We start from the raw sequence: 141,795 nt of genomic DNA, 5'->3' as shown, positions 1-141,795 counted from the left end.
TACTATGCCAAAAAAAACCTGAACGCAAAGAATAGAGATAAATATGAAGGCCACATAAAGAGCATTCAGAATGTAAGTGTGAGCCTTCTAACAGTGAAGAGACAGGCGCTCTAAGCTTCAAGGAACCCAACCCCCAAGGCAAGTGTCGTCAATATAAACACGGCTTAGACCACAGTGACGTGTGAGCTCCATTGTGTGACTTCCCGGAAACAGTGCACACTAAGCCTAACTGTGGGAGACCCGGAGCCATGTCATGTAATTTATCTTGGAATTTTCAGAGCTTCCCTTTTCTTTAAAATTATATTTTACTGAGCTTTAGGCCCTACTAAAAGAGACGAACATGCTAGAACAGGCTCCATGATTTCTTTATGCATGCCTGTAAAACACTGAGGCAACTCAAGGAGTTACCTGTCCCCAAGGCACCGTCCCCAATATCTTATAAAATGTCACCTACGTAGACGCGTGAGCTGTTAGCAACCTCCGCCAGCACTACTTCCTGAAGGAGCCCAGGAAGGATAACCCGCTCCTGATCCGGCCGGCCGCTGCCTCTACATCCGCCCCGGGTGATCGCAAGTACTTACTGCTTGGGCATAGGCACTGAGGGCTTGCTGGGAGATCTTAGGGTTCTGGCCAGTATTGAAGTACAGAGAGAGATACGCATTCCCCAGGATATCTGCAAGAGCAAGCAGGGGGCCATCTCAGAGCCCAGTCCAAGATATGACCAGCAGCTCTCGGGAGGCTGTATGTTTAAAGTTTTTATTAGCACATAGTACTGTATATAATAATGAGTTTCACTATGACAGTTCCATACACACATAGGATGTATTTTGATTGTACATATGCCCTCCGTTACCCATCTCTTGTCCCCCTTCCACATCCACGGATCCCCTTCTTCCCGGTCAATGCCTCTTCCATCTCTCTGTTTATTTTAACCCAACGTGGCATGGGCACCTTACCAGTGGTCACAACACAGAAGATAATGTCTCTCCCTCTCCCAACAACCATTAACTACCTATACATCCTCAGGGAGGGGTCTTGTAAGCCCTGCTGCTGCAAAAGAAAAAAAAAAAAAAAAAGCCGGGCGGTGGTGGCGCACGCCTTTAATCCCAGCACTCGGGAGGCAGAGGCAGGCGGATCTCTGTGAGTTCGAGGCCAGCCTGGGCTACCAAGTGAGTTCCAGGAAAGGCACAAAACTACACAGAGAAACCCTGTCTCGAAAAATCAAAAAAAAAAAAAAAAAAAAAAAATGTGAATGCAGGTTTTGTGCTTCCAGAATTTTCTTTTTAAAAAATTCACTTATTTTTATTTATGTGTATGAATGTCAGTGCACGACACCATGCAATGCCTGTGGAGGCCACAAGAGGGCCTCAGATCCTGTGGAACTGGAGTTACAGACAGTTGTGAGATGCAATGCAGATACTGGGAATTGAACCTGGATCCTTCGGAAGAGCAACCAGTGCTCTTTTTTTTTTTTTTTTTTTTTTTTTTTTTTTTTTTTTTGGTTTTTCGAGACAGGGTTTCTCTGCGTAGTTTTGCGCCTTTCCTGGAGCTCACTTGGTAGCCCAGGCTGGCCTCGAACTCACAGAGATCCGCACAACCAGTGCTCTTAACTACTGAGCCATCTCTCCAGCCTTTTTCCCCCCACTAAGTCAAGATATCATCAAGGTAGCCCTGGCTGGCCTCAAACTAACAAAGATCCACCTGGCTCTACCTCCTGAGTGCTGACACTCAAAAAAAGTCTATTTCTGAAAAGCCCTACATGTTCCCCAAATCAGGTATTACACTGTATTGACTAGTTAAAATTCTACTGAGATAAACAGATAAACATGAACTCTCAACAGATTTGACAAAAGCCCTGTGTGCTAGATTTAGTTGGGGTGGGAGGGTGATACATTGATTTTTTTGGGGGGGGTAGGGGGGTGGGGAAAGGGGGCTGGGGATCACTTGACACAGTGCCATCTGAGAAGAGGAAGAATCAATTAATAAGATGCCTCCATCAAACTGGACAGAAGGTACGTCTGTGGGACATTTCTTGATCAATGATTGATGTGGGAGGGCCCAACCTACTGTGGGCAGGTGGTCCTGAGCTGTATAAGAAAGCGGGTTAACTGTGAACCTGGAAAGCAAACCAGTAAGCAGCATTCCTGCTTCAGTTCCTGTCTCCAGGTTCCTTCCTTGAGTTCCTGCCCTGACTTCACAGTAGACGGTGATATATGATGAAATAAACGCTTTCCTCCCCAAGCTGCTTTGGGTCACGATGTTTATCGCAGCAATAGAAGGTAAACAAGGACACCTTACATTGCTTACAGGGAAGCGTAAGTCTCCTGTCTTAGATCAAGAGATACGAGAGTTCCAATAGTAGCTCATCAAAGTCAGTTTAGAGGGGCTGAAGGTCACCTCAGCAGTAAAGGGTGCTTGCTGCAGAATCGTAAGGGCAGAGGCTGGATCCCAGCACCCATGGAATCAGCCAAGCATCCAGCACACATCGGTAACTCCACCTAGGAGTTAACAGTGTCTTCTGGCCTCCACATGTGCATGGGCATTCACCCACGCATGTGAGACACACCACCACCACCACCACCACCACCACCACCACCAACAACAACAACAACAACAACAACAACAACACACACACACACACACACACACACACACACACACACACACACGATTAAAAAAAAAAACAAACAAGTTTAGGGCTTCACAGCTGGACTCCTGGTGGTTTGGGTATGCAGCCACGGCTGAGCACCACTACCCTGCAAGAAGCCTGGAGATCTTTTCCTAACACTCACACCAGGAGCGGCCATCAAGGACATCCATCTGCACAGCCAACTTAGCCTGTCGGACACTGTCCATGACATGACGAGAATGTTCATCTCCAGAGTCGGTCTGCAACTGGCGAAGCACCATGGACAGGTTTTGCAGGGAGACCTTGTTCTTGCACTGTAAATGGAAGAGACACACACTCAACTTTCCCGACTCCACCTCCCCCTCCCCCTCCAGCTCCACACTGGTCTCAGCTTCTCCTGATTCCACTCTTTTGTCTAAATTCTTGCCTCTTAAGTGCACCATCGAAGCCTACGGATAACCCTGGATGCTATTTTCTTCTCACTCAGGCCAAACCTGATCCCCTCCTTCATCCTTTCTCAGGCCTCTCTCTTCCTACCCCAGGTCTGTTCTCCTCCACCCTTTCTCCCTTCTGATTCTACTCTCCTCATTCAGATTCATTTCTGACCCAGTATCTTCTCTTAGGGAAATTCAAACCACAGGAATCCATAACTTCCCAACTCTGGGGGGGAACGGGCAGCTCACATGGGTGAGGGCTCCTGAGAAGCAGGTGTGGGCAGCTGCCACGTCCCCTTTCTTCCAGTACACCTCACCCAGCTGGTTCCAGGCTTCCACCAGCTCAGGCTCCAGCTTCACAGCCTTTGACAGAAGCGCCTCAGCCTTCGGGCTGTACTCGGGAGTCACATTCAGTGCCTTCCCCCTCAGCATGAGAGCCTGTGCCTCACCCTGGACAGAACCTAGGAAGAAGAGGTAAGTGAGACACCAGGGAATTGTTTTCTCCGCTGGAGACTCCACCTAACCTTAGTGCAGACCCAGCTTTGATCCCCTTTCTGGGGATCCTCTTGGCCTTCCCTTCCAGCTCATCCCCATTCCTTTGTGTCAGCCACCAATACCCAGAAACACTTTTTATGCCTGGGCCCCCCAGTGGGCACAGCTGGTTGGGACTCAGCAGGAGATTTTCACTGCCCTCCATCACTAGGGCTCCTGCCTCAGCCCTGCAGCTCCCGGCTTGCAGATGCTCCTCCTCCCACCTGATTCCATTCACTGCTGACTCCTCCTCCCACCTGATTCCACCTGATTCCATTCACTGCTGACTCCTCCTCCCACCTGACTCCATTCACTGCTGACTCCTCCTCTTTGTGCAGACCCAGGGCTCACCTAGCCATCTCATCCCTGTCTCTCCAGGCACAGTCTTTGTCTTACTCTTACTGCAACCTACTTTACACACAGGAGCTCCTCCACCTATCATACTTCCAACTCCCTGGGGACTCTTGGTGTGGACCCATCCCCTTAGGTCTCTCCCTCAGACCAAATCTATAAATAATAGAAATACAGAAAGAGAAGAAACCCAGATCAAAGGCACAGAAAATATTTCCAACAAAATCACACAAGAAAATTTCCCCAAATTCAAGGGAGTGCCTACCAAGGTACAAGACGCATACAGAACACTAAATAAAATGCACCAGATCACATATGTGGTGGTTTGAATGTAACTGGCCCCCATAAGCTCATAGGGAGTGGCACTATTAGGAGGCGTGGCTTTGTTGGAGTAGGTGTGGCCTTGTTGGAAGAACTGTGTCACTGTGGAGGTGGGCTTTGAGGTCTCATATATGCTCAAGCCACACTCAGTCAATCCAACCACTTACTGTTGCCTGCGGATCAAGATCTAGAACTCAGCTCCTGCTCTAGCACCAGGTCTGCCTGCATGCCACCATGCTTCCTGCTATGATGATAATGAACTCAGCCTCTGAACTCTAAGTGAGCCGCCACAGTTAAATGTTTTCCTTTATAAGAGTTGCCATGATCATGGTGTCTCTTCAAAGCAATAGAAACCCTAACTGAAACACAATAATCAAAACATTAAATGAATAGAATAAAAAAAGAATATAAAAAGCCCTGAGGGAAAAAGACAAAGTAATATACAAAAGCAGTCCCAGTAGAATAAAACCTGACTTCTAAATGGATTTCTCCAAAATCCAGAAGGACCTGAAAGGATATTCTACAAACTCTAAATGACCAGAGATACCTATCCAGACTAATATACCCAACAAAACTATCAATCACAATAGAAGAAAAACATCCCACAATAAAATCAAATATAAGCAGTATCTATCTACCAATCCAGTTCTACTGAAGACACTAAAAGAGAAACTTCAGTTTATAGAGAGTTTTAACCATACCCAAGAACATGAATAATCCCAGAACAGCAAATCAAAAGAGAGGGAGAATCCACACCATAACAACAAAATACAGGAATCAAAAAACACTGCTCATTGATGACTCTCAATATCAATGGCCTCAACTCCCTAATAAAAAGACACAGACTAAGAGAATGAATTAGAAGACAGGATTCATCGCTCTCCTGCATCCCAGAAACACACCTTATCATTAAAGGAAGACATCACTCAGGATAAAAGGATGGGAGAATGATATTCCAAGTAAATGGATCCCAAAAGCAAGTTAAAATGGTATAGCCATTTTAACATATGACAAAACAGACTTGACACCAGACCACTGAGAAGAGCTAGGGAGGGACACCTATGGGTGACACCAAGAAGACACGGCAATCCTAAACACGTATGCATCAGACATGAGGTATCCAAGTTCACAAAAGAAACACCACCACAGCTGAAGTTACATAGTGGCCTGCACACAGGGACAGTGGGTAAGTTTAATACCCTACTCTTGCCAAGAAACAGGACATGTAGACAAAAACTAAACAGAGGAATGCTGGAGTTAAATAATGTCATAAATCAAACGGACTTAGCAGATGGTTATAGGACATCCCACCCAAACATAAAAAGAATGTACCTTCTTCTCTGCACCTCATGGAACGTTCTCCAAATTTGACCACATACTCAGACACAAAGCAAGTATATATATATATATATATGAAAAAAACTGAAATAACACCCTGCATCCTATCTGACCACCATGGATTAATGCCAGATATCAACAACAGAAAGTATGGAAACTCTTGGTCACTGAACAACTCACTACTGAATGAAAAATGGGTCAAGAGAGAAATTAAGAAGGAAATCAAGAATTTTTAAGAATTGAGTGAAAATGAAAACAAAATATACTTAAACTTATGGGATACGATGAAGGCCATTCTAAGAGGCAAATTCATAGTACTACATGCCTATATTAAAAAATTAGAAAGATTAACTAGAAACTTAATAGCACACCTGAAAGCTCTAGAACAAAAAGAAAAAATAGCACCCAAAAAGAGTAGACAGCAAGAAATAATCAGACTCAGGGCTGAAATAAACAAAATAGAAACAAAAATAAATAAATTACAAAGAATCAATGAAATGAATAGTTTGTTCTTTGAAAAAAAAACAGTAAGATTGACAAACTATTAGCCAAACTAAGAGACAGAAAAAGAAAATCCAAATTAATAAAATTATAGATGAAAAGGGGACATCACAACAGACACCAAGAAAATCCAGAGAATATAAGGACATACTTTAAAACTCTACACTCCATCAAACTGGAAAACCAAAGAGAAATGGATGAATTTCTTAATATATATGACCTACCAAAGTTAAATGAAGATGAGATAAGCAATTTAAACAGAGCTAGAGAATTTCCTAGATAAATAAAAGCAGTAATTAAAAGTCCTCAGCCAACAAGACTTTAGAGCTGAGCTTAGGAAAGAGACGGTGGGGACTTCCCATCAGGTTAAAAGATTAGATTTCAGCCACGAAGTATAGAATCTTCAAGAACACCTGAGCATCCGGGTGTGGTAGCACACGCCTATAATCCCAACACTGGGAGCCAGAAGCAGTAGATTTCAAGGCCAGCCTGTTCAAATTCATTTCAAGGCTGGTCTAGTCTACATTCAAACTCTAGGACAGGCAGGTCAACATAGTGAGACTCTGTCTTAAAAAAAAAAAAAAAAAATAGAGGCAGAAAAATCAGGTAAACATATTAAGATTATTGCAAAAAGTATATTCTTTTATACCATTTTCTATAATCAAACCTTTGGAGTGACAGAGTCCTATCCCCCATGGGAGCATGACAATACTCTGGTCTAACCTACAGCAGCCACACACAGGATACCACACAGTCCACAGAGAAAGAGTCAAGCACTATTACACTTGAGTGAAGGGCAGGGGGCGGGGGGGGGGGGGGGGGCCCGCATGCCCCTTGGTGCTCATACCCAGTACTTCCTCCATCTGCTGCAGGGTCTTCTCCATCTCGTCCCGCACATCCTGCTGCTTCCGCCCTGCATCCTCAACACTGTGTGTCTCAAAGTAGCTGTCTCGAAATGAGTAGAGTTGATCCACCAGTTCCTAGAACACAGGAAAAAAAGCACAGAATCATTCAATAGAGAGTACCAGACAAAAAGATTTTACATTAACTACGCAGCCTCTGGCCTAGCCACATGGGTTCTCTTGCCTCACATTGAGGCACAGCACAACAAGAAGGTTCCCAGTCCTATCAAATGCTACAGATGAGGAGGAAAGGCCAGGATCACAGGATCTCATGGTCCCAAGCTGTCCCACACTAGTTACTCAGCATTTACATATGTACCAATCTCTCACAGCTCAAGCAGGGCTTCCCTATGACTACACCACAGACAGGAAAGAGACACCTTGAGACTTGAAATAAACCAAAATCAACCAGACCACTCTATCTTATTCTGGTCCCCAAAACTTTGCAATTTAGCCTTAAAGCTGGACTTCTGAGTAGGGGAGATGGCCTCCTGAGTAAAGGCAAGTGTCTGCAGCCAAGCCTGACCAACTTGAGCTCAGCTCCCAGAACCCACATAGTAAAGGGAGATAACCAACTACTGCAAGCTGTCTTCTGACCTCTACACATGTACCCTGGCATGCACGCCAATACATAAATTTTTTAATATCAGTCATGGTGGTGCAGTCTTTTACATCCAGGTCTACAGTTTCAAAGAAACAAAGGGGGGTGTGGTTGAATAAGAATGGTCCCCACAGGCTCGTAGATTTGAATGCTTGGTCACTAGAGGGTGTCACTATTTGAAAGGATTAGAAAGTGTGGCCTTGGGGGAAGTATGTCATTGGGGGTAGGCTTTGAGGTTCTAAAAGCCCATGTCAAGCCCAGAGTCTCTCTCTTTCTGCTCCCTGGGGAATCCAGATGTAGAACTCTCAGCTACTTCTCCAGCACCACGTCTGCCTGAATGTCCATGCTTGCCACCATGATGATAAAGAACTAAACCTCTGAAACTGTAGTAAGCCAGCCCCAATTAAATACTTTCCTTTATAAGAGTTGCTGTGGTAATGGTGTCTCTTCACAGCAATAAAACATTAAGTGCATGTGGTGGGGATGCAAAAAAAATGTACTTGTAAGCATTGTTTTCTCATGGATATAGATAACATGAATAAGGCTCTCCAGGTCTCATCCCCAGAAACACACACACACACACACACACACACACACACACACACACACACACACACAGGAAGAAAGAAAAGAAAAACAAAACACTCCCAAAATAAAACTACACTTCTTGTTTTAAAAAATTATTTATTATTTTTTCACATGCTGATATATGCTATCCATGGCCTCTCTAAATACGGCAACCTGTAAGGAAGGCCTTGTTTTCCACCACAAACCAACCAATCTGAACCTGGTGAGCTTGGTATCGCTGGAGGGTTTTGAGAGATTTTATTTGTTTGCTTGGGGCATCTTCTGACTCTCTTGCATTTTCTCATTGAGTAAATGTTAAATGCTTCTAAGTCGTCCCGTTATGCCAATAAAACTATTTCACTATTCTTTCCTGAAACCAAATAGCAGAAGAAACATACAGCCCAACTCCACTAAATTACATCAACTATCACCCTAAAGTCATCCACCTGTTTTTACTATCACCATTCTAGACTAAACTTGCTTCCATATGTGACTGGACTACTGCAATAACTTCCTAAATGGTCAATTTGCTTCTACTCTATCACAAACTGTTGAGGAATTCACCACTACAGACAATATATTAAAATCTAACTCTTGTCCAATACCTACAAGATAGTATGAACTGACCTCCCACAGCCACTGCACCACAGACTCCATGTCTTACCCTCCTTGTCCCCATATTCCTCAAGCCATGAGTATCCTCCAACTATGAAGTTCACCCTCACCTGGACCTTCTTTCCCCCTGCACCTGCAAACTCTCCTCAGATCCCCCAATGACTCACTCCTCAGCATCACTGGGATAAGGACTTAAATGCCAACTTCTCAGAAAGATCTTCCCTAATTCTCTCTCCTAGTTTACTTTCCACTTCTGTGATTAAAAAAAAGAAGAAGAAATGACCAAAAACAACTTGGGGAGGTAAGGAAAACACACAACTTAACATCAACCTTCAGGGGAAGTCACAGCAACAAATCAAAGCAGGGCCCTGGAGGCAGGAATTGAATCAGAGACCATGGAAGAGTGCTGCTTACTGACTTGCTTTCCAGGTTAGTCCAGGACCACTTGCCCAAGGTGGCACTGCCCACAGTGGGCTGGGCCCTCCTCCCACATCAATCATTAACCCAAAACGTGCCCCACAGACTTGCCTACAGGCCAAATGAGGGTTGTTTTCAACTGAGGCTCCTTCTTCCCAGATGATCCAGCTTATGCCAAGTTAACAACAACAACAAAAAAAAAATTGACCAGCACACTACCTAAACCAAAGTAACTTCTTCCTCCCCCTCCTCTACAGTTAATCACTTAGTTTCCTTCAGCATGCCTGGCATTTTATTTTATATGTCCTATTCATTCACTACCGCCTGGAATCACCACGGTGCATTCCCATAATGGAAAGATTTTCATGTTGATTAGGGTTTAAGTATGAGAACAGGGGTCATGACGGGCTCTCATTAAATACAGTGATTGAGTTAACTAACGTAGCACCCGTGGTATTAACAAATCCCTATCTGCTGTATGTAATTCAAAGCCCTAGCCTGAATAAAGAGAATAAACTGACACCTTCTTCAGTAGTGCTTTTAAACTTTCATATATATGTGTGTATATATATATATATACACACACATACACACACACATTATTCCCAGGAAAAACAGGCCTTGCAGAGACTGATTTGAGAGCACATACTTAAAGTTAGGGTTTTCCACAAGTTCTATAATAAAATGGTCAAAATGGTCTGTGGAACACAATTTTTGGAATTGTTTTAAACAGAGTTCTAAGAAAATTCACAACCAACTTCCTGTCATGTAATGAGCATGGCCGCAAATTCAGAATGAGGTCTTACTGTCTGTTTTTAGTTGATTAGGTTTTTGGGGACTGAACAGTTTTCTGTAGTGGCAAAAGCAATACCAATAAGTTGTTAAATGAGAGTAGAAAAACGTGAAAACAGGAAGTGATTCATAACCACTTCAAATAGCCTCGACAAACCTTATTTGGTATAAGGTTTTGTTTTGTTTTGTTTGTTTTTCCTGTACAAGCAAATGTATATAGTGTGTCTAACGTCTCTCTGAGGATAGGATCAAGAATCTGATGTCTAGCTGGGCGGTGGTGGTGCACACCTTTGATCCTAGCATTCAGGAGGCAGACATGGGCGGATCTCTGTGAGTTCGAGGCCAACCTTATCTACAGAGTGAGTTCCAGGACAGCCAGGGATACCTAGAGAAACCCTGCCAAATAAATAAGTAATCTGATTTCTGCCAGTCACACTAAGGAATAAAGTTAATCAAAGTTCATGCTCTGAGTGTTATTTTAATGCACCCAAGGAACAAAGAAACTTGATCAATGCTTTAAAATTTGTTAGAACTAGCGGGGCATGGTGGCTCACGCCCACCACCTGGGAGGCAGAGGCAAATGGATCTGTGTGAGTTCGAGGCCAGCCTGGCCGACAAAGAACCAGAGCTACAAAAAAAGACCCTGTCTCAAAAAAGAAACAAATTGTTAGACGTATAAGCATAGTTCTAGTTTAAATTCAAGGATGTCTTAGACTACAAACTGAGTTCCTAAAGATTAAGGAAAATCTTGATCATTAAAACAAAAGTGGAGACACAAAGTGGAAACTCCTCCTGCCTTTCTTCAAAAGTCACCTGGGGAGAGGGTGGGGTTAAGAGATTAACAGAGTAAATCCTAAAACTAACAAACCAGGGCTGCTGCTCTGCAGTCCCTCACCGAGTGTGGCCAAGTTCAAAGCAGAAAGAGGCAGAAGAAATGGCTGCTGTGGAGATCGAAACAACTCCGTTAACAGTCGAGGCGACCTGCCACTCGTTGACACGCTACTTGTTACCGAGGAATCCCGACCAGGAGGACTTCCTCCGGGCTCTCACCAAGCAGTCCGCAGCACAGGCTGAACCCCCGTCCTCCGCCGCCCCGGCCCTGACCACTGCACGTCCTCCTTCCAGAGCAACCAGGCAAAGGTTTTAACTCACAGCCTCACCTGCAATTTCTGCAAGACGCGCTTCGCTTCTTCCTCTTCATCAGCCATCATTCCAGCCACTGCCGGGTTCTCCTCCCCCAACTTTGTAACCACAGAGACTCAGCCGTTCTCACGATGAAACCACAGCGACATCTAGAGCTCGGAGGCCCGCCTGCCCCTCAGACAGTTGCTACAAACCAACTTCATGCAAAATTAGGTAGCTCGAAGATGCTCTAGAAATGCTTTTGGGTTTTGTTTTGCTTCGTTTTTTCGAAGCAGGATCTCACTACATAGATCAGACTGGACTCACTGTGGTTATGTAGTCCAGGCTGGCGTGGACAGCCCGACCCTTTTGCCTCAGCCTCCCAAGTGGGATAACAAGCACATATTGAGTTTGTGATCACTTTCAGTTTCATAAACTTCCTTTCCAAATTCCAGAAACAAAATGTTCTTAGCTTAATTACATTCAAATTTTTGTTTCGTGTATTCTTGCCCTTACTTAAATCACTCTTAAAAACCAAGAGCAGTTATCAAAGCCCATGTGGTAGGTGGTATTTGGAAGGGAAGGTACTACCAGACTAACTTGTCTGAATGTTTTCCAACTTTGAAGATTTCTGCACATGTAGCTTTTAACATTTTTTTTAAAGTATTAGGAAAAGATTTATTTTAGAATGGATCAAATACAGCACTATTGTGACCTGGAGTTGCCAGGTTTAATTCAGAAGGTTGAGTTGGAGGTTCACCAGTTCCAGGCCAGTCTATGATACATAGCAAAACATTGCTTCAGAACCAGACAAAACAAAACAGGACAATAAGAGTAACAAAAACGCTTTTAACATTTTTAATGCATTATCCTAATGAGTCTACTATGTTTGGGCTACCATGCCACCATACTGCACATTATTAATGTTCTCATATTCATTACTTTGAAAAGGAAACGTAAGAAAGAATCAGAAGAGAGAAACAGGGGAGACTGAGAACTACGGGTAGCCTGAGAAAATTCTTTTTACTGTATTTTCCATTTTTTACCTTAAACATGAATTGATTGTTCAAAAATAAACATCTTAAATCTGCTTTTTTGAGACTGTGTTTCATGTATCTCAAGGTGGCCTGGAACTTGCTATATAGCCAAAAATGACCTCGAATTCCCAATCTTCCTGCCTCCACTTCCCAAGTGCATTATTGCACCTGATGTTTATTTTAACTTTTTAGGCAGGTTCTCCCTATGTAGGCTCAGCTGGTCTCGAACTCTGTATGTACACCAGGGTGGCCTTGAACTCACAGAGATCTTCCTGTGTGTGCCTTCTAAGTATGGGGATTACAGAAGTGCATTTCCACATCCAGCTACTATTCAAAAAAATTTTAAATCATTTGCGAAAAGAAAATCTCTGCAAAGAAATATTAGACACTTCCCATAGTGATTGCTTCCAAAGAGACTGAGCAGCAGAAACAAAGAAGGTATCATTTCCCTCTGTGCTTTTTTTCATACCTTAAAAAAAAAAAAAAAAATCCCACTAAGGGGCTGTAGAAGCAGCTCAGTGGTTAAGAGCACTGGCTGTTCATCTAAAGGACCCAGGTTCAATTCCCTCAATTCCCAGCATTCAAATGGTCCCTCACAACTGCCTGTAACTCCAGTTCTAAGGTACCTGACACCCTCACATCGACATACATGCAGCCTGAACACCAATACACACAAAATAAGAAATAAATCATAAAAATAAATAAAAAGGCTGCCATGCAAATTAAACTCGAATAATTTTTAAAGAAACATAATATTCCTGAACAGCTTATATTTTTAATTTCAATTATACCCTGCTTGTATTTCAAACTGCTCAAGATACCTATTTCCTCACACCCTTTTCCAACAAAATTGAAAAACCTCGTAAAAAAAAAATTTATATTTTATGCTATAATCTATAAAATGTACTTCATTAGCTATAAAACATGGACTTACTTTTGGTCCTGGTGTGAAGTGCTCCAAGGAGGTAGGCACTACCATTCGAGAGGCATTTGCCAAGCTTTCCATTATCCCTGTGCAGAAAGGCTACCGGGGGAACAAGATTGGCAAGCCCCACACTGGTCCATGAAAGAAGACAGGCTACTGTGCTCTGTACTGGTCTCATCCCTGTCCCCAGGGGAACTGGCATTGTCTTTGCTCCTGTGCCCAAGAAGCTGCTGCTGATGGCCAACATGGATGACCGCCACACATCAGCCAGGGGCTACACTGCCATCCTGGGCAACATTGCCAAGGTCACCTTTGATGCCATCTCCAAGACCTGCAGCTACCTGACCCTGACCTCTGGAAAGACTGTTCACCAAGTCTCCTTATCAGGAATTTATTGAACATCTTGTAAAGATCCATACCAGATTTTGTTCAGAGGACCAAGACTCCAGCTGTGGCCACCATATAGGGCTTTTATACAAGAAAAATAAAAGTTCATTAAGTCGGGAAAATGGATTTTTTAATTTTCTTTTTTCTCAAATCAAGTATATGGGTGTCTGTGTCTGCACATAGGTATATGCATATGAGTATAGATGCCCCCAGAAACCAGAAGAGGGGATCAGATGCCTTGGACTTGGAGTTACAAGCAATTATGAACTGTCTAATATGGGAGCTAGGAACTGAACTGTGTATCTCTCCAGTTGGATATTTTTTAATTTAATTGTTTTTTCATTATACACCATTTTTGAGATTTAGTAAAATAAAGAAATTTTAAGCTGGATGGTGGTAGCATGGTGGCGTACACCTTTGATCCCAGCACTCAAGAGGTAGAGGCAGGCAGATGTCTGTGAGTTCGAGGACAGCCTGGTCTACAGAGTTCCAGGACAGACAATGCTACACAGAGAAATCTAGCATCCAAAACAAACCAACAGAAAAAAAAATCCATTATGGTGATATTTTATTTGTACTGAAATGTGATTTTAATTTTATGTTAATAAATAAAGTTGCCCTGGGGTCAGAGCTATTAGAGCCATAGCAAGAGCGTGGTGGTTAGAAGAGCTAGGTAGATTTCTGTGTGTTCAGGGATACAGCCAGTATTGGAGACATACGCCTTTAAGACCTGGAGGGCGGTACTTACAGGCAGTGATGAGGCAGTCATGTGGTTGGCTTTACAACCAATGAGAAGGCAGAACAGAAAGACTATTTAAAGACAGACAAACAGGAAGAAGCTCTCTCTCCAGGAAGCTAGGAGCACTGTAGGCAGTAAGTTTTTAGCTCTGAGCTCTGACCTCTCGGCTTTCTCTTTTACATTGGCTCTGTGTTTCTTATTTTAATAAGACGATTGGTTACATCTACAGTCCATTGTTCTAATGAAGCCTGTAATCTCAGTGCTTGGGAGGTGGAAGCAGGAGGATTGTTCACAAAAACAGCCCAGGCTACCATGAGACTGTTTAAAAAGAACTGAAGACAGTAAACTCAGTTGTGTAAAGCAATAGCATTTACTCTTTGTACAGTGACTAAACAGGAAAATCCCTCAAGCAACTTCAGTGTGACTCCTATTACCTCAACAGCAATCTGATTTGGCATTTAGGATAATTCTGTAATTCATCCCAGGAAAAGTGTTTTAAATTATGTTAATTACTATATAACCCTTAATTAAGGTCAGCAGCAGTGGTATGGGAACGGCTTCTGAGAAATGCTGTTTCAAGTCTGCCTTCACAGATAAAACTCTCACCTAATTTGTGATCAAGTTAATAATATGCTTTGAGGTCATTTCTAACTGTGAACGGACTTACACTTTATATTCAACCTGTTCAGAATTAACTGACCTAAAGAAACACTGCAATCAATCTTACTATACTTTGGACTTGTAGTGTAACTCCAAGCTCAGCTAAAGTCACAGCTTTGATGCTGTTCTTATCAGCAGGGCCAGAAAAACAATTTTCTCCCTTAGGAGATTTGAATAAAAGATTAAGGCAAAAGCTCCTGATTCCTTTTTGTTTTTTTTTTTTTCAAGACAGGGTTTCACTGTGTATTCCTGGCTGTCCTGGAACTCACTCTGTAGACCAGGCTGGCCTAGAAATCAGAGATCCACCTGTCTCTGCCTCCTAAGGGCTGGCGTTAAAGCAGTGCGCCACCACAGCCTGCTCCTGCGGTCCTTTTTTTTTTTTTTTTAAGATTTTTTTTTTTTTTTATTTTTTATTTTATTATGTATACAGCATATATGACAGCAGGCCAGAAGAAGGCACCAGATCTCATTACAGACGGTTGTGAGCCACCATGTGGTTGCTGGGAATTGAACTCAGGAGCTCTGGAAGAGCAGTCAGTGCTCTTAACCTCTGAGCCATCTCTCCAGCCCTTTTTTTGTTTTGGTTTTGGGTTTGGGTTTTTTGGGGTTTTTTTGTTTGTTTGTTTGTTTGTTTTGTTTTTCGAGACAGGGTTTCTCTGTGTAGCTTTTGCGCCTTTCCTGGAACTCACTTGGTAGCCCAGGCTGGCCTCGAACTCACAGAGATCCGCCTGGCTCTGCCTCCCGAGTGCTGGGATTAAAGGCGTGTGCCACCACCGCCCGGCTCCTGCAGTCCTTTTTATTGCCACATTTGCTGTGCAGCTCAACAAAGACAACCTCTGGTCAGCATTTTAGATTAGGTGATTAGAACAGTAGAAACCTAAAGTCTGAATTCTTGTGCACATGACCAAACAGAGACACACATAATTAAAAATAAATATAAATCTCAAAAAAAAAAAAAGAAAGAAATGCATTCCCAAATAAACATGTCAACAATTGTTAAAAAGGTAAGGAAGCAGTTTTATTTTAAAACAAATACCAATTAAATCAGCAAATAACTTTTATCAGTGTAAATTCTTTTTAAATAGAAACTGAGCATGTATGTATCAATTACACTTTCATTCACTGGCACAACACACTTGGAAAACAAGCTAACACAAATGAAAATACACGACTGTGTACAATGCATGCAAATAGCACGCCACCATTTTCCAAGACCATCATTTTTGGCCACCACTTTCCAGACCATAATTTTTACATGAATATACTGGCAAGTAGAGAAAATCAATGCACACACTTAACATATACACACTAGAATCCAAAGCGCCATGTAAATATAACACGGGTGCTTACAGAAGCATAAACACAGCTTGGTCTGAAACGGGTTTATGCAACAATGTTGTGACTGTGTGTGTGTGTGTGTGTGTGTGTGTGTGTGTGTGTGTGTGTGTGTGTGTGTGTATGAGCAATAACTAATGTGGAGACTGAGATTCATGAAATCCTTATGCCCTAAGCAAAAAATGAAGAAACCAAACAGGAAGTCACACACCCTGCTGCAAGCCAGCTTCTTCTAAGATGAAAATGTGAAGAGAACTCAGGAATGCCAATTCTTTTATCTCGAGTAAAACTGTGAAGACAGAGACAGTCTAGAAATATGAGAGGAGCTAAATTCTTTTTGCTTTAAAGGCCCTGCTGCAGACCTGCTGCTCCGCCTCATGGCTTTGAGAAGTAAAGCTGAAGAAGTTGTTAAGGGGTTCAGGTACGGTGGGGGAATCCACAAAGAACGGTCTGAACTGAACATCTTCATCTCCACCACCTCGGCTTCCAACTGGGGTACGGTCCAGATGAAACTTTGAGCTGTTCCCTAAGGGAGAAAATTAGGGATGAATGTAAGAATATTTCCTAATAGATCTTTAGGAACAAACTAATAGCCACTGAACAAATATTTTAACAAAATTCAACTCCTATGAGATGGATAATTATCTTAAACTCATCTCCTATGGTAAGATAAATACAGACCTAACCCAAGACCAAAGACTACGTCACCCAGCTCCTCCCCTACCACAGAACACACTATACCTTCTGTGAAAACTCAGATTGAATAAACATCTGACTATTTCTACCAGACCCCTCCTTGGCTTTAACAGACTTCATTGAAGAGGAAAAAGCTGACTGTATCTGCCTAAAATAACCTGATTATATCCGCCTAAAATAATTTCTCAGTGCTTAAGAGCAGCTGTTGCTCTTGGAGCAGACCCAGGTTTGATTCCTAGCACTCACATAGTGGATCACAACCATCCAGTTCCACGGGATCCAACACTCTCTTATGGCCTCCATGAATAGTACACAAGTGGTATACATACTTACACACAGGCAACACATACACATAAAGAAGAAATCTTTTTTAAAATGTACAAAATGAATGAAGAAACACAAGGACAAGAAAAATATGTACAACAGCCATTTGGAATGACTAAATTATTGTGGAATAATCTTTTTGTACACTGTGAAAATGTATCTTTGCCAAGGCACCTTCTGATTGGGTTAATAAGGAGCTGAATGACCAATAGCTAAGCAGGAAGAAGTTAGGTGGGATTCCCAGGCAGAGAGAAAGGAGGAGATGAATCTAGGCACAGGGGAGATGCCAGAGAAAACAGGAAGTACAAGATGGAAGAAAGGTAAAAAGCCACGAGGCAAAACATAGATTAATATAACTGGGTTAGTTTAAGTTATAAGAGCTAATGGGATAAGCCTAAGCTATAGGCCAAGCTTTCATAATTAATAATAAGTCTCCATGTCACTATTTGGGAACTGGTGATACAGAGAAAGACTCCCTATACTAAATTGCCATTTATAAATAATGAAGCTAGGCAGGAAACTTCATTTTTTTTTTTTTTTTTTTTGGTTTTTTTTTTTTTTTGGTTTTTTTTTTTTTTTGGTTTTTCGAGACAGGGTTTCTCTGCGTAGCTTTGCGCCTTTCCTGGAGCTCACTTGGTAGCCCAGGCTGGCCTCGAACTCACAGAGATCCGCCTGGCTCTGCCTCCCGAGTGCTGGGATTAAAGGCGTGCGCCACCACCGCCCGGCAGGAAACTTCATTTTTACACTGGATCTCATTCTAGTACTGAAACTAGTTTGTAGACCAGTTGATCTCAAACTCAGAGCAATCCACCTGCCACAGCCTCCTGGGTACTGGGATTAAAGGCTTGCACCACCATGCCAGGCAGGAACCTTCCTTCCTTATTTATTTGTCTTTTTTCCAGACAGGGTCTCACTATGTAGCTTTGGGTGTCCTGGAACTCAGAGCTCCATCTGCCTCTGCCTCTCATGGGCTGGACTAAAGGCTACCCCATTAGACCTGGCCACGAAACTGGACTAAAGGCTGCCCCATTAGACCTGGCCATGAAACATTTTGTTTGCACATTCTTATCACCTCATTCCCATTCTAGAACATCATTCTCTCTCACTGAACCCTTTTCCTTAGTCTATAATAAATGCCAAAATTTGAGTACTTGGAAAAGCCTACCACAAGAAACTTCAATGTTTTTTGGGGGATTTTTTGTTGTTGTTGTTGTTTTGGAGCTGAGGATCGAACCCAGGGCCTTGTGCTTGCTAGGCAAGCTCTCTACCACTGAGCTAAATCCCCAACCTGAGACTTCAATGTTGTATGCCAATTTATAAAATTATATTAGCCGGGCAGTGGTGGCGCATGCCTTTAATCCCAGCACTCGGGAGGCAGAGCCAGGCGGATCTCTGTGAGTTCCAGGCCAGCCTGGGCTACCAAGTAAGCTCCAGGAAAGGCGCAAAGCTACACAGAGAAACTCTGTCTCAAAAAACCAAAAAATAAAATAAAATTATATTAATACTGAGGGGGGAAACTACTGGATTCTGTTACACTGGTGTTATCAAGGGAAGAACTGGAAATGAGTCACCCACCTATCAAAAAAGATCCTGAGTCAGCCTAGATTTTGAATTGCATACTGGGACAATAATTACATCCTCACTACTCAGAATCATGCCCAAGAGCCAGGCACATAAAACATATTTGGTAAATTATGTGATGACTGAATAAACAATTAATGATCAAAGGGCAGAAACAAGAACTATGCAATCTGGGCCAGTCAGCAAGGTAAGGGTGCATGCTACCTAGACCGACAACTTGAGTTCAATCCCCAGGACCCACGTGGTGCATGGAGATTCATGTAGTTGTCCTCTGACCTATCCATGTGTATTGTGGCACATATACAATGCCCACACAGACACACACACACACACACACACACACACACACACACACCAAGCAAATAAATGTAATGAAATAAAAATACATGTTGGCATGTGAAAGAAACTAAAACACAGCCTTGTTGGCAAATGCAAGAGAGCTGGTTAAAGGATGGGCTGTGCAATGCAAATCACATGAAAACAAGAAACAGCAGTGCTAACACTCACTAATGAAAAGCTCTAGCTCATACTAATTACCACCACTAAACAGCTAGCAGAGTACAACTTGAACATTTGTTTTGCAGAGATTAACTCTTCTCAAATTGAAAATAACTTAAACTAGACATGGTGGCATACTCCTTTAATCCCAGGATTCAAGAGGCAGAGGCAAGCAGATCTGTGAGTTTGAGGACAGTCTTGTCTACACAGTGAATTCTAGAACAGCCAGGGTTGAGACCTTGTCTCAAAAAAATAAAATGATAAAGACAATTAAATGTATGCAAATACAACTGAGAGCAATATTGTACAGAATAAGACAAGGAATCCCCAGCTTACCATGGCTCACCACTCTCGAAGCCTTCTGGGTGTGCAGAACTATGCAGCACAGTGTGAAAAATCCTAATTTAAAAACTAGGTGTTGGGTATCAGATTCCTTCTTACCTAATGGAAAGCCAAAGACACCAGACTGTGCAATTGTAGCTTGTTCCAGGGAACCTTCTTGGCTAGCAATAGAGATATTTCGCAGCCTAAGGCTATCATAAAGGCCTTGAAGCTTTTGATACTGGCGATTGCGCTCCATAAGTTTTTCAGAGATATCACTAAACTTTTTCTTGTATTCTTCTAGAACTTTCTTCATGGACGTGACCTCTCCTTTCATAGAGGTCAATTCTACATCCTTGCTCTGTATTTGCTGTGTATATATCTTTTCCATCTGTTTCAGATGGCTCTCAGCCTTGCTGAAATTATATTCTTGATAGAGACGTTCCTGGTGTACCTGTCCAAATAAATGAGAAGCACCACAATGTTAGAGACTGTAGAACCTCATCCAAGCTCAAGTGGAAAGGATGCTTATACAGGGATATAATTATTACAATATTTAAAGCCAGATAAAAAACATAATCACGTGGGGCAGTGCACATGGTGGTACACGTCTTCTCTGGTAACTGGAAAAAGCAGCCATGATAGGAAAACATAGAATGGGAGCAAACATTGAGGCCTCACAGGATTAACTCAGAATGAATCAGACCTGAATACAAACTGCAAATCAACTCATAGGTGATAACACAAAGGAAATCTAGACACTCTGAAGTTGGCAATGACAGTTATATTATATATTTACGTTGCCTGAATGTATGTATATGCACCAGTCAGAAGAAGGCTTCAGGTTCTCTGAGACTAGAGTTATGCATGACTGGGAGCCACCATGTGTGGATGCCAGGAATTGAACCCAGGCCCTCCATGAAAGCCACAAGTGAAGTCTTTACCAGTGAGCCACTTTCTCAGCCCCACCAATGACTTTTAGACAACATCAAAAAAAGTCACTGAAGATGTCAATAAAATAAAAATCTCTACTCCATGAAAGGCACTGTTGAATGAAAAAGACAAATCACAGACTAGGAGAACAAACTTGCAAAAGATCTGAAAAGGGCTGATATCCAAAATAAGAAAGGATGCTTAAACAGCAGAAACAACAAAACCACTTTAAAAATGGGCAAAGTCGGGGCATGGTGGCATATTCCTTTAATCCCAACACTCAGAAGGCAGAGGCAGATTCTGTGTGCTTGAAGCCAGCCTAGCCTACATAGATAATTCCAGACCAGCTAGGATTACATGAGACCCTGTCCCAAAAAACGAAAAACAACATCCTGAAGACCTCAGTTCAACCTCAAGATTACACATGATGGAGAAACCCAATTCCCACGAATTGTTATCTGACCTATGGATCCAGAACATGCACACACAATAACTAAACGTAAAAACAGGCAAAAAAAAAAAATGAGCATAGGTTCCTATCATTTCTCAGGAAAATTAAGGAGATTCTACTCTACCTCATTAAAATGGCCAAAATTATAATTTGTCATTTTGGCAGGAATACAAAGTAGTACAGCCAATAGAAAACAGTTTGGCAGTTTCCTACAAAAACATGATCAGGGCTGAAAAAGTGCTTGGCTAGCATATGCAAGACCCTGGGTTTGGTCGTGAGCACTGCAAAAAAATTCTTGAGCTAACTGATGAACAAATGTGTGGGTAAATGCCACACAGTATAAACAATAAAACAAAAGTATGAGTACAAACAGTTCCTCACAAAATATAAAAACAAAAATATCTACTTAGCACATGATTAATACTTGTAATAAAAATTAGGGGAGAATATTTAAAGAAGGTTTTCTGTACATTCATGCATGTGTAAGAAATATAAATATAATAGTGAAAGGACTTTTTTTTTTTTTGGTTTTTCGAGACAGGGTTTCTCTGCGTAGCTTTGCGCCTTTCCTGGAGCTCACTTGGTAGCCCAGGCTGGCCTCGAACTCACAGAGATCCGCCTGGCTCTGCCTCCCGAGTGCTGGGATTAAAGGCGTGCGCCACCACCGCCCGGCTGTGAAAGGACTTTTAAAGGAAATCCCTCAGAAGGGAGTTACAGATTTAGCACAGTGGTAAAGCACTTACCTTTTAAGCACAAGGCCTTGGGTTCAGCAGCATCCCATACCAAGACAAAAAGAGATCCTACCTAGGCCTCAGATGATACTTCAGTGTACGCTGTATTTGCGCACATGGAGGCTGATGTTTGCACACATGAGAGGCCAGCTCTCCTATGGGTGCTGAACTCAGGTCCTCATGCTTACACAAGCACTTTACCCACTGAGACATCTCCCCAGCCCCTAAGCACTAACCTGGTATGTCCAGAAGGCCAATGCTCGGGAGCTAATGTCCAAAACAATCTCTGGTCGAAGCCCTGCCAATACCATAGCTTTATATTCCTCTGACGGGCTGAGTTCGGTACGGACAATATCTAGCTTTCCAGAAAGGGTACTGTTGCAGGCAGGGCAGATAGCTGGTGAACGGCTGAATTCACCACTGCCATGCTGGTCACAGAAGATGTGAGAGCAGGCAGTAACCCAAGCATAGCCAGAAAGCTTGAGACGACATTTTCGATAGTTGCAAAGCAACATGTCCTCATACAAAGACATGATAATAGCTTCCAGAAGAAGAATCCTAACAAGGAATAAAGGAAGAGATAAGCAAGTCAAATTGTAATGAATATGGAAATTTTAAAAAATGTACTTTTTTTCTAACAAAAAAAATGGATATTTTGGGCATTTATTAAAATTATATTGATTTCAGCCTCAATACTGTGGTCTTTCCTTATATATACAGATAGTTCCAACTCTTACCAATGCCAAGAATACTATGTACATGGCAAATGTTTAGAACATCACAAAAATTCAATCTGTCTGTTGTGTCATTTTCCAACACCAGCACATAAAGCATTCTATTAAGGCCAGGCGTCATGGTGCAAGCCTTTAATACAGTGTTTGGGCTGTAGAAGCAGGCAGATCTTTGTAAATTCAAGGTCAGCCTGATCTATATAGTGAGATCCAGGACAGTCAGGGCTAGTACATCTTGTACTTGGCAAGCATGAGGCTGCACATAACTGCAGGGACTTTTCAGTAAAAAATTAAGTGACACTCTTAAGGGTTTTTTTTTTTTAATACATCTTGATTTCTCATATTTCTTAACTGAACTGTCTTGATTAAAAGACTAGCTGTGGCCAGGCGTTGGTGGCGCACGCCTTTAATCCCAGCACTCGGGAGGCAGAGCCAGGTGGATCTCTGTGAGTTCGAGGCCAGCCAGGGCTACCAAGTGAGCTCCAGGAAAGGCGCAAAGCTACACAGAGAAACCCTGTCTCGAAAAATCAAAAAAAAAAAAAAAAAAAAGACTAGCTGCCTGATAAAATTAGATATAAACTAAGCTAATTCATCTATGATGAAGCCTGAAAGTCTACATTAAAATGTTTGTTTAAATTTTATTATCAGTTAAATAATACATCTATTTATTATGTATATATTGCCATAGTTTGATTTAACACATTGACAATTAATTCTCTAGACTAAGTTACTTTTCAGTAGTGTCCACATATAGAAAGCAATAACATTAACAAGTCATATATTAAATAATAGTGGTGTATCAATTATACACCAAGGAAAAGTGAGCACATTCAACGTACAACTTAAGAATGTTTCCTTAACAGGGCGATGGGCCACATCTGTAATCCCAGCACTCAGGAGGCTGAAGCTGGCCATCCCTAGCTCGAGGCCAGCCTGGGCTACACAGCAAGCTCCTGTCTCAAAAACAAAACACATTCCCCACGCTGGAGTGTCTCGCCCAGCCTTGACGCAGGGGATGAGCTTGGTCCTGCCTCAACGTGATATATGCCATGCTTTGTTGACGCCCATGGGAAGCCTGCCCCTTTCTGAACGAAGAGGATTGGATGGAGGGGGTGAGGAGGTCGGGGGAGGGAACAGGAAGAGAGGAGGGAGGGGGAAACTGTAATTGGTATGTTAAATAAATGAAAAAAATTAATTTAAAAAAAGAAAGACGAGTAAATGATGATGATGATGATGACGATGATGATGATGCTGTAGTAACGGGGTCAGTGGACATGCTGACACCTTCATCTCAAATGCCACACCTGCACAACCCACCACCTGGGAGGCAGCCTCTACAAGATGAGTAGCCCGAAGTCATCCCTGGATCCCGCCACTCTGAGGCCACCACGCGCTACGAGACAGCCTTCCAAGGGACCCATACCCAGACGTCCTTGCTGAATTTCCAGATCCCGTTCACCTGACAGCCAGCGGCCAGCCTGACTTTACCTCCCCGGGGAGTAACACTGCTCCCCGTCCTAGCTGGAGCGGACGGCGCCGCCAACTCCGCCACAGGGCAGGCGGGAAAGCCGTACACGCGAGGCCGGCCGAGCGCTTCAGAACAAGACCCACCACACTGTGTTCACTGGGGTTTCAACCTTTTCCCCCTCACCGCTCACAGTGATCAACGACGACGACGGACAAAATACCTGCAGCAAAGCAAGCTAGAGGCGCGGGTCGGCCTTCCACCAAGCGAGGCACGCAGGCTCCGCGTGGCCGGCCGAGCTGTCAGGGCGCATGCGTGCCGGCCGGCCGGCCGCGGGGCCTGCTGGGTAGCACGAGGCGGGCTGCTGGGGAGCACCCGGCGCTCGGTGCTCGGTGCTCGGTGCTCGGCGCTGAGGTGATCTCTCCGCCAGAGGCTTGTCCTCCCGCTTTTCCCCGTCCGAATACACGCAGGGTCGGTATTGCAGATATTCACAAGGAAGCAATAGGCCGGGTGGTGGTGGCGGCGTCGCGCGCCTTCAACCCCAGCACTCGGGAGGGAGAAGCAGGCGGATCTCTGTGAGTTCGAGGCCAGCCTGGTCTCAGGCACGGGGAAACCCTGTCTCAAAAAAAACCAAAAGCCAAAAAAAAGCAGCAGCAGCAGCAGCGGGATCAAGTGCCATACTTTTGTGAAAGATTTCTCGACGCTGAGGATGATCCGGTCCTCTAGGTCAGCAATAACTACTGAGGCATCCCAACTGCCCCAGGAGTCGGAACTTTGAGATAGCTTTGCTGGTAGCATTCAGATAGTTAAGGGGATTATTTTGTTTTCAAGATTGATTTATGTAATTTATGTAACGTGGCTGTTGTCTGCGTGTACATCAGCACTCCAGCAGAGGGCATAGGATCCCATGAAACTAGCTGTGCTCCCACCATGTGGTGCTGGGAATTGAACTCAGGACCCCGGGAAGAGCAGCAGCAGCTAGTGCTCTTAACTGCTGAGCCATCCCTTCAACTCCTAAATACTGCTGTAACTTTGCCCTTCAGCGGTTATCTGTGGTTTTCCTGCCTGTCAGTGGTTTTTTGTTTGTCTTGTTTTGTTTTTTGTCTTTTAGGATGCAAACCATAATGCCGTTTTCTTGCAGGCACCTTCTCAGAAGAGATGACCCTGTTATGAGCTAATTATAGCTACATAATGGACACCAACCAATGGAGTTTCCCAATATTAAACCTCTTTCTCTTTGATTTTTGAGACAGGCTCCATGTTTCCTACAGTGGCCTTAAACTCACTGTGTAGCACAGGATGACCTTGAACTTCTGAACTTTTACTAAAGGCTGGGATCAGGAAAGTGTGTGCTGGAGTTATAGAACCTGGTTTTCATACTGAAGGGACCAAGCAGACACCATAACAAGCTGCTCAGCCTTCTCTCAGAGATTGGGCCTCAATTTCAGTTTCCTGCTCAGCCTTCTCTCAGAGATCAGGCCTCAATTTCAGTTTCCTGAGACTGAGCAAGCATTTTCTGAGAGGGTCATGAACAAAAGATAGTCACTGATGCCCCTGGGAGCAGGGACAGGGAGACAGGATGCACCAAGCCTGGGCCACTGAGCCAGCCCCCAGTCAGTACATGCTAGAACAGCCAGCCTCCATAGCAGCTCAAAGACAAAGCCTGGGACTTGTCCAGGCCTGCCCCAACTAACCCTAGCCAATTAAAAGTTACTGACATGATTGCCACTCGAATAAACCAATCCTGAGTCTATTCCTATGTAGTCTGTAGATCCCAAGAACCCCACCCCACCCCTTGCTTTACTCCCTATAAATACCCTGCCCCCTTGCTAACTCGGGATCTCTCCTGCTCTGCTGCTGTGTCAGACAGATAGAGGGGCCCGGGTTAACTCGCAACAGTAAAAAGATTCTGCTTTTGCATTGGATTCGGTCTCTTGATGGTCTTTGGGGGACTCTGGGTACAACAATACACGTTAGGCAAACAACTAAGCTACAGCCAGTAGACCCGATTCCTTCCACTAATGAGATTGTTCTAACATTTGCTTTTCCCCCTAGCAACTTCATCCTACTGGTACAAATCAGTCAAGGGAAATTGGATAAGTAAATATTAGGTTTGTATGAAGAAATAAAAGATGAGAATTTAGACAGCCTCCAACGATAGCAGACTTTATTCAAAGATAGGAGATGTGGCATCTCTAGTTCTAGACAGGACATAATCAGGGCACAGGACCCAGTCACTAAATGACCAGAGTTCAAGAGAATGAAAACTACATGCTTCAAGATGGGGTTTCTGTAGCTACGGAGAATGGAGACGCAAAGCTGTTTTCCTAGGCAAGCTGGGTTTGAAATTGCAGGGTCTGTACTCTTATTCACTCCCCAGGTGTCTGGGCTTGGGGTCAGCTGCTTTACTACTCACTCAAAACTTCTGCTTCCGGGAACTCAGTTTAGGGCCTTAGCTTGGGGGAGCAGGGTTCCTTTTAGGAGGGTCTTGGGTAAACCATATACTACCTACCATACGTTTAAAATAACTGAGCCTTTTGAGTGTCTGGTTTTAACTGTCCCAAACATATAGAGTAGAAATCAAGTACAATCTCACTTAAATTTCCAAGAGTAAAAACACTCAAGACGCCGGGCGTTGGTGGCGCATGCCTTTAATCCCAGCACTCGGGAGGCAGAGCCAGGCGGATCTCTGTGAGTTCGAGGCCAGCCTGGGCTACCAAGTGAGCTCCAGGAAAGGCGCAAAGCTACACAGAGAAACCGTCTCGAAAAACCAAAAAAAAAAAAAACACTCAAGACTTCTACAATACTTACTTCAGGCATATAGTAAAGCATACCACCATATTATAGACTTATTTACTCTAATAGATATTGGTTCTGAGCTTTTATAAATTAAATGCTGAGTTAGCCTCTGTGCATATCTTCCTGACTAACCATGTCAAAAATTCCTATAGAATATCCAAGAGCTGTTAATATAAAATTCTCAAGTAAACTCTATGCTGCCCCATGCATTTCACTGACAGACAAAATGAGAGCTCACTGCTAAAGACAGCCAACAGGCAGGACTATCAGGGTTTGCTTTGTGTTCTTGTCCATCTGGCTGCAGGTTGATTCTGGGACACTATTCTGCTGAATCAGCTTTCAGCTTAAGAGTATGCTGTACCCTTACACTGGATTTTAAACTGCTTTGAAATGTATTATTTATTCACTGGGCCAAGTGGTGGCAGCATATCCCTTTAATCCCAGCACTCAGGAGGAAGAGGCAGGCAGATCTGAGTTCCAGGCCAGCATGGTCTACAGAGTGAGTTCTAAGACAGCCAGGCCTGTGACAAAGAAACCTCTCTGAAAAGGGAGGAACTGGGACAGAGAAGGTTCTGGGGTTAAGAGCACTCACTGGCTGGCTGCTCTTGCAGGACCTGGGTTCGATTTCCAGCACCCAGATGGCACCTCACTACTGCCTGTTAACTCCCATTCAGTTCTAGGGACTCCGATGTCCTGTCTTCTGACCTCCGTCAGGAATGTAAATGGTGAACGGATGTACATTCAAGCAAAAACACTGGCACACATAAATTTAAAAAAGAAATTTATTAATTGGGAAAACAACCAACCATTTAAATTTAAACATGAGTGTTTCAGTAACTTCCGTAATCAATCACTACAGTCCTGTGAAATATTACAATAAAAGGTCCGCTATAGCTATAGGCCTGGGCCCTGAACTTTTTCCGTCCTATAATCACCTCCTGCTTTATAATTGTTTGACTTGGCAAAGTTCAGAAAGCACCACTGGGGGCAGCCTGCCTATCCTCATGAAGCCCGAGAAGACAAGCCAGTTTTGTATGGGATGGACTACAACCTCACTGCTTAGGCTCTCAGCAGTGAGGAGCAAAGTTTACCTGCAGCCACATCATGAAGCATTTAAAGATAAGGCACTGATGGGACAGGAATCAGGCATACAAAACAGAAAAAGACCATGGACTTAAATGGCCTTACAAAATGATTGACAGACAAGTGAGTGCCAAAGATTAATCCACTAAGAAAATATTACTCAATCATATAGGGATACACAATATAGTCTCATTCCATACTGTGCCTAATTTTAGAACCAAATTGGGCTTTGGGAGCCAGTTGTAGTGGCAATAAGTAGGTTACCAGGCAGACACAGAATTCTGTGCATGGGTGTTTCGCCGACATGTCTGCACATGTTTGCCCCATTCCCACCCCTACCTCCCCTGTTCCCCCCAATCTACTCCTGCTCAGTTTCTGTTCAGGAAAAGCACAGGTCTCCCGTGGACATCAACAAGCTCGGCCTATCAAGTGGCAGTCAGACTAAGCACCTCCCTTTGTATTAAGGCTGGGCAAGGCAACCCAGTATGAGGAGTAGGGTCCCAAATGCCAGCAAATGAATCAAACAGTCCCTGCTCCCACTGTTAGGAGTTCCACAAGAGAACCAAGCTACACAACTGTCCCATATATGCAGAGAGCCTAAGTCAGTCCCATGCAGGCTCCCTAGCTGTCAGTTCAGAAGCTGTGAGCCCGTGAGCCAGGTTAGTGAATTATGTGGGTTTTCTTGTGATGGCCTTGACCCCTCTGGCTTGTAGACTCCTTCCTTTCTTCAGCAGGATTCCCCGAGGTTGGCCTAATGTTATGCCTGTGGGTCTCTGCATCTGTTTCCATCAGTTGCTGGAGGAAGCCTCTCTGATGACAATTGAGCTAGGCACAGATCTACAAGTATAACAGAGTATCATTAGGCATCTTTAGATGGACATTTTTTTTTTCTCCAGTTGTGTTTGGTTCTATCCTAGGTTCATGTAGCCTTTAGGTCCTGACAGTGTTGGGGTGGGCTCTTGTGGCATGGGTCTCAGGCTGTACCAGTCACTGGTTGGCCACTCCTACAAATCTGTGTCACCCTCCCCCCAGCACATCCCATAGGCAGAACAGACTGTAGGTGGAAGGTTATGTGGCTGGGTTGGTGTCCCAGTCCCTCCACTGATAGTCTTGCCTGGTCACAGAAAGTAGCAAGTGCAGGCTACAGCTGGAGTCATCCTTTTAGATTCCTGTGAGGTTTCCTTGCACTAGATTTCTACCTGACCCTGGCATGACCCCCTCCCCCGTTCCCAGTCAGCTTTCAGTACTCTCCCTCTCCTCCCCACCCCCACCTCGCCCCCCATATTCCCATCCCAACTCACCCCCAGTCCATCCACAAAATATCTTCTATTTCCTTTTCCCAGGGAGATCCAAGTGTCCACCTTGAGCCCTCCTTGTTACTTAGCCTCTCTGGGTCTGTGGATTGCACCACAGTTATTCTTTACTTTACAGCGAATATCCACTTGTCTTATACTATTACTATAATCTAAGATATAAGGATATTAGGAAACTTGCCAAGGTTATATAACTTGTTAAGTGTTAGAACACAAGCTTAAACCCAGTCCAACTAGAAGCCTACTGTGTATACTACATAGAAGCTCGATACTATTCCACCTCAAGTTCTTTTGACTCTGATTGTTTAAAAACTAAAATTCCTGTGTATCCTGCATAATGGGCATTAACAGCTTAGATGCAAGATTGTAAAACATCGGTAGCAAACTTCTGCCCTCCGGGGTCCTCCCATTGTGCTGTAAGCCTGTATTTAAGACCTCCTCCCTCCTTCAATAAATGGCATTCTGCATTGAATAAATAAGATAAAATAATAAAAAAATAAAATTCAAGCAGCTGGCCACAAATTACAAAACAGTATTTTTAGATTTTGTATATGTCAAAATCTCAGCCTCAAGCCTTACCATAGAAGAATGCAGACATTTATCATTTATTGTACAACCATGATTTACAGCATGAAGGTCCAGATCAGAAATGTGGTGTCAATCAGGTTATTCTCTCCTGAACACTAAATGTTTGTACTTCTTGAATTCCAACTTTAGTTTCTGAGAAAAAAAAAAAGGGGGGGGGAGATATTGTTCATAAGCTGTGCATACTTCCAAATGAATTCTCACATAAACATATAAAGTGTAAAGCGAAGTGTCAGGTAAGGAATACATGGTCCATAACCTGTTTGTCATGCAAAATCATTTAATAAACCTAAACTCATAAAACTGCATAGTATTGAACAAGTAATCATATAAAGACTGGAAAGTGATGAGTTCAAAGCTGTCAACTTCAAAAATATACATATTAATTTAAGAGTAGAGATGGGGAGACTAGAGAAATGGTACATCTGAAGAGCACTGACTGCTCTTCCAAAGAGCCTAAGTTCAATTCCCAGCACCCACGTGGTGGCTCAGTTGTCTGTAACTCCAGTTACAGGGAATCCAATGTCCTTTTCTGGCCTCTACGGGCACTGTATATACTTGTCACACAGGCATACAGGAGGGCAAACCATCAATATACATAGAATAAAAATTTTAAACTGTCAAAACTCATTAGCTAACAGAACTATACCAGCTATCAGTACTTTTCTGTAGTGTTTACGTTAGTAAGGATCAACGAGATTTATCTCCCATTATTACAAAGATCAAAACACAAGATGTTGATACTATCAAATTCCTTAAATCATGAATTCCCTGGGAGGAGAGGGCTAAAGGCAAGAAAGCAATGTTTAGCAGGCCGGATTCACTTTCAACGTTCGCCCCCACGTCAGTCTGCTCAGCACATGTGTGTAATCAGTGTGATCAGCTGAAACACGGACTTGACATGCGCTTCATCATGGCAAACTGTGAATCACTGAGGAAGGGCAAACCTACTGATGTGGTTCTTCAGCCAGGAAACTCTCAAAGGCCTTTGCAACCACTGAACTTCCGCCTCTAGTAACACTCCGTCCCTTATCCTTCATGGTAAAGATGGTTATTATAATATTTACCTCTGTTGACAAGTGAGTCCAGCTTCAGTCTAGGAATCCAACTTGAAATATCAGAACTACTTAGCATCATCCCTGCAAAATAAAAACACAAAGGTTATACATTGCACTTACATAAATCACACCAACATGCTCCACCGACCAAGTAAGTAGTGAGGAAATATGGGGCATTTACCCACCAACCCCACAGCTCCCCAGGCTTTTCTTGAGTGTGAGCAGCAGGAAATATTAGACAGAAGGATTTATATTGTGGAGATAAACAGATAGAAAATAAAGGATAGCCTGAGAGGGCCCCCGACTGTCTCTGCCCCAGGGTATTTATAGACACCAAGGGGTGGAGCCAAAGACCTCCCCCCAGCACAGCCAAGTGCAGACCATCTCAGACACCTGCACTCAGGCCCGTGGTCCTGATCATCCTCTATGCGGATCTGCTGGGTAAAGCCACAAGGAACCTGAAAACGGGCTCCCACAAGGAAACAGTAACTATCCGTTTTCCATCTGCCTCACTATTCAGTGCCACCTGAAGCCAGCTATGTTGGAACACACCTGTCACTGCAGCAAGTAGATGGTATATTTAAATCAAGCTTTGGGGCTCGGGAGATGGCTCAACAGTTAAGATCACTGGCTGCTCTTCCAGCTCCCAGGGACCACATGGTGACCCACAGCCATCTGTAATGGGATCTGATGCCCTCTTCTGGTGTGCCTGAAGACAGAGCACACACAAACATAAAATACATGAATAAATAAATCTTAAATCAAACTTTGGCCACACACCAAGTTTAAGGTCAGTTAGCTTGGGCTTCCAAGAAGGCCCTGCAAAATAAAATGTGTAAGCCAATATCAAATCGGGGCAGGGTTTGATGATAAACTCAGAATTTTAATTAAGATGGGGCTAGAGAGATGGTTCAAAAGTTAGGAGCGCTTGCTGCTATTCCAAAAGACCCGAGTTCTGCTCCCAATGCTCACAGCAAGCAGCTCACAGGCAATCTGTAACGCCAGCTCCAGTGAGTTCAACTCTTCTGGCAGCACACTCATAGGTACCCACACATACATATAAAGTATTTTTTAATTTAGATAAAAATTACACACTAAGTCCAACCAATCTCTGAAAGGAAACAGCATGAAAAGCCAATTCATAAGGCTTTACTAAATAGAAAGTAACCCAAAATAGTTTTCAAATCCTATTTTAATTTTACTTGAGCCAATCCTGATTGAATTTGACTGCCTTAAGAAAATCAACTTCCTTAGACATAGGAAAATTGTTTGGAGCCCCTGTTGACCATAAGATGGCAGTGTACGGAGGCTTTAATTTCCTTTTCCTTAAGAGCTTGTGATGAAAATAATCTCCAGACACTTTTCTATTCTTCACATAATTATGAACTAGAAAACTTCCACATTGTGTGCAATTAACATTAAACTCATTGTTAGGTTAGTGGTAGGCACCAAAAACGTGCTAGGGTGCAGAGCTAGGGTGTGGTGGCTCAGTGCAACCCAGCATTCAGAGGCTCGGGGAGACTTTCTGGATTCCAGACCAGTTTCACCCAGTCAGACTAAACAAAAAGAATTCCTTATTGAGGAAGGCTTCTGCACAAGAAGGTGCGTACTTAAATTGCACGTGTAATAAGTAAACACACACTGCAAGACCACTTAATGAAAATTAAGTTTCTTGTCAGGCCTATAATCCCAGCATTTACTTGGGAGGCAGAGGCAGGAGAATGAATGAATACAAGTTCCAGGCCAGCCTGGGCTCCCAAACAAGACCCTATCTTAAAACTGTTCAGTCAAAGTAGTCACGATTTCCTTTGTTCAGTAACTGTATTGTAATCGTGGACAACACAATATGGAACATTTTCATCACTGCAGACAACTCTACTGGAAATCAGAACCAAAAGGGTTAATCTAACTAATAAATTGACAGAAAAAAGCAATACTGCCTTTAAAGTTTCTACTATACACATAGCGAAGTGTGGTGGCAAACACCTGATCTCAACATACAGGAGGTGAATCAGGAATACAAGGCCAACCTGGGCTACATAATCAGGAAAAAAAAGTCACAATCCCATATCTACATAGAAATCTCTGCCTCCAATGAATTCCCTAAGTAAGGTATATAACACTTCTACCTAAACTCCATGCTGTTCACACTGCTGTAAAACAGCCACAGTAGATGGTTTGCTTTAGATTGAGGAAATGGCACACTGGTTCTGTCGGTGAGAAACCAAAGTGGTTTTAAGGACCTAAAAGACATACACGTTCAAAGGGTCATGTTAGTCCTCCCATCACATAAACATGAGATATGTGAACACAGTAAGTTTCTACAGTTTGAACAATGTCTGCCTCAAAATTCTTCAATCCAAATGCTTTTTACATTGTTTGAAAGGGACAACCACTCTATCTCATAAAACCTGAATTCTAAGAGACCTTGTCTTTCCTGGTGTTAAATACTGCCTTCCACAATATATGGTGCTTGATAGAGATCTAGTGGTCATGCTCTCTCTCTCTCTTTCTCTTACACACACACACACACACACACACACACACACACACACACACACACGGGATATACACGTTGAAACATATTCCCTAAGAATTTTATAAACATGCCATAATCAAAGACAATTGTGTGTTGTAGCTCATGCTTTCATCCAGCATTCAGGAGACAGAAAGGCAGATCTGAGTTTTAGGCTAGCCTGGTCTACATGGTGAGACCTTGTCTCAAAAAGAGGGGGGGGGGAGGAAGGAAGAGAGAGAGAGAAAGAAAGAAAGAAAGAAAGAAAGAAAGAAAGAAAGAAAGAAAGAAAGAAAGAAAGAAAGAAAGAAAGAAAGAAAGAAAGAGAGAAAAAGAGAAAGAAAGAGAGAGAGAGAAAGAGAGAAAAAAAACACACAGAAGGGAGGAATATGGTTTAGGGTTTCTATTGCTGTGACAAAATATCATGTCCAAAAAGCAAGTTGGAGAGGGAAGAGTTTACTGGCTAGCTTCCCCTAGCTTGCTGAGCCTGCCTTATAGAATCCACAACCACCCAGGATCAGCACCACCAACCATGGGCTGGGCTGGGCCTTCCTCCACTGATCACTAATTGAGAAAATGCCTTACAACAGAATCTCATGGAAGCATTTCCTCACCTGAGGCTCCTTCCTCTCTAATAACTCTAACTTGGGGCAAGTTGACACACAAAACCAGCCAGTACAGGTATTGACCTACAATATCAGCCTGAGGTCAGAAGGTCAGCAAGTTTAAAACAAGCTTGGATAATTTAGCAAGATCCTATTTGAAAATAATTTTTTACAGGGCTAGAAAGAGTTGCAGCTCAGTCAGTAACCAGTACCTTGAGAAGAGAGCAGGGGAACAGCATATATGTGTAATGCAGAAAATCTGAGTCAAAATGAATACCTACCTTTATAGTCCCCTCAGCCTTTAAACCTTCCTCTTGAGAAGGTCCAAATCCAAGCCCACTTTATAGATATTTTGGGGTTTTCACAGGACATCTGAGCCGGCACACAGAGTGCTCCAGTCCCAGCTCTTTCCTGGACACATTTCATCTTCAACCTGAAACCAGAGAACAAAAGAAAGCAAACACCGAGGTGAGGAGGCACAGCGGCGATACAGACGCCAAGTTCTGTTTCCTACTCACTATCCGCTGACCGGTAGAAGAAAAGTCGGATTACAGGGGACAGAACCCACTGGGCGTGTATATGACCAGCCGTGCAGCTCATCACTGCTCAGATGAGTGAACAGTGCTGAATGCTGCGGCCCGAGACAGCAGGAAGAAGTAACTGGAACTCAGAGTGCAAGAGGCAGCAAAACTCCCACGCTGTGAACTTGCTATTTTCCCTTTCATTGCAGTTCTCCCCCTATAATCTACTTTCTATAGATTACCTCATTTTCTAAATACAATCTTCTGTGTTTAAATATATATATGTATATATATATGCAAGCAAGGTTTAGAGAAATGGCAAGGTAAGCTTGACGGTTAAGGAAATAAATTGTCATTATTTTCCCCCAACTTTACTAAGACATAATGAACAAATACAAACTGCAGTCTAATGAGTAGTGTGTTGATAAGAGGCCTCCGTTACTCCTTTGTGTGGAGAAATGTGTTGAGCACACTTAATATCTACTGTTAACAATATTTGAGTACAGACATGCTGAACTTCCTCCCCCACTGTTTCTAAGTTCAACTTTTTAGGTTCTACACTTATCAAGAATTGCCTTTCAGTGTGCGGCTCATTTCACTCAGCAAAACATCCCCCCCCTCCCCGTTCCTGTTTCAAGGCTGAATCGTATTCCAGTGTATACACCACCTCAACCTGCACATTAAAATAGTATAAGTTTCTATTTTAGCCATTGTGAATGATGCTTCAACGAACATGGGAATAGTTTTCTATGTCTGTACATTGCATAATAGAATGCATTTTTGCTGTGGTGGTTTTTTTCTTTAGATATTGGTACCCAGGAGCCCATACTAGCTTTGAACTCACTGGGGAGCCAATAGTGATCTTAAACTTTGTTATAGAATTTTTTGTTTGTTTTTAAGACAAGTCTAGCTTCTTGGGCCATAACTGGCCTCAGAGACATAGAGTGCTGTGATTAAAGAGCGCCACCACCACACCATGCAAACCCTGAACTTCTCGATTCACATCTACACTGCAAGAATCAGACAGCATGCTACTTTGCCTGCGTGCATGTATGTATGCATGTGCACATGTGTATTCCTGATCCCCGCAGAGTTCAGAAGGGGATACTGGATCCCCTGGAACTGGAGTTACTGATGGATGTGGAGACAAACCCAAGCTAGGCAAGTATTCTAGAAGCTGAACTACATCCCCTGCCCAGATAATGAGTTCCGAAGGCAGACAGACTACATTTTAATCATTATTTGCTGTAACCTTAAACAGAAATACAAGCTATTAAGACAAAGCAACCTCACACTAAGAATTTCTTTGACAATCAATGAGGTAATAAATATACTCTACACTGCAGCTGGCATGGAGTTAAATGATGTTATTTCTATCACTTGTGAAAGATCAGTCAACCCACTAATAATGAATAGTTATCATGAAAAAGATTCGGAAAGGTCATTCATAAAGGCCCTCTAGCTCCAAGATGTTGCCTTTTAGGATTAAATGACCCAAATTTGCTTTTCCATTTCTGTTATTCCCTACTTAACACATTCCCCTGTGTTGGGATGACAGGCACGTGCAGCCATGTCTGGCTTTTGTGGATTTGAACTTATGCTTGGTCCTCCTGCGTGCAGAGTAAATGCTCTTACCCTCTAAACCCTTTCTAATTCCTGATGTCCTCTTCTCTACTCTTTGAGATAGGGTCTCATGATTTAAGCCCTGGCTGTCCTGAAAAAATGCCCTAAATCTTTCTTATGTGGTTACAGTCTAAAAGTGTTTCAATTTTCCCACCTTAATACGAAAATATGGTTTAACATAACACCACAATTATCAGTTCTCCAATAAACTCTGAAAAGTATGCCCCTTCTGCCCCTGCAAATATACAAGAAGCACATGGTTGTTCTCAGTCTGCCGACCCTTTCCAACATTACATGTGCTCACAAGATAACCCATCACCACCACCCCACCTGAACTCAGGGCAACAAAGACAGTCATAAAGTTTGTCAGCATGGTCTTTACCTATGGTAGAAAATTCATTACTGTTAACCAGGACTGCCTCCAAGTCATCACTGTGCACAAAGTGAATAAAACAATAGGAAGCACTATAACATCCACATCTAGATATTATACACACACACACACACACACCTTTTTAAAAATATTTGTGTATGCGTGTTTTGCCTGCATGCATGTATGTAGGCCTGTGCATGTGTGTTCCTGGTCCCCACAGAGTTCAGAAGGGGACACTGGATCCCCTGGAACTGGAGTTACTGATGGGTGGTTTTACAACACCACACAAGAGCTGGGCACTGAATGCAGATCCTCTTCCAGCACAAGCTCTTAGCTGCTGAGCCATCTCTCCAGACCTCAGATATCTAGAATCCTATTAAATAATATACCAAAGCCCAACTCCATGCCACACATGCCAACTGGCTTATTCACAGTCACTCATTTGGGGGGAAATATTAAGATCACAAGCTATCTAAGTAACTACCCATAAAAGCTATTAAATTGTGGCATGAACATATATTAGAATGTGACAAGGCACGTGGACGTTCTTTACCAACATGGAGAAAAGCACGGGGCATAGCTATGTACAGAAAGGAGGAGTACACACTTTACTGTGTGTGCAACCAACACCCTAAGATACACAAGTCCTAGGGAGAGATAAGAAACCTCACTGTGCACTCTGAACCTATTCAGTTCCCAGCACTCACATGGTTGGTGTCTCAAAACTATCGGTCACTACAGTTCCAGGAAATCCAATGTCCTCTGGACTCCGGAGGCAGCAGACACACATACACAGATGCATGGTGCACGATATTATGGACTTAACGACAAATGAGGTCAAGTGTAAGGACATCAGAGTCACCAATGCCCATTAGTGCATGAGCTCGGTTAGGATTTCTCTTTCTCACATTTTCCGCCTATAACAATAACCCATGGGCCAGGTGTGATTGATGCCACACACCTCTGACCACAGCACTCAGGAGACAAGAGTCATAGTGGATCTCTGTGGGTTGAGGCCGCCCTGGTCTACATAGCAAGTTCCAGGACAGCAAGAGCTCCGTGAAACCCCGTCTCAAAACTTGAAATCAACTAAGCAGGGCTACAGAGATGGAGCAGCAGTGAAGAACGCTTACCACTCTGGCAGAGGATCTGAGTTCAATTCCCAGCACCCATGTTGGGTAGCTCACTGCTGTGGGTTAACTCCAGCTCCAGGGACAAAACCCCTCTTCTGGCTCGGAGGACACCTGCATACTGTCTGCATATACCTCCCCCTACACACACACACATACACACACACACACACACACACACACACACACGTACATACATAATTAAAAATAAATTCTTAAGCGAGGCAGGCCGTAGTGGCGCATGCCTTGTCCCAGCACTGGGAAGGCAAGAGGCAGGAGGATCTTTGTGAGTTTGAGGTCAGCCTGGTCTACACAGTGAGTTCCAGGACAGCCAGAGCTACACAGAGCTAAGCCTTGTCTAGGAAAAGAAAAAAAAAATCCTTAAAAAAAAAAATAACCAATTTTATATTCAGACTAGTAGCAAAACAAACTGCGAGTCTGGCGAGATCACACTCGAGGTCATTAGAAAAAACAAAAAAGAAAAAAGATTTTTCATAAGAAAAAATATCCACGATATGTATTGTAAATTCACATCTTAACCTTTACAAGGTAGTTGCGATTTACTATACACCAACTAAGGGCTAGACTTCATATTTTTGTTCGATCTTCAAAAAGGATGCCCAGAATGGCTCACACTATCCTCCGATAACACCAGAGCAGTATCAGAACAGACCGCGGCGCTACAATTCGAATATTGGCTTGCACTAAGCTGAGACCTCTGATCCTTCTCAATGTGTCTTACGCTCTTTACATGGTGAGCCTTCATAGGGCTAATTAAGTTACCTGTCCTCGGAGTTTGCTATCTAGTCTCATACATGCTCTCGGCAAATATTACAGCAAACACTTCAAAAAGGTTTCTCAAATCCGCCACGGCCGTGGCCCCCAGACATTCACCAGAAAACTAAAACACGGGCTGAACTCATTCTCCTGGGATCGCTCGAGGACATTAGCAGAACAGCGCCGGGTTCATAACGGTGCCTAAGAAGTAAAAACGAAGCCGAGGATGTCTCGAGATTCAGGCCCTCTGTGCATGCGGCAGAATCTGCTGTTTCTGGCTCACCAGGTCTCGGGAACAGCCGGCAAACCCAAGACTGCCAAAGCCCACGTGGAGACAAGCCAGGTAGTAGTCCACCTCGCTGCCGGCCCCTAACTTCCCAAAACAGAAATAAATCTCCTCTGAACTCACAGACTTCAGCGCCGGCCTGAAAGAAATGCCTGGCCCCTGGGTAGACCGCTCAAAAGAAAGAGAAATTGAAAACCAGAGACCCACATTGCTTGCGCACTCACCAGCCCACCCAAAGCGAGAGGCAGAGAAAGTTCAAGGAGGGAAAGCGACCTAAGTAATGTGCCTCCGAGTCTGATTGGCTGAGTTCAAGGAGCGCCCTTCCCCCCCCCCCCCCCCGCCCCCGACCTTAGAAGGTGCTGCGGGGCGGCAACTCAACTCTGTTTTAAGATTGCACTCCTACACCAAATTTCTTTCTTGGTGAGAGCACCAAACACAAGCACACACAGGAAAATTGAAGGGATTTGGGCATGTCCTTGTTCACATGGGTCTATTCCCTTCTAATCCAATTTCCATCCTGAGTTAACCTGCCCTTTGCCACCTCAACACGGTTAACTTAGGCACGGTCATAGGACCAATTATAAGCAGTTTATAACCATCCAAGTTAGAAGTTGCATTCACGTTGATCTTCAAGCTAGCGAACTATGATTAACATTTATTAACGGGTGGTTTAGTGTTTCTCCTTGAAAGTAAAATTTGAATACTTGTCCACATTTTAGCCTCCATTCCCCCAACTTAAAATTATTGAGGGAGGATTAACTGAATCACAGGTGCCCTTGATGTTAGGTTTGCCCTTGATGAAAGCGTTATTTACATGCTGTCTCGTATAGCAACCGGACACCATCATTCCAATAAAGCACCAAGCTACAGAATGGGAAAAGAACTTTACTAATTACACATCCAATCGAGGATTAATACCTAAAATACACTAAAAACTCAAAAAAAAAAAAAAACTAGACATCAAGAAAACAAAAAAACCCAATCAAAAATGGAGTACAGATCTAAATAAAGAATTCTCAAAAAATGAAACACAAGTGGCTAAGATTCACCTAAAAATAAAATGTTCAACATCATTAGTCATCAGGAAAATGTAAATCAGAGCTTCTTTAAGATTTCATCTTACCCCAGTCAGAATCAGCCAAGTTTAATAAGACAAATGATATACTAGCAAGGATGAGGGGAAAGGAAAACATTCATCTGTTGTTGGTGGGAGTGCCAGCTTGCACAGCCACTCTGGAAATCAGTGTAGTGTTTCCTCGGGAAGCTGGGAATTGATCTACCTCAAGACCTAGCTATATTACTCTTGAGCATATACCCAAAGGATGCTTCATCCTACTGTAGAGACACTTGCTCATCCATCTTCATTGCAGCTCTGTTCTTTTTTATTTATTTATTTATTACAGATACAGTGTTCTGCCTGCGTATATGCCTGCACTCCAGAAGAGGGCGCCAGATCTCATTACAGATGGTTGTGAGCCACCATGTGGTTGCTAGGAATTGAACTCAGGACCTCTGGAAAAGCAGCCAGTGCTCTTAACCTCTGAGCCATCTCTCCAGCCCCTGCAGCTCTGTTTTTAATAGCCAGGAATTAGAAGCAGCCTAGATGTCCATCAAAAGATGAATGGATTCAAGGGGGAGTATACAATAGAATTTTATTCATCTGTTAAAAAAATTAGGAGCCAGGTATGGTGGCACATACCTTTCATCCCAGCACTTGGGAAGAAGAGGCAGGTGGATCCCTGAGTTTGAGGCCTGGTCTACAGAGTGAGTTCCAGGAAAAAACGAGGGCTACACAGAGAAACCCTGGAAAGGAGAAGGAGGAGGAGAAATAATTATGAAATTCACAGGTAAATGGATGGAACTTGGGGGAAAAAATCATCCAGAGTGAAGTAACCCAGACCTAAAAACACAAATTTGTAATGTGTCTTTTCTTATATGTGGATGTTAGCTTTTGTAGCCCAGGCTGGCCTCAAACTCAGATAATTCACCTGCCTCTCCTCCAGAGTCCTGGGATTAAAGGCCTGCACCACCAGCCAGCATGGAAGTTAGCTTCTGAGCTTTCAATAGGCATGCTACAATCCATATAACCACAGAGGTTAGGTATGGAGTAAGGGACTAGGGGAGGGGAGGATCCCTAAGGAAAGAAAAACAGAATGTATAGGTGGAGAAACAGGAGACTGGCACAAGAGGATTTAATGGGAGGGGAATGGAAGGAGGGAATACGGGGGGGGGGGGGGGGGGGGGGGGGGGGACGGACAAGAAACTAAGGGTCATATGGAAACCTACTGTAGACGCTTCTTAAAATATATACATGTATGAAAGAAATCTAAATGCAGTTGCCAAATAATAGGGGTGATAAAGCCCCAACTAAACACCTCTCACCACCAAGAGAAGCCTCCAGTGCCAGGAATGGGTTACATGGAACTGAGTATCGAGGACTATGGGGGTCCAGCCCCTCAATAGTCCCCTCCCAGGGTCTGGGAAGAATCTACAACCAGCTGATAATTAATCTTTGATGAGAAGAAATGAATCTATGTACACAAAACTCCATAGTCCATATACTTTATTATTCTGTGTCAGTTACAAGCTTATATTCTGCTCTCATATTTAGCTCATTTTTAGCCTGATTTCTCTCTACACTTGTCTGCGGTCCCCTCTAGGTTCTATCTTAATTCCTTCATCTAGTTCTGCCCCTTCTAGGTTCTCATCCATCTTGTTCCTTCCCATATTATCTCCTCTCCCATCTCCTCTCTCCCCATCTTGTTCTTCCTCAACTTGTTCTTCCCCATCTCAGTTTGTTCCTCTCAAGTTCTTATCCGTCTAGTTCTTCCATACTCTTTTTTCTTCTCTGTCCTCCTGTGCCCTGGGAGTCCTGGTATATATACACTTACAAGCAGTATTCCCTTAGTAGTGCAAAACCAGGCTTCCAGGGTCAAATGGAGGGGTGATAAGAATCATATAGGGAGGCAATAACCGTTAATTATCATTTGCAACCCCAAAGGGAAGTGTCCAATGGGTAAATGAATTAACTAAAGGCTAAATTCAGGTAATATCTAAGAAGAGGGATCTTATGTGCTCAACTATAATCTTAAACATGATTGGTAGAAAATGTTAAGAATCTATAAGTTGCTAGGTCAATGGGAGAAAATAATACTGTCTTCTTTTTTCCTGTGGCTCCTATCTGTCCAAGCTATCTGCCGTTTTTCTGCAAGGTGGGGGAAAGTGTGCTCAGTCGCTAGGCAACCTGTGTACAGCTAGATGCCTTTGGTGATAGTTAAAGGGAGATCTGGAACTAGAGGTAAGGTTTGGGAAAGGAGGAAGTAAAGCTTAATTGGCACATCGGCCAGGCCTTCTCAAACAAGTAGCCCGGATGCTTAAATCTGTACTTAGAGAGTACAGAGGTATCTCTGATAAGGTACTTTCCTCCATCTGGGGATGGACCTGGCCAGATGCTGCCAATGATGATAATTACAGGGAGGCTAGAACTGGGGTTCTGGCTGAGCATAGCTGTCAGTGCAGAAGGTTATCCAAATATTCCTAGAAGTGGTTAGATAAGGAGTTAGAGGTCTATAAAGTTAGTAAGGCCGTAAGAAAGGAGGGTCTGAGCTAAATTATGTAAAGCTATTACTGAACATCCACCTGACCTAGGCAGTGTCTCCTTGTGGAATTTGTCTTAAATTAGGAGACTTGCATGTGGACTGTTATTACTGCTAGTCCTTGAAAGTGGCCAAGGGAGATATCTGATTCCAGAGAAAGCCTTTCCTGAGGCAGTTCTCCAAATACCTGGGATGTGTCTGTCCAGAGAGTGATCAGTCCACACTGTTAGCCCTCCTTAGGGAAAAATCAATTGGGAAAACTCTGAAGGCACACATGATTTTCATAACAGAAGACAGCTGATATATAACAAGCCAAGTAACACCAAAAACTCCTTGGGATTTGGCTTCCTCTGGAGGAATTCCCTGATCCCTCCAGGCAGTGACTTTGCCATAACCAGCTGAGTTCTTATGATATATTCCTGCGGCCTGCAGCAACTGAGTTGTTGGCCAAAGGGGCTCCATGGAAACCCCCAAACAACTAAGTCTATTGCCAAGATATTGGTTGCTCTCTGCAAACTGATGGTAAGACCCTATTGCTAAAAATGATACGTACATATCTCATTGAATATGGAGGCGTCAAACTAGTGCCTAGCTAGAGCCTTCATCCCTACTGACCACTTTTCATGGTACTGGAAGGTACTCTGCACACTACTGATACAGTTTAGGGGTCTTGAAATGATACAGTCTTAAGGTCTTGGTCAGGTTCACTTTTCTCTGCCAGTTAAAAAATCAAAAGGCAAGAAAACCTATAACTACAACAACAACAAAAAGTATAACAGGTAGCAGCAGAGAAATCTCAAGCACCGCAGACAGAACCCGCAATTGAAGAAAGGTGTTTATTGGGGGTGAGGAAACACACATATGCAGCAGACACACAGAGGAGAAGACCCTCTGCAAAGGGGGGGGGGGCCTTGGAAAGCCAAAAATACAATCTCTGCTCTAGGAAAGGGAGTTTTAAATCCTTTGAAGAGTTTTCTTCCCCTAATTTAGGGTTGGTCAGTTTGAAGAAAGCTAGGGTGGTTAGTTGGCCCAGAATTGCTGTGCGGCATGTCTGGACCAGGCCTTGAACTCACTATGCCAGCCCATCCTCATGGGAGCTACTGGTGGGAAACAAAAGCCTACAGAGCACTTGTTTGCAGGTGCCAGGCTTTTGTCTCAAGCCAGGAGAGTAAAGAAGAAGCTGGCCATTCTTGAAAAATTGCCACATTTATTATCTAGCCATGGCCCCTCTCCCTCTCTTTCTGCCTCATAGTGAGTCTAGCTCCTAGTCTCTCACTACCAGAGGAGAGAGGTAAGCAAGCCAGCTGCAAACCCTTCGGTCTCCAATAGTGATCTACTTGTATGATATGCTGGTGTGATAGTGATGCACAAGATGTTGGAGTAACCCACCATTGTCTGGGTGGATTTAAGGGCCACTGCTTGGGGTAGAACCCATGCCTAATACTGCTCAGGTGGTCAAGAACCTGAGACCAGACCTAGGACCTAGGAGAAAACCAAATACTATTGTTTTCCAAAAGGAATAAAATGACTCCTAATGGCATTCTACCCTGAGGAAGAGATGCTTCTTCCTGCAGTCGATGGGAACTAATATAGAACCCCACAACTGGACAATGTACAGAGAGACTTTGGAACACTCAGTCCTAAATGGGATGTCTTTATCAAACTCCTCCCCTCAGCAGCGTTCAGGGAACTACATGGAAAAGGAAACAGAAAAATCATAAAAGCCAGTGGCGATGGAAGACACCAAAGACATAAACCTAACTCACATGGCAGGATGCACAGGGCCTGCACATGTCCAAGCCAGGTGGGGTGCCATCTCCGGACACAAGCCCCCACCTCTAACCAAGAGGATATCCTCAATTGACACCTGCTGCTTACAGAGCAACATCAGTTTTCTCTAACAGAGTCTTACAGGGTTTATAATTAACCACATGTAAGGGCAGGCCCTATACCCAGCAGGAGAGGTCCAACACAAAACAAATCCGTGGTCACTTTGGAGATTGTTTGTCTCATACTGTTTGGCCCCTTTTCACTTTACTGGTCTTTTGCTTGTATGTTATGGTTTCTAACTCTGTGGTTTTGTTACGCCCCGCCCCCCTTGAGACAGTCGAGCTGGGATTAAAGGCCTGCGCCACCACCGCCCGCTTGTCCTACTTTGTGTTTGTGTGGGGTTTGTTTTGGTGTGTGTCTCTGCGTGTATATGTTTGTGCTTTTTATTTATTTTTTAAACTTTTTGCTTATTTTATGTACATTGGTGTTTTGCCTGCATCTGTGTCTGTGTGAGGGCATCAGATCCCTTGGAACTGGAGTTAACAGACAGTTGTGAGCCACCATGTGGTTGCTGGGAACCAAACCCGGGTCCTCTGGAAAGAGTAGCCAGTGCTCTTAACCGCTGAGCCATCTCTCCAGCCAACCCTCCCTCCCCCTTTATTTATGTCTTTATTCTTTTGTTTTGTTTTCCAAGAGGGCTTCTCTGTTTCGCTGGGTGTCCTGGAATTCACGCTGTAGACCAGGCTAGCCTTAACTCAGAGACAGGCATGCCTCTTCCTCCAGCGTCCAGGATTAAAGGCATTCACCACCACACCCAGCTTTTTTTTTTTTTTTTTTTTTAATTTGTTTTGGGGTTTGTGTGTGTGTCGGTAGCAGGTGTACATGTCACTTGTGTTTTTTATTTATCTTTTAATTGCCTGTTTTTTAAGTCAAGAGCAAGAAGGCATGGAGTTGGATGGGTGGGGAGGTGGGAAGAATCTGGGAGGAGATGGGAGACTATGATCAAAATTTTTGTTTCTGAATATTAGTCACCGCTTCCGACCTTGGTAAGGAAAGTCTGGCTTGCTATGAGGTCTATTCCACTCCCCTCTCAAATGCGTCTCCTGACTCAGTGTTCCTCCACGTGTTCTTGGCTCGACTCGGCTCGTTTGCTCTGGTGAGGAATTCCCTAGCCTGCTCTTCTATTGTGGTTTTCTATGATACTACAAGCTTTTCCTGAGTACTTGTTCCAGCTACAGGTTCACTTTTGCTTTTGTAATTACATATATAATATATTTATATTATAGTATATATTACAGGATATTCCCAATTGCAAGCTACATACATGAGGATATGAGCTACGTCTATTTTTGCTAAACAAATGGCTAAAATATATGCCAATAATCCAGCAAAAGGGGGAGAACATATGTTTTGCAAAAGGGTTATGTTATCCAACTCTATTCTAGATATTTATGTTTTAATCCACAGATCTGTGCAGCTCTCAAACTTGGTCAGAGAAGAACGGTGCACAGTCTTAGCACCGTCACTTAAGATGTAAAAGTCCCAAAAAGGCGGGGGAGAGTAGTCTGAATTGGGTTATGAGGTCCGCGAGGTACCTCACCTCAGCCATTGAACTCGCTCTAGCTGGCCGTGAGTCTGTTCCAAGCTCCGGCGAGGGAGGCATCCGCCCACTCGGGGCCTCTCCTGCCCAGTCTTGCCCACGCGTGGAGCCCTGCTCTCTGGGAACTCACCTCCCCGCTCGGGGAGAGCCCGGTTAGGGCCGCGGGAGGCCCCAGTCTCAGACCTTCCCAGGGGCCGGGGAGTGACGAGCACTCAGCGCGTGGCCCCGCTGATGAGCTTCCCCCGCCCGCCGCAAAGCGGTGGCCGGCGAGCTTAATAAGCCTCGGAAGCGGGACGCCTGTTACAGTGACGGTGGTTTCCCACAAAGCACGGCGCGGCGGTCTTGATTTGCATGCGCCTTTATGCCCGCCTCCCGCTCCGGAGAAGAAGCCCGCATATCCCGGCTGGGCTGGGGGTGATGACGTCAGGACTCGAGCGCCATGGCGCCGGGGCGGCGGCGGAGGTCCGGCTGCGGGAGGCGAGGTGAGAACCCTGTCCGCGGGCGGACACGCTGGGGCCACAGTCAGAGGGAACAGCTCACTTGTTCACGGTCCAGTTCAACCCAGAGAGGCGTGTGGACCCGGAACAGCAAGCGTGACTGCCACGTACTGTTAATAACTAACGTCATTCAGTGAAAAGATCTCCCGTTATGGAGTCTGGCACTGCAAAAGGATAAACGTAAAGTGATTAACTTCTTACGTCAACCTTTCTAAGAGACATCCGATTTCAGAAAGTAAAAATTCGGATCTTGGAATTGTTGGCTGTGCACTGTATACTGAGTTCCTAACTGTACCCTATTAAGTTAGATACTATTGCTGTGGACTCAGTTGTACGTTTTGGACAGCTCAGGTACAGCGAACTCCAAGGTTCTGAAGCAAAGCTGGCCGTAAGCTGGTCCAGACTGTAGAGCATGATCACGTGATCTAATTTGAAGTAAAGTGTGGAAGACCCAAGGCCCACGTCACGAGTAATGAACTTTAAACATCTCTGTAAATTTATTTTATCCTGTCGTATTAATATATGGTCAGGACAGCAATTTAGGAAGGGTTGCTCAGTTTGTCTCAAGAGAAGTGAGTGGTGTGGCATTTGTAACTTTCAAAAGAACATCTTAAATTATTTATTTAAAAAATTATTTAAGTGCCGGGCGGTGGTGGTACACGCCTTTAATCCCAGCACTTGGGAGGCAGAGCCAGGCGGATCTCTGTGAGTTCAAGGTGAGTTCCAGGACAGGCTCCAAAACTACACAGAGAAACCCTGTCTCGGAAAAAAAAAAATTATTTAATCTGTACGTGTATTTTGTCTGTCTGTATGTATGTGTGTATGTACACCAAGTGTGTGCCTGGAGGCCAGAAGGGGGCATTGGATACCCTGGAACTGGGGTTACTGAGAATTGTGCCCCACCATGTGAGAGCTGGGACTTGAACCCAAATCCTCTGGAAGAGTAGGGGAACCTCTTCACCACTGATCCATCTCTCCAGCCTCCTTTAAATTCAGAAGAATTTGTCAGAGCAGTGGGTGTGTTGGCCCATTCCTTTAATCCCAGCACTTGGGAGGGGCAGAGGTAGGAGGATCTTTGTAAGTTCTAGGCCAGCCTAGTCTACAAAGTGAGTTCCAGGACAGCCAGGGCTATGTAGAGAGACCCTGTCTCAAAGTAAAAAAAGAAAAAAATGATCAGGAGGCTAGAGAGCTGGCTTGTGCTTAAAAGCACTTGTGGCTCTTGCAGAGAACCTGGGTTCTATCCCAAACACCCATATGGCTGGTCATAGCCACTTTACCAGATTTTATGCCCTCTTCTGACCTCCATACATTCAGGTGTACCATACATTCATATGGTGCACATACATATTTGTAGACAAAATACCCATACACATAAAAATAAAATAATAACCCTTTTGTTTGTTTTTTAAGGTTTGTCAGCAGATTCAAGGGCAGAGACACAACTCTGCTGTTCCTGGCCACAACCTTAGTTTTTTTCCGAGACCTTCACTCAGGCAAACCTAGTACTCTTGGCTTCAAGGTAGAAAGGAATTTCACAATATGCAAGATGAACCAAGAGTTGGGAGTTTATTAAAAGAGATATTAACATACATTTTAAGCACAAGGGTTAAAAGAAAGGAAATGTTTTAGAAGAAAGACACCACAGAACACAGGTGTGGGCTTCTCTAAGAATCACCCTTCCTTATAATAGACATATGCAAAATTTGTGATTTTTGACTCTTCAAAGAGTTGTTAAAGAATTTAAATGAGATCACATTTCCTGAGGTGTTTACAGGAGGTTAGGTTATCTTCATGTAAACAATGTTTGTGGTATGTTTAAGATTCCCATAGAACGGGAGAGAAATGAGTCCAGCCCCATTACCAAATTGGTTATGCCTTAAGTCTGATTCATTGTCATTTTAACATAAAAGTATTTGAATATCTGTGTCAGCAACTTTCACCTGTTAATTGTGCTGGAATTCTTGCTTCTCAGCTGCAGAGGGGATTCAGCCAGACTCTGGGATGAGGGGCTCCCTGCCCTTTCCACGTCCCCCTAGTTTTTCCTGTATTTTTATTTTGCTTCAGTCTTAGATGATCTTTGTAGTGTAGTAATTCTTTGCTTATTGTTCTCGCCCTTAGCTTCTGTAGGGCTAAATGAAGCCAAGAGAGTTAATAATGGCAACAAAGCAGCAGAGGACTCTCCCGCTGGCAAGAAGATGCGCACAGGCCAGAGGAAGGTGCCCGAGGCTGCAGGAAAGGATGCAGACGGGACAAACGGCAAGCCAGGTCACAAGGTCACAGGCCAGGGAGGCATGGGCCAGCTCGCGGGTCTCTCAAAGAGTGGGATGATATTTCTTCCTTCCCTCTTTGAAGATATAATTAATCCCTCTATCATTTGGGCATTTGGGAGTACCAGTCTGCTTCGTCCAATCTTTCTTTTCATACATTTGAGTTGAATTAGGCAGAAGACCCTGATTGCTCAGGAAGGGCCAAGTTAAACATGACAGCTTTCTAACCACGACAGCTCCTTTGATTCTCACGTAAGTATTGACAGTGCATATCTCTGTTCCCTCAGACTCGGTGAAGGCCTTGCTGTTAAAGGGCAAAGCTCCTGTGGACCCAGAGTGTACAGCCAAGGTGGGAAAGGTAAAGCATCTGGACAGAAAGCGGAGTTCTTCTGGTATTATGTATGATTCCTATCTAGAATGTTGCTGGTGTTCATTTTAAAAGTACTTTCTAAAATACTGCTAGTGATTCATTTTCTCCAGAGTTGGGAAGTGGGGGGGTGGGGTTTCACATGAGCAGAATTGGGCCTGGAGAGATGGCCCAGTGCTTAAGAACATGTTCTTCAAGAGGACCTTCATGTGGGTTTGATTCCTAGCACCCCATGACATCTCACAACTATCTGTAACTCCATTTCTAGGAGATCTCATGCCCACTTCCGACCTCCACAAGCACCAGGCATACAAGTGGAGCATATACATGCATGTAGACAAAAGACTCATGCATTAAAAAAAGAATGAATTTTAAAATTAATTTTTAAAAATTTAAGAAATTCACAGAATATTAACATAATTACCCTAGGGGTTGCCATCAGCTTTCCACAGCTCATTCCCTTTCTCACCCAGGAAATGTTACGATCGTTAAGGGAGGACGGTGTGGTTTGATGAGAAACTGTCTGGAATGGCATAAGTTACTAATGAAGGGGGAAAGGATCAGAAGGATCTAGAAGAGAGCCTACTTATAAGCAGGTTTCTTGCCGTGCGGCAGTGGCGCACGCCTTTAATCCCAGCACTCAGGAGGCAGAGGCAGGCGGATCTCTGTGAGTTCGAGGCCAGCCTGGTCTACAGAGTGAGATCCAGGAAAGGCACCAAAACTACACAGAGAAACCCTGTCTCAAAAAAACAAACAAACAAAAAAGCAGGTTTATTTTGAGTTATTTTGAGTTAATTAGAAGAATTTGTATGTTTTAACTTTAATAGTGATAGGCTGTGTATAGAACATACATTTCCATTTCTCTCCCTGGAAGACAGATGTTGGATGTGCTGGACAATAAACCTTAAAGCATTAAAGAAATGAATAGGGTCTCCCTTTGCTCTCAGGACTGAGTACATTGATGCGGTTCATTTCCTCTCTTCCCAGGCTCATGTGTATTGTGAAGGAGACGATGTCTATGACGTCATGCTAAATCAAGTAAGAGCATAAGTCATTCTGACTGTGGGGATTCCTTTATTATCATTTTTAAATTACAGTTCTTTGTTTAATCTGTGTGTATGTGTGTGGAGATCAGAGGACAACTTGAAAGAGTCAGTTCTCTCCTTCTACCATGAGGGGCCCTGTGATTTAACTCAGCCCACAGGGCTTGGCAGAAAGTGCCTTTACCCATTGAACCCTCTTACTAGCCCAGGCTATCAGAACATCTTTGTAATATAAACTGCTCACATTTTTCCAAAATTGAAATTGGCTTTATGATTATTACATTCTGCTTTTTGCCACTGTTGAAGACTTTTTATTTGTTTTGTAGGGTTTTCTGTATGTGTGTTTTTTTGTTTGTTTTGTTTTTTGGAGGCAGACTCTGACAAAGCCTAGGCTAGGTATATAGTCTAGGATGACCTTCAACCCCTGATCATTTTACCTTCGTCTTTCAAGTGTTAGCATTTCAGACATGCACCACTACATTTGGTTTTATGTAGTATTGGGATCAAACTCAGGGTTTTATGTATGCTAGGCGAGCGAGGTGTTCCACCAACATTTGTTGTTGATTTTTTTGTGTGTGTGTGTGTGTGACAGGTTGTTACTGTGTAGCCCGGGCAGCCTTGAACTTGCAGTTCTGTTTCAATGTCTGTAGGACTGAGATTTCAGGGGCATAGCTATCTCACCCAGTTCATCCTGACATTTTAAAATTGTGCAGTTCATTTTTTTGTTTAACTAAAAAATGTATTATTACTGTGAACACATGATGGGAGAAGGCACACATACCACAGCATATGATATGTGTGGAGGTCAGAAGACAACTTTGTTTAATCAGTTCTCCATCCTACTAACCCTAAGCCCACCCCTCGCCGCGCGCGCACGCGTGTGTGTGTGTGTGTGTGTGTGTGTGTGTGTGTGTGTGTGTGTGTTGCTTAGCTGCCCTTACCAGCCCAGCAGTCACTCTGTAGAGCAGGCTGGCCTCAGACTGGACAGTAATCCTACTACCTCAGCCTCCTGAGTGTTAGAACTACGAGTATGCGCTACCAGTTTCTGTTTCTTTTCCTTTTTTCCCCAGTTTGAGAGACCAAGCCCAGTGCCTTGTGCTTGCCAAACAAGGCTCTACCACCGAGCTACATCCCTAACCAGTCTTTCTGTTTATTTGCTCGCTCTCTCTCTCTCTCTCTCTCTCTCTCTCTCTCTCTCTCTCTCTCTCTCACACACACACACACACACACACACACACACACACACACACACACACGTTTTGATATTTGCTCTGTTCATTTATTTCCTGGAGATGACTCATACTTGAATTTATTTACCTTTGTGTGTCTGTCTATACATGGGTGGGTACTCTCATGAGTGCACATGTATGCTTGCACGTAGAGGCCAAAGGTCAATTTCAGATGTTGTTCCCAGGTGCCGCCATTGACTAGTTTCTCTCTCTCTCTCTCTCTCTCTCTCTCTCTCTCTCTCTCTCTCTCTCTCTTTCTTCTTGAGGAAAGTTCTCTTGCTAACCTGTAGCTCACTTAATAGACTACACTGCTACACTGACTGGCCAACAAGCAGGCTCCAGGAATCCCCCTGTCTCTGCCAACCTAGTGCTGAGATTCCAGTGTGAGTTACCATGCTAAGGGTTTTTTTTTTTTTTTTAACATGGAGCTTAGGGATTGAACTCAGGGTCTTATGTTTGTTTAGCTAGTACTTTACTGACTGAACTTTCTCACCAGCCACATACTTCAATTTATTGATCCAATAGAGATAATTTTAACAGCTAGCTAGTATTTCTTTTTATTACTTATTCCTAAACTATTATAAGCCGGTCTGGGGAACTAACTGAGTCAGTAATACTTGGAGTATAAGCCTGAGGACCAGAGTTCAGCTCCCCAGCACCTTAGTAAAAAGCTGGGTACACTGATGCATTCCTGTAATCCTAGCACAAGGGAGGCTAGAGACAGGCGGATGCATGGGGCTTGCCAGTGAGCTCCAGGTTCGGCAGGAGACCCTGTCTTAAAAAATAATGTAGAGTGAAAAACATATCTATGGAGGGAGCTTTCAGGAGGATCCCATTAATGTAGAGTGTGGGGGTTGGATAGAGGTTTCAGGAAGCTTCCAAGATCACACTTTTAATTTCCAAGAATTAGTCATTAAGTTCCAGTTTATATCCTTATTCTTCCAGGATCTGTTTGTTTCCATCATACTATGCTTTTCATTATGGCAATTATAATTACTGGGCAGTTATAACCAAGGAAACCGCATTGGTTTATGTGACTTCCAGTAGTAAAACTCTCCTTTTATGCTGTTCTTCTCCCACTTATCTCAGACCAATCTGCAGTTCAACAACAACAAGTACTATCTTATTCAGCTCTTAGAAGATGATGCCCAGAAGAACTTCAGTGTTTGGATGAGGTGGGGCCGAGGTAAAGCAAGGCTTTATGATGGATTGTTTGATAGCCATTCAGAAACACAGAAGTCTGTGAAGGGTCGGGAACCAGTTGGGCTTTTGAGGTTGGGAAGTGGCAGGCATCGTCGTTAGGAAGCTTTGTGAGGCTGAGAAGACGCCCTCCATTGGGCTGACGTTACTGCTTATCGGCTGGGACACTCAGTGGTACCCTGTATCAGTGTGATCTGTTGCCTAAGCCCTTGCACCTGTCCCGTCTCCTTTTCCTGCCTGTTGGTCACACAATAAGCAGAGAGACCTTAGAGAGATGGCTTGTCACAGCTGGAGAGCTATATTTGGGGTCTAGGGCACGGAACCATCCTGTGTTTGGCCTTTACTTTGCAGTTGGGAAAACGGGGCAGCACAGCTTGGTGGCTTGTTCTGGTGACCTCAGCAAAGCAAAGGAAATATTTCAGAAAAAGTAAGTGCTAAAAATTAGTTAAAAAACATACCCTTCTTGGATCTCTCTCGTTGAAGAGTTTCATGTAAGGATAATTGAGCCTAAATGTTAATTCCTTTCTATTCTGACACCCTATGATTAGAACATTAAATAGTTTCTTTTTTTTTGAGGGGGAGGTTTCGAGACAGGGTTTCTCTGTGTAGTTTTGGCGGCTGTCCTGGATCTCACTCTGTAGCCCAGGCTGGCCTCGAACTCACAGAGATCTGCCTGGCTCTGCCTCCCGAGTGCTGGGATTAAAGGTGTGCGCCACCACCACCCGGCTAAATTGTTTCTTTAGTCATTGATTAAATCAACCTAGATCCTTGAAACTGACTAGAAGGATCTAGAATATTTTAAGCACAGCAAGCAACTCTAAGAAATTAGAAACACCAGAGGCTGAGACTGTCCACTTGGAGCTTTCAGCTTCTCCTGGTGATTTTGAGAGCAGACTTTCTAGAGTCTAGATACATGTTTCTTTCTGGGAAAAAGCATTGGTTGTCTACCTTTTATTTCACATATCCATAGCTTCTGTGTTTTGGGACCTTTGGGAAGCCTTTGTTTCCAATTTTGCTTGATTCCTTTGTTCCAGTTCTGTTCATTCAGTGTCCTAATTTACACTTCACACTACGGAACACTGCCTCCCTCTGGCAGTGGACCTTAATTTGTATGGTTTCCCCACCTCCTTGGCCTCCACAGATTCCTTGACAAAACCAAAAACAATTGGGAGGACCGTGAGAACTTTGAGAAAGTGCCTGGAAAATACGACATGTTGCAGATGGACTATACTGCCAGTGTGCAGGTAAGCTGACTCTACAGAAGGTGTCTTCTAAGTAAGTGGGTCTAGCCAGGTGATGGGGACCAGTGCAAGTCCAGAACAGGCTGGGATATTAGGAGTCACTGCTTTTCCCTTGGTTTTGATCTCAAAGGACCAGAATATGCCTTTCTGTTGTGTCCATAGTCATAAGACGTAGTCTTCTCTGTTGTGTACTAGAATACTTAGGAAACCCGAGGTCCTGCTTCCAGAAGGTCAGTGTTACAGACCAAGAGAAGACCGATAAATAACCAAACTGAGAAACTAAAGCAGGCTTCACTTTTGCACCACTGTGACAAGATCGAGGGCTGGAGGTGCAGGTCAACAATAAATGCTTCCCAGCATGCATGAGGCCCTGGGTTCAAAACTGAGAATCACAAAAAGAAAGAAAGGAGAAGAATTTTGACAAACTAAGGTTTCCAGCATGCTGAGAACTTTCCTAAAAACTCATAGATCTGAAAATTTAGAAGCTTTCTGTGTTAATGTGATCAGAAGGTTTATGGCATAAGAGCTGTGTTTGCGTACTCTGTTGGAAGGGCCATTTGTTCTTACTCTGAGTACTTCACTGTGAGGGAGCTCCAACAAGTTGGGGTGGAAACCACATTGGCTCATCTAACTAGATTTCTAATAGAACGTACCAGTGTGCAAACACACCAAGGATCACTGTAGACCTGCTCCCTATGGGGCTCAAATTCACCCTACAGATATTAGAAGCTGTGTTTATTTTGCTACAGGATGAAGATAAAACAAAGCAAGAGGAGCCCCTTGACACTGTGAAGCCAGAGTCACAGCTGGATCTTCGAGTCCAGGAGCTGATAAAGTTGATCTGTAACGTGCAGACAATGGAGGAGATGATGATAGAAATGAAGTATGACACCAAGAAAGCCCCACTCGGTAGGACTTCAGACTCTGTTCTTCAGCCCTGCGTATTTATTTCCTAGTTCCTTTAATGAGCAGGCACATCACTACATAAGGATTACTGAAAGTACTGAGTGAGGCAGCGGGATCTGGAGTGAGGGTTTGAGAGAATGATACTGTTTGGAAAATTGAGTTTTAATTGGGCAGGGATATGTAGTCTATAGGGATAGGACCCTGGTTTGGAGTCTGATCTCTGACTGGGCCTCCAGGAAAGCTGACAGTGATGCAGATCAAGGCCGGGTACCAGTCTCTCAAGAAGATTGAGGATTGTATTCGGACCGGCCAGCATGGGCGAGCTCTTCTTGAAGCATGCAATGAGTTCTACACCAGGATCCCACATGACTTCGGGTAAGGTCATGGTGTTTCTTTACTTTGTTCTTCTACTCACTTTATTCCTTAAGCAACCGCAGCAGCTCTGGTCCTCTTAATCTTTTATTCTTAAGGAGATTGTCACCTTAAATTGGGTCCAATATGATTTGTAGCTAGCTTAGAATATGGGAAGTCAGCACTCAGGAGGCAGAGAGCAGCCAGCCTGGATCCTGTCTCAAGAAAATTTTCAAAATAAAAGAAATATGGGACATAATTTTCCTAACTTTATTAGAACTATATTTCTGACCAAGTGAAAGTTAACCAACTCAAGAGAGAGTGGGTCCCCCAGCCCTGCAAAAAGAAAAGAATGTATCTAGCCACTAAGTAAAACACCTTGCAAATCATACCTCCTTCCATTCTTTTAAGATGACTACACCCACATAAATACCACTTTTCTGAAACCAAATGATTAATATTAAATGGATAGAACACATTACCGATCCCTATTTTTTTAACTCCTTCAGATTTCCATTTCTGATGCCTATTTGTGTGTGTGTGTGTGTGTGTGTGTGTGTGTGTGTGTCTGTGTGTGTGTGTGTGTGTGTGTGTGTGTGTGTGTGTGTGTGTGTGTGTGTGTGTGGTGCTTGGGATTGAACCTAGGGTCTTGTACATGTTACCCAAGCACTTTCCCTCTGAACTGTATCCTCGCCCAGTTCATTCTTCATTCTGGTTTTCATTGTTCCCATTTCCTCTATTGCTTTCTGTGAATTCCATGACCTCAAAATAGCCCCGAATGGTCAAAAGGTTTACCTGTTCTGGATTGTGTCCAGACTTCCTTGTTGACGTCAGTGTAGCTTACTTTGAAAAAGGATCCTATGAAAGAATTTCAACTCTGTCCTGAACATGGAAATCTAAATGGATGTTTTATCCAACTTAGAATGTGCATTTAATATCCCTTTGTATATTTGGGCTTTGAAGTCTTTTCACATGCCTTTCTCTTCCAGACAGGAAATCCTATTTTTTTTTTCCTTTTTTTGTTTTTTGAGACAAGGTCTATGTAGCCCTGGAACTCACTATGGCTGGCTTCAGTCCCACAGAGATCCTCCTACCTCTGCCTCCTGAGTGCCGAGATTAAAGGTGTGTGCCACCAGGCCCAGCTTTTTTCTTTTCTTTTTAGTAAGACGAACACTAGTTTTCCAAAGGACCTGTTTTTTTGTCATGTACCCTCTAGCCACAAAGCAGATAACTCACAGCAGTTGTACCTCTGTCCTTAGACTCTCTGTCCCTCCAGTGATCCGGACAGAGAAAGAACTGTCGGAGAAAGTACAGCTGCTAGAGGTGAGCTGGGAGTGTGCTGGGGAGTTTGCTGACTCTTGGCCTACGTTCCTCCACGTTGATTCTTGGTCTCGTCTTCTTAGGCACTGGGAGACATTGAAATTGCCCTGAAACTGGTGAAGTCGGAGTGCCAAAGCTCAGAACACCCCCTGGACCAGCACTATAGAAACCTCCATTGTGCATTGCGTCCTCTGGACCATGAAAGCTACGAGTTCAAAGTAAGACCAACAGTCATTTATTTTCACGTTCTTACCCCAGTAAAGCCCATCCTTCCCATCCCTGTGTTAACCAGGAACTTGGGAGTCAGAACTCTTTATAACTGCATTGTGAGGCTATTGGGGGCAGAAAGTTCTGCTAACTTAGAATAGAAGCCCTGCATCCTTCAGTTCAGTCCAGTCTCTTACAGGGTCTGCATTTGCTGTTCCTTCTTTTCCACAGGTGATTTCTCAGTACCTACAGTCTACCCATGCTCCTACACACAAGGACTATACTATGACCTTGCTGGATGTTTTTGAAGTAGAGAAGGAAGGGGAAAAAGAAGTCTTCAGAAAGGACCTTCCTAACAGGTCTGAGTCCAGCTCTGGCTCGAGTAGACATTTCCTTGTCTGAAGTGTAGTGAAGGAGCTGGGAGGGTGGCAGGGACAGCTGCTTTGTTTGTTTGTTATTTGTATCTGTGACCATTGTTTTCAGGAGAACAATGGAGTAGAATAATGGGTCTTTTTAGGATGCTACTCTGGCACGGTTCCAGGCTGAGTAACTGGGTGGGGATCCTGAGCCATGGGCTTCGAGTTGCCCCACCTGAGGCTCCCATCACAGGTTATATGGTAAGTAGAGACTGAACTCTAGAAGGAACCCAAAGGAGAGAAAGATACAATGATGATCTTGGTCGGTCCCCCAACCCAGATTAGGATTAGGTGGTACTCCTCTGAAGGAGTTAAAACAGCTCACTGATAACCACGTCTTTCCTGTGTCCCTCTTTCTTTAAAAGAGATATGTCTCTTAGAATTTAAAGGCAGAGATCCGTGGCTATTTTGTTGTCTCTTGAACTGAGTAAGAAAGGGCAGTGGGGAAGGAACCATGTTGTGTTTATGAGAACAGAACCTGATGGTCAATGATGAGTCTTCTTCCTCATAGAGAGTTTCACGTTGACCTTGGGTGTTTTGGAGCTTGCTATGTAGACCAGGCTGGCCTCAAACTCAAAGACCTGCCTGCCTCTGCCTCTGCCTCTGCCTCTGCCTCTGCCTCTGCCTCTGCCTCTGCCTCTGCCTCTGCCTCCTGAATCCAGGGGTAAAAGGCTTGGACCACCATGCCAGGACCTTCTCATATAATGGATTAGACAGCTGATCTCCATTTTTGTTGATATATTTCAGTTTGGGAAAGGAATCTATTTTGCTGACATGTCTTCCAAGAGTGCCAATTATTGCTTTGCCTCTCGCCTGAACAACACAGGACTGCTTCTTCTCTCAGAGGTAAGTCAGCGAACACAGCTATGATCTCTAGTTCACTGAGAAAACTTGACTTTGGATTCAAGAGGTACACCTGGAATGGGATTTCCATTGCATTAGATTCTTTTGCTAAAGTAAGGAGTAAAATACAAATCCAGATGTTCTGGTTGGCTTTGGAATCACCTACTTCTGAACTAAAAATAGGTATTCACGGATCTTTTGCTTTGCAGGTAGCTCTAGGTCAGTGTAATGAGCTACTGGAGGCCAATCCTAAGGCCGAAGGCTTGCTTCAGGGCAAGCATAGCACCAAGGGGCTTGGAAAGATGGCTCCCAACCCTGCCCACTTCGTCACCCTGTAAGTACCCAGTGCTAGGGCTGCTGGAAGACTTCTTTCAAATTGTTAAGAATTACTTGTCTATTTCAGCTAATGTTGACACATTTTCTTCCATTTGGCAGGAATGGAAGTACAGTGCCCTTAGGACCAGCAAGTGACACAGGAATTCTCAATCCAGAGGGGTATACCCTCAACTACAATGAGTTTATTGTCTACAGCCCCAACCAAGTCCATATGCGATACCTTCTAAAGATTCAATTTAATTTTCTGCAGCTGTGGTGAATGTTGATCAAATAAGCAAGAGAGGATACAGTCTTCAAACAAGAATCAAGCAATATTATGTTTTTTAACTTTTTGATATTTTGTTTGATAAAATAATAAAAACCTATCTCTGGCTTCTTTGGGCTTTACTTCTCCAAACACTTATTCTTCGTGTGTGGTGTGCATGCTTGTGTGCACACACAGAGGCCAGAGGAAGGTCATTGGAGTATACTCTAGCACTCTTCATACTATCCCCTTGTTTGTTTGTTTGGTTGGTTTTTTGAGACAGAGTTTCTCTGTGTAGCCTTGGCTGTCCTGGAACTTACTCTATAGACCAGGCTAGCCTCCAACTTGGATCCGCCTGCCGCTGCCTCTAGAGTGCTCATTTTAAAGTCGTTCACCACCACAGCTTGCCACACTGTCTTCTTGAGACAAAGGCTCTTATCTGGAGAGAGGCTGATGGCCAGCAGTTCAGTCCTTTGCACCCCAAAATTTTGGGATTACAGATATGTGCAGCCACACTCTGTTTTTTAGATTTGTTTTTAACTATGTGCATATTTCTGAAGTGTCTGTGTGGTTATGTGCACGTGAGTGCAGATGCCAGCAGAGGGAGCTAGCGTTACAGGGCCCTATGATGGCTGATCTTGGTAAATCAGCTTAACTATACCTGTAATCAACCCAAGCAGCTGGGCATGCCTATGAGGGATTTTCTTGACTGGATCATCTGGGATGGAAAAAGCTCCCCTAGAGTGGGGCTACAGCATCTGGTGGCAACCCTGTTGGGGGTCATTAGTTTAACTATGTAAAGATGTGTTACATTTGTTTGCCTTGCATGCCTAAGACACCTGATTCCAGGGGCCCGCCAGCTAGACAGACATGGAGGAAGCAGGAAAGCAGGACATACAGAATTAAAGGTAAAAAGCCCCAAGGCAAAATGTAGATGAAGAGAAACAGGTTAAGTCATAAGAGCTAGTGGGACAAGCCTAAGCTAAAGGCTGAGCTTTCATAATTAATAAGAAGTCTCCATGTCATTATTTGGGAGCTGGCAAGTCGCCCAAAGAAAATTCCAACTACACAGCTGCATGGAAAGGCCTGGAAGAAGGAAGCTTTGACTTTGGCCTGCTTGCTCTTGCACTTCCCGGCAAGTTCATCTATCCTGTGACTGAGGCATTCTTTGATTGGTCTTTGGAACTCCAATGCAGACTGAAGACCAGGAACATTCTAGGCATTTCCTAGGACTCCAGCACCAGATTGAAACAGTCTAAAATATCCAGCCTCGTGGAATGAACGACCTCCAGATTCTTGGCCTTTCCATTGGGAGATAGCCATTGTTAAACTACTAGACTATAGCCTGTAAGCCACTGTAAGTCTCCTTAAAAAAATAAAATATGGCCAGGCGGTGGTGGTGCACGCCATAAATCCCAGACTTGGTGGATCTCTGAGTTCAAAGCTAGCCTGGTCTACAGAGCAAATTCCAGGACAGGTTCCAAAGCTACACAGAGAAACCCTGTCTTGAACCCCCCAAATATATATATAATTATATATATTTATATTTACATATATATAATTATATGTAAAAATGTGTGTATATATATGTATATATGTATATATACATTTGCTCATTCTCTCAGTTCTGTTATTCCTTTAGAGAACTGTAATACAAGTAGTCTGCAAGAGCAGTGTGTGCTCATAACCACTGAGCCATCTCAGACCTCAAATACTTATTTCCTCTGATATCACTATATCTCATTTCCAGGAAGTACCCGTTGCCCTCTGTATCCCACCACTAGTGACAGGTTACATTGGATTCTATTTTCTCACAGTATATAGCCTCTCCACTGAGGGACACTAATGAGGGCTAATGCTTTTCCCTGCTAGATTCATTTTTTTTCCCTGCCAACTGGTGTCTGTTAAATGTAACTGTAGACAGAGTACAGGTTTGTTTTTTTGTTTTTTTTTTTTTTAAGATTTATTTATTTATTTATTTATTTATTTATTTATTTATATGGGTACTTTGTCAGCATGTGCCTCTACACACCAGAAGAGGGCATCAGGCAGTTGTGAGTTGCCAAGTGGGTGCTGGGAATTGAACTCAGGACCTTTGGAACAGCAGTGAGTGCTCATAACCACTGAGCCATCTCCCCAGCCCCAGAATACAGGTTCTAAAGACTCACTTTTCCCATCAGAATCTTAATTATCCCAAGTCTATCTGAGGCTAGAGAATGGTCCAGGAGTTAAGAGAGTGATCTAGTCAAATCTACCCGCTCACTTAAGTAGTATACCACTAATAACATTGAAGAAGAGCTAGAGAATGGTCCAGGAGTTAAGTGAGTGTAGGGGCTGGAGAGAAAAGGCATTGGGACAAAATTCAATACCCATTTCACGACAGACATTCAACAGGAATGGAAGAGTACTTCCTCACCCTGAAAAGGAATCTGAGAAGCACTGCCAACTTCATACCTAATAGCAGATAATACAAAGCATATATCCTTGGGTGGGTGTGCAGCTCAGTTGGAAGAGTGCTTGTCTAGCTCTGATGAGTATTCTCGGTTGTCAGCTTGACTACATCTGGAATTAACTCAAACCCAAAAAAATGTCTGGACACACCTGTGAGGAAGTTTTGCTTAATTAAACCATTTGAAGTGGGAAGACAAGCCTTTAATCCATATCTTTTGGGTGGGAAGACGCACCTCAAATCTTGGCCACACCTTTTGCTGAAATCCTATATAAAGAACTTGGAAGAAGGAAGTTCTCTTTGCTTGCTTGCTCTCACCCTCACTAGCAAGCCCATTCCTGCATTGGCATTTGAACCTGCTTCTTTGGGAATCTGGAGTATACTGAAGACCAGATGAAATATTCAGCCTTGTAGAATGAGTAACTACTGGTTTCTTGTACTTTCTGTTCATGGGCAGCTGTTGTTGGATTAGCTGGACCACAGCTTGTAAATCATTCTAATAAATCCCCTTTCTTTTTCTAGAGAGAGATTCATTCTATTTAAGGTCTGTTACTCTAGAGAACCCTGACTAATAGCGTAAATAAATCTCTGGTTTCATCCCCAGGACTGCACAAAGTGGGTGTCCTGGTGCACTCAGGAGGTGGGGGCAGAAGGATCAGAAATTTTAAAAAGTTATCTACAAAGCAAGTTCTGGGCTACCTGAGACCTTGACTAAAAACAGAAGGGGAGAGGATTTAAGAACTTAAAACCAAGTCAAATCAGGAAGTCCATTCTCATTACTTAAATTCAGTATTTTACTGAAGATACAAGCCATGGTAGTTAGTCCTAAGGACACAGATGTGGCCACTGGTCCCTGAGCTCAGCCTACGTCTCCCAGCCCCTCTCTGGCCCAGCCTGCCACTGGCTATTGAGCATGTCTGTCTGAGGAGCTGTTCAGAAAAATAGCAACTTTAAAAACTGTGATAGTATCCAGGCATTGTGGCACGCACCAGTAATCACAGCACCAGGGAGGCAGAGATAGGCAAATCTCTGAGCTCCAGTCCAGCCTGATCTAGAGAGTGAGTTCCAGGATAGCCAGGGCTACACAGAAAAAAACCAAAAAGACACGGTGGTAGTGAAACACTAGCAACCAAGTGAAAAGTTTAGTGGCACTGTTAGACGTGACTGAAAATAACCTAGATCTTGGTGGTTTTGGTGCATAGGAAGGAACTTTGGCTTGCTCTGTCACCTCATCTTTAAGGGTCACATATACAAGAAGTTAGACGTCAACGAGAATGACATGCTTATGGACTAACACAGATGATGCTTGGGCTTCCCATTCTGACAAAAATGTAGACAATGTGATTGCCCATGTTTCTGAGGTAGTGGTAGATGCAGACTATTGACATAAGCAGGGCTTCTTAAGCTACAATAAAAAAAATATTTTCATGACATTTTACCTATTTTTTTGTAGTTATTTCCAAATGTAATTATGTGAGACTACAACAGAATAGATTTATCATTGTAAGTGGATGTACTGTCTTAATTAATCTTATATAACCATTTAGGTATAGCTGATGTAAGCTCCTTACATAGTTTTTAAAAAGAAAAGCATGGATATGTATAATCCTGCACCTGGCAGATAGAGGCAGGAGGACCATTTCAAGGTGAGTTCCAGACCAGCCTAGACTATATGAGACAGGACTATACATGATGCCATGTATAGAAATAATTGAAGAAGACAGATGTAGTGTGGGAGTCCACAGAGGTTTCCTAGTGAGAACTTACTCATGGTCAGAGAATCTGAGCTTGCTTTACCCAGCAGGGCTGCATAAGGAGGTGATTTGGCCATGGGAGTGTTTACCAGGTGTTTGGAAGGATCTACACTTGGCTGTACAGTGTGCTTTGATCTTGCAAGGGGGAGGGCTTTTGCCTCCCCCCCTTGGAATATGATAAAAAGCCCTTTTGAATAAACCTTGAGGCTGTTGGGTATTGACCCAGGCCCTCCTGAAGCTATCCTGTGTCTCTGTCTTTCTCCTCATGGTCTAGGTCTACCTTTCTATCTGATATTTTCTTATCCCCTCTCCTCCATCTAAGAACCCTTCAAAAGGTGGGAGGTGGACTCCCATGGTGTAGGAGCATATGCCCACAATCCCAGCACTTGGGAGGCAGAGGCAAACGATTTACAATCAAAATATATTAGAGCTGAAATTAGCAAGACTTTCTAAACATGAGGAATGAATAATCTGAAAAGAAAATTAGAATAATATGACAGGGTCCCTGGTATAGTTCAGTAGTAGAACATCTAACATGCACAAGGCTTTCATTTTCAATTCAGAAAAAGTTACAGTGGACTTAACACATCAAGTGTAAATGTACACTGGGAACGCTGATACACAGGTGGAAGAACCTAGGTGAATGGGAACATTCTGTCTTCATGGGTTTCTAGATCTAACACTAGCCCCACCTTTTAAAGAAATGAGCAAGATAACCCTAAAGTTCATATGGAATTGTAAAATTATCTGTCCTGAATAACCAAACAATCTTGAAATGAGCAGAGATGAAGCACTCACGCTTCCCGATTTTACAACTCACTACAAAGCTACAGTGTGAAAACGGTGTGATGTTACCAAAAGACAGACACAGTTAAGGGACAGAGCTGAGAATGCAGAAGGAAATCCATGCAGACTTCACACACTGGCTCTCAACAAGTGCCATGATGGTTAACCTTTGACGTAGAACTTGGTGGGACTTAGAACGGTGTAGGAACAGAACTGGGTTTTTCTGTGAGGACACTTCTCCAGAGGTTAGCGGAAGTGGGAGGACCTGCCTGGAGCATGGGCAGCACCATTCCACGCAGGCTGGAGCCCAGGACTGAATAAAGACAGCGAGTGGAGAAGCACTCATGGCTTTCTGCTTCCTGACTGCAGCGTGATGGGGTCACCGCTGCCATGCCTTCACTGCTGATGGACTACAGCCTCGAACCACGAGCCGAACAAACCTTCCTCCCTGAAGCTGCTTTTGCAGGGTATTTTGTCTTCACAGTGTGAAAAATAACTAAACAGATGTCAAGACCATTCAGTGGGTGAAAACAAAAAAAAAATCTTTTCAACAAATGGAGTTGAGGGCTGGAAACATGGCTCAGCACTCAAAAAGTGTGTAGTGCTTTTCCAGGGGACCAGCTTTACTTCCTAGCACCCTGGTCAGGGCGAGCTCCAGACTGGACACATCTGGCCTCTGTACATATCTGCATTCACAGGCACAAACCCTTCTCTCCACAAATACATGTAATTTAAAAATATTAAAAATAATTTTAAATTTCTTAAAAATATTTATTTTTAAAAGATTTGATTATAATGTGTTCTTGGTGGACAAAAGAGGATGTTGGATCCCCTGAAGTGAGAGCTACAGGCAGCGTGAGCCACCTGAACATGGGTGCTGGGAACTGAATCGCTGCAAGAACACTAAGTGCAGTTAGCTGCTGAGCCATCTCTCCAGCCCCCACTCCTACTTTTTAGATAGAGTCTCACTGTGTAGCCCTGGCACAGAGATCCGCCTGCTCTGCCTCCCAAGTACTGTGATTAAAGGCGTGCACCACCACATCAAACCCCCTTCTTATTTTTTTATTTAATGTGTCTGCATGTGTACCATGTGAAGAGGGTGTTGGAGCCCCTGAAGCTGGAGTTACAAACAATTGTGAGCCACCTGCTGTGGGTGCTGGGAACCAAAGCTGGGCCCTCTGTAAGAACAAGGAGCTCTCTTAATGACTGAGCCATTTCTCCAGCCCCAAAAATAAATCTTTCGAAAACTAAATGGTGCTAAAGCATTGGCTGTCCCATGCAAAGCAATGAATCTGGATGCTTCCTTACAATGTGTACAAAACTAAGTGAACCACAACCTGACTGTAAGGCCTAACAGTATGAAACTCAAAACCTAAAGGGAATCTTTGTGACCTTGATTAAATTAGTTTTTCAGACTACATCAGGACAGCACAAGCAAACAAATAAATTGGTCTCTTTTTAAGTATGTATGGTAATGGGATCTGAATCTAGGGCCACCCACATGCTAGGCAAGTGCTGTAACACTAAGCTACATGAATCAGGGCCTCAGTAAGTTGGCCAGATTAGGCTTGAATTTAATTCTGTAGCTCAGGCTACCTCTGCCCCATCTTCTGCTTCAACCCTGCAGAGAAGCTAGAATCACAGCCTACCCACCTGGCCCAGCTACCTTATCAAAACAAAACTTTCAGCAGGGTTGGTGGTGCAGTGGTGCATGCCTGTGATCCCAGCACCCGGGAAGCAGAGACAGGAAGGACAGTGCACTGGCAAGTTCCAGGCAGCCAGTGCTGTATAGTGAGACCCTGTCTCAAACAAACAAACAAACAAACGATCTTTTAAAATGATGAAGGTTGACATCACCAGTAACAAGTCATATTGGCATCTTCTGTCCTCTGAAAGGATGCAAGGAGAAACACACATCTCCTCTAAAACCTACACTCTCAGTCTATTCACGAGACAAGAACAGACAAAACCAAAAAAGGCAGAGCCGGGTGGCGGTGGCACACGCCTTTAATGCCAGCACTCGGGAGGGAGAACCAGGTGGATCTCTGTGAGTTCGAGGCCAGCCTGGTCTACAGAGCGAGATCCAGGACAGGCACCAAAACCACACAGAGAAATCCTGTCTCAAAAAAACAAAAAACAAAACAAAAAAGGCACAGCCTACAAAACCCTGAGTCAGTACTCTTCAGAAGTATCAAGATTATAAAAAAACTGAAAGACCTCACAATTAGAGGAGACGTGGCTAAATGTAATGTGGGGTCTCAAAGTGGCAAAATCCAGTATCTGTATTTTAGTTAATAATCCTGTAGAAATGTTAAGTGAGATGTCAGTGTTAGAGGAAGCAGATGAAGGACATCTAAGAACAACCTTTACCATTCTTGCAGCTGTTCTGTAAATCCTAAGCATCTTGAAGAAAGGGGCGTGAGGGATGGATCAGCAGTGAGGAGCACTCATTGCTCTTACAGAGGACCTCGATTCAGTTCCCAAAACCCACATGGTAGCTCAAAACCAGTTCCACAAGACCCAACTCTGACTTCTAACCCTTGTGGGCACCAGGCACACACACACACACACACACACACACACACACACACACACACACACATATGCACATGCACCCAAAACACTCATACACATAAATAAATCTAAAATTTTTAAAAATTATTTGAAGGGGAAAAAAAAGAAGCTAGGTCGGAGTGTAGCTCAATGGTAAAGTACTATCCAGCTTGCATGTGGTCCTGAGTCTGAACTTCAGCATCATGAAAGAAAAATGAACCTATAATCCCAGAGTCTGGTAGGATGGAGACAAGGGGATCATGAGATCAGGGTCATCCTCAGCAGTGTAGGAAGTTCAACCCTGTCTCAGAAAGCCAAAAATATATACACATATACCACACCACTAAAAAGTTACCAACAGTTAAATTCTTTGGGGATATATCTATTATTTGTTTTTGTTTCTGATTCTCCTTTCAGAAACAAAAAAATAAATTTCTTAGCCAGGCATGGTGATTCACACATTTAATCCCCACACTCAGGAGGCAGGGGCAAACGTATCTCTGAGTTGGAAGCCAGCCTAGTCTTTATAGTGTCTCAAAAAAAAAAAAAAAATCCCTCCCTCTTCAACATTAGTATAACCATATGACTTCTTTGCTAACATTTATTAATTAATGAGTGGGAATTGTGTGTTATTACCAGGTGAAAAATTTTAGTGCCAACAGTTACTTGATACGCGACACACCAATGTCCGTGAGGTAAGTAGAGTTCTTTCTTTTCTCTCACTCATAAAATAGCATTTTAGAAAAAATAATGAGGTTCAGAGAAAGTTTTTTTTTTTTTTTTTTTGGTTTTTTGAGACAAGGTTTCTCTGTGTAGCTTTGCGCCTTTCCTGGGACTCACTTGGTAGCCCAGGCTGGCCTCGAACTCACAGAGATCCACCTGCCTCTGCCTCCCAAGTGCTGGGATTAAAGGCGTGCGCCACCACCGCCCGGCGAAAGTTTTTTTATTATTATTATTTCCCACTTTATCTATTTATTTACTTATGGGGACAGGGAGACACACACACATGTATACATACTATGGTGTACATGCAGGGGTCACAGGACAATTTGCAGGAGTTGGTTTTCCTCCTACTGTGGGTTCTGAAGATCAAACTCAGGTTGGTATCAGGTGCTCTTACCCACTGAGTCATCTCCCTGGCCCCTTTATTTTTGAGACAAGATCTCACTCTATATGTCCGGCTGTCTTAGAACTCACTATGTAGGCCAGGATGACCTCAAATTCATGATAATCCTCCTTCCTCAGCCTAAGTAGAGACTATGGTCATATACCACTATGCTTCACAGTAACTTTTACAGAGCTGGGCATGGTAGCTCACAGCTTGAATCTCAGCACTCAGGAGGTGAAGGAGAAGTCAGACAGATCTCTGAGTTCAAGGCTAGAACTTCATAAGTCAGAATCAATGTAAATCCATGGACATGATTATTCCACTTGTCAACATATCATAAGTTTTATGAACTTCATTTTTGTTTTGTTTTTCAAGACAGGGTTTCTCTGTGTAATAGCCCTGGCTGCCCTAGAACTCACTCTGTAGACCAGGCTGGCCTCGAACTCATAGAGATCGGCCTACCTCTGCCTCCCCAGTGCTGGGATTAAAGGCCACTACCACCCAGCTATCCTGGTTTTTGTTTTGTTTTTGTTGTTGTTGTTTTTTTTTAAAGAACACTTTAAGAGGGGCTGGAGAGATGGCTCAGTGGTTAAGAGCACTAACTACTCTTCCAGAGGAGACAGGTTCAATTCCCAGCACCCACATGGAAGCCCAGAACTGTCTGTAACTCCAGTTCCAGGGGATCTGACACCAAGAGCAAAACACCAATGCACATGAAATAAAACTAATTAATTTAAAAAAGAACACTTTAAGAAAAGATTTGTTTTTATTTTATGTGTATGAGTGTTCTGACTGCATGTATGTCTGTGTACCACATGCATGCATTCCCTATGGAAGCTAGAAGAGGGTGATGGGTTCCTGGAACTGGAGTTACAGCCAGTTGTGAGCTACCATATAGGCAATGAGAGCGGAACCTGTGTCCTCTGGAAGAGTGGCCAATGCCCGTAACCATGGGGCCTTCTCTCCAGCTCCATGAACTTCAATCTGCGGGAGAAATATGTTTGTGATTTCTTCCAAGAATGCGGATTAGTCTATCAATGAATGCTTGTAAGTCAAGTGCAAAGTCAAAGACTCATTCTGCCTTCAGTGCCTTGGTTCCTCTCTCTGGCCAGTTATACTGGGAAGAGGGCTGTGTCTGTGAGGGGAACCCAGAAGTGCCCTGGGTCTATCCATTTTCTAAATGCTCACAAGTCTATTGACTTGGACTCACTCTTTCTTGCTTCCTTTCATGACAAAACAAAGTCCCTCAGGTCTATTCAAACTAAGTACTGGTTGACAATGCTCACTCCACCTCCTGGCAGGGGTGGGGGTTTAGATCTTAAGGAGGCAGGGACACAGAACTCTAACCTACCTATGAAAGATGTGGTTCATTTCCTTGCAGTTCTAATACAAATTAATGCTAAATTAGAAAAGAACATCCATACCCCTTCCTGTTGATGTAAATCCACTAGAGAACACAATCAGGGCTGCACTTAAGATCTTCCAACACTTTATTTTTATGATCTTATTAAGAATGTAGACACTGGTGTCTTCCAGTTTGCATCATCTAGTACAAGTGACGTCATCTTTGTTCCGAGTACCGCATTGTCATTCCCAGGATAGAAAATACAGGTTTCCTTGAGTGTCTCCCACGGCAAGCTGCAGGGTAGAGTTGGGCCCCAGCCAAGGTTCCAGGCAGCTCACTGGCCCATCACATCGGAACAAACCCAACTAAGACAGGAACAGAAATGGGAGAGGTGAAGCTACAGGCCTGGGGTCTCCTTATTAACTTATCTTTCTCTCAAATCACTACCTTAGCATTGGGCCACTGCAAGAGAGATCGACGCAAACAACTTCCATCTTTAGCCCCTCCTTAGCCTAAATGTTTTCTTGTAGTAGCCCTTTCCCAGTTTGCATGCATGTGCACACACACACACACACACACACACACACACACACACACACACACTTACCAGCTGCATACTGGGTCTCTCCCACAGCTTAACATCTCTGTCCTTCGAAGCAGTCACCAGCAATCCAGGAAGCACATGGAGGGCTGTGACTGCGCCCAAGTGGATCTCAGAGAGGAGGGGAACAACATGAGTTCTCAGGGAGACCTTTCCATTAAGGAAGCTTCGAAGGCGGCTGCGTCAGATCTAGAACCTCCTCCTTCTCTATGACCCTTGCCCCAAGCTTACCTTTTTACATTGACGTGCCTTCAAATGTCTGGGTTCCTGCCAGCTCTCCACGGAGGAATTTGACTCAGATGAATCTGTCCCTGGAGTCTCAGTTTTAGGTGTTTTTGCTTCTTTCTGCCAAGTGTTACCTACAATCCATTCTCCTCCGTCTGCGGTACACTCAGCTACGGTCCACAGCATTCCATCAGAGGTGGCACAGAGAAATGATGACTCTGACATTTTAAGAGTCAGGTTAGAGAGCCAGGTCTCAGGCCTTTAGGACCCACCAGCCTCCCCTAAGCCACCCCAGAGCTCCTCTGGGCTTTTCGCTCCCACTAACCAGACTCTGGTTTGGCCTGAGTGATTGATACCAGGGACCCATTAGGATTCTTTAAGTTCAGATCGAACTCCAGGGCCTGCCCAAACTCTCCTGACTCCTTCTGCTCCTGTGAAAGGACAGGTGATTAGGTAACTTCGTTCAGTCTGAGCACACAGCACACAACTCCACGAACAAAACCACAGTGTTCTGCTCCAACGTGCTCAGGACATTAAAAAGCAATCTACAAGTCCAGTCCAGACATCGGATGAATGCGTGTAAGAATCTATCCCTGAGCTCCCCCAGGTGAAGATGTAGAACATATCTACATCTTGATGTTGTTATCACGCCCATCCCCAGTGGGTAGAAGAACCCCCAGCGCTGGCAGCAGATTTTAGTGTCACGACCTACACCACGTGAGTGAGGTCTCTGTAGTGAGGACATGTTTGTGTCTAGCCTCCTTTGGCAGAACATGACATATGTATGTGCATTTCCCATTTGTCAACACTCAGTGTCATGGTCTGCTTTTCTGCCCCACGGTTCTACACTGAAGCTACCTGTCTTCTCTCTGTGCCCAGGCACATACATTGGTTTGGCTACGCTGAACCAGGCTGACAGAGACCTGCCTGTGCCTGGCATTTGGGGACATGTACACTTCTTTTACTTAGATACATATTTGGGAACAGAACCACTGCTTCCTAGAAAGGCTTTATAGGTTACTTGAGTAGGTATCAGGCTAGGATTTCATAAGCTTTTCAGAAACAAGAGACCTCAGGACACTTGGGAATGGAATCTAACTTTGACATACCGAAATCGGTAAGTGTAAAACGCCTATGAGATAACGGCAGCATGACAGAGACACGGTGCAGGCCTTGCCCTCAAATGCTCACACTGACAGAGTCAGTAAAAAAAAAATCACAATTAAAAAACCTGGGGGACAGGCTGGGCGTGGTGGCACACGCCTTTAATCTCAGCACTAGAGAACCTGAGGCAGGTGGATCTTTGAGTTCCAGGCCAGCCTGCTCAATGGAGTGAGTCCCAAGACAGCCCAGGGCTACACAGAGAAAGCCTGTCTCAAAAAACCAAAAAAGAAAGAAAGGAAGGAAGGGAGGGAGGCAGAGAGGGAAGGAGGGAGGGAGGGAGGGAGGGAGAGAGGGAGGTGAAGGAAGGGAGAGTTAGAAGAGAGGAGGAGAGAGAGAGAGAGAGAGAGAGAGAGAGAGAGAGAAGCTAGGGGGCCAGAGAGATGGCTCAGCAGGTAGGAGCAATTGTCACCGGGCCTGACAACCTGAGTTTGATCTCTAGAAACCACATGGTAGAAAGAGAGAACAAACCCACTAAGTTGTTTTCTGACTTCTTTTAAAATTTTTGTTTTACGTGTGTGTGTGTGTGTGTGTGTGTGTGTGTGTGTGTGTGTGTGTGTGTGTGCGCGCGCGCGCACTTGTATAGCAAAGTATGCATACTTTAAAAAGATGAGAAAGAACCGGCACAGTGGCACACACAACCCAGCACTCAGGAGGCAGAGGCAAGCAGATGCCTGTGAGCTCCAGGTCAGACATGGCTACACAGTGAGACCTGATCTCAAAATGAAAGAAAAGGAAAAAGGGGAGGGGAGAGGAAGAGAGGGGAGGGGAGAAGAGGGGAGAGAAAAGAAGGGGAAAACAACAACAAAAACCCTCCTAGGTCCCTGGCTTTAAAAATTCTACAACCTTTTTTTTTTTTTTTTGCACAGGGAAATCTTAGATGGGAACTCAGCATCCCGTGATTTCAAACGGAGTTGCTCCAGGGAAGGGAGATGAGAGGATCGGAGCCACCTGCCTTTCCCTTCCCTCTTTCCTCCATGATGGGTTCCAGTGTTTAAATGCATTGGTTCTAGAGTCCAGAATCTAGACCAATGTTTGGTGTAACACATCCACACAGGACTCACCAAGAAAGAAAGATATCCAGAGTCCTCCTGCTGCAGGTAAAACACGCCGGACTCCTTGCTGGTGCACAGGACTGAAGAATGCACTCCATACTTTCTGCTGTTTTATAAGAAAGTAAAAGACTGAGCCCAAGACCACCTCTCTTTAAGACCCTGGTGCTATACCCTGAGTTTGCCTCGATCTCAGGGTAACCACTAAACCTTTTTTCTTCTTTTCAGCCCAAGAGGTTTTGTATCTTACCAGATCCTAGTTGGAGTACACCCAGGCTTCATCTGTAGTAATTCCACATTCTCTTTCATTAAGATGAGAGACTGGCCATCAGGGGCCAGAACCAGACCTGTCAAGACTCCCAAGTCCTCCTGTAGAACTCGCTTCATGTGAAGACTGTAGCTCAAAAGACACACACAAACACTTCCTTAGCTAACTTCTCTCAGACGCATTCCCACGCACTGCTCGTGAATGAAGTATAAAACACGTGACTGACTACACCACATGTCCTGTTCCTGACTGCTGTGTGCACGTTTGCTTGCTTGCTTTTGCTGTACTGGGGATGAGATCCGGAGCCGCTGGCAGGACTCAGACAAGTACTCCAGCCCTGAGCTACATCCCCAGTGCCTGCCTTTCTTACAGCAGCATCCACCATCACGCTCCCTTACTTGATAACACTGCTGTCTTTTTGTGTCCATCAATAAGCTCTGTGGAAACTTCCTTCTGTAACAGGGCCGAAGGCCTCCAGACCTCAGCACAACTGACTCCATGATGGAAGTACCATTCAGGCCATAACACTCAGCATGAAGACAGCACCACCAGCCAAAAATGAAAACAAAGACCTAATCCATCCAAGTCCATAGTTCCGGGCAGGTCTCTAAATGTACTAACCTTGCTTTGGGGCCTGAAACTCTCTATGTAGCCCAGGTTGGTCTTGAACTAAAAGAGATCTGCTCCTGAGTGCTAGAATTAAAGGACGGCCCCACCACCATCTACCTTCTTCTTGGCCACCACCTTCCCCATCCCCTCTAGGAACCCAAGGTCTTGGCTACACCCAGAATTCTGGCCCCACACTCCAAGTAGGGCCAGAAAGACAGCTCATCAGGTCGGCACAAAGTGCAGGAAAGAACTGACTCCAAGAACTGTCCTCTGTCCTCCATATGAGTGCCCTGAACAAGCAAACCCCATCACCACACACACACACACACACACACACACACACACACACACACACACACACACACTTAAAAAAAAAAACAACAGAGGGGTTGGGGATTTAGCTCAGTGGTAGAGCGCTTGCCTAGCAAGCACAAGGCCCTGGATTTGGTCCTTGGCTCCAGAAAAAAAAACAAAAACAAAAACAAAAACCAAAAACAAACAAACAAAGAAACCCAGAATACTCTGAGAACTCCCATGCATAAATTTTGTTAACACTACTCACTTTTCTGGGTTATGTTAACACTATTTGCTTTTCTGGAATACCATTTCCTTCCCTTACTGGCCCAGAAAAATCTTCATTTTTTTTTATGTCTAATTTTAAAGACCATCTCTTTGCTAACATTTCTCAAATTTTGCAGACCTATGAGCTACTGAAGGCCTTTTAAAAATTCATCTGGGTTTGATGCCACACACCTCTAATTGTAGCCACTCAAGAGGCTCAGTGGGAAGGAGTCTGAACTGCTAGCTTGAGCAATATAACAAAACCTTGCTTCAAAAAAAGTAATAAAGCCGGGCGGTGGTGGCGCACGCCTTTAATCCCAGCACTCGGGAGGCAGAGGCAGGCGGATCTCTGAGTTCAAGGCCAGCCTGGGCTACCAAGTGAGTTCCAGGAAAGGTGCAAAGCTACACAGAGAACCCCTGCCTCAAAAAACAAAACAAAACAAAAAGAATTACTCATTTAGTGGCGCACGCCTTTAATCCCAGCACTCGGGAGGCAGAGGCAGGCAGATCTCTGTGAGGCCAGCCTGGTCTACAGAGTGAGTTCCAGGACAGCCAGGGCTGTTACACAGAGAAACCCTGTCTCAAAAAAAACCAAAAACCGAAATAAAAAAGAATCACTCGTTTAAACTGACAAGACCAGGGCGCAATGGGTGAAGGCACTGGCCACTGAGCCTGATGACCTTAGTTTGAGTCCCAGAACCCACATGTTGGCAGGAGAGTCGCCCCCCTCAGGTTGCTCTCTGACCTCTGCACACACAGCTGAAGACTCTAAAGACATGAACAAACAGCAGAAGGCACTACTTGAGCTGACCTCCCTCAGACTCCTCACTTCCACGGGTACTACTCCCAAAGAAAGTAGTATAAAGCAAAACAACTTAGCTGCCCCCCATAGCCAGTTCCTCGTCATATAGATACACAAAGATCCATAAATGTCATCTGAAAACAACTCATAAAGCCAGGGGCAGCTGACATCCCACCAGCCTCACCCAAAAGCACAGACAGACCATAACAACATCCTAGGTCTATGTAGCTCGATATTCCCACCAGCAGATGCCTTGTGTCACCTGGGGTTTCTGGACGTCGAACCTTCCATCAGTTCCACCTGCCACTCGCTGATTTTTTCACTAGCACTGAGAACAAAGAATGAATGTGCCGAGTACCAGATCAGGTCACTGACGCAGCCCGGAGCCTGTGTGTGAAGCAAGTTCAGTTCAGTACTTTTGAGGAAAAAGCATAAACCTTTCCCCTCCTGGATGGGCAGGCAAAACTCTAACCCAAGGAGGTTCCACTAAACACCCAGGTGGACGGAATTCACACGGACTTAGACAACCTGTGCTGTAGCCACAGCTTTGGCTTCCTGCCACAGTGTTAGCTCCCCAGCTTCATTTCCAGACACTGCCAGAGAACCATCTGGTGCCCATGCCACAGCAGTGATGACCACAGAACTCCTAGGTTTGTGTGTGTCATCTGGTGAAGAAAGGAAGGCATATATACATTAAGAGCTCTGATACTGAGCTAGGATTAGTGATGCATGCCTTTCATCCTATCACTGGGGATACAGAGGCAGGGGGATCTCTGTGAGTCTAAGGCCAACCTGGTCTAAAGTTCCAGGCTAGCCAAGACTACAAAGTGAAACCTTGTCTCAGACTAGCAAGATAAAGAGGTATCAGGTGACCTCAGCATCCTTTGTTCCAGTCTTCTTTCACGCTACCTCCTCCTCCCCTCACTCACCTGCTTCCTTGGGGATCTGCCAGAGGTGGACAGAGCTGTTATCTGAGGTCAGCAGGAGGCCTGAGGCCTCGGACGCAGCAGCGGCCGTGACTGGACCGCTGTGTCCCTGGAGGGTGCGCATTTGGCACACCTAGGAAAAGGGGGTTGGCAGAGGTTGTCCTGCGTACCTGCGTACCTTCTCTATCTCTTCCCGACCCCAGTTCTTGCAGAGAACTCACCAAGAGGGGATGCCACAACTTTGCGGCCCCATCCAGTCCAACAGTCACCACCAGAAGCTCCGATCCAGGCTGTCCAGCTGAGAAGACAGGGAAAACAACTCAGAAGGAACGGCCAGGCCCAGAGGCAAAGGCTGGAAATCGAGTGCTAGCTGGCGGCGTAGCAAGCCCCGGGCCCTAGGTTTACTCTCCACTACTGAAAAAGAAGAGGAGAAGGAAGAGAAGGAGACCCAAAAGGACGAGGTAGCAGCGAAGGGCGAAGGGCGACAGTTCAATACCTGGGCGGGGCTCCAGGGCAGCTGCACACTGGCTGATGGGTCCCGAGTGAGCAGGGATGCTGGTCAGCTCCACGCCCTGACGGTCCCACACTTTCAAGGTCCCATCCCGGCTCACAGACACTATGTGTTCCTCCTGTCCCCGGATCACAGTGTCAGAGGACAGTCGCAGTGAATGGGACGCGGGAAAGGAGGCGGGCAGGCAAAGGGAGGAGGTTAGCAGTCTTGGACTGCGCCTGTTTGGAGTGTGCACACAACTGTCTTGTACTAACTCATCTGGCGGCCCGAGACCCTGACCTGCATGTGCTATGCATACCCCGCCCCCCCCCCCTCTAAACAACACGTCAGCAACCTTAGTTCCCCACCTGCATAGAGTTACACACATTCCTACCTTTGGACAAATGGAATAAATTTCTCTTCCCCCTAACATGCATCAAACATGGACAGATTTCCATCCAATCATATCCTATCATCCCTCTGGGGATGAGGGCGGGGTGGGTGCGGGGGTCTGATCTGGCCAGAACTGGTTTTGGATGCCTGTGCAGTAACGCAAACTGTGTCCCTGCTTGGTATACATATAATTAAAAGCAGATGCATTGTGGTAGAAGACATGTGCAGAGAGCCAAAAGCTTATTTAATCCAAGTCTGTCAACAGAAATCGAGAACCACACAAACTATACCTTGTACCCCTAGTGATCGCCAGTAACCAAACTCCTCCTTCCTGCAGACCTCATCCAAGAAGCCCTAACCAATAACCTAGGGCCCCGAGTATTCTTTCACTTACGTGGCCCGCTGTCCTTGTTGACAGGCTATTGTACTGTTGTTTTGCTTTGAATAAAATTGTCCCTCTGCCCTCATAATCTGTGTGTGTTTTGAAATTTAAAAAAAAAATTTTAAGTGCGTGCATGCGTGCGTGCGTGTGTGTGCATGTACACATGAGTGGAGGTGCCCAAGGAGGGCAGAGGCTTCAGATCTCCGTGGAGCTGGAGACACAGGCAGCTGTGAGCTGTCTGACGTGAGAACTGACTTCAGGAAGTGCTCTCGGCTGCTGAGCCATCTCTCCAGCCCATTCTGCGTGTGTTTTTATTTAATTCCTGATTAAGACACTAAGAACCGAGAAAACACCTGGCCAAGATCCTAACTCCCTCCAGAGAGGGGAAGGTAAACATCTGGGACTTGGAGGATGTAAAAGGATGTGGAGCTGAGCGGCTCGGGACTGCAATCTTGCCAGAAATTCCTAATCCTAAGAGGACGTGTTTTTAATGTGCCACCCATCGTATCACCCACCAGACTCAAGACTGTAGTACGGTCCTAAGTATCGCATTTTTACCATTTGCCTTTGAGACTGGACACCTAATGCATCCAGTCTCCCAGATTCTCCTGGCCTTCCCAGAGAATGCTGGTGAAGTCCATTGCCTTACCACAGCAGCCACGGTGCTCACGGCACTCTGGTGACCCAGGAACTGACCAAGCTGCTGTCCTGACTCTGGATCCCAGAGTCCCACAGAGCCGTCACTAGAGCAGGAGACCTGCAGTCAGAAGTGAAAGGAGAAAGATCGTCAGCATTCCGCTAGCATTTTATTTGAGGGCTTTGAGACAGGGTCTCACTCTGTAGCTCTGGCTGGCCTGGAACGCACTACGCTAGGATTAAAGGCATGCAACACCACCTTTCTTATCTCTCTTTTCTTAAAAAACAATATAAGAGGGGCTAGAGAGATGGCTCAGTGGTTAAGAGTATGGTCTGCTCTTCCAGAGGACCTGGGTTCAATTCCCAGCACCCACATGGCAGCTCACATCTGTCCCAACTCAAGTTCTAGGGCTTCTGACCCTCTCATCCAGACAAAACACCAATGAACATAGAATAAATTATATATTAAAAAAAACTTTAGAACTATATATAGGGAAATATACTTCACAAATACTGAGAAAATAATCTGAGATTTGTTAATTTATTAAAATAATCTGAGATTAATAAGTCACAGCAATATCTTTCACTCTCAGGCATTCCAAAGCTGGAGAGACAGTACTGTGTTCTTGTTAGGAACATGGACTCTGGGGCTGGAGATGGCTCCAATTGCAAAACTGCTCTGTTCCAGAAGACAAGAATTTGCTCCTCAGCACCCACATCAGGTAGCTCACAACGGCCTATAACTCTGGATTCAGGGGATCCACCATCCTCTCTGGCACTCACATGCACAAACCCACACACAGACACATACATATTAAAATCATAATGAAAAAATTAAATCTTAAAATAAAAAAGGCACGGGCTAGAGGAAGGTGGCTACATGGCAGAGTATGCGAAAGGCCTCGGGTTCAAGATCCAACACCCAAGAGGCAGAGGGGCTTTCCTACCAGAGCGTTTATTGGCTCAAGGATGGGGGATGGTTCAGCGGGAGCCGGCACTCGCCACAGGCCTGACCACCCAAGTTCAGTTCCCGGAACCCGTGTGTGAAGAGCACTGACTACTGCAAGCTGTCTTTGGGCCTCCATGAACACAACGTGGCACAACATCCATCCACACGTATACATACACGCACATGAAAGTGTAAAGAATTCAAGCAAAGAAGAGTGCTTATTGGAATGCTCAGCTTTATCACTGGCAGGGCCTTGAAAATGCTTTTCTGGGGTCAATTTTCTTATCTGTGAAGAAGACATAACTGTAGTGTCTACTTTACAGGGGGGTTTCTCTGTGTTACAGCTCTGAATGTCCTGGAACTCACTTTGTAGACCAGGCTGGCCTTGAACTCACAGACATCTGCCTGCCTCTGCCTCCTGAGTGCTGGTATTAAAGGTATGAGCCACACCCCCCCCAGGCCTTTATAGGGTATTGTAAAGATTAATTATGGTAATAAGTAAAACTGAGGTCGTGTCAAACCCAGCATATACTATGTACCCACAAAATGTTAGCAAAACTATTATTAATTATTAAACTATTACTAATTAACTATTATGCTAGAAAGAGTCTGCAATGGAGATTGCTTTCCTCCACGTTCCTTGCTGGGCTCCGCGTGTTCTTGCCCATCCCTTCACTCACCAGCAGGTTGTCTTTGGTCCATGCACAGCCAGTGACCCAGTCACGGTGACAGGAAGAGAAGGAGTGAATCAGAAGAGGGGCGTGGGCTCTCTTCACGTCCCAGCAGAGGAGATTCTGCGTAGGCAAGGACAGGGATCCGTCAGGACACAGACCACAGCCATGCCGAAGCCATTTCAGACAGGGTGGTTGTTTTGTTTTTGACAAAGTCTCGTGCGTCCTAAGCTGGCCCTGGACGAATGATCAATGGCCTCCCGGTGCCCCTGCCTTCACCTTCTAAGTACTGAGGTTAAGGTGGGTGCCACCACACCTGGTTTCAAGCAGGAAATTTTAAAACAAAAGAAAAAGTGTAAGGCACGCAGGTAGACCCACCTGCAGATCTGGCAGATCAAAAAGCAGGAGAAAGCAATGGGAAACAGACTGTTTAAAAAAAAAAAAGAGGCTGTGGGACCCCAGGGTTACATCCTTCTGCAGCTCACCCGATCCCTGCCCGCAGTGGCCAAAAGGCCTCCATCAGGGCTGAAGCTACAGCAACACACTGGGCCCTTGTGGCCCCGGAGCTCAGCACCACAGGGAAAGTCTTCTGCCTCACGTGGCTGTGTCAGCAGCTGCCTGGGCCACAGTCGCACTGTGAAATCCTCTGCATTGGAAATAGAAAGGGAAGCGCTTCCTGAAAACCAAAGCAAGACCGGCCCAGGAGGCCAACGGGAACCACGGGAGCAGAGCACAGCATCCAAGAACACAGCTCGAAGGAAGCGGGACGGTGAGTCACCAGAAGGTGCCCAGGCCCTGCGCAAGGCTCAGACACTACATAAGCACACAGCGTGGGAACGCCCTGCACCCCGGCTCCCGCTTGGCAGACTCGGGGGGCAGGCATGTGTCTCCTTGTATCTGTAATTTCCCACCACACTTCTCACAGCGGCTGCTGCAGAAGCGACGTTTCTCAAGGCCTCCATGTTGCTTTCACCTCACCCCCTGTGAGGTTCACACCTCTCACTTCCAGAGGACCAAGGCCATTCTGCACTCCCTGTCCTCCTCTTCTCTACTCTTTCTAGAAACAGTCTAGAAATAATCATGTAAGAACACATTCAAGAGCATTTTAAAAGTTGTAAATAAGAAGCGTATGTGCAGGGATTTTGAGGAGCATGTGTTATTCCAGTTGTAAACGGAAGGGAGACACCAGCATATTTCAAAGAGATGACTCTATAACACCACTGTTCAGTAGTACCTGAAGCAGAAGCCAAGAGTTCCTGGGAGGTGGCCAGTCCAAGCACAGGCTTCTGGTGCCGGGATAACAGCCACAGGGAATGAAGGGAGCGTCCCTTGAGCACCCAGCCATGCAGGGACCCATCTTCTGCACCATTCACCAAAACGCTGGGACTCAGCCAGGCCAGTGCGGACACCGCCACATTTAGCACCTGACACCGAGTTTCCTGGGAACCTAGAACATGGAAGAGTACACGAAAGACAGACATTTGGGAAAAGGAATGAGGTAGTGGGTATCTTCTTTCCAAGGGTGCACACCCGTCCACGGCCCCTCTGATACCTGAAGAAATGCTGTAGATTTTAATGCCATCTTCTCGGTACCCAACAGCCACCTGGTCACCGTCTGGGTTGAGAGCCACAGAGAGTGCAGGAGACAGAGGATGAGAGCCCAGGGAACCCCTGGGCCGGCCAAGAAATCCTGACCATAACTGAGCCTAGGATGCCAGAAAGGAGTTTAGAGATACTCACCTCTGCTGCCCGGTCCCCATCCCCTAGGACATCTCCCTTCAAAAGACTGCAGAAAATCTCTCCCACCGTCCAAACTCCCCCGGGATCCTCCACAAAGGACCCCAGCATCCCTACTTTTGCTACTCTGTCCCTGCACCCACCACAGGCCCTCTGGAAAGCTCACCTTGCCATCTTCTCCAGCCGTCAGGAACCGGCCTCCAGCGTGCAAGAAAAGAAGAGCAGCAACAGAGCCACGGTGTGCGGGGAAGGCCGCCAGCCGCGTACCCTCCTGCCAGGCCCACAGCTCCACGGCCCCATCTATCCGGCCGACAGCCACAGACTTCCCAGGGGCACTGAATGCCAGAGTGCGGACAGAGGCTCCCGGGGTTCCGAGTTCCTAGAGGCGCGCGTGTTAGAAACAGAAGCAACAGAGCCTGTTCTCAGCGCCGGCTCAAAGGGACCCAGAACACAGCTGTCACTCTCCACTTTCACTCCTGCCCTGCGTGTTCTCCCCGAGAGCTACACAGGACCTTCTCACCTTGATGACTTTGAGTCCATCTGCCCGGAAGAAGGTAATGCTGCCAGCCCAGCTGCCGGTGGCTACCACCTGCCCCTCTGGGTGGAAGGCAACGCAGTTCAGGGATCTGGGACAGGTGTGCTGGAAGGCCAGCTGTCCACGGACTGTGTCCCAGAGCTGGAGAAGAAAGAGAAGAGGAATCGGGGTGCTGGACGCAAATGGCGGAGCTTTTCAGCCCCAGAGCTCCTGAGGGTCACCTTAGCTAGTCCCCTGCCTCAGTAAAGCTTCCCCAGGATAGGCAGTCAGCAGCTCTGCCATGTTGAGCGACAGATCAGGTCTGACTCACGGTTTAGGGTCACTTTTTGTTACCTTTAGGTAGCCTCCCAAACACACAGTGGCCAGCAGGCGTCGGTCTGGGCTTAGGCAGCAGCCAGTGATCTGGTACTGGTGGGCCTTGGCCTGGAACACCCTATCCCAGGAAGACAAAGTCAGGGTCCCGGGGTCATCATTGGGCTCCCTCCTCACTCCTTTCTCTCGGGGCTTAGAAACAGGAGGGAACCACTCACCAGCAACCATGCTGCAGGTCCCAGAGCTCCAGGAGCCCATCGAAGGTAGTAAGGAAGAGAGCACTGTCCGAGAGGAACGCAAAAGAGGAAATCCCATCACAGCCGCTCACCAGCGCCTTCTCCTCCTGTAACGGCCAGTTGGGGAGCGTGACTCGGGTGATTCCCTCAGTCCTCCATAACCAACCCATTCCCGGCCCCAGCCATAAAAGGGAGGCCAAGGAAAAAAGGGCTTAAGTCCTTGGCTGTCTACATTCCCAGCCCTAACACAGGTTCAAGTGTACCTCATAATCAAAGCAGAGTCACCTTTTCTCACCACAGATTTCTTTTTTAGGTTCTAGGGAAGGGTATTACATAAATGCATGTACACAGAGGTGAGGGGGTGATGTGGGTAAGCAGAGGAAGCCTGTGGCTGTGTCTCCTCTCTCCAGTCCGGTATTGCCTGCGGCTGCAATCATTCAGAGCAACTTACAGGTCCCTTCTCTCCTGCGTCTTTGTTGAGGCCCAGAAGGCCTGCCTTTTCCCACCCAAGGTCCTCCCTCTATCTACACAGCTCACATGGACCCTATCATGTGAACAACTGGGCTCCGGGTCTCGGCTGCTGAGTTCCCTTTCATTCTAGGCAATCCCAGCAGGCCCTGAACTGAACAGACAGCCCAGGCTGGCGTTGAGCTCAGTCCTCCTGCCCCAGTCCACACCCAGATGCTGGGGTTACAGGTGTGAACCACCACACCCAGCTGTTGACCGATCTTTTGACCAGGGTGTCTAATCTGAATTGAGTTGAACGATGTTGCCGAATCAACCAGGGTTCTAAGGATGTGCTTGGCTTGCCTAGACCTTCGGGGCAGTCTGTGAGGGTTTCCTGGTGGTCACTCTGTCCTGCCTTCCGCATCATACCTGCCAGGTTCTCAAGTCCAACAGGTAAATTGTACCACTGGCAGTGCCCACAGCTGCTCTTTGCCCGTTAGGGGATAAGGCCACAGCGGTCGGGGAGGAAATTGCCAGAGACAAGCTAGAGAGAGAGAAAAAAAAAAGGTAGGAAGAAAGAGGAAGTGAGGAAAGGAAAGCCAATGGGAATCAACTCCTGCAATTCTATGCCTGAACCCCTCTCCATGGCAATTCTAGTCTGTCCTTTCTTTTTCTTGGAAAGGCCTACCAGAGCTGGGGTCACGGGTCTTACCTTTGCTGGTTCTTCAAGGTCTGGGGTTTATTAATCCATCGCAGTGTGAACTGGAGGTGCCATCGCTGGGTGAGCAGGGGGGCCTGGCAGCAAACGGGTGACTCTACCGGCTGGTTGGCCGCCTGCTGGAGCAGGAGCAGAGGGTACTGGGCAAGGAGCGAAGCCTGCTGTCTCAGGAAGGTGTGGAATACAGCAACATCTGCCTCCAGGGGCTCCTGGTTCACTTCGGACGCTGAAGAAGCTGTTTGAAAAGAGAGGAGAGGTTGAGGGTGGCTGAGGAGACGACTCCGTGGGTGGGAGAGCGTGCTGCACAAACATGAGGACCTCGGTTGAGATCCCCAGACCTACACAAAAAGCCAGGGGCGCCACATGTGCCTGTAACCCTAGTGCTGGTGTGGGGGGGTCGGCGTAGAGAAGAGAGGAGAACCACCGGATCTTATTGGCCATCAGCCCAACCGAAAAACAGTGGGCTCCAGATTCAGTGAGACCCCACTTCAATAGAATAAGGTGGAGAGAAACAGGCAACAACCAACAGCAACTCTAGCCTCTATAGGTGACTGTGTGCAGTATTCACACACACACACACACATACATGTTTACACACAAACACACACACGTTTATACACAAACACACACACATACACACACAAATACAAACATATAACACACACAAGCACACACACACAGTCACACACAAACATATACACACATACACACTCACACACAAACACACATGTACACTCACAAACATACACACATACACAAGCACACACGCAAACACATACAAGCACACCTACACACACAAGCACACATATACACACATAAGCACACACACACACACACACACACACACACACACACACACACGCACACACTGAGGGAGTGGGGGTTAGAAAGAAGCACAGTATCATTAGCCTAGACTCCATCAACCTCAGCACCAAGAAAAATTACATGGTGCATTTAAAATTCTAAGTCTCAAAGTGTGACCCTCTGAACTTCACATCAGAAACACCTACCTAACTCATGGTTTGGGTCTCATTGCAGACCTAGGGAAGTGGAATCTTGTGACCTTAGAATCTTCAATTTTAACAAACTTCCTAGATAATTTACTGTTCAGTATAAACTGAGAAACTCTCCCGAAGAGATCTAAGCAAAAGGCTCCACTAAGAATCACTTGCCTATACCTGTGGCATTTTCAAGTTGGGATGGAAATTTGGCTACGTTTTTTAACACCTACCCTTGAGCAGGGCATCCCATATCTCAAAAGAAAAATCCAGTGATATCTCACCATAGAGCACATGGGCCTCCAAGAGGTCAGAGACTAGACCCATTTCCAGATAGGCAGCTACCACATGGAGGTTGGTGAGAAATTTTGCGAGGAGATCACGGTTCCCACTCTGGAGCTGGGGAGAGCATATTGGATTCATTAGGATGTGAAGGAGCTGGTGAGGAGGAATAGGGCTAGTCTTAGAGCGTGCCTATGCATCCAGGACTTACACCCGGGACCTGAGACAAAGGGGGAAGCAGGCAAACTCAAAGAAGGTAGAGAGCCTGTTAGGAAGCTAATGTCACCGGTGGGATAGTGAGAAGCGGGAGAGGGATCTAAGAATCGGTGAATGCGTCAACTAGTGAATCTATGAGGTACGGGGACCAACCAGGTGGAAAGGCAAATCTTTGAGAGCCTCAGGAGGGCAACTTCGGAAGGTGCCTGAGGCATCGGGATCACATGTCTTCCAGAGGTGAGCTGCAAGAACAGACATGGAGGAGGGCTTATCCCTGTAGCATCTCCAAGGTCTTCGGCCACCGCAGTTATCTACCCAGTGGCCAGTGTATGGTCCTGACCGCCAGGTCCAAGCCCCATTCTCCTGCCCATGCTGAGTGGGGCTGCAATCACCTGCAAGGAGGACGTGTGCAGTCCTCTCCAGCCCCAGCCTTCTCCCATAGCGCCGTCTAACGGCTGTCCTCAGAGGCCCGGCAGAGAGGCAGAGACGGGCGCCAGGGCGCTCCACAGGGCCCTCCCCTAGTAAACTGTCCTCGAGCGAGCGAAGAGGGGAGAAGAGTAAGGGAGGAGAAACAGAGAGAGCCAGTCAGGGAACCTGCTGGCACAGCCGAGTGCTGGCATTCCCACTGCAGTGGTAACTGGACCAGCGGCATTCAGGACCTGGGGGGGCAAGCGGTGGGGCTATACCAAAGAAAGGGCAGGGGGAAGGAAGAATCACATGATGTCCTCCTAACTGGAGAGGCAGTGAGGCTGCTGGGAGCTCAGCGGGGGCCGCATTACCTTCGCAGACTCTGGACAAGGTAGGCAAATGGAGCCGAGGGGTAAGGGTGTCCACGGTGACCAACGGCCACTGCTTCTTCCCAGCTCTTCGTCTCCTTGGGCAAAATCAGCCATGTGCTCAGCACTGCGTGCAGCTGGTCCACGGTCAGACCTGAAGCCATAAACTCTCGGACAACCCAAACCACACAGGGAGTCCATCTCCATGACCCATGACCCCTCCTCCCGGCACCGCTGGCTAAGATCCCGCCCGAACTAAGGTTCCCCAAGAGCGGAGCCCTCAGCCTCCCAGCCTCCCCCAACCACTGACCGTTACGCGTGACCTGAAGGGCAGCCAGAGCTCGAGGAAGGACGTCGTGGCCGTGTTCTTGCTCCAAGGTGCTCAGGACGTGCTGGAGCAGCAGTGGGAGGGAGGCAGGCAGGGTCCGAAGTCGCTCGGACACCTGGGCGGAAAAGACAGCCAGGCTTTGTCCATGGAGGGGGGAGGGGCGGTGCAGAGCCCAGGAGGGGACGGAGTGGCGAGAAGTACGGCAGAGGGGAATGAAAAGGTTGAGAGAAAAGGAGGAGTCAGGCAAAGACAGGGAACGGGCGGCCCGAGACAGCAAAAAGATGAGAGGTGGTGCTTAGTGTGGATTTTCAACTTGACGGAGTCTAGAACCACCTGAAAGATGGGCCTCTAGACACGCCCATGGGGAACGGCCTTGACTGCATTAATTGAGGTGGGAAGACCTGCTCACGGTGGGTGGCTTCAACCCCTGGATGGATTTGGACTAGAAAGGAGGCTGAGGGGGTGGAGGGATGGCTCGGGAGTTAGGAGCACTTGTTGCTCTGGCTGAGGACTTGGGGTTTAATTCCCAGACCCACATGATGGCTCACAAACATCTGTAACTCCAGTTCCAGAGGATCCGATGCCCTCTTCTGACCCCTTCGGGCACCGAGCACACACACAGCACAGTACACATACAGGTCGGACGCTCACACGTAAAATAAGATGAATAAATCTAATGATTTTTTTAAAGCAAGGAAGCTGAGCAGCAGCACGCATTCATCCTTCTCGGCTTCCTGACTCAAGCTCCTCTTGGCTTCCCCGCCATGATGGACTCTACCCATGAACTGTGAGCCAGAAGAAATCCTTACACCCTTAAGTAGCCTCTGCCAGTGTGTTTTATCACAGCAAAAGAAAATGAAAGTAAGAAGAAAAAAAAAAAAAGTGACGCCAGAAGTTCCAATGAGCAACAAGGACTTTATCAGGAACCTGGATAGGGCCTGTTTGTGTGGTTATTTTAGCCAAGAATCAGGTGTCAGTCTGGCCATGTCCTGAGACCTTGAGGTCGAAAGACCTACCGACTGTGGGTGGTTTCATTCCCTTGGCTGATATCCTGCACTGTGTTAAAAAGCAAAACCGTGCTGAGGACAAAGATTTATAGCTCTTTGCTTCCTGACTGCAGGTGCAAGGTGACCAGCTGCCCCGAGTTCCTGCCACGATAACAACCCCGTGACAATGGACTATAAACTCGGACTATAAGCCAAATAAACGCCTCCTTCCTAAGCTACCTGTGTCGGGGCCTTTTATCACAACAGCAGAAAAGCAACTAAGACAGACAGGCATGAGACACGGAGCCCCGGAAGGCTAACGGCAATGGGAGATAGGTTAGCACTTTGTGGACGAGGAGCGACCCACCTGTTCATAGAGTGTGAAGAGCCTCAGGTAGTCAGTGGCGAGGTGCAGGTACAGGGGCAGGCCCGAGCCTTGCTTTACCAGCAGCAGCTGCATCTGGGGGAAGTGGGAGGATTCAGCACGGGGACTAGGGAAGTCCGTCTACCGCAGCTCACCTCTGCTACAGCACCAAGCGGCTCCTCCCCTGAGGGTTTAATTGAGGGATGGGCACACGACATCATCTCACGATACAAGCCCCCTCCGGCTTCCCAGCCAGATCCTGTCAGGAAAACTTCCCCTTCCCCAGCTCAGCCTAGCCCACCTCCGCCATGATTCTACTCACCCTCCCCAGGGAGACTGTCCACCACGGAAAAGTCTAGGTGGTCTTCTGAGAAATCAGAGCTTTCTAGCAATAACAATCTCCCCTGGCAGAGAGATCTGGAGACAGCTAAAGAGTGGTCCTAGGGAGGCAGCTAGTTGGCTTCAGCAGCTGTAACCTCATGGCTCCCCGATTCACCCTACATCCCCACCAGTCCCGGTCTGGGCCCAACCTGGTTGTTGAAAGGCGACTCCTCCAGCCGTTTCCCATACAGTGCTAGCTCGTCTCTCACAAGCTGAGCCCTCGAAGACGGGATCAGAGGCCCCAAGGCCACCACGGAAGCACCCTGACTTTGCTGAAGGGTCTCTCCCAGGCCTGAGTCACTGGACACACTCAGCACCAGGTGCACTCGCTGTGACATTTGCACAAAGGAACAAGGTTGGGGGCGGGGCGGAGGAGGCGCGGGGGGTGGGGGTGGGGGTGGGGTGGGGTGGTGGGGATAGAACAGCGTTAGCCAGGTCCCTCTCCCTACAACTCCACGGCACCCTCCTCTCCAACCCCTCTCCTTTCTCAGCCTGGCCTCACACTCACCCGGGGAAGGGACTTGGGGATCCAGTCCGAAGTCAGCTGTCCATTCTGACCCACCAACTTATCCGCCCCGTCGACAATAAGGACCAAGGTCTGGCCAGGTTTCAGTGACTGAGCGGATTTGGGGAGCAGCCTCTGCTGCAGTTCCCACACCAGGCCTCTGTGTGTGACGAGGTCAGGGTCAGAGGTGGAGGAGGAGCAGGGTGGGCAAGGGCGCTGGCTAATCTTGGGGGTGCCCGCCCACCTGTAAGTGCCGGGGAGGGCGCTCGGCTCTTGCAGTTTTCGATGCAGATAGGTGCAGAGGCGTCTGAGAAGGCTGAGGGCCAGACACTGGTCGGGGCGGGCTGCTGAAAAGTGGAAGAAAACTAAGGGGGGCACGCGGGGCTGGCTGAGGGCCCCCAGCGCTGACACGAGGGATGCCTGCATGGGGCAGAACAAAACCATGTTTACATTTTAGTCCGTGCATAACCTCCCCTCGCCACCTCCTCAGCTCCCAAGCCTGAGACTCATACCAGGAAGGCAGTCTTTCCCTGTCCTGCCTGCCCAGTCACTAGGCTCAGGCTCCCACGGGGCAGCATCAGCTGCTGCACTGTATCCTGAAGAAGGCGTGGCCGTGCAGGACTCGGCGGGTTCTTCAGCTGCTGAAAGCTGGCCTGGATCGAATCATCATCCAACATGGCTGCTGGCTGCTCCAACTGGGCCGCAGGCTGAGGGTCACAGGGCACCATGTCTTCATGCTTCCTCAGGACCTCCCGGCCTAAAACCCAACCCCCCCACCACCCACTTGCTTCCCACCCAGGATTACCAAACTTGCTCCCCGGCCATCAGCACTCCTGCTAACCTGCAGGTAAAGCTTCTGGATCATGCTCCACACATCCTGGAGAACCAACTGTCCAAACTCCTCCAAGCCCCCAGTATAGGGCCGGCCAGCTGCTACACCTCCCCATTCACAGGTGTACCTGTAGGTAATGCAAACAGAAGCAGTCAGAGCAGGCCCGGCTCCCCTCACCACACCTCCCCGGGACGGGTGCCTCCACCTCCCGCAGCTCACCCGCGACAGGTAACTTCTTTCTGTTGGTGTAGGTATCTCTTCAGTTCTGAGACCCGATGTGCAGTCTCTTCTGACTCAGAAATAAAGTCAGGTTTCCAGGCATCCGGCACAGAGCTGACCACCAAAGACACCCCAGGGGTGAGGCCAGACGCAGGGACTGGCCTCCAGAATCGGCCAGGAGACAAGGCTCTGGCTCCCTCAAACTTTGCACTCAGCCTGAGATCTGACCTGGGGTGGCAAAGACTTGCTCTCTGGGACCTGTTTCCTCTTTCAGCACTGGATGCTGGGGGCTGAGGACTGAACCTGCCTGGCTTTCCGTGGAGGAAAATCTGACTGGGTAGCAACAGAAGTTACCTGAGGAAACTAGGGTCTCGGAGGTAGACAAGAGCTTGAGCAGAGGGCTGACAGCGTTGGCTACGATTCAGGAACTGCATCACCTCCATTTCTGTCAAAGAACGCCCTGAGGGGTACTGCTGGGCCTACATGGAGAAGGAAGACACGGGCACGGTCAATCCCAAGTGTGGACACCTTCACATGCCCGAGATTACCCTTACCCCAGACACAGGCAGTAAAATGTAGTTACCAGCTAACAATTACCAAAATGATTGACAAGTACTGAGTGTTTTAAAATACATTTCCCCCTCACAGTTGGAGACTGAATTCAGAACCTTACACATAGTAGACAAGTAAGTACTCTACCACTAAGCTGTATTCCCAGACCGTGTGTGTGTGTGTGTGTGTGTGTGTGTGTGTGTGTGTGTGTGTGTGTTCCCCAGTGCTGGAATTAAAGGCGTGAGCCACCATGTCCATGTCCAGCTTCCCTGACCTTTTTCATTATATTCCGAGATAATGTCACTTACTTGTCCAGGATGGCCTGGAACTCCTGACCCTCCTACCCAATCTCGGGTATGCACCCAGCTAAATCTCGGGTATGCACCCAGCTAAATCTCGGGTATACACCCAGCTAAATAAAATTCTATCTAATAGTAACTCTGAAATGTAGATGTTGTTTCTATTTAATATGTGTTGAAACTGAGGCTAATTTAGATCACTCTGTTTCCAAGAAGCCACACAACCTACAAATGTCCAAAGGGAGGGCAAAACCAGGTCTGTCTGACGGCCAAGGCCAAGCAGACCCCCTGAGAACCCTCAACCTTCTGAGAACCCAGGCCAAAGTTCCTTCCCAAAGGAGTCACTTCCTCTAGGCCAGTTTTGTAGAGTCTTCTGCCTGTGTCCCACGTCAAGACTCAAGGACCCGTGGAGCATCACTCCAGCGTTCCTGTCAAGCTGGCTTTTCCCACTCTTGTTTCCTCCCCAGCCCCTCCAACCTCGTCTCTCTTACCCAGTGGAAGTGAGGATGGTCAGGCAGGTCATAGCTGGGGGGAACGTAGCCATAGCGGGAGCCCAGAATCCCGACAAACAGCTCTGAGTTCTCCACCTCCCCAAGGCACACTTCCAGTTGTCTGTAGGTACGATTAGGGGGACAGAAAGGAATCACGGTGTGTGTGTGGGGGGGGGGGGGCAGTTCTAAGCAATCCAGGCAAAAATACAGGGAGAGGTTCCTGACTCGTACTGAGCAACGTGGAGATGGAATGGTCCTGTTGGTATCTAAGAGGCAAAGCCCCGCCCTCACCCTCATTGGTTCTTGCGGTCCCAGCCCTGATTACCTGACTGCACCACTCCATCCTCTCATCCTTGCCCCAGCCCCTCTTCGCTGTGGCCCTGTACCTGTTCCTACGGGTCTCTTCCTCGGTGATACCCCAGCGCAGGTCAATAGCATGAAGACTGATGCGGTGGGGCAACACTCGGGCCTGCAGAGCTGGTAGGACCGATCTCATCAGCAAGTCTCGCTCCCCATGCATGTCCCGAAAAGTGGACGAAATGAAAAGCCGGATGTTGCGCCACCTGGCGGGAAGGGGAGGGTTGGATTCAGCCTAGGGGTCAGTCACCATCTCAAGTCCGCAGCCATAAGCGCAATTCAGCCTTCTGCACTTGAAGTAAACCCTCCACAACAGATGGCAGAAGGGTGCCTTCCAGGCCTCCACAGGATAGCCTAGCTGTGGGACCAACTGCAAAAACCTGAAATCTCAACCCTACTTGCCATTTCTCTTATGTGCCTTTTCAGAAAACTATTATTACACAGTTGCTATTTGATCAATAGGATACTTCCAGGCAAATTTTAACCTTAACTATACCTTTAAGAAATTAAACAACCGCCGGGTGGTAGTGGCGCACACCTTTAATCCCAGCACTCAGGAGGCAGAAGCAGGTGGACCTCTGTGAGTTCGAGGCCAGCCTGGGCTACAGAGTGAGTTCCAGGAAAGGTGCAAAGCTACACAGAGAAACCCTGTCTCAAAAAACTAAGAAAGAAAGAAAGGAAGGAAGGAAGAAATTAAACAACCAATCTAAGCTATCATCTGGCAAAGCCTGTGCTCTGAACCTTTTGCCTAAGCCCTGGTTATATCGTCATGGAGTCTGCTGCATTCAAATGTTGTTTTTGTTTGTTTGTTTTTGTTTTTGTTTTCTAGTTAACTAAGGAATAGGTTCAAAACCTGACAGTTTCCAGGAAGCCCCTGCCTGGGGAGGAGAACCACCTCCGCAGACAGAATGGCAGTCACGGGATTTCTCCAGGTTCGGATGGCAACCCTCCCAGTTCACTAAGACCCAGAACCTTGACTGACCCATGCTGGGAAAGAAGACCCAAGGGGCCTGGGATGTCCTCCTCCAGCGGCCGGAGGGACAGGCCCTGTGTCTTTCCTGGGAGTGGGGGAATCTTGAAGACTTTATCTAGTTGGCCCACATGTTCCAGAAGACGAGAGGCTCCATGCTCCGCGATGAACCTAACGAAAAGCACAGTGAGAACGCAATATTAGCGATCAGAACCAGGAAGGTGTGCCAAGAGAAACAGGGGACACATGCCTGCCCAGTTCAGTGGCACCCCTTAGGAAGACAGACACAAAGCAGGCCTGGTAGCTCATGTCCCCAGTTCTCGACTTCAGCCTGGAGGATCACAGGCTGAGGTCACCCTGGGTTATATAATGAGACCCCCATCTCAAGACTAGCCAAACATAAAAGATAACCATAAGCTGGGAAAGCACGCTTGAAAATGAATGAGACTACAGAACACTGAAGATGAAGGAAGACACTGGCCCAGCCCCTCCCACTCATTGTGCATGGCGGCTTTAAGATCCCTATTAGAAGACGGGGCTGCGCCAAAGTTACAGGTTAAGACTCTCCCCGTCTTGGGTGATCAGCTCTGTAGCAACTACAAAAGCTCCCAGTTGCTTGAGGCTTCCCAACATGAGCTGAAGAGCATGGGTGACAATCCGAAGACGATGTAAGGCGAGCAAACAGACACAAAGGCTAGAGAGCGCTCGCAGCCCTTCCAGAGGACACGGGTTTGGTTCCCACCACCCGTGTGTCCACATGGATGCACCCATCTGTTTGTAACTCTAGTTCCGGGGAGTTCGACAACCTCTTCTGGCCTTGGCCATGGGTGCACACATAGTACAGATACACATAAACAGGCAAAACACTCACACACATAAGATAAAAATAAGTAATGTCATTTCTTATATCTCTTTTCCTTTCCTTTTCTTTCTTTTATTTATTTGGGGGGGGGGGGGTAACCAGGTCTCAGTATACAGCCTTGGCTATCCTGGAACTTAATATGTAGACAAAACTGATCTAAAAATCAGAGGTCTGCCCGTTACTGCTTCTCAAATGCTGGGAATAAAGGTGTCTATCACTACACTCCGCTTTCCTTTCCTTTCTAAAACTATTTTTTTTTTAAGTTTCAATTATGTGTTTGTGTACATGTCTGTGTGTGGCTGCCTGAACAAGACCCGAACAAGTACAATACCGATAGACCCACTAACACTGAAGAGGCGAATCTCACTGGGCCCAGCCCCAAACAAAAAATGTCATAACTAAGGAATTCTGAGAGTAGAAGAAATCGTGTTCCCTGGGGATGAACCTTCAACGTTGTCGTCCAATACCAAGTGGTCATGCCTGAAATCATACACATACAAGCAACAGCAAACAAACTGAGCAAGCCGTATTCGTGTGTGTGTGTGTGTGTGTGTGTGTGTGTGTGTGTGTGTGTATAACAATAACAAAGAAAAGGAGATTACGAATTGGAGAGGAAGCAAGAGGAGCAGGACATGGGAGGAGTTGGAGAAAGGAAAGAAAAGGGGGAAATGAAGCAATTATGATTTAATTTCAAAAGCTAAAAAAATAAGGAAATAAATAAATAAGATAATTATGACAAAAATTCAAATATGAAATACATTGCAAAAAATAACTGAATAAAATGGAAAACTGGAAAGATCTCATTTTAAAATTTTTTTTGAAGATTTATTTTTATGTGTATACAGTGTTCTGCTTGCATGTATGTCTGCACACCAGGAGAGGGCACTAGATCTCACTATAGATGGTTGTGAGCCACCATGTGGTTGCTGGGAATTGAACTCAGGACCTATGGAAGAGAAGTCAGTACTCTTAACCTCTGAACTATTTCTCCAGCCCCAAGATCTCATTTTTTTTTTAAAGAAAAAAATTAATCATTTGTCTGTGTGTATGTCTGTGGGTGTGTGAACATAAGTGGAGTGTCTATAGAGGTCAGAGGCATCAGATCTCCTGGAGTTGCAGACAGTTGTTGGATCCCTCTGGAGTTGGAGTTACAGGCAGCTGTGAGCCACCTCCAGTGGGTCCTGGGAACCAAATCTATGTCCTCTGCAAGAGCAGTATACACCCTTAACCAGTGATCCGACCCTCCAGCCCACTTTTCCTCTTTCATTGAGTATTGCACAAACTTGGACGTATCTAAGACAGAACTGAAACATTATCTCTAGTCAGGAGGTAGAGGCTATTGAGGGTGATCAAACATTAAGACAGTGAAGGTGCCGGGTGGTGGCGGCGGCGGCGGCGGTGGCGCACGCCTTTAATTCTAGCACTCGGGAGGCAGAGGCAGGTGGACCTCTGTGAGTTCGAGGCCAGCCTGGTCTACAAATCGAGTTCCAGGACAGTTAGGACTGTTACGCAGAGAAACCCTGTCTCAAAACAAAACAAAACAAAACAAAAAATCAGTGAAGGCTGGAATCCCTGTCACACTGTGTTGCCGATAAGCCTAGACACCTGGGACAGAAAATAAACCATCTTATTTTGAAAAGTAAGTAAATGCTAACAGGCATGGAGACTCTCCTAAGGCCATTCTAACACAGCTTCCATCCCCTCTAATGCCCACTCTCTACTCACTTCAGTATTCCATCAGTACAGCCTGAGAGCGTCACATCATTGGGATTCAAATTGGGTGATCTGGCAAAAGAAGAAGCAGTCACTAAACACCAAAATCGATGCCTGGAGCCAGGTGTGGTGGATTACACCTGCCGTCCCAGCACCTGTCCTGTGAAGACAAGAAGATGGCAAGTTCAAAGCCAGACTATAGACCTAGAGTCTATTTCCCAACACCTTAAGCTATATACTTTGTCTCTATATAATAGGTTTGTGATCTATAGCCATATCACTCTGAGTGCACCCAGTCTCGTCTTAATAGAATTATGTGACCAGAGTAAGCTCAGTGGTAGGATGCTTGCCTAGAAGGAACAAAGCTCTGGGCCTAGTTTTCAATAGCACAAAGGGGTAAAAAGACTTCAAAGAAGGTCCTAGAAACTTAAGTTCCATTGAATTAATGAAGTAAGAAAGCAAGAGACAGGAAGTTTCAAGTAAGTAAGACTTTGGTAGGAGATTACAGGAAACAGGGATCACTGCCTTCAGACCCTGGACAAGACCGACCAGCATCCTTACATGTACTGTGTTTTCTGTAGGAAGACACCAACAAAGAGGCACTTGGGGTTCACATGCTGCCAGATCATCTGTTTGGCTACATTCAGCAACTCGGTATCCATCTGTTGGCCAAACAGGATGACCCTGTCAACCTGTAAGATGAAAAGAGGAGGCTGAGACCAGGGAACAAGGCTTGAATAGACATGGATGAGCTCAGAGCATCAAGACATCTAAAGACTGAAGGGTTAGAATTCCAAGGGGGAAAGGAAACTGCAGCTCCTAAGAGTGCTTAGGAGACACACCACTACACCCCAACTTAGGGTAGCATCAAAGAAGCCAGGACAGCAGGGACAGGAAGAAAATAAAAAGAAGTGGGAGGGGGGAGCACAGTGTTGTGACGCCTATTCATGCCCATGAGAGATGATTGCTCATTTTGTGAGACAGTTTTGTTTGATTGGTTGGTTTTCTTTCTTTTTTTTTTTTTTTTTTTTTTTTTTTTTTTTTTTTTTTTTGGTTTTTCGAGACAGGGTTTCTCTGTGTAGCTTTGCGCCTTTCCTGGAACTCACTTGGTAGCCCAGGCTGGCCTCGAACTCACAGAGATCCGCCTGCCTCTGCCTCCCGAGTGCTGGGATTAAAGGCGTGCGCCACCACCGCCCGGCTATTTTTTGTTTTGTTTGAGCAAGGTCTTTCTATATAGTCTTGGCTGTCTTGGAGCTCACTATGTAGACCAAGCTGGTCTTGAACTCACAGAGATCCTCCTGCCTCTGCTAGAATTAAAGGTGTGTGCCACCACGCCTGGCTGTGAGTCAGTTCTTAAGCTTGACTATTTTATATTTATTGGTGTGGGCCTTGAGCATGCTAAGCTAAGTACATTCTCTACATGCCCACAGTCAACATGGCCATTTAAAACATTCAGTTCTATAAATAAAGGGCTTATGTGCTGTGGAATTATCCTTCTGTACACTGTGAATACATATTACTCTCATTGGTTAATAAAGAACTGACTGGCTGGCAGCCAGGCACGAGTACAGGTGGGACAGCCAAACTGAGAAGGCTGGGAGGAAGAAGGGCGGGGTCAGTGGAGTCACCAGGAGACACAGAGGGAGCAAGATAATGCTGGAGGACAGGTAAAGCCACGAGCCAGGTGGCAATACATAGATTAATAACAATGGGTTAATTTAAGCTGTAAGAGCTAGTTAGTAATAAGCCTGAGCTATCGGCCAAACATTTATAATTTATGTTAAGTTCCTGAGTGGTTATTTGGGAGCAGCTGTTGGCAGAGGAAAACTCCGCCTTCACTTATGGGTATAGTTCAAGGGGAAGCACTTGCCCTGACCTCAACTCTCAACACTACAATATGTCTATTATATTTAAGACAACGGTAATACATTCTCAAAATGCATTGCCTTCTAATTATCTTATTACATTCCACTATTACCTCGGTGCTGTGGAAATACAATGCAGTGACAAGCTGCTGAGTATTTCTGCCCAGCTCTATATTTAGTGACATAATGTATGCAGCTTGAGGGCTGTCAAACAATCCACACTATGGGAACTACCAAGCGTTATTAAAGAAACACTCTTATTTTTCATTTATCGTTAACTGCACAACCCTGTCTGGGGGACTACACTGAGCAGTGAGCTGATAAGAACACTGCAAAGTAGGAAAGGTCACGATGAAGGGTCAAGAAATGAGAAGCAGCTAGGCACATCTCGAACCTCTGGGACCCCAGCACTTGGGAGGCAGAGGCAGAACAACAGGTGTGGAAGGCCAGCCTCCACTACAGGAGACCACACACAGGAAGGACAGGTTGTGGAGGAAATGCCAGCAGGGAGCGTTTCATAGGAACTGAGTAGGACTCACAGGGGTCCTTTGGACAGCCAGGGACAGCAGGTGTTTCCCAAAAGTGTCCAGGGACCAATCATCATTTTCTTCCAACTCCTGATGGAAAGAAACTTGGGTTAGAAGGTTGTGCCTGAGGTATAGCATAGATGCTCTGCCCTGCATGCAGTTTGAAGGTATTCCCTATGGGCTCGTGTGTTGAAATCTGATCCCACTGTGAGATAGAAAGAGGGGACCACAGACCATCGTATTGATAGGTGAGGCATAGTGAGATGTCCTTAGCTATTAGGAACGTACTCTCCAAGAGTCTGAGGTTCTGCAAAAATAAGCTGTAAAAACTTGAGCCTGAAATCCCTCTCTAGCTTGTTTCAGGGTGCAACCCTTTCCTTCCACGTGTATTTTCCACACCCCACCTGCCATGAGACCCTCACCAGAGTCAGCCAATGCCAGTGCCACGCCCTCAGGCCTCAAGAACTGTGATCAAGATAAACATCTTTCCTTTATAAAGTTAACCTGCCTCCAGCATTTCATTATGACAATGAAAGGCTAATATAACTTTAAAAAAAAAAAAACAGTGTCAATTTATTTGAGAAATCTTCAAAGTTATGTATGTCTGTGCTTCTTTTTTATTTTTTATTATTTTTTTTTCCTTTTTCTTTCCTGAGGCAGGGTCTCTCTATGTAGTCCTGACTAGTCTGGAACTCACTATGTAGGTCAGGCTGACATGGAACTCACAGAGATCCGTCTGCCTCTGCTTCTCAAGTGCTGGGATTAAAGGCATGGGCCACCATGCCCAACATATATGCTTCTTTAAAAAAAAAAGAAAGAAAGAAAAAGAAAAACAGCTATGTATCCCAGGCTGACCTCAAACCTGCCTTTCTCTGGCCTCTGCTTCCTGAGTGCTGGGACTGCAGGTGTGCACTGTGACGCCTGGATAGTCACGCCTTTCCTATTGGAGAGGCTCCCAGCTCCTGTCCTTTAGGTATTCCGGGGGTAGTGGGGGCACACTTCTGACCTGGACTTGGGCCTGGAGTTTGATGGCAGTCTTCAGGATGCCTTCATCGGTCTCAAGGACCGGCATCTTCATAGCTCCTCTTCCACACAACCAAACCGTCACCTGCTCCGCCCGAGCTGCCATCATTCCGATCAACAGCAGCACGTAGTTCAGGGGGGGCTGACAGAAAGAAGCTCCGTCGGGAAGTCAAACTTTAGAACCCACCCTCGCCTACCCGGCCCTGGAGGCCAAACTCTCGGTTTGGAGGAATGGGGAGAAGGGCTGTGGGTCTCTCTGGAGGGGTCACCTTCAGCAGCCATCTGGGAAAACCGGACTTGGGGGGAGCAGGAAGCAGTCAGAATCCCTGCCCAAGTCAATACCGGGACACAGCACGGTGGGTCGGAGATACACTTGGGACAGACATTTAGCGGCCATTCTTAGCCAGCCAAACTCGAAACGTTAGTATTATGATGCATACGCAAGACTGACTAAAATTATCCCAGGGAAACAACAACTTGGAAGCAAATCCACACCACTTCTTTCGGCTTCCGTGGTGGCTCTCAGAGAACCAGAGAGACACGAAGTCCTCTCGAGACCCTACCTACACCCTGCCGGCCCCTTGGAAGAGGTTCTTCTATTCCTTTACCCCTCGTGAGTGACTCTTGGGACAGAGCCTGTTGGCGTTTACATCTGTGAGATAGACCAAGAGGGTCCGGCCTGGCATGGGGGGCAGGTTGTGCTTCGCAGAGAGGTTGACAGCCGTTTCCAGGGCCTGGCGATACCGCTCCAGCAACTCAACATCACAGTTCCACTGTCTGCAGCAAGAAAAGACACAGACACGGGGGTGGGGGGGTGGGGGGGTGGGGCTCAGAAGCTTGTCCGTCTGCAGCTCTGAAGCAGCTGGAAAGACAAAAATGTGCCACTCCCGTCCATTCTCCCCCTCCTCCAGCACTGCCCCCCCACACACACACACCCACACCCCCAGGCTGCCATAGAGGCTTTCCTTTTCTCCACAGGGACTCAGAGGCAGTGCCCAAAGAAACTGCCTGCCATGCTCATCTGCACTTGCTTCAAGAGGCAGGGCTTAACAGCTACAAGTCTGTTTAGGGGCTATGCATTTCTCAACACCATTCTGTTATTGTGTGTGGATGAGTGTTTTTGCCTACACGTACGTCTGTGCACCACCTATGTGCAAAGCCTGCAGAGGCCAGAAGATGGTGTTGGATCCCCTGAGAATGGAGTTAAAGACAGCTGTGAGCTACCACACAGTGTGTGTGTGTGTGGGGGGGGGGATTAGAACCCAGATTTTCTGAAAAGCATCCAGTGTTTCCTTTAAAATTTTTATTTATAGGTTTGGTTTTGTTGTTGTTGTTTTCCTTTTATTAAAAATAGATTATTTTCTTCTCTAATATGTCCTGATTATGGTTTCCCTTCCCTCCACTCTTCCCATGTCCTCTCCACCTCCCGTCCCATCCAGATCCACTCCCGTTCTGTCTATTAAAGGACAGGCTTCTAAGAGATAATAATAAAATATAATAAAATAAAATATAAGATAAAGCAAGAACTATCACATCAAAGTTGGACAAGACAAACCAACAGAAGGAAAAGAGCTGAAGAAAAGGTGTAAGGATCAGAGACCCACTCATCCGCATACTCAGGAATCCCTAAAAACACTAAACTAGAAGCCATAAAGTACACACGGAGGACCTGGTGCAGACCCATGCAGGCCCTGTGCATGCTGCCTCGGTCTCTGTGAGTTTATGTGAGCTTTAATTACGCTGACGTAGAAGACCTTGTTTTCTTGGTGTCCTCCATCCTCTCTGGCTCTTACACTCTTTCTGCTTCCTTTTCTGCGGGGTTCCCTGAGCTCTGAGGGGTGGGATTTGCATCTGTTGCTCTTAACCACTTAGCCGTCCATCGCTCTAGCCAGAGGGGCTTTATTTTTGAGATAAGGTCTCACATAGACCAGGCTACCTTCACATTGCTGATCCTCAGGCCTCCACCTCCCAAAGGATATAGCAGATAAGGGAATCACTTTTTAGATTTCCAGCTAATAAATACAACAGCATGACAGAAAACTCATCCTCCAATTGCCAATAATACAATCTGGCTAAGGCAAAAATCATCAATGAATGCCATCCATTGAACTAAGGAGTTTAGGCTAAACATGCTGGCACACAACTGTAATGTCAGTACTGAGGAGTCTGAGACAGGAGGATCTCGCATTTGAGAACAGCTGGATTCAAGGCCAGCCTAGGCTACAGCAAGAGACTCTGTCTCGGGCTAGAGAGATGGCTCAAAGATTAAGAGTGTGTACTGCTCTTGCAGAGGACCCAAGTTCAAGGCCCTGACTCCCCACGACCCACAATCAGGCAGTTGACACCCAATTATCACTCAGCCTGCAGCAAGAGATGCCACACACATTCACAGACCCCGCCGGAACCAATGAAATAATCTCAAGCAACAAAGTGGAAGCTGGAGAAGTCTGGGTTTCGTAATTTCCACAGAACAACGTTAAATATCAGGGCTAAAGACTGGGTTTCGGTGTAAAAGTGACGAGAACCAAATAGGCGTGCAGCCCTGAGTGATTGACAAGCGCATCTCTGGAGGGTAACAGATGGCTGGTTCCCAGCTGGCTCCTTTGTCCCGCCTCTCTCCCTGCTGGCGAGCACATACCTGGCCTTGTACAGCCTCAGCTTCTCCCACTTGAGCTGCTCGTACATCACAGGTATAGTCATGGCCACCCGGAGCTGCCGACGCGTCAGGGCGCGCAGGTGCCTCGGGTTGGCAGGCCTCTTGATATTTTTCGAGTGTCTGATCATTATCCGCCTCATCAATGTTGTATTGGAAGGGAAGGGCAATGCTGTGTGGTAACAGGAAAATATCCAAGTCAGGCAACGTCTATTAACCTTCGTCTTCTAAACCCCTACCCTTCGGGCTGGCAGGGGTCTGGGCAGTGGTTCCACCACACCCTGTCTGCAAAGCAAGAGGCTGAAATTACCTGAGTTTTGTCTCATTTACACTTGAGAGGCAAACAGGAATCAGAAGAGAAAGAAAATTACCGTTTTTTCTGAGTTGAGCCTCAAGTTTATCGATAGAATCATGAGCATTAAGGAATCTGAAGGGAAACTGCCGACTGTGAATCACAGATTTCTGAAAAACAAGGAAGAACTGTGAGCAGAGGACCAGGAAAGAAGAGGGTCATGGGGCCTACAGGACCAGGGAAATGAAGCAGTAACTCTACCAGGCTTAGAGGACAGTAAAGAGAAAAAAAAAATAGATTTCAAGAAGAAACAGAGGAGGAAAGGAAAGAAAGATATGAAAAGAGGCTAAAAGAGGATGTAACAGGAGGCCCATTTCTTTCTTTCTATTTTTTTTAATTAAAAAAAAATATGTGTATGGGTGTTTTGCCTAAACATGTATGTTTAGGTGTATATGTACACCATATGTATATGCCCAGTACCTACAGAGGCAAGAAGAGGGCACCAGAACCCCTCAAAATGGAGTTACAGACGGTTGTGAGCCATTGGTGCTGGGAATCAAATCCAGGTCCTCTGGAAGAGCAGCTGGTGTTCGTACCCTCTTCCAGCCACCTATCCCCCAGCGCCCCACTTTTTTATACCACACTGCTCCTGAAGTGAGTTAATTTATAGAGGAGGATCTTTCTGTATGTTTTTGAGTTTACAAAGTAAACACGAAAGTTATTACTCTCTATTGTAATTTCTGAAAGATTGACCCCAAGACCTGTCCTTCCCAGCACATCTGTGTTTCCAGACCTCTTACATCTCACACAGAAACCAGCTGTTAGCCGTGACCGTTCTCAGCCATGTGGAAGAGCTGGCCACCAGGGATGCAGCATCTCCTGACCAGCATCCGGTTGCCAAGCCACACACTCCCCACTGATCACACTCACTTCATGCTGTAGTCTCTGAAGAACAAGTTCATGGTGGCGGGCACTGATCCCAGTCCGCAGCAGGTTACACAGGTTCCGGAGCATGGCCATGAAGGGGAGTTTCCCATTGTCTTCAGACGTGGGGGACAGGACAACGTGAGTGAGTGACAGGCACAGAGCTGCAGCCCACAGCAGGAAACACAGAGCCTCACAGAAGCTCAAATGGGAGATTGCAGTACGTTCTACTCAAAATGTTCTAGAGATCCAGGAATACAACACAAGGATTGGCCTGGACTGGAGAGTAGAATCTCTATAACTCTGCTTATGGGACAGGTGTTTCAATAACAACTTATGTCACTATCTGTTGGCTTCAGTTGTGATTCAAATGGTAGAACGCATGCCTCTTTTTCCATCCACTTGATGCAAGGTGAGAACTGACTACAGCAAACTGTCCCCTGACCTTCCACACAGTGCCCCCCCCCCAAGCAAATAGATAGTGTAGTTTCTTTTTCTTTTTTTTTTCAAAACCGGGTCTCCCTGTTTAGTCCTGGTTGTCCTGGAACTCACTCTATAGACCAGGCTGGCCTCAAACTCAGAGATTCACCTGCCTCGGGCTCCTGAGTTCTGGGATTGAAGGTGTATACCATTTCTTTTCTTTTAAAAAGATATGTCTGTGTGGGGAGTGTATACCACTTGTTTGCACACAGAGGCCAGAAGAGGATACAGTATCCCCCGGAGCTGGAGTTACAGGTGGCTGGCTGTAAGCCACCTGATGTGGGTGCTTCGAACTGAACTCAGGTCCTCTACAGAGGAAATCATGTACACACAGGTTACTTTATACAGACAGAGCAGGTTGTGTTTCTGTATTTAGGAATATAACAAAGAAATAAGGGCCATGAATTTGAGAGACAGCAAGGGGTGAGTACATGGAAAGATTTGGAGCAAGGAAAGGGAAAGGGGGAAACCCTGCAATTATATTTTAATTTCAAAAAATAAACATTACTTTCAAAAAATAAAAAAAAAAAGGAAAACAGTTGTTTGGTTATGGACCTAAGTCAGTGGGATTATAGTGTGAGTGAGCACCATATCCAGCTCGACCAGTGTTCTGTCCTTAGAGAACACTCGAGGTGACCGCACATGGAGACAAAATCTCAGCACTGGGGAGCCTGAAGAATAAAGATTTCCAGTTTGAGACGAGCCTGGATTACACAGGTAGATGTTCTCAAAAAGGGAGGGGAGAAGAAGAGAATGAAAATACGCGCCTTTAGGGCTAGGTGCATGCCTCCAGTCTCAGCAGGGGGAAAACTAGGACCTCCTCGACAATATAAAGAAACTCTAATGCAAAATAAAAAAGTAGAGCGGGAGTTAGCACTGGCTGCTCTCCCAGAGGATCTGGGTTCAATTCCCAGCACCCACAATGGCTCACAACCATCTGTAACTCCGGTCCAAGGAGATCCAATGCCTTCTTCTGAGATTTTCAGGCCCCAAGCACAAATGTGGTTCACAGACATACATGCAAGCAAAACATCCACTGTAATGGTTTGAATAAGTACAGCCCCCACAGACTCATATTTGAATGCTGTTTGAAAGGACTGTAAGGATTAAGAGGAGTGGCCTTGTTCAAGGAAGTGTGTCAGTAGGAGTGGGCCTTGAAGTTTTCAAAAGCCCATGCCAGGTCCAGCCTCTTTCTCTCTCTCTCTCTCTCTCTCTCTCTCTCTCTCTCTCTCTCTCTCTCTCTCCTTCTTCTCCTCCTCCTCCTTCCCTCCCTCCCTCCCTCTCTCTGCCTGCAGATCAGGATGTACCTCACAACTACTGCTCCAGCTATGCATGCCGCCAGGCTCTCCTCTGTGATGATAATGGACTAAACTTCTACAACTTTAAGCAAGTCCCCAATTAAATGCTTTATTTTATAAGAGTTGCTTCGGTCATGATGTCTCTTCACAACAACAGAACAGTAACTAAGACATCTATCTATACATATAAAATAAGTAAATAAAATTAAAATTTGAAAAAAGAAACTAACCATAGGGGATTTAGTCTATGGGTATTAGTCTCAAACAAGGTAAATGTCACAATTTAAATTTTCAGGGTTAGTGATTCTCAGCCGAAAGGAGGAAGTAAAGACATGCATATAGAGTCAGCCCAACATCACACCCTTCTTGGTTATTTGTTTGTGCTGTTTGCTTGAGACAGGCTCTCCAGGCTGATCTCAAATTAGTCAACCTCTTGCCTCAGCTTCCCAAGCATTATAAGTGTGCATTGCCACACCTAACCACATCCAAGCCCCTTCATCACTATATCTTAACTTGTGAATTGGTGACAAGGCTGTCAGATGGGGGTGGGCATTTAATTCCCAGGTAATTCTGATACACACATCACCAGAGACACCCACAGAGAGAATAATAAGTAGCCAGGCAATTCAGGTTGCCCTGGGTATAGTAGATAACTGCCAGCAAAGGACATTTGGGCTTCTCAAGTTCCAAAACTGGATGTCTAAAAAATTCCATTAAGGTCTAAAGTTACATACATTTTAACAAAGAGAAATTTCCAAAGACAAGAGATGAAGCAAAGGGAAAAGTATATAAAACAGAGAATGGAGTCAGGCGGTGGTGGTGCATGCCTTTAATCCCAGCACTCGGGAGGCAGAGGCAGGCGGATCTCTGTGAGTTTGAGGCCAGCCTGGTCTCCAAAGCGAGTTCCAAGAAAAGCACAAAGCTACACAGAGAAACCCTGTCTTGAAAAACAAAACAAAACAAACAACAAAAAAAAAAAAAACAGAGAATGGAGCCTTTCTTTTTCTTCTTAAAATCATTCGTTTATTTTATGTCTATGGGTGTTCTGCCTGCATGTCTGTCTGTGAACCACAGGCACGCCTGGTCCTGTGGAGGCCAGAAGAGAGTATGAGATCCTCTAGAACTGGAATTACAGATGGTTGTGAGCCACCATGTGGGTGCTGGGAATCAAACCCAGCCCCTCTTGAAGAGCAACCCATGTTCTTAGCCATTAAGCCATCTTCCAGGCCCTCAAAATGGACTGAAGAGAGTGAGTCAGCAGTTAATAGTGAGGACAGCTCTTTCAGAGGAACTCCTATAACTCGACGCTAGGGTATCCAATGCCCGATTCTGGTCTCTGGGGACACCTGCACTCACATGCACATATGCACAATAAAATAAACCCTTTCAAAAAAAGAAAGGATGACAGAGCCTTTCACAGTTAAAAATATTCAACAAAGGAAGAAAGAAAAGACTGGTAATTTGGTCTTCCCCAATATGAATTTTTTTTTCTCTTTTATCAGTATTGGGAAATAATTAAAATTTCCAGGTCCTACATGAATTTCTACAGAAGTTCTAACACCTCATGATCTAATCCTACCTCATTTGGAATAAATTACAGATATATTGATACAGGTACAAACAGGGAAGAGGTACCACTTTTTTTGTCCCGCGTTTCTGAAGACTTGTGTATCACCTAAGTATGTCTGGAATAATGATCAACCTAAGACATCAACACTATTTTAAGCGAGTTCCACTGCCCACAGCGGTATGGCAAATAGCAAACCTCACAATTCCCATCATTTTTCGTTATGTAAGTTAAACTGCAAAACAACTGGTCCATTTTGTGAAAATCTCCAACACGTGAACGGGGAAGACCGGAAAGGACCATGGTGGTCAGGGCCACCTACCTATGAGTTCCTCCCAGACAGAAGCCTTGTTCCCCCGCAAGCTCAGCTCCCGCTCCCAGGTCTCTGGCCTTCGGAGCTTCATCCGCTGCCCAGCTCGGCTAGAATCCCACGGCCCAGGGAGGTGACTCCGAGAAAAGAGTTCTAGGGTGGCTGGGTACCTAGGAGAGGGAAGAAAGCACCTATCGTTCCAAAGCTAACCGAAGTAGAAATGAGCCAAAGTTCGGCTCACACCGTGGTCTGCCGAAAACTGCCACAGTGAGAGCCGAGGATGAACCGGGATGGTCACGGCAATGGAATGTGCTTGAGATCCAGTGTCTCACCTGTAGCCCAGCAGGGCCTGGACGTGCTGGGCAGGCTCATGGATGTGCAGTTGCTCTACCAACTTCTTCAGAGTGAACCTTGGCGGACTTTTTTTCTCTGGCGCCGCGTTGTAAGCTGCTTCAAACTGTGGAAACAGCCCCGAGCACCCCAGAGTTCGTTTCATCCACGATCAACGGGGGAATCAGAAATAAAAGCATATGCCTGCCATACAGATCAGGAAGTAAAGCGTAAAGCGAGCCTATACCATTGAGGCAATTTCATTCTCTAAAACCGATTTGGACCAAGGATAGCAACAGCAGGGGAAACCCTGCAGGAAGGAAGGGGGGCCCAAGGACAGAGCTGCAGCTACACACTGCAGCATCAACACTGCAGCTACACACTGCAGTATCAACACTGCAGCATCAACACTCCTACAGCCCCAGCAACCAGGAAGGCTAAGGCAAAAGAACTACACAACAGGTCCCATGCATGCAAGGCAGCATGGGCAGCATGGACGAGGAGCTCAAAACAGAAACAGAAATAGAAGTTAACAGTTCTTTGGGTTCCAAAAGATAACAAAGGGGGAAAAAGACAACAGCTTTCTGGGAGTCCCTGTGTTTCATTTATATAAGATTAAACTATCAGGGGTTATCATTGGCTTATTTAAAAAAGAAAGAAAAAAGAAAAGAACAAAGAACACCCTATTCTCTCAGACAAGGAAAAAGAAGGCAACTCTTATCTGTATCATAAGCCTATAACAGTGGCAGCATCGTTTGTTTTGAAAACCCTCTGTGAGGGGCTGGAGAGATGGCTCAGTGGTTAAGAGCACTGACTGCTCTTCCAGAGGACCCGGGCTCAGTTCCCAGCAACCACATGGTGACTCACAAATGTCAGTAATTCTAAACCCAAGGGATTTTAGGGGCCCTCTCCTGGCTTCTAAGAGCACTAGGCAGATATGTGGTACCCAGACGCAACACAGGTACCATAAAACAAATAAAATAAAATAAAATAAAAAAAACTTTATATGGCGTGTGGAGATACTTTTATAACATTTTAAAATTCATTTATCCAACTGGATATGTCATCTGTCAACAAGGCATAACACCAAGAACAACAGAGATTTAAAAAAGATCCCGCCGGGCGGTGGTGGAGCACGCCTTTAATCTCAGCACTCGGGAGGCAGAGCCAGGAGGATCTCTGTGAGTTCGAGGCCAGCCTGGGCTACCAAGTGAGTTCCAGGAGAGGCGCAAAGCTACACAGAGAAACCCTGTCTCGAAAAACCAAATAAATAAATAAATAAATAAATAAATGAATAAATAAATAAAATAAAATAAAGATCCCATCCTTTTACCCTCCGAACCAAGCCACATAATGACACCTGAGAATGCCCAGGTAAAGACAAGTAAATGTCTACCACACTGGCTACTGGAATTTTTAAAAATTAATTCCTAAATATAAAAATAAAAAAATTAATAATTTTTAAATTAATTTTAGAAAATTTTAAATTAATTTCTAAATCAGAAGGGATTGTGCACACATACAGACAACCCCCAAGCAAGTGACTCACCTTAATCTGTTCGTTTTTAAGGGGCCAAAGGCTCTTGGGAAAACATCTCCCTCGCTCTGAAAATGGTTGTTCTGTTTTCTACGGGGACAAGAGAAATGTCTTCAAACAGGGAGACAGAAGTTGCCCCTGGAGATTCCCGTTCCAGGAGCCCTGAAAGAATATCTCTGCCCATTAGTTGGGGAGTTCACAGGGGGTGACCCTGTTCTCTCTCGCCCCAGCTCCACGCGGGTCACCTGGACCTCTCTGGCTCCCTTGCTCTCTGATGTACAAACATGCCAGATAATTCAGTGTTGGCGCCCCAAAGCTCACCATGTTCCCATATCCCTCCCTGCCCAGAGAAAAGGCGCTGTGAACGCAGACCCAGGGCTGAGGCAAGGACTGACTTGGGGTCGGGGTGGCCGGCGAGGACATTTCTTGGCTCGGTGTTTCCGTGGATTGTACTTAGCTAGCTGGTACTCATCAAACTGGGCAAATTTGTCGGTCATGGCAGCGCGGAGGCAGGCAGGCAGGGGCACCAACTTCTTCTCATCTCCTTCTGCCAGGCTCTGTGGAGGAAAGAGGGGATCAGCAGAAGAGAGACCCGACCTCCCACCCCTAACACACACACACACACACACACACACACACACACACGCACATGCACACGCACACGCACACACACGGGCGCACACACACACGGGCGCACACACGCACACACGCACACACGCACGCACGCACGCGCGCACGCACACACGCACACACGCGCACACGCACACACGCGCGCGCACACACACACCAGGACCCTAGAGTTACACAGAAAAGAATAGGGAACTATTTCCCACATTTCCGTGAACAAGGCCAGTCAGCGATCCTCTCTGAGCTCACTGTCATCATTATAAAGGATGTCCAGAATAAGGTCAATTTTTTTTTTTTTTCTCAAACTTTGGTCCAGTCCTTGTCTCACTATGTTATTAGTCCACTCGGCTCTTACAGAGAAAACATGTTCCCTCTGGGCACTTGGATAGAAGAAGACCGAGGAAGAGGCTACTCTGTCTGAAAAATCTCCTCAGCGAACAAAGGAAACAATAAGCAAAACAAACAAACAAGCGAAGACCGTGAAGGTCAAAGTGCAGGGTACTAGACACCATACCTGATAGAACTCGGCTACTTGGATCCAGTCGGAGGGCAGGTGAACAATGGCAGAGTAATACCGTCGCACGTGGGGGCGGCAGGCGGGCAAGAAGGCAGCTATAGCCAAAACTGCATTGGCTAATTCCCGGATGTTAAGCTGCTGCCTAGCATACAGAGATGCCTAGGGTGGAGGGTGAGAAGGTTGGCATGCAGGTCACTTATCTCATAGCTCCATGCCCTTGCTCATTGAATCTGTCAGTATAAAACCAAACCATAGCTTGCTCATTGAATCTGTCAGTATAAAACCAAAGCTTTCCTGAGCACCCCACAACACCCACAAAATATAAAGTGCAAGCATCATCTCAGTCTACTGACCATCTTCTAAGTCAACCAGACTTTATTTGGAAGATCCTTCATGCCCGCATCTATCAAAAACTTACCAATTGCAACAGAGATGTGTTGTAAAGAAGTTAAGAGAGAAATTAACAAGCTGATAACTAGTTATGATCTTCCTGAAGGCAGTTTCTGAAGTCTTTTTGGTGACTTTCAGCCTCAGAATTATGCTAAATTATATTAAGTCAGATACTCACTATCTATCAAGATTATTTCTAAGTAAAAGTACTATAACTTAAAAAAAAAAAAAAAAGCTTACCCAGGGTTCAAAATGCTGATTAAACCTGTTGTCTTCCAAAGCCCCATAAAAACATTTCCGCCCTAGATCAGACTGGCCCATGGGCATGGCTGGGGGAGATTTGTCTTAATTTCTAATTGGTGAAGGAGGGCCCACCCACTATGGGTGGTACTATCCCCAGGCAGGTCATCCTGAACTGTATAAGAAAGCTAGTTAAAGAGTTAAAATTGGTATAAATACTTTTGAATTATGGTTGATCAGCATCTGAAATTTTAAATCTTGGTGCAAAAATACACAATAAAAGTGCTTGTACGTGTACACTGAAATGGCATGTGTGTTCATAACAACATTATTGGTGATGGCCTAGAAGTACAAATAATTCACTACTGAAGTGTAGCATAGATAAGCTGTGGTATATAGTCTACCTTACAACAACAGCAAGCTTCAGTTGTAAGCAACACTGTGAATCAACGTTACAATGTTGGCAAAATATTGCCCTCCTTCCCCAGAAAAGCCCACAGTATAATTCTCTCTCTATGTGACACTGAGAATCAGTGTTTGAAGTGAGTATACTAACTGGCCCCATCCCTTTCCCCCAAGCAAGGAGGATCCAACTCAGGGCTGCTTTTTCCTTACTGGGCCACTTCTCTAAGGGCAGTGGCTGTTTTTACTGAAGGAGGAAGTGACAGGGACTGGGTCTGCAGGAGGTTCTGGGAGAGACTGTGGTGAGGTTCTGTTTCAGGAGTTAATTAGCCAGATTAAACAACTGTGTTCCTTTTGTGACAATCCTTTGAGCTCTATGTATACATATACATATGCATATTCTTGTTACATTAAATAAAAGTAAAAATGAAAAACAAAAAAGAAAGAAAAGAAAAGAAAGCTAAGCATGAGCCCGTGTAGGCTAGCAAGCAGGCTTCTTCCATGGTTCCTACCTCAAGTTCCTGCACTAACCTTCCTCAATAATGGATTGTGACCTGGAAGTATAAGAAAAAAATCCCTTTCCCTCCCTAAATTGCTTTTGGTTAGAGTGACTTATCACAGCAACAGAATGAACCTAGAACATGCCTCTTCTCTGCTTCTGAAACACCCATTATCGACTCCACACACGATATTTGGGGAAGTGTTTTACTGTCTTGGAACCAGATCCAAGTTTCATCATGTTAACAAGACTCCCACAGCCTAGCACTGTGCATTTAGCTTGTACAAACCCAATCCTAGTATACTTCCCCCCATCTCATCGTTCTCCACTCCACAGAACCCCGGGATTAGGTCCCAGACTCACTCAGACATCTTGCTCCCTTCCTGAGCAAACATGCGTTCCACCCCTACAAGGAGCCAGTTACCAGCTCTTCATATCATAACCGCATTAATATCTCCCAGCTTCCCTCTTCTCCCCATTCCTTCATACCACAATACCTTCAGGATGAACTCAGGTTCCAAGGGGGCCAGCTCACTACAGACTTCAAGGATGGATGCACGGGTACGGTCAGATGCATCTTTTACATTTATATGTGAGGCCAGGGCAGAGCACAGTAAGGTCAAGAGAGCCATCTAAGAATTGGGCAGCACAGAAGAAAGGGGGAGCAAATAAGGATCTACACAGAACAGGCCAACATGTGCAATCAAGGACAGAGGGGCTGGAGGAATGAATGCCTCAGTGGTTAAGAGCACTGGCTGCCCTTGCAGAGGACCCAGGTTTAGTTCCTAGGACCCACATGGTGGCTCATGACTTCCTTTAACTCCAGCTCCAGAGGATGCAACGTTTTTTTAGGGGGAGGAGGCAGAGTCTCAGTTTGTAGCCCTCGCTAGAACTCAGTATTATAGACCAGGCTGGCTTCAAATTCCCAGAGATCCATCTGCCTCTGCCTCCCATGCACTCGGACTGAAAGTCGTGTGCCACCATACGGAAAGGGATCTGAGATCCTTTCTGACCTCCACAAGCACAAGACACACTGAATGTCTACACAAGCAGACAAATACTCAACAGGCATTAAAAACAAAAACACAGAAAGAATGGACTCCAGGTTCAGAGAGATGTCTATTCAACTGACAGGTTGGACAAATGAATTAAGAAGTAGGAAACAGGGGCTGGAGAGATGGCTCAGAGGTTAAGAGCACCGGCTGCTCTTCCAGAGGACCTGAGTTCAATTCCCAGCACCCACATGGTGACTCACAACCATCTGTAATGAGATCTGCGCCCTCTTCTGTGTACATAATAAATGAATAAATTAAAAAAAAAAGAAGAAGAAGAAGAAACAGGGAAGAGCCGGACGGTGGTGGCGCACGCATTTAATCCCAGCACTCGGGAGGCAGAGCCAGGCGGATCTCTGTGAGTTTGAGGCCAGCCTGGTCTACAGAGTGAGATCCAGGGCAGGCACCAAAACTACATGGAGAAACCCTGTCTCAAAAAAAAAAAAAACACCAAAACAAAACAAACAAACAAAAAATAAATAGGAAATAAGAACAGGATCATGTCCCCTCTGCCACCTTCCTAGGGAGAAGCCCTGGTTCCGGTCTCCATCCTCACCATTCCCTCGACCACCAACGTCCCAGGTTTTACCTTCTTTTCCTGGAGGACCCGGTCAGTGGTTTCGGGATAAGATTCCAAGTCTCCAGATGTGAGTTTCAGGATGGGTGCATCCAGCTCCTCTTCCTCTCCCAGGCTTAGACTATAGAGAGGCATTTGGACTTGTCCTCTCTCTTTCTCTTCCTGCACTTTCTTGTCTTCTGAGAAGTGCCACTGACCCTAGAAACAGTGGCAGTTAGAAATCACACCGTGTGCTCACAGCCCTCAAAGTGGGATCGGAAGTGTCTCCCAGAGACAGGGAAGGTCCACATCTCTAAACTAATAAACCCCCTGCCTGCACCCCCACACGGGTCAGCCCTGTCTCTAGCTTGGTACTCTTTTTCACACTGACTTACTCTATGCAGGCTTCTAAGATTTTTGTCCAGATGCTCTGCACTCTTCCTTGCTGGTACCATGTTTGGGGGGGCGGGGGAGCATGCAGGGCACAACAGGTGACAGTTGAGGTTCAGTGTGTCGCCCTGCCAGGAGGCAACCCTCTGGGGGATAATTCTTGGTTAGGCAAGGCCTCCAAGACCACAGGCCCTGGAACATCTTTTGCTTCTGCTCTGGCTTTGTATGCTTGCTGTTGCTGTCTCTGACATCTGACATGGTTGAATTGGGTGTGGGGAGACTCCCCACTGCCTGTAAGGTAATGTGTTTATCTCATGGAAACATCCCATTCTGAACCGCAATCGTCACCTGAGACTCCGCCCCCTCCCCTACACACACACACACACACACACACACACACACACACACACACACACGGCTACCAGCACTTCCACACTGCCATCACATGACTGCCAGTCTGGGAGCCCAAGGCCTCTCATATACCTTCTAAATGCAGTGCTGTGTTTTCTGAGTCAGAAGAATGTCAAGCCCCATATCAATGCCTCATAAGTAAAAAGCTTCTTCATTCACTACTACCTCCTGATAGGACTGTTGGAAAACTCAATGGAATAATGTTATGTTTGACTCTACAAATTGCAAAGCCCTAAATCACAGCAGGGTAACAGCAGTTGCACTTTGAACCAGAACTTTGTGAAGCTTCTTTTTACCGGCTTGATTTGAAAGATGGGGAAATTAAAGCTCCAGAGGGGATATTATTAGCTTTGCCTAAGGCTGCATACTTCATAGTTAACAGAGACGCCATAAGATTCAGGTAAACTTTCCCCCAAGTGTTCACAGAGGAAATGTGTTCCTGTCTGCCAGTTCTGATCTACATACTAAATGTGCTTATATGGATCTGTTGAATGGACATGTGTTAGCACACAAGTATACAAGGAAGTGAGTTCTGGCATAGTAGATATACTGCGTGTGTAACCTTGGACGCACCCAGCTAACTCTGTGGTCATAATTATGCTGGCGTTCTTCCTGATCACAGGCTTTCTTAAAGACAAGGGCCTAGAATCTCTGTACTAGATACTTGATAAGAATAAAGATGCCAGTGAGGACAGCCCTAAGGTAAAGACTAACTCAGAAAAGGCCATGAGAGACCGGAGATGTAGTTCAGTAGTAGAGCACCTACCCACCATGTTCATGCCTATAAGTTCAGTTCCTAGAACTGTCCAAAAGAACCAAAAATGCTCTGAGAGAGGGCTGGAGAGATGGCTCAGAGGTTAAGAGCACTGACTGCTCTTCCAGAGGACCTGAGTTCAATTCCCAGCAACCACATGGTGGCTCACAACCATCTGTAATGAGATCTGGTGCCCTCTTCTGGTCATACATGCTGTATACAAAATAAATAAATAAATCTTTAAAAAAAAAATGCTCTGAGAGAAGTTCCCTAGACACAGGTCATCAGAGAAGGAAACTAAGGCACTGAAACCTAGTGATAACAACATAACAGATTCGGCTAGAAGTCAAGATCAGCATCCAAAGACAATTACCAAAGCTGCTTCTTGAACTTGAGTAGTAGCCGAGATGGATTTCGGAGCCCTGGAACAAGTTGGAAGGTCTAGATTGTCAGAGAAACACGGAACCTTCTTAGAAGGAGGCTCAGGGAACAGACAACTGCTAGTGTGTGGGCTACACACATCTTGCATCTTGTGAGATACATGAAGTAGGGGGCTGGTAGATACAGTGCTCTTTACAGTGGACAGGGTAGCTAGACATCGGTTCTCCAAAGACAGGACGTCTGAGTGACTAGACATATGTCCATGCAGTTTTTCCAGGGGTTGGAGGTCAGGAAGCATAGACAGGCACCGGTTCTCCAAGGAAAGGATGTCTGGGTGGACAGATGTATGTCCATGCAGTTTCTCCAGGGGCTGGAGGTCAGGGAGCATGGTCAGGCACCGGTTCTCCAAGGAGAGAATGTCTGGATGGACAGATGTACATCCATGTAGTTTTTCCAGGGGCTGGAGGTCAGGGAGCATGGTCAGGCATTGGTTCTCCAAGGAGAGGATGTCTGAGTGGACAGGCACATGCCCACAGAGTTTCTCCATAGCTTCAGCACAACCAACATATGCCTAGAGGGAAAGAACAGGGGGTGAGTTACATTAGAAACATACCAACTCCATATTCATCTGTTTGTGCCAGTGATAGGCAAAGAACAAGCAATATTTTTATTTCTTTTTAAATAGGCAAAGAACAAGCAATATTCTTATTTCTTTTTAAAATTAGATTATGATGATTATTAATAATTATTATTGTGTGTGTGCATGTGTATGTATGTGTTGCAGGGAGAGGTGTATGTACAAGTTCAGGCACACATGTCACAGGATGTGTGAGGTCAGAGGACAACCCTTGGGAATTGGTTCTTTCCTACCACCATGGGATCAGGGAGTGAACTCAGGTGGTCAGGATCACACGGCAAAGACTTTCAGCCACTGAGCCATCTTATTGCCCCCCACCCTTTTAATTCATTCAGGGTGAATTCTAAGGAAACAAGGTGGGGAAAAGGCAAAGCTTAGAGGGAAAAGAAAGCCTGGCCTGGTGGTGACCTGCCTGGAACCCCAGCTGAAGAGGAGTGCATGAGAAAGACCAGCCTGGCTGCACAGAAAATTCCAGGTCCATGGGAGCTACAGGGAAACACCCTTCCTCAAAAGAAAATGTGTCCGGCTTATTCCCCTCCTGTCTCTGTACTGGGGGTCGGCGGGGGGGGGGGAGCAAAAGGGGAGGTATGGCACACACCTGTCCTCTCAGAGGCAGAGGCAGGAGGATCAGGAGTTCAAGGTCATCCTTGGCTACCTAGCAGGTTAAAAGATCAAAGCCACCCTGGAATATAGGAGATTTTGTCCAAACAGGGTGAGGAGCTAGGAAGATAGGTCAGCTGATAAAGTGTCTACAGGAGGATTCGTACAGCAAGCTGGCCAGCCAGCCTACCACAGTAAGATGGGAAGCCATAGAGTACAACACCTGATGTGCCAAGGGCCTCTGTACTTGTTTATACTCTTGTATATACACACAAGCATGTGTACACACGTACACCCCACACACAAGGAGTAATAATGAATCTCAGAATTAATCTTATATTTTATTTATTTTCTTGTTTGTTTATTTATTTGTTGTTGAGACAAGGTCTCACTATGTAGGTCTGGCTGACCTGGAACTATGATATAGACCAGGCTGGCCTTCAACTCACAGAGAACCACCTGCCTCTGCCTCCCCAGTGCTGGGATTAAAGACATACACAACCACACCATCCAACCACATAATCCAAGACTGAAAAACAAAAATAAAAATAAAATAAACAAAAATAAAAAAACTAAAATAAAATAAAAATTAAGTTAACGGAAAAACAAAGGCTTGTTAATTTTTCTCCTCCCTGGAGTTTATGGAGATTCAGATGAACCGAATCGGAAAACTTAGTTCTTCCCCCAGGTCTCAGAGACAACTCCTCTTGGCAGTTTTATACTAGCATTCACTTTCTGTTAATATACAAGTATGTATATCTGCCTCCACGTCTACCTCCCGCCCCTTTTCTCTGGCCTCACAACTGGGGCCAACACTTCAGACGTTATCCAGGTCTCAGGATGTCGTGAAGGCCTGCTGTGTTAGCACCTTAGCGTCCACCTCTCTGTTAAGCGTGGTGGACAATCTAGCGAGATGCTGTGGCTAACAGTGCTCACAACACACCTCGTTTGTGACACACATTCCTTCTCGGAGCACTTAAGGCAAAAGGCACCTACCCCCCACCTCCCCCACACACACCCTTGGGTGCCCGGAAGGACTAGGCGGCTGCACTGCGCTGGCCCGGAGGCCCTTCCCAGAGTCCAGCCACACACACAGGTCTCAGCCAGGGCTCTCTACCTGCGCTCGGGACTGGAAAAGCTGTGCACAAGGAGGGGCGCGTTGGTTCGTCGCAACAGGCATCAGAAAGCAGAAAGCGGCCTGGGTCAGCCAGTGGAGAGGTTGGGAACAGGGAACTGGAAGGACACCGGCACCCTACGGAGGCGCAAGGGAGAGGCTGGGCTGGGGGCGGGCCGGGCAGTGACCTGGGCGGGGCTGAGGGCGGGGCTGCTGCGGGGCGTGTAGTCGCCAAGGCTGGGATTGCAGGCTTGTGCGAACCACGCCCGGGTTGGTTTGTACGTTTCCCCTGATTCATACTCAGGGCCAGGCCAGCTTTACTAACTGTACTGCATCCCTAGCCAACACAGTCATGTTCTGATGGTATTGCGTATCTTAAAAATCCCCCCAAGGCTTATGTGATAAAAGTATGACTGCCAGTTTGGGCAGCTATGGGGAGGTGGTTAAATCTCTTGAGCGTGTGCCCTTGAAGAGACTATGAAAGTCAGATCCCTTCTCTCCCTTTTCTTTCCCCCCATCCACCCTGGAAGTGAAGTTTCCTCTGCCAGTGATTGCCACCCCACCCCACCCCATCCATGAACTGCTTTGCCCCCGGCCAAAAGCAATAGAGTCAGGAGATTGTCAACTGAAGCTATGATACATCCGGAATGGTGGCACACACGTTTAATCCCAGTACTCAGAAGACTCAGGCAGGAAGATCGTGGAGTTAACTCCACCCATGGTAACTGAGCCGTCATTTTGGTTATCTTTTTGTTACTGTGGCAAAATACCTGGGATAATAAACATTTTTGTTTGTTTGTTTTGGGAGTTTTGTTTTGTTTTGCTTTGAGAGAAGGTCTCTCTATGTAGCCCTAGCTGTCCTGGAACTCACTATGTAAACTAAGCTGGCCTCTAACTCACAGAGATCCACCTGCCTCTGATAGCTCAGAAATTAAGAGATCTTGTTTTTGCAGAAGACCCAGGTTCAGTTCCCAGGACCCACATCGTGCCACACAGCCATTGGTAATTCCAGTTACCAATGATGCTCGAAAGTACCCGGCATGCACGTACATGGAGGCAAAACACTCATAAACACAAGGTGAAAAAGACAAATCTGTTTCATATTTAAACCACTTACACCCCTATAATTTCAGAGATTTTAGAGGGTACAGCAGGAGGATCCCAAATACCACCCAGTTTACCTAAGGAACATTTGTCTCTAAATTAAAAATACAAAAACCCCTGAAGATAAATAATCATTTCAGTGGATTTTTAATCAACATGAAAGACTGGCAGAATCATTCAAAGTCGTAAGTATAAGAATACCCCTCACTGTGGAAGTGCTCTGCACAATTTCTAAATGTCTAGCAATCTTGGGTCCCACCTATTAAATATTAAATGCCAAAAATAAGCCTGACTGTGGGAAATCTCTCTCTCTCTCTCTCTCTCTCTCTCTCTCTCTCTCTCTCACTCTCTCACTCTCTCTCGCTCTCTCTGTGTGTGTGCGCGCACACACACAGAGAACAAGTGTGTAAAAACATCCCTAGTGTGCAGTACCACCCACATCAATTCCCAGTCTCAATGAAAATCTCTCTATAGAGAAAGGAGATGAGTTTGCTGACTCTAGTGAGGAGACCTCAAAAATCTAAAAGAAGTGGCTATGCAAGGTTACTAGAATGGGTTGTCTATTTTACTTTCTGTTGCTGTGATTTAATAAAAAAAATAAAACTGTTCTATTTCCCCTTCCCGGGGAGATCCATTTCACCCCCTCCCCTCCTTGGGCCTTCCTTGTTACCTAGCCTCTCTGGGTCTGTAGATTGTAGCATGGTTATCCTTTACTTACAGCTAATAGCCACTTAGAGTGAGTACAGATCATGTTTGTCTTTCTGGGTCTGGGTTACCTCATTCAGGATGGTTTTTTTCTAGTTCCATCCAATAGCCTTCAAATTCCCTGATGTCACTGTTTTTAACAGCTGAGTAATTGTATATGTACCACATTTTCTTTATCCATTCTTCGGTTGAGGGGCATGTAGGTTGTTTTCAGGTTCTGGCTATTACGAATAAAGCTGCTATGAACATAGTTGAGCAAGTGTCCTTGTATGATTGAACATCCTTTGGGTATATGCCCAAGAGTGGTCCTGGGTAGACTGGTGGGGGCGGGGGGATACATGGGAACTTGAGGGATCAGGTTGGAGGGTGGACAGAGGGGGAGAGTTCTGAAAATGATGACTGGAAAGAGGGGCATTTTGGGATCAGGTAGAAATCTGATGCAAGGGAAACTCCCACAAATCTTCAAGGATGATACTAGCTATGACTCCTAGCAATAGTGGATACGTAGCCTGAACTGGTCATCTCTGTTCAGATTGGTGACTACCCCAGTCATCATCAGAGGGCCTTCATCCAGTAAGAAATGGAAGCAGATGCAGAAACCCAAAGCCAAACATTAGGCCGAGCTGAAGGAATCCTCAGAAGAGAGGGAGGGAGGATTGTAGGAGCCAGAAGGGTCAAGGACATTACCAAAAAATTCACAAAAACAACTAACCTGACCCAGGAACTCACAGAGTCTGAACTAACAACCAGGGAGCCTGCATGGGACTGACCTAGGCCCTCTACATATATGTGACAGCTGTGTAGCTTGGTCTATTTATGGGACTCCTAACAGTGGGAGCAGGGGCTGTCTCTAATGTTTGGACTAGCTCTTGGGAACCAATTCCTCATACTGGGTTGCCTTGCCCAGCCTTAATACAAGGGGAGGTGTTTAGTCTCACTGCAACTTGATATGCCATGCTTTGTTGACACCCATGGGAAGCCTGCCCCTTTCTGAACAGAAACAGAGGAGGAGTGGATTGGGGGTGGAGGAGAGGGAATGGGAGGAGAGGAGGGAGGGGAAACTTTGATTGGGGAGAGAGAGAGAGAGAGAGAGAGAGAGAGAGAGAGAGAGAGAGAGAGAGAGAGAGAGCAGACCAAAACAACTTGGGAAAGAAAGGGTTTATTTCCTCTTACATCTCAGAAAGTCAAGGTAGAAACAATAGAGGAACGCTGCTTACTGGCTGCCTTCCTGCTTCTGCTCAGCCAACTTTCTTATACATCCCAGGCCCACCTGCCCAAGGGTAGTACCATCCATGGTGGCCTTAGCTCTCCTCATCAATTAAATAATAATAATAATAATAATAATAATATAATAATAATAATAATAATAATAATAATAGTATGCCCCACAGACATGTCCATGGGCTAATTTGATCAGGTCAGTTCCTCATTTGAGATTCTCTCTTCCCACAGGTGTCAAGTTGACAACCAAGAATACTCATCACATGGCTCAGCAGTTAAAAGCACTGAGGCTGCTCTTGCTGGAGACTAGGGTTTGATTCTCAGCACCTACATGGTGGCTAATCATTGTAAATGCAGTTCCAGAGAATCTGAATCCCTCTTCTGGCTTCCTCGGGCAATGCACTCATGTGGTCCATTGCATACATTCAGGCAAAACACTCATGCATCTAAATCAAAGTAAATAAATATCTTATTTAAAAAAGGATAGCCATCACAAGAGACCTAGTGAGAAAAGGGAAATAAGAGGAGACCCCATCTAGGACCTTCTTTCTTTTTTAGGAGTGGTGGTGCTGTGGGTCCAACTCAGGGCCGAAAGCATGGTAAGCAAGCACTCTACAACAATACTACACCCTCGGTCATTAAAGATCTTAATAGACATGATTCTAGAATTGAGCAACACTTCAGAAAGTGCCCATCCCTATAGGCTAAGCAGGAAACATTGGTTTCCTAGACAGAAACGTGGAAGGAAGCAGAGACAAAAGAACAAAGGGCTGATTGGGCATTTCAGCTACTTCCCTTACCACTGCTGAGCAGGGAGACTAACAATAGACAAACAATTGGTTAACAGCCAGTGATTTGAGTACCTTCTTTCCTGTAAGGGTTAAAGCAAAGAAACCGTCCCTGTCACAGCAATTGAAACTGGGTGGTGACCTATGCCCACCAGCCTGGAATCCAATTTCTCAACTCAGGTGAACGGCTCAATGTTTAATGTCATGAGGGCTTTTGGCTTTTGTTTGTTTGTTTGTTTGATTGATTGATTGATTTTTAAATTTGTTTGATCGGTTGGTTTGGCTCTTCAAGATAGATTCTTACTTACTACGAAGTCCTGGTTGTCCTGGAACTTGATCAATATGTAGGCCTGGCTGGCCTTGAACTTGAATCCTCCTGCCTCTATATCCCCAGTGCTGTGGGATTATAGGCATGGTCTTACCACACCAATTTCCATGCTTAGTTTTAGCCTGTTGAGCCATAGTATAGAAACTTAATCCCAAACAATGGTTTCCTGTAATTTTTATTTAACAACTTTAATAAGGAATACACCTTCCATCCTGAATTGTAAGTATATACATTGAGAATTTGACAGGCATTAAGTACAGGCCTGTAATCCAAGGGCAGAGGCAGAAGCAAGAGAATTGCCGTGTGTTTGAAACCAAGCTCCAAGCCAGCTGGAGCTACATGAGATCCTATTTCCAAAACAAAACAAAACAAAACAAAAATACCAACAACAACAAAAACTAAACTAAAAATCGAACTCAGTTTCCAGAGACAGTCATTGACTGAATGATAAGGACATTTCTGGTGGGGGTAGGGGGGTGGGGGTGGGGGTGGGGGGTGGTGTCGGGGACAGAACTTTGTCTTTGCTTGGAACAATGAAAACTTTTAAGTAAGAAGATGGTCACCAAGTCCAGTCTCAGCTTGTCTTTGGAGTGGATGGTGCTAACTGTACGTTGCCCACATTTACTGCTTCCCCAAGCAGGAGCTTCTTTGAGTTGAATTATTCTTTCTCTACTTTACTATCATTGCTGAATTAGGAGTTTCACCAATCAAGTAACTATTCAGAGCCCATGAGACATTGTCATTTTCCACCACCGTGAATTCATTTAATTCCCCAATCCCATGTTTTCTTTATTTTCAAGTGCTTAGAGAACCACTCAACTTTAAATTTTATTTTTTTTAGACTTACTTTTAACAACATGTACAAGTGTGTCTGTGTGGAGTATGTGTATGGGCGCCCTCAGAAGGGGAGGGTAGAGGTGTTGGAGTCAGGTAGAGGAACTGGAGTCACAGGCAGTTAGGAGTCACCTGACATGGGGACTGGGGATAGAACTCAGGCTCTCTGGAAGATCAGTGCACACTCTTTTTTTTTTTTTTTTTTTGGTTTTTCGAGACAGGGTTTCTCTGTGTAGCTTTGCGCCTTTCCTGGAACTCACTTGGTAGCCCAGGCTGGCCTCGAACTCACAGAGATCCGCCTGGCTCTGCCTCCCGAGTGCTGGGATTAAAGGCGTGCGCCACCACCGCCCGGCCAGTGCACACTCTTAACCACTGAGCCATAACTCCAGCCTCTAAAATTTATTTTTTAAGTTAGCATATAAAACAATGGATTGAATTATGACATTTTCTTTTATAAATATTGTTATTAATTCTTAGAGAATTTCATGTAGAATGTATTTCGATTATATTCGCCCCTACGCTTCCCCTTATAATTGTAGCATTTTCATACACGCGTCATTACACTTTATTTTTCTTTATCTCTCCCCTACCACCTGACCCGAACTCCCTGTCTCCCTCTTCTCCACCCCTTCTCCCCAATAACTGCCCCTTTTACTGTCTTGTCATTTGTACTCCAGCATCTTCCCCTTTTCTCTCTCCACCCTTCCCTTAATATCTCTTCCTCCCCATCACGTTTCCTCTCTCTGTTACCCACACCCCTAATTGTTGCTGAGTGACATTTGAACTTCAGTGGCCGTTGGATCAGTACAATATCTACACCGACTTACCGCTGAGCTGGCGGTATTCCTTCCCGTCAATCTTTGGAAGCCTTTTAAACATTCTTCTTACATTTTTATCTAGTTAGTTTGTGTGTATGCACACGTGCATGCATGCTCATAACACACATGTGGAGGTTAGATAACGGGCAGGAATTGCCTTTCTCCTTATACCAGGTAGGCTCCGGGCATCAAACTCTGTTGTCAGACTTTATGCTTTTACCAGCAGAGCCATCTGGCCAGCCCAGGAAGCCCTTTTGAAAAGACCCTTCCATCTATTAAAGTTGCTTGCTATAGTAGTCAGTTTTCTTTCCCACTCATTGTCCTCCTCCTCTTTGACTCAACAAAGCTCTGCCAAGTGCAAAGGGCAGTGCTACAAGGCATAAACTATGGGGATATATAGTGTGTTGGGTCTAGGGAATTTCCAGCAACTTCCTGGAGAAGACAGACTTTGAACTGGGAAGGACAACCTCAGATAAGAATTGAGAAAGGGAGTAAGAAAATCAGGAGTGAAAACACCATTGGTTTTGCCTGAATATTTCCCCCTCATATCCAACAACTGTCTTTAGATTTATAGTGTATATTTCTTCTGTAAAACCACCATCAACTTTACTTTTTTTTAAAAAGACATCTGCACATGGTTCTGTTACTTTTATTTACAAAAAAATTAGGCTCACATATAATCTTAAAGTCTTTATCTGGAAGAAATAGTAATTAAATTATAAGCTCTCGGGAAGCAATCTTGTTCTTCAGATAATGGACTATGTGAAAGCTATACTTTATCCAGTTTTAATAGTGAAACTATTCAGAAGGCATGGGTTTACAAGATTTCATTGTTCCAACTGTGAGCTGTCTGCACCATTCCCTGATATTTATGAGGATTTCTCTATTTCTACCACATGAACTATTGATGTTCCATAGGTTTTTAGAAACATAGGTTTTGCTACATTCCATTAATTTGTACTAGTTCTTGCTAGTAAAAAGTTAAGTTCTTTGCATATATTAAAATATGAATTGGCTCAGAGGGTAAAGTCATGTGTTGTCAAGAACGACAACCTTGGTTTTGATCCCTGGAAGCCACATTGTTGCAGGGGAGATGGGGGGCAATGGGCACCTGGTTAGGGAATCAGCGGGGTTTGTTCTGTGGGATGACAAAGGATTGGACCTCTGGGAAAGACAGTAGACAGAACTGTGAAAGGAACACCAGCAGCAGACACCAAGGAAATGCAAGTGACAGATGGCAGATGTAGAGCAGCAGACACAGAGAGAAGAAAGACAAACGTTATTAGAACAGACAGACACCTCTTTACTAAACCATCATGATCCCTGTCTTCGTTAGGGCTTCCACTGCTGTGATGAAACACCATGACCAAAAGTAAGGTGAGGAGGAAAGGATTTGTTTGGCTTATCCTTCCACATCACATTTTAATGTCAAAGAAATCAGGACAGGAACTCAAGCAGGGCAAGAGTTAATGCCGAGGCCATAGAAGGGTGCTGCTTGCTTATTGGCTTGCTTCTCATGGCTTGCTCAACCTGCTTTCTTATAGAACTCAGGACCATCAGCCCAGGGATGGCCTCACCCTCAATGGGTTGTGCCCTCTCCCATCAATTACTAATTAAGAAAATACCCTACAGGCTCATCTACGGCCCCATATTATGAAGGTAATTTCTTAATTGAGGTTCCCTCCTCTCAGATGACTTTAGCTTGTGTCAAGTTGCCATAAAACTATCCAGCACAGTCCATAACTACATTCTAAATATTTGCCTTTACACCCATAGATAAGTGTAGTCCTCGCCCCTCAACAAGGCAACTTCTCCTGGCAACAGACATAGACCTTTACAGAAGACTACAACCAATCAAAATGCACTTATGGAGCCCAATCCCAGTAGATACATCTACAAAACATCTCCTACAACCAAGGCTCAGGGATCATTGTGGAAGAGAGGGTGGAAAGATTGTAAGAACCAGGGGATCAAGGAGTTTACTATGAGATTGCATCTCTAGAAATGTCAGAAGCTACCCCCATGAAGTCTCACCAATGTGGCTGCCCAAGCATGACCTGAACAAGGAGGATACTAATAGACATGTTAACATGGATGAGGAAAGCCAAGGAGGCTTCGCTCCCACATAAAGAACTACAGTCAACTAAGGAGTGCTGAGATTGGGAGAAATAGTCTTCCCCGGGGAAGAGCACACCAAATGGTTATCCCATACCAAATGATCAGCGTTGAAAACATACATATAACTAATATTATATAGACTAAGCAGGTCGTTATGCGTTTAGGAATATATCTATGTATGCATACACATATGTGTGTAATAACAACTACATTTTTTAAATGAGGCCATGAATTTGAAAGAGGGATGTATGATAGGGTTTAGAGGGACGAAAAGGAAGAGGAAAATTATGTAATTATAGTATAGTCTCAAAAAATAAAAATAAAAATAACATAAAGGAACAGACAAACAGCTCCCATCAAAGAGATGGGAAAGGCTTCAAAGTTGAGAGGTCGCCCAGGGACTCTGGGTGGGATTTAAGGCTCCTGGCCCGTCCCCTTCCTGACTTCCTCTCCTTCTCTCCGATTTGTCCCACTGACAGTATCTTCCCTCGGGTAAGCTCTTTTCCTCCAGCTTTTAGCAGTTTGTTACAGTTGGCATCATGGCGGGGAGCAACTCAGAAGCAGCAGGCAGTCCCTTTTGGTGGGGTCCCTCCCTGCTTTCCTGATTGGCCCACGCTCTCCTGACCTCCCTTCCACGGGGTAGAAGGAAAGAGCTGACTGCTGCAGCCTGTCATCTGATCTCCACCTGTGTGCCGCCATCTCCAGCTCAAGTTCCTTTTACATTATCCTAGGAACTCAGCTCTATTAAGCCCATCCGCGCTTCAGGTTAAGCTCTATCCTAAAAAGGGATGGGTAGTTGTTTTGCTCAATCTTTCCGCTTCCACAGCCTTCAAACTGGTCCAATCTGGCACCGGGTCTCACAGCCTTAAGAGCCTCTCACCCTCAATAGACAAACAAACAAATACATTCCAATTCAAGCAATTCAGATTTGGCGTGCTCACTAATGATCATGGTTTCTTGTAGTGGGCCATTATTAAAGCCTCTGTATTCTGAACCATGGGCTTGTTTTTTTTGTTCTTTTCTTTTTTCTTTTCTCTCCTTTTCTTTCTATTCAAGGTCAGAACTAGGAGATATCCTCTGTTACTTCTACAAAGTTCTTTTTGTTCTCACTGTGGTGACTTAAATGAGAAATAGCCCCCACAGGCTCACAGGTATCTAAACTTCATCCCCCGTTGGAACTGTTTAAGGAAGTTCAGGAGGGTGTAGCCTGTTGAGATTTCATAGCCTCACCTACTTCCAGTTTTCTCTCTCTGTTTCGCGCTTGCGGTTGAGAATATAATGTCTCAGCTGACTGCTCCAGCAGCCATGCCTCTGGGCTGCCATGCCTCCCCACTCTGGTGGACTCTTACCTCTCTGGAACTGCAAACCAACTGCAAATCCAAATGGGTTCTCTCTTTGTTGGTTACGGTGTTTTATCAGAAAAGTAACTAATAAACTCACCATCCAATTCTTCCCATGGGTGCCGAGATTTTGGACCCTAGGAAAGGCTCTTTAGCACACCTCCTTCCCCTGTGGTCCACTAGACATAAGAAACAGCAAGTCAACACTCCATCTCATAACCCCTTTCCCACTTTCCCGACAAATCGGAGACTAATGTGAAGAGAGGAGAAATGTGTCTTTCTCGCCATAATTCCTCTCTTGTGTGGGCACATTCTTTCTAGGCAGGTAGCTGGGCCTCAATTGTATGTCTTCTCACTCACAGCAAAAGCCATACAACAGCTGCCACAGGCTGACTGCATTCCTATCACCTGTATGAGGTGACCTACGTGGAGGAGTGTTTGTGTGGCCCTGCAATGGATACTGAGACATAAAACCAAGGATGAGTTATGTAAGGCTGGAGGGTCTGTATAAGGTTGTGTCTCTGGGACAGGCTGTTGCATCTCTGTTTCAAAGAGGACAATACATGTTTTAGTTAATCAGCTGTTTGGGGAGCATCATTTTATTCATGAGGTGGGCCCGATTCACAAAGGAGGTATGTCATCCCATATGTCTTAGTTAGGGATTCTATTGTCGTGAAGAGACACCATGACCAGAGCAACTCTTTCTTTCTTTCTTTCTTTCTTTCTTTCTTTCTTTCTTTCTTTCTTTCTTTCTTTCTTTCTTTCTTTCTTTATTATGGTTTTATTTATTTTTTATTTTTATTTTTTATTTTTTGGTTTTTTGAGACAGGGTTTCTCTGTGTAGCTTTGGTGCCTGTCCTGGAACTCAGTCTGTAGACGAGACTGGCCTCAAACTCACAGAGATCCACCTGCCTCTGCCTCCCGAGTGCTGGGATTATAGGCATGCGCCACCACCATCCAGTGACCACAGCAACTCTTACAAGGAAAATATTTAATTGAGGTGGGTGGTGGCTTACAGTTTCAGAGGTTTAGTCCATTATCATCATGGCAGGCACTCCAACAATGGCGGCATGCAAGCAGACACGGTGCTGGAGAGGAGCTGAGAGCTCTACATCCTGCAGGCAACAGGAAGTGGTCTGAGACACTGGGTGTGGCTTGAGCACAAACGTGAAAGTGGAGCAACGGCGGGCGTAGGAGTTGGGGAAGCATACCAGGGCAATCATCTTCTTCAGTGTGGCGTGCTGTGGTGGTATGCTGAACTGGCCCCCAAAGGGAGTGGCACTGTGAGGAGGCGTGGCCTTGTTGGAGTGTGTGTTTGTTGGAGGAAGTGTGTCACTGTGGGGGTGGGCTTTGAGGTTTCCTATGCTCAAGATACTGCCCCGTGTCACAGTGCACTTTCCTGTTGCCTTCTGATCAAGATGTAGCCAGCACCATGTCTGCCTGCACACTGCCATGCTCCCCACCATGATGATAATGGACTGAACCTCTGAAACTGTAAGCGAGCCACCCTGATGAAATGTTTTCTTTATAAGAGTCATTGTGGTCATGGTATCTCTTCACAGCAATAGAAACCCTAATTAAGACACCTGGGAACTTGATTTGGGTCCTCTGGAGGCCATTTTTGCCAAATATGCCCCCATATTCGGAACAGTGGTAATACTGTGGTGTTTATAGTATAGGCAATTATAGTATAAGCCAATATTATGGATTAGGACATTGGCATAGAAACTGACTGAATGACTGAGTCATGGATACCAAAACAGCAACTGAACTGGGACTTGGACCCACGTTTGTGATTCTAGTTCAGTAGGTTTTCGAGGCTTTATCTGTTTCACTATTCTACAAGGGGACACAGGTCACTATATCCTGAGTCAGCTATGGTAACAATACATGAACGTCATTCAGAGGTGAACCCACATGTGTGTGTATGCATATATACAAACACATTAAGTTTTCAGTAGTTATCAGGAGCTGTAAAAATTCATAATTGTTGTCTACAACTCCTTGATCCCAAAGGTTTGCTAGGATTTAGAAGATAGTCTATACTCATGAGAGAGTAATCAGGACGGTCCTGTCTTCAAACCTGTGACTGGGATGGTCCTACCAGCCAGGCTTTCAGTCCTCATGTCATTATATCACTTAGAAGCTACACTCAAAAAACCCCTCCTCTTCACTTTCTAAACTCCACAGATATGGCACCTGCCTTTATTTTCTTCCCCATTTAAAGAATGGATTGCAGGCCTGCAAGACAGCTCAGTGTGGGAAAGTACTTACTGTGAAAGCTTGATGACCCATGTTCAACCAGAGTTACCTGGGAAGAGGGAACCTCAATTGAGGATTTGCCTCTATTACATTGACTTATAGACATGCTGTGGGGCATTTTCTTGATTAATGGCTGATACCAGTGGGCCCTGCTACTATGGGCAGTGCCTCCCCTGGGCAGGTGATCCAGGCTGTGCAAGACAGCAAGCTGACTGAGCAAGCCATGGAGAGCAAGCCAGTAAGCAGCATTCCTGCAGGGTCATTGCTTCGGTTCCTGCCTCCAGGTACCTGCCTCCAGCTCCTGCCCTCCATTAATGGGCTCTAACGAGTAAAATGAAAGAAACCCTTTCCTTTCCAAGGTGTTTTTGGTCCGTGTTTTATCACAATGACAGAAGCAAACCAGAATATGCACCATAGTAATAATAAATAAAATTTAAATAATAAATACAATAAATAAATAGTAAATAAAATTTAATTTTAAAAAAAGTTGGAGCCGAGCAGTAGTGGTGCACACCTACAATCCCAGCACTCAGGAGGCAGAGGCAGGCAGATCTCTGTGAGTTTGAGTCCAGCCTGGTCTACAGAGTGAGTTCCAGGACAGGCTCCAAAAGCTACACAGAGAAACCCTGTCTCGAAAAACCAAACCAAACAAACAAAATTGAGCCAGCAAGATGGCTCAGTGGATAACAGTACTTGTCACCAAGCCCAACAATCTGAGAGTGATCCCTGGGACCCACATAGTAGAACGAAAGAACTGGTTCTGTAAGTTGTCCTCTGACTTTCACACAAGTGCTGAGGTGATTGCACATGTACACACACACACACACACACACACACACACACACATAGATAGATAAATAAATATAATGTAGTAAGAAAAAGGTTTTTTTTCTCCCATCCCTAGTAGCCATCAACTGCCAATGGCCACCCAGCCAGGGGTGTTACTTTATGAGGCCCTCCCTTATCTATACCAGAGTTACCATCTGGCTTGACTGTGTGTAGGTCAGTGTGTTTGACAGTCCATGTGAGTTTGTATGTGCAGCAGCCCTGTCCTGTCCAGAAAACCTATGCCCATGCTGGCAATGTTGGGAGCATAAAGGTCCTTGCACTCTCAGATCACTGGGGAAACCAGGAATGTTTTCAGGGTTGTCTTTTTTAAAGAAAAAGACATATAACTTGATTTTCTACCCATAAGGCTGGAAATGGACGTGATTAATAGCCCAGTGCTCTGTATTATCTGAACTGCCAGGCCATACCAACCTCCCACAACCAGGATCTGAAATACATAATAGTCTAGGTGACCTTTGCATTATGTGTATGGTCAGAGGATCCCCCAGGCTCCAACAACCAGGACCAGAGGTGGCTAATAGCCAAATGACCTCTATGCTATCATATGACTGACACAAGGCTAGATCCCTCCCTAAGCTAATACAGGGTCTATCTCTAGAAATCATCTTCTTGGAAGAAATGACATGTACTTTGAGTTGCGTTTCAATATAATTATGCCTCCTTGTGCGCAAGGGATTATATTACACCAAGTAAGTGTTTTCCAAATTGTACTGTGCTTATTTAAATACGCTTACAATAAACTACTCGGGGTCAGACTCTAGAAGTTTGAACCAGCATGGGTTAAATCTTGCTGAACCTGATTTCCTTCTCGCCTCTCTCGGATCATTGCTAGCCCTGGTGGTCCCAGAGACCCACCCCCACACTGGCGGCACTGAGTGCAATCATTAGATTATAAAAAGTGTGATTAGATTACAAAAACACATGAAATTGGGAGGGTAAAGTGGGGCAGGATGGGAGGGGCTGGAGGGGAATGGGGGCTGGATTTGATGACAATATATACATGCTTCAAAATTTCAAACAATAAATCTTAAAAAGAAAACAAAATGTTTGAATCATGTCATCTCCAAAATACCTCCATTCCACAATTATATTAAATAATCTTTCCGTGCAGTTTCCACTTTTAAAAATTATTTATTATTATCTGCGTGAGTGCATGATATGTGTTGGTGGGGGGTGGTGCATGTGCTATGGCACATGAGTGGAGGTCAGAATAACTGTGGGGTCAGCTCAGTTTTTCAATTTAGGTCGGACATTGTCGATGCTCTAACCTGAAGCCAAGGTTTCAACCCTCGCTGACAGCGTCACCTGGGACAAAGCCACATCCCCTTGGAGAGGCTCTCGGCCTTTGGTTAGAGAAGGATGGGGAAGCTCACCTAGGAGGTTGTGCTACCTGTGGAGCCAAGAGAAGAGACAGTTTCAGGGTGAGATTCTGTTTTCAGCCAGTCAGATCCTGGAGAAAGATGAGGGGAAATGAGAGTGGCCACGGATCACTCCATTGGTAGCAATGAATGGAGGGTAGTTTCAGAGAATACTGACACAGAAGCCAGATTACAGGGACTTTTACTTTGAAATCTGTTTATAGCAGAGACATTCAGACAAGAATGACTTCATCAGTATGAAACTTTATTCACAGACATCTTTATGAACACATCACAAGCAAAATGTTCATCCCCCAATTTCCTCCTTCCTTCTCTGCTTCAGTCTTCTTTCTCTTTTATACATTGTACTTAACCTTTTTCATTTTCAAATTATTACTTGTATGACTTGTCTATCTTAAACAGAGACATATAGTTCAACATGGTGGTGCACACCTGTAAGCCCAGCACTCTGGTGTTGGAAGGAGGAAGATCAGAAGTTCAAGGTCATCTCAGCTACACAATGAGGTCAAGACTAGCCTAGGCTATATGTGACCATGTCTAAAACAAACAAAAACCTAAAAAAAAAATTAGAGGGAAATAAGTTCAACATGATATAAGGGGAAGGGGCTGACAAGAAGACAATGCTTTCACAAGTCGTCTTGGCCTTCACCTTCCTCACCAATGCTCTCCCACCCTCTTGATCCCCACGGCACCTCACACAATTGTCCTTTCTCTAGTCCTGCTTCTTGAGTTCATCAAAGGGAAGGAAAGACATTGAAGAGGATTCTCCCTATCTTCTCAGCCTCATACTTCCCATTTGCCACCATGGACACTCATTCCTTGGCCTCTCTTTCTCCTCCCTCCCCCCATGAATACTCCCATCTCACCCCAGCTTCAGGTCCCTACATGGTCCAAGTCTTGGTAGGAGCTTCCCCTTCACAGTCTTTGTTAGTTGGGTCTGGTTCTCTTGAGACAGTCTCAAGTCTTGGTCCTCCCGCTTCCACCTCTCAAATGTCAGGGTTCCCAGTGTGCACCACCATGTCTAGACCTCATGGGGATTTCTGTTTCCAGTGAGAACCAGAAGACTCTACAGGCAGCCCATGGAGCCAAGCATGGGTCTACAAAACTACCTTGAAAGAATAGTGTTGGGAGGATTTAGGTATGCTGAGTTGGGACAGTAAAATGAGTAAGTGCCAAGAAACGGGGGATAGTTTAGTTCTTTCCATATTTCTCTATCAATTTCCCAATTGTCCCAATGAACTCTCCTGGTCCCTATTACTTTGACTAATGAAGTCTGGGTTTTGTAGTTTTAATTTTTTTTTTTTTTTTTGATGCCAGAGTATTGAACCAGAACCTTACCCATGCTAAGTAGGCATTCTATCAATGAGTTCCATCTTTAGCTCTCAACTCACTGTACTTCTTTCATGGAAAATTCCTCAGTAATCCTTGTGGAGTTCTTCCTGGTTGCCTCTCTTACCTGAGTATATTTGCCAGTCCTTCTCCCCAGGCCCATTTCCCATGAGATCCAGAACCACCTTTTCCTTAGTAGAGATCATATATACAAAAGCAGTTTATGAGCTGCAAAGTCCAGCATGGAGTAAAATACTAACAAGAGTAAAGCATCCTCATCTACAGTACATAACAGGACTGCCTCAAAACACAGAATAAGGGGCTGGAGAGATGGCTCAGAGGTTAAGAGCGCTTGCTGCTCTTCTAGAGGACCAGGGTTCAGTTCCCAGCACCCAAATGGCTGCTCACAACCATCTGTAATTCCAGTTCCAGAGGATCTGCTGCCCTCTTCTGGCCTCTGCAGGCGCCAGATAAGCATGTGGCTCACATTATACATGCAAGCAAAACACTCATACATATAAAATAAATATTAAACAATTTAAAAACAAAATAAGCAAATAAAAAAGAATAGAGCCTTCTTTTAGGGTTAGGGAAGTAGCTAAGCTGGTAGTGTACCTGCTGAGCATTGATCTCTGGCACAAACCAGGTGTGGCAGTACATGCCTGTGAACCCAGTTCTTTCCAGATGAAGAAGGTAGGAGGATTAAAAGCTCAAGGTCATCCTTGACTATGTAGGGAGTTGTGAGGCACCCTCAGATACAAGAGACCCTGTCAATCATCATCGGACCTCTCAATCAAGGACTTTGAGGCCAGCCCAGGCTACACATCACGTTCAAGGCCAGCCAGAGCTACAATAACAAGAACGTTTCTAACGATAATAAATTTTAAAAGTAAGCCAGCAAGTACAACTTTTTTATCCTCTCATAATTTCCGTCCTTTTGTGATGGTATTCTTACCCCTCCCTCCCTCACACACTGCTGGTCCTCAATCATCCAGCAGGTTTGTTTTGGTGCTGAGTAGGGACCAAGGCTATGTGCCGCACACTGGGCAATGTCAAGACGCAGGCGGGCATCTCAGCCCGAGGTCTTGGCAGAGTTCCCAGGCACAGCCAGCGGTCCAGACCCGGGCAGTAGGCATGGACAAGGTGGGAGATGGCGTAAGTACGGTGGCTATACCCCCCCAGTATTAGTAGCTCCCCCTGGAGCACAGCCCCCGCAGCCCCCACATGGGAGGAGGGCAAGGGTGCCAGGTGAGTCCAGCTATCAGTCTTCGGTTCATAGACCTCAAAGCTCAGGAGGTCCCCGGTGTCTCCTATCCCACCTGCCACATACAACCTCCCACCCAGAGCAGCCATCACGTGACTAGCCCGAGCTACCCCCATTGGGCTCAAAAGTGTCTCCGGCTTCTCAAGTTTGGGGTCATAGAGCATCAGTGAGTCCAAGAACTGGCCGGTCCCACTATAGCCGCCGCTTACATACAATCGGCCCTCCAGGATTGCAGCCGCGTGGGCAAAACATGGTACCGGAAGAGCTGGTGCTGGCCTAAGGGAGAACAGAGTATCAGATCAGGCACCTGGAACGCTCGACTTGATTTCATTGTATTTTATTTTGAGGTAGATCTTGCTATTATATAGCCTAGGCTCCCCGCCTTAGCCTCTGACGTGCTAGGATTACAGGTGTGTGCCCCTATGCCCAGCTTCACTCTCCTGTTCCAAATCTAGTTTCTCCCTAATGCCCCTTTGCCAGCTTACCTCCAGACATTGAGTTCAGGGCTATAGGTCTCAACAGAATCCAGGGCAACACCATTGTCCCGTCCACCCAGGGCATAAAGTTGTCCGTCAAACACCACCAGAGGGAAGAAGCTCCGAGCCTGGCACAGAGGTGCCATTTCCTCCCAGCCTTCTTGACTGGAGCTCCACCTGGACACAATGGGACAAGATACAAAAAAAAAGGGGGGGTTAACCCTGGGAGCCTACGGCTGGCTGGATTAGCATTTTCTCTTGCTTGCCCACACGGGGGGCCTCCTGCTACACACTGATGATACCTGAGAGTTGAAGCCAGAGTGTTGGAGTGGCTGTAGTAATCCTGTCCCCCACACACGTAGAGCTCACTTCCTGTGAGGCTCGCGGCTCCATGCCGGAAGCGCCCTGGGGCAGGCAGGTCAGGCAGCCGGCACCATTCCACAGTTCGTACCAGACCCATGCCACAGTGGAAAGCCCGGGCCCACCACACTTTGCAAGACGGCTGTCTTCGGTCCATGTTCGGTCTAAGCCCATCCCCGCCAATCACCACCAGGGCTTGGTCAGGCTCCCTGCACCTCTCTTGACCTGGGATCTCAGCTTCTACCATCAGCTGGTACAGCAGCTCGGCGGACAGAGGAGGGGGGAGCCCAGCTGCCCGCACCTTTCTCAGCTCTCTGGTAGACATGCGGCCGAAGCGGACACACCGCAGCAGGGCCTTGGCCTCGGACTCCTGGGTCTCGGGGTTGGCAGCCAGCCAACGCCGTGCAGCCATGAAAGCCTCGAACTCCTCTTGAACGTGGAGCTCATCACTGTCCAAGAGCTCCGCCAGGCAGGTAGCCGGCAACGCCGGGAAAGTAGGGCACAGAGCCACAGCAGGCAGATGAGTGAGGAGGTAATGATGGGCCTTCCCCCAGACTTTCTCCAAACCAGGGGCTTCAACCATAGGAAACAAAGCCAGGCAAAGGGCAGGGCAGAGGCTTTGAGCCAAGGCTCTCTGACACAAATCCAGGCAGGAGGAGCTTTGGTACTGCAGCGCAGCCTGGGCGACTCTTAGCAGTCCTGGCCATCTTTCTCGTACAACTCCAGAGTAGGCGAAAGACACGAGGAATCTCAGGTCTTGAGAAGAGATGGTACGCAGAGACACCTTTGTGCCCTGGGACTCCCTCATCCCACTCAGAAGCATGGCCCCGAAGAACTCACTGCCGCACGCCAGGGCTACTCGGTGCACTGCAGTGGACAGGAAGCAAAGAAAACCCAGACTGTTGCAAGACAGCTAACTAGGATCCTAACTTGTAAGCCTAACTTGTAACTGATTCAGTCACCCAGAGGCCAAGCCGTGATGTGCTTTGGAATAGCATGGAATGCTTGCAGCTTTCATTCTCGGGATGCAGTGGTGGAGCACCTGTCTAGCATGTGCAAAGCCTGGATTCCCTCACCAGTGCCGCAATGGATAAACAAACAAGCAAAAATGCAGCTTTCAGGCCCCTCTCTGCCCCTCCCTGGATTATGATTCCATAGGTCTAAATAGTAACTTGGGGAGTCTTTGCCTTAATACCTTTCTCTTTTTCTGTTTCTTTCTGGATACAGGGTCTCATGATTTATAGTCTTGGCTGGCCTGGAACTTACTATGGAGACTTGACATGTACTGCTGTATTCAGTCTTTATTCTAAAATTTCCAAGCACCCTGTATTCTCATGTTAGTGTCTGGAGGACACTTTAGCATTTTAGGTCCATGTTAATTAAAATTTTTGTTGTTATTGTTTTGTTTTGTTTTCAAGACAGGGTTTCTCAGGGTTTCAAGCAGGTGGCCCCGCTGTCCTGGAACTTGCTCTGCAGACCAGGTTGGTCCCAAATTCACAAAGATCCACCTGCTTCTATCTCCTGAGTGCTAGGATTAAAGGCCTCGCTAGAAAAACTATCTTAATGAAACCAATTGAGAAAATTGTATAGACAACACTTGCTAACAGGAAACACAAAATAAACTGAATAGAGCAGGGCACAACTTACAAAGGTGTCACTGCATGGTGAACAAAATAAGGGCTTTTCATTTACAGCTGTGAGAAACACAGTCATCAGCCATCCTACCAAAATGGCTTCCATCCATGCCAGGCATGGTGGCATACTTACTGCGCTTGCAGAGGACCCAGGTTTGGTTTCCAGCACCCACCTGTCAACTCACAACCACCTATAAGTCCAGTTCTAGGGAACTGGATGCCCTCTGCTGGCCTCTGTGGGCACCAGGCACACATGTGGTACATGACATACATGCAGGTACTCATATACACATAAAATAAAACAAATAAGCCTTTAAGAAAAGAAAGAAGTTGGGGGGTGGGGTGGCGCACGCCTTTAATCCCAGCACTTGGGAGGCAGAGCCAGAGACAGGCGGATCTCTTTGAGTTCAAGGCCAGCCTGGTCTACAAAGTGGGTTCCAGGACAGCTAGGACTGTTACACAGAGAAATCCTGTCTCAAAAAATAAAATAAAATAAATAAATTAATAATTTTTAAAAAAGAAAGAAAAGGGGTTTGGAGAGATGGCTCAGCGGTTAAGAGCACTGGCTGCTCTTCTAAAGGTCCTGAGTTCAATTCCCAGCAACCACATGGTGGCTCACAACCATCTGTATGATATGGTGCCCTCTTCTGGTGTGCAGGCAGAACACTGTATACATAATAAATAAATAAATCTTTTAAAAAAAAAAGAAAGAAAGAAAAGAAAAGAAAAGAAATAACAGGGTCAGGCAAGGTGGCTGAGTGTGTAAAGGGACTTGTCATCAAGACCAGTGATCAGAGTTCTAACCTTAGAACCCACATGGAAGGAGAGGGCTACTTCCTGCAAGCTGTCCTCTGTAGTACAGGAATGTCCTGCTGCTCACACACACACATGAATAACTAAATGCAATATTTTGTAAGTATAGAAAAGGTTTTGTTTTAATAGAATTGGGCTTTGTGTTGAAGGCATTGTAATCCCACTTACATAGAGGCAAGAGGACCATGAGTTCAAAGCCTGCCTGGGCTGAAGAATGCATTCAAGACCAACCTGGAAAACTTGGTGAGACTCTTTATTAAAACAAAAAATAAAACAGAAAGTGAAAGCTCAAATATCCTTTTTAAGGCTTTATTCTTATTATTTCAATTATGTTTATGTGTGTGTGAATAGGTGCATGGGAGTATGGGTTCTCATGGAGGCTGGACAGTTATGGTCTGCCCAGTGTGGATGCTGGGAAGACTAGGAAGAGCTTTTAACCAGCAGTCATCCCTCTAGCCCTTTGTTTGTTTTAAAATGTATATTCCTCAGCAAAATGTCAAGCCGAAATAATGAGGTGAAACAGACAAGTAGCATATCAATTGTTAAGCCAGTGTGATGAATGTTTGAGTGTTAATTTTTGCTTTGTGCTTGAAGTATTTTGCGATAGAAAGAAGAACACTCTGCTAGGAACTGTCTCAGGAAGTCCTAGTCAAGCCTCTGTGTTCCCTGTGATTCTTATGAATTGCATACTCTTTTAGCCAGGTGTGGAATACAAACCTCTCAAAGGGCAACGGATGATAGTGATGTTTCCTCTATTGCCTTTTTAAGCAGTAGGTAGTGGCCTGGTGCTTCCCAGATATAACAAACATCAGTTACAGTTTCCTATTCTATGTTGAAAATCGACCTTCTGGGGAATGAGCTAAAACCAGCTCAGCTTTCATATCCCTAACCGGCATCTGTATCTGAGACTCAACTGTGAACAGCTCACAGCTACTAGGAATCTCCCTCCTACTCATTGCTGTACCGTAAGATTTAAAGTGATGGGTTCCCCCATAGTTTTATGACTATGTGGGAACCCCAACCTTTTGAGAAAATGTTGTAATTATGAACTTTTAAAGCATCACCCTCCAGCTAATGCCATGAGGCAGAAAGCCTTTAGGGATAGCTTTCCTTCTGGAGTACCTCCACTGATAACCTCACGGTGTGACTGGGCATGTTTTGGAGTCAGTCTGGCCTGGAACTCACATCAACTCTCTTTTCTTAGCTGCCTATGTGTGTGTTACAGGTCCATGTTACAAGGCCCTATGATATTTGTTTTTTCTTTCCTTTTTCATTTTGGTTTGTGAGATAGGTGCTCATAATGCAGTCCTCACCAGCCTAGAGCTCACGATGTAGCCCAGGCTGGCTCCAAACTCTAGGTAGTCCTCTTGTTCAATCTCAATAGTGCTGGAATGTGGCTTGATTTGTTCATTGCTAAAGTATTAACCTTGAACTAGGTAACCTCTAAACAAATCTATTGTAACTTTGAACTTTGTTGCATCACATACAGACTACATGTTCCAGGTCAGATGTATCTTGGTATAAGGGAATAGCAGACACTGTACAGTAGAGAGCAGTGTTTCTCAACCTGTGGGTCACAACCCCTTGGAGGTCGAATGACCCTTCCCCCCTCCAGACAGAATTTCTCTGTGTAGTTTTGGTACCTGTCCTAGATCTCGCTCTGTAGACCAGGCTGGCTAGAACTCACAGAGATCCACCTGGCTCTGCCTCCCGAGTGCTGGGATTAAAGGTGTGCGCCACCATTGCCCGGCGAATGACCCTTTCAAAGGGATTGCCTAAGACCATCCAAAATAACTCTAGCAAATTTTGTTTGTTTGAGACAGGATTTCTCTGTGTATCCCTGGCTGTCCTGGAACTCACTCTGTAAACCAGGCTAGCCTTGAACTCAGTAATCCACCTGCCTCTACCCTCCATTGCTGGGATCAAAAGCATGGGCCACCACCACCTGGCAGCAGTAAAAAAAATTACGGTTATGAAGTAGCAATGAAAGTATTTCATGGTTGGGGATCACCACAACACAAGGAACTGTGTTAAAGGGTTGCAGCATTAAGAAGGTTAAGAACCACTGGTCTAGAGGAAGTTGCCAGAGTCTTTCCTCAGAAAGAATTACGTCTAGGAGAAAGGACACATTGGGGACTTCTGTTTGCTGTGTGCTTAGTAGATGTCAAGGGCCTCCAGCTAATCAGTTTGAGTCATTCACTTTCTGCTTGTTCTACTGCCATGGACTGTACTATATGCCCCAGCCAGCTGGCTGCAAATCTAGCCACTGGGCAGGGGAAAAAAAAGCGACTGAACTATTGGTTCAAGGAAAACAATTCAACTGCGCATGTGCATCTCTTGGTAGCGCTGGAAAAATACCAAAAAGGACATTCTTGCCGGAGCAATGATCCGAAACTCTTACACAGGGCTGGGGGGTGTGACCCAGTGGTAGAGTGGACCGCAAACTAAACAAAACCCTGCGACATGCATTCTTAGCAGTTGCCCCACCGGCCCTCACCCCGCAGGCGGTAGCCCTCTGCTTCCAGCTCCAGGTCGCATCCGATGCCCTCTCGATACAGACGCTCAATGCTGTGCAGGCTCTCCCTCAGCTCCTCTGCCTGGCTGAGCTTCTCTTCATCTTCCCTGGCTTTGCCAAGCCCTTCTGGCCTCAGCTGGGCCGCGTTCTTCACCCTGGGCGCCCCCAGCGCCTCGGCAGCAGCCAGCACTTCGTCCTGCGTGGCGGGGCCCAGCACCCCCTCATACGCAAAGGTCAGCGCAGCCTCCCAGCCCCTCCGGGTCACGTCGAGGCTGAAGCGAGGCTGCCGACCTCCACCGCCCAGCAGCCTGCCTTGGAAGAGGCTGCTAATTGCAGCCAAGATCACCCGATGCACCCCGTATACCTGTCCCCCTACTGACACCTCTTCATCCAGCAGCAGCTTCTGCTCCCGCAGCCTCTGAGCTTCAGCGAAGAACTGGCTGGGGTGCTCCACGCTGCACAGCATCTCGGGTTCTGCCGAGTCGTCGCTGCCGCCATCCTGTTCCTTCCCGGTCTCCAGGGATGAAGCTGGAAAGGGAAGGTTTCCTGAAACCAAGGGGCTGGGGTCAGGCTCTGCCAGAGAAAAGGAAAGTAAGCCGGGATCCTCACAGGGAGAGGGAGACCAGGAGGAGGTTCTTCGGGCAGGTAAAGGGAGTTCAGGACCGTCCTTCCGGACAGGAAGGGAGACATGCTCCAAGTCTGAGGAAAGACTTGCCATCTTCAAAAAGCTCACGGCCCAGGCTTGTGAGATGGCTGCAGGTGACCGGGCATGAGAGAAGGATGCCTGAGCTGCGCCCAGAAAAGCAGAACTGTCCTCACTTCACAGAGCTGTCAGCCCCTCACTGCACCCCAAGGGCACACACTAACTTTGGAATAGTGGGCTATGAGGGAGCTAACTCTAGGGTTCTCCAAGTGCAACAAACCGCAAACACCTGCAGCCATCTAGGCCAGGGTCAACCCCTCCTTTCCACTTGCTCTCCTTCGGTCCCGGACACCAGGCTTCTGCGTGCCTCACTTGAGTTCCCACTCTGCTTAGGACTGCTGTGTACAGATCCCAGCAGCGGCCCCACTTGGCTAATTTTAGCCAGCCCGAGGACTAAACTCTCATCTCCCCGTGCTGGAAGCTGACACCCAATCCTCTGGGCCAAGTCCTGGGATGACTTCCCCCTCCCCTTTCACCTGTAGGTCAGAAGAGGGTGCTGAGTGAAGGAAATTGCAAGGCGGAGAGAATGCAGACATTAGGTGGCGTGAGCCAGGCCAGAAGGACTTTTGTGGCTGGAGGTGACAGGGAGCTAGGGTAGGGGTCTGAAAAGTCTAGACTATACAACACTTGACGTTTGGCTTACCTTCCTCCTTAATAGCTGTGGGATTTGGGGGGAAAAATTCCTTAACCTCTGCCTGACTTTGTCCTGCTTGGTGGATTATAATTGCTGTACCTCCATAACCCCCTGGAGGGTTAAGCAAACACCTCCATAGCAGCTGAACCGCTTCAGTGAACACCAAACTGAAGATGCAAATCAAAGCTGTATGTTTTTAAAAACTGGTTTTAGTAGATAATGTCGTCTATGTAGCCCCCACTTCCCTGGAGTCCCAATCCTGCTGTGGCGGCCTCCTGAGCAAAGGGATTATGGGCATGTAACATCAGCGCAGCCCGGAAACTGTATTCTAATGGGTCTTGTCATTCCCTACCCGCTGGGCCATGCTCTAACAGAATTTGAGCTCATTAGTCAGGATTTGCTCCGAGTTTCTTCAGAGAGAGGAGGTTTCTATCAGAGTGTTGGGTGTGCTTCTAAACCAGAGGGGAACAGAGCCGTGAGGCTGTAGGTCCAGTTGGACCTATGTTTTCAGGGCTGGCTTCAGCAGCTGGCTGTCCACTGAGGAAAGCTCTGAATTCTCTCCAGCTGGGCTTTCTCCCCCAGGTCACACATCCCAGCACTCAGAGCTGCCTCCAGGTGATGTTTTCCTCACACTCCACTGTGGGACTGAAGTCTGCCTTAGAAAGGGCCCAGTCAGCAGCCATGCAGGGCCTAGAGCCTGGGTTTACAGGAGCTGGTTGCCTGTCAGCCCCCCATCCCTCCCCAAACCCCCACCCCCCACCCCATCACCAAAGGCTGATGACTACAACCAGCTAGATCTTTGGTCTGAACTCTTTGCCCCTTCTCCAGGGTCTGTTTAAATACACTCAGGTAGGATTAGAAATGGAAACAAGAGGCTCAACTTCCCTATATGGTTTCCCCTAAACCTGAATGGTGGCTGAAAGTTGAAGATTGAAAGTTGAAGATCTTAAAATGTAATGAGTCAAAGTGCACTCTGGGATACATAGCAGACCTTCTTTCCAAAACAAGGCAATCAACAAACAAAAATACAGCAATATTAGCATGATAACAGAAGATAACAGAGGCTGGTTGCCTTGCCACTGGATGACAATTGTATGTGGCCCTTTTGAAGAAAGGATTTTAAGTTTTGGCCTATTAAGTTGATTCTCCCAAGGTGACTTTCACGGTATCTGTTACCAAATGTCAGGACCCTGTCTCTTCTAGACTTCAAAAGGGGAAAAACAAACTAGGCATGACTTTCTACTGAGAGCTGTGATATTACAAAGAGTATCCAGATATGCAGTCGCTTGAAATTTCTGCATCGCTGTCTTCAGAGAACACAATTTAATACACCACATATTTAAAGACAAAGCATGGACTTAATGCCCCAGTCTAGCAAGGCTTGATATATTTCAAATTCTGAAATAAGTTTACTTGTTCTGTATTTTTTTTTTTTACATGATCAAATAACACGTGAGTCATTTTGAGAAAGAAATTTCCAATTCTGAGGCATGGTTATTCGCACAGAATCACCTTGTAGTAAATCAAAGTGCATGTTGGGCTGCGTAGTGGACCCTATTTCAAAAACAAACAAAAATACAACCCAATTAGCATAATAACAGGAGTTAACAGGCTGGTGGCCCCTGGAGAGCAGGGGAGACTGACTGCTTCCACAGCTGTGTGTAGAAGAAACCCACCCCTTCACTACTGTGCTTAAGCACGTATCTATACCACTGTGCTGTGAGAAGCCCAATGACACACTCAGTGTTTTTGTTTTTGTTTTTAAGACAGGGTTTCTCTGTGTAGTTTTGGTGCCTGTCCTGGATCTCGCTCTGTAGACCAGGCTGGCCTTGAACTCACAGAGATCCGCCTGGCTCTGCCTCCCGAGTGCTGGGAAATGTTATCATGGTGTGTGTGGGTGTGTGTGTGTGTGTGTGTGTGTGTGTGCTACAATATGACCTAAGGGTAATCTCTGCACTTGGGAGGCTGACGAAGGAGGATTGACATGAGTGACTGGCTAGCCTGGGCTGCAGAGGCAGACTCTGTCTCAAACAACAACAACAAAATGCCTTTAATCATGTTTGTGTCTCCCCAGTGAGAAGGAGTCTCAACTGGCAGCAAGAAGGCGTGCTCGTGTGGTGCAGAAGCTCATGTTCCCTGTCAGATTCCTCAATTTAAAAATTCTTCAAATGTCTAACCCAAATCCATATCGGAGAATGTGAAGTCCTGAGGTTGGAGGCTGTAGTTTTCACTTAACGTTGTTCACGTGTTACCGCCTAAACGTCACCGAGCAGCAGAGACTGCCAGATGGACCCCACACCTGGTGAGTGGCCACAGCTCTCCTTGTGGGTTGTCCTGTCTTTAAGTTGTACATCAGCAGTTCCTACCAGAAAAGCCACCTTGACTCTGCTTGCCTGGACCGAGGGAAGTCATGAACTATCTTATCTAGACTCAGCACTGCCCTCCTGTGTGGAGTGCGTCTGTGCTTTACCCCAATTGTTCTTGCTTCTCCCCACCCACTCCGAACATGGCTTAGCAGGACCGTGTCCCAAGTCAGCAATGGAATAAAAACATTTTGTAAAGGGAGACTGGCATCGCTGTAAATTTCACTTATGGGTTCCTATCTTAACCAGAGTTCAAAGTCTACACACATATTCACTGCACAAACATTAGAAAATAGATTTAAAATCCTGAATGCTCATCAGTAGGGGTAAGAATTATTTAAAATTTACCTTCTGCACATATTCCTAAACAAACATGTACCCTTCACATTTATCATTACAGAAAATAGATTTGGATAGAGTTTGGGCAATAATACTGTTGTCTCTTGTACAAACCAAACACACGCAGCTCATTATGTAAAACTCAAGAACCAAATAGATTCAGATAACCTGTGTCTATACCTGAACTCACTATGACCACCTGAATTTGGTTTGGAATTTGAAAACCAAATTTAGATGGAAAGATAATACTCATGAATATATATGATATGAGCACATTTTCCAAGTTGGATAAGTAACGACTTAGTTGTCTGCTCCCCAACCAATCACATGCCATGACACTACTTCCAGCTCAATATGTATCTATAGCTAGTACCATTTCACTTAGTGGCTTAAATCAATACCATCTCACTAAATATTTAATATGATTCCCAATTTTAAACAGTGCTGAAATGTAGACTGCTGCATATATCTCGTACAGTTGTCCTATGCTTACTTAGAAATGGAGGTTTCTGGGACCAGAGATACATAAACCAATAGAATAGAAGGCCCCAAGGTTCATTCAGATACATGCAAAGGCCCTGAGGTTCATTTAGATATATGCAAAGGCCCTGAAGTTCATTCAGATACATGCAAAGGCCCTGAGGTTCATTCAGATACAAAGAACTCAGTGCGAAAAATCAAGAGCCCGGGGCCAGAATAGATTCTGCAATAAATGTATTTGGATGCTGACTGGTGGTTTGAAAAAAAAAAACCAAACTTATCTTACACTGAAATAAAATTCTAGACCTGCTCTATCCAATTAATTTAAATATTACCAGCCCTTGACTGCCACAACCATCAGTGGCTGCCCCTGGGCAGCTGAGGTACAGGACACTCCCTTTATGCAGAGCTGCTCTAGATGAATCAAAAGCCACCATCTTTCTCCCAATATAATGTAAAGCCTGAAAAAGACCAGAAAAATAGTGGTGGTCAATATTTAGAACATGCGAATAACATGTGCTGCCAGAGGAATGCCCTCCCAAGCAAATTCCAAACATTCAAACATAAGGGGAAAAAAATGCATCAACTGACAGCCTATGTAGTAACAATTCTAAATTGTGTTTAAGAAAAGCCTCCTTTAAAACATGGTAAATAGTAATCTGAGAAAATATTTACAGATAAAATTGCAAAATATTTAAGATACAAAAAGCTACTAGCAGCCGGGCAGTGGTGGCGGCGCACGCCTTTAATCCCAGCACTCAGGAGGCAGAGCCAGGCGGATCTCTGTGAGTTCGAGGCCAGCCTGGGCTACCAAGTGAGTCCCAGGAAAGGCGCAAAGCTACACAGAGAAACCCTGTCTCGAAAAATCAAAAAAAAAAAAAAAAAAAAAA

The 141,795-nt window shown here is 45.6% G+C and overlaps 5 protein-coding genes, 2 long non-coding RNA genes, 1 other non-coding gene and 1 pseudogene across 12 annotated transcripts in view; 3 read left to right on the top strand and 6 right to left on the bottom strand.

Moving 5' to 3' along the window:
• The window catches only part of Ttc5 (tetratricopeptide repeat domain 5), a 22,546-nt gene extending 11,290 nt beyond the window's left edge, over positions 1-11,256 (bottom strand). The window contains exons 1-5 of the mRNA XM_028873545.2: positions 11,160-11,256; positions 6,953-7,085; positions 3,313-3,524; positions 2,793-2,943; positions 582-673 (exon numbers count right to left, since the gene is read on the bottom strand). Of these exons, the coding sequence (XP_028729378.1) occupies positions 582-673; positions 2,793-2,943; positions 3,313-3,524; positions 6,953-7,085; positions 11,160-11,210 (639 nt within the window). The 5' untranslated portion in view covers positions 11,211-11,256. The remainder of the gene's footprint in view (positions 1-581; positions 674-2,792; positions 2,944-3,312; positions 3,525-6,952; positions 7,086-11,159) is intronic.
• A 17-nt stretch (positions 11,257-11,273) lies between these two features.
• LOC119088482 lies at positions 11,274-14,904 on the top strand (annotated as a pseudogene).
• Positions 14,905-15,920: 1,016 nt separating this feature from the next.
• On the bottom strand, positions 15,921-24,230 carry Ccnb1ip1 (cyclin B1 interacting protein 1). Its single transcript, XM_028873488.2, has 4 exons — positions 24,159-24,230; positions 21,976-22,297; positions 19,745-20,078; positions 15,921-16,730 (listed from the first exon to the last, which is right to left on the bottom strand). The coding sequence occupies exons 2-4, from the start codon at positions 22,270-22,272 to the stop codon at positions 16,531-16,533; spliced, it is 831 nt and encodes a 276-aa protein (XP_028729321.1). The 5' UTR covers positions 22,273-22,297; positions 24,159-24,230; the 3' UTR covers positions 15,921-16,530.
• A 4,894-nt stretch (positions 24,231-29,124) lies between these two features.
• LOC114695971 lies at positions 29,125-34,321 on the bottom strand. The gene is made up of 4 exons (XR_003734941.2): positions 34,175-34,321; positions 30,783-30,854; positions 29,710-29,850; positions 29,125-29,212 (listed from the first exon to the last, which is right to left on the bottom strand). It is a non-coding gene; the product is annotated as an uncharacterized LOC114695971 (long non-coding RNA).
• LOC114696063 lies at positions 30,562-30,638 on the bottom strand. Its single transcript, XR_003734953.1, has one exon. It is a non-coding gene; the product is annotated as a small nucleolar RNA SNORD126 (small nucleolar RNA).
• Positions 34,322-45,947: 11,626 nt separating the features above from the next.
• Parp2 (poly(ADP-ribose) polymerase 2) lies at positions 45,948-58,168 on the top strand. Its single transcript, XM_028873543.2, has 16 exons — positions 45,948-46,051; positions 48,185-48,331; positions 48,621-48,691; positions 49,688-49,738; positions 52,062-52,158; positions 52,524-52,599; positions 53,314-53,416; positions 54,163-54,322; positions 54,556-54,694; positions 55,930-55,993; positions 56,074-56,208; positions 56,429-56,556; positions 56,715-56,814; positions 57,361-57,459; positions 57,666-57,790; positions 57,892-58,168. Exons 1-16 carry the CDS (start codon positions 46,009-46,011, stop codon positions 58,049-58,051), a joined length of 1,698 nt encoding a protein of 565 aa, XP_028729376.1. The 5' UTR covers positions 45,948-46,008; the 3' UTR covers positions 58,052-58,168.
• Positions 58,169-68,156: 9,988 nt separating this feature from the next.
• Positions 68,157-114,414, bottom strand: Tep1 (telomerase associated protein 1). 2 transcript variants are annotated; one of them, XM_028873542.2, is made up of 55 exons: positions 114,253-114,414; positions 111,891-112,469; positions 109,996-110,181; positions 108,852-108,986; positions 106,821-106,982; positions 106,075-106,236; positions 105,692-105,769; positions 104,145-104,269; positions 103,825-103,982; positions 100,164-100,273; positions 99,313-99,403; positions 98,927-99,113; positions 96,897-97,065; positions 96,272-96,430; positions 95,278-95,355; positions 93,435-93,565; positions 92,886-92,945; positions 90,311-90,469; positions 89,358-89,534; positions 88,972-89,092; positions 87,984-88,108; positions 87,630-87,743; positions 87,420-87,537; positions 87,091-87,285; positions 86,823-86,998; positions 86,582-86,738; positions 86,223-86,402; positions 85,696-85,788; positions 84,325-84,457; positions 84,018-84,168; positions 83,631-83,764; positions 83,392-83,480; positions 83,025-83,139; positions 81,737-81,977; positions 81,454-81,568; positions 80,560-80,684; positions 80,363-80,462; positions 80,015-80,170; positions 79,661-79,873; positions 79,310-79,463; positions 78,992-79,204; positions 78,243-78,403; positions 77,767-77,880; positions 76,151-76,258; positions 74,733-74,865; positions 74,458-74,534; positions 74,240-74,369; positions 73,839-73,975; positions 73,573-73,697; positions 71,321-71,464; positions 71,083-71,179; positions 69,183-69,288; positions 68,864-69,075; positions 68,639-68,743; positions 68,157-68,396 (listed from the first exon to the last, which is right to left on the bottom strand). In XM_028873542.2, exons 1-55 carry the CDS (start codon positions 114,313-114,315, stop codon positions 68,274-68,276), a joined length of 7,959 nt encoding a protein of 2,652 aa, XP_028729375.1. In that variant the 5' UTR covers positions 114,316-114,414; the 3' UTR covers positions 68,157-68,273. The 2 variants fall into 2 exon arrangements, with proteins under 2 accessions (XP_028729375.1, XP_028729374.1); XM_028873541.2 differs by having other exon boundaries at positions 84,018-84,457.
• Positions 114,415-129,715: 15,301 nt separating this feature from the next.
• Klhl33 (kelch like family member 33) lies at positions 129,716-138,475 on the bottom strand. 4 transcript variants are annotated; one of them, XM_037208575.1, is made up of 5 exons: positions 136,996-138,475; positions 136,369-136,914; positions 131,367-132,291; positions 131,074-131,241; positions 129,716-130,864 (listed from the first exon to the last, which is right to left on the bottom strand). In XM_037208575.1, the coding sequence occupies exons 1-5, from the start codon at positions 137,102-137,104 to the stop codon at positions 130,312-130,314; spliced, it is 2,301 nt and encodes a 766-aa protein (XP_037064470.1). In that variant the 5' UTR covers positions 137,105-138,475; the 3' UTR covers positions 129,716-130,311. The 4 variants fall into 4 exon arrangements, with proteins under 4 accessions (XP_037064470.1, XP_028729372.1, XP_028729373.1 ...); XM_028873539.2 differs by having other exon boundaries at positions 136,369-136,932; positions 137,319-138,475; XM_028873540.2 differs by having other exon boundaries at positions 137,319-138,475.
• On the top strand, positions 136,945-140,288 carry LOC114696014. The gene is made up of 2 exons (XR_003734944.1): positions 136,945-137,031; positions 139,798-140,288. It is a non-coding gene; the product is annotated as an uncharacterized LOC114696014 (long non-coding RNA).
• The last annotated feature ends 1,507 nt before the right edge of the window (positions 140,289-141,795 follow it).

The sequence above is a fragment of the Peromyscus leucopus genome, chromosome 9, assembly GCF_004664715.2.
Source record: "Peromyscus leucopus breed LL Stock chromosome 9, UCI_PerLeu_2.1, whole genome shotgun sequence".
In the NCBI taxonomy this organism is placed as follows: Eukaryota; Metazoa; Chordata; class Mammalia; order Rodentia; family Cricetidae; genus Peromyscus; species Peromyscus leucopus.
This window is presented reverse-complemented; position numbering and strand designations above follow the sequence as displayed.

What these genes read in the sequence shown, in the direction of transcription:
- Ccnb1ip1 (XM_028873488.2), bottom strand. Translation starts at nt 22,272, where the DNA reads ATGTCTTTGTATGAGGACATGTTGCTTTGCAACTATCGAAAATGTCGT. An exon ending in TGGCCTTCTGGACATACCAG is followed by an intron (nt 20,079 to 21,975) that starts GTTAGTGCTTAG and finishes TTATTTGGACAG; the next exon opens with GTACACCAGGAACGTCTCTA. An exon ending in TGTCTTTGGCTTTCCATTAG is followed by an intron (nt 16,731 to 19,744) that starts GTAAGAAGGAAT and finishes TTTCTCCCTTAG; the next exon opens with GGAACAGCTCAAAGTTTCAT.
- Parp2 (XM_028873543.2), top strand. Translation starts at nt 46,009, where the DNA reads ATGGCGCCGGGGCGGCGGCGGAGGTCCGGCTGCGGGAGGCGAG. An exon ending in AAGGAAATATTTCAGAAAAA is followed by an intron (nt 52,600 to 53,313) that starts GTAAGTGCTAAA and finishes TGGCCTCCACAG; the next exon opens with ATTCCTTGACAAAACCAAAA. An exon ending in CTCCCATCACAGGTTATATG is followed by an intron (nt 56,815 to 57,360) that starts GTAAGTAGAGAC and finishes GATATATTTCAG; the next exon opens with TTTGGGAAAGGAATCTATTT.
- Tep1 (XM_028873541.2), bottom strand. Translation starts at nt 114,315, where the DNA reads ATGCCTGTTGCGACGAACCAACGCGCCCCTCCTTGTGCACAGCTTTTC. An exon ending in TGTCTGGGAGGAACTCATAG is followed by an intron (nt 100,274 to 103,824) that starts GTAGGTGGCCCT and finishes CCACGTCTGAAG; the next exon opens with ACAATGGGAAACTCCCCTTC. An exon ending in TCGACGTCCAGAAACCCCAG is followed by an intron (nt 71,465 to 73,572) that starts GTGACACAAGGC and finishes TTTGAGCTACAG; the next exon opens with TCTTCACATGAAGCGAGTTC.
- Klhl33 (XM_028873538.2), bottom strand. Translation starts at nt 137,104, where the DNA reads ATGGCAAGTCTTTCCTCAGACTTGGAGCATGTCTCCCTTCCTGTCCGG. An exon ending in ACTCTGGCTTCAACTCTCAG is followed by an intron (nt 131,242 to 131,366) that starts GTATCATCAGTG and finishes CATTGTGTCCAG; the next exon opens with GTGGAGCTCCAGTCAAGAAG. An exon ending in CCTGAACTCAATGTCTGGAG is followed by an intron (nt 130,865 to 131,073) that starts GTAAGCTGGCAA and finishes GTTCTCCCTTAG; the next exon opens with GCCAGCACCAGCTCTTCCGG.